At 47.8% G+C, this 144,179-nt stretch overlaps 1 protein-coding gene and 1 long non-coding RNA gene across 2 annotated transcripts; both read right to left on the bottom strand.

The window, feature by feature from the left end:
- Window positions 1–65,710: 65,710 nt before the first annotated feature.
- LOC106575672 (BCL-6 corepressor) lies at window positions 65,711–125,249 on the bottom strand. Its single transcript, XM_045699210.2, is given in 15 exon segments — window positions 65,711–67,071; window positions 68,751–68,904; window positions 71,730–71,807; window positions 78,719–78,864; window positions 79,056–79,222; window positions 90,737–90,883; window positions 90,886–91,017; window positions 94,214–94,653; window positions 98,678–98,980; window positions 100,043–100,447; window positions 102,508–102,694; window positions 103,314–103,370; window positions 105,147–108,689; window positions 109,957–110,039; window positions 124,451–125,249. Coding segments are annotated over 14 exon segments (6,072 nt in total). The 5' UTR covers window positions 109,960–110,039; window positions 124,451–125,249; the 3' UTR covers window positions 65,711–66,761.
- Window positions 125,250–131,603: 6,354 nt separating this feature from the next.
- Window positions 131,604–133,070, bottom strand: LOC106575663 (uncharacterized). The gene is made up of 5 exons (XR_001321819.3): window positions 132,951–133,070; window positions 132,544–132,879; window positions 132,262–132,360; window positions 132,044–132,119; window positions 131,604–131,882 (listed from the first exon to the last, which is right to left on the bottom strand). It is a non-coding gene; the product is annotated as an uncharacterized LOC106575663 (long non-coding RNA).
- Window positions 133,071–144,179: the final 11,109 nt, after the last annotated feature.

Raw genomic sequence — 144,179 nt, 5'->3', positions numbered from 1 at the left:
TTGAGTGTTTGAGGGCTGTGGATGCCTAGCGAATGTACTGTGGGAGCAGCTGGGGTCCATATGGTTGGCTGTTAACCTGTCTGGGAGGAGGGGAGATAGACGGGGAAGGAGGGGGTATGGGGGAGCAGAGGGAGGGAGAGAAAAAGGGATAGCGGCAACCCTGAAGCTCTTCAGCAGATTTATTTCTCCCTTCCTAAAGGGGTCGTCCCTCCATCCATCCCTCCGTCATCCCTCTCTCAACATCAAACACTCCTCCTCTGGGCTCTCAGTGGTCTTCTTTCCCACAGCGCTGCATAAACAAACACACATCTCTTATATCTCCCCCTGGAGTCTCTGCCTTTAACTTTCTCACTGACTCACACTCATTCCCTCTCTCTCTCTCCAACTCTCTTTTTCTCTCTCGCTCACAATCGTTCTCCTCCTCCTCCCATCCCTCTCTCTCTCCACCTCTGCTCCTCCACCATAATGAAGACAGCCTGTCCTTGTACAGCTGTGACCCCTACCAGCCAATAAGACAAGAGAAAGACGACAGAGCCTGAGGGAGATTCCTCCCTGTCCCCTTACAGGAAAACATCTCCACGCTAGCTGCTGTACACCGACAATTACAGTCGCTCACAGGCAGACATCCTTTGGCAACCTCACACCTGAGCCATGGGTGGAATCGGGGGCTTGGGTTTGGGGAGACAAAAGCAAATATTTGAGTCAGCCCACCAAGTTGGAGCATTGCTGATGGGTAGTCCGGGTGGGTGGGGGACTTGGGAGGTTGGCAGGCACTGTGTAAATAACCATATAGTCGTATAATGTCTAGCTAGTGTGGATAAGCTGACATGTACACAGACACAGCCAGAGCCAGGGCAGTCCATCTCCCTTTTGTGATAAATGCAGTGTGCCCCCCCCCCCCCCACCCCCCCACCCCCGTCGATCAGCAGAACGGAGAGATCCGTCAATACAGTTTGTTTGGCTTGGCAACGCTCAACGTTTCCCCTGCTGCTGCTACTCTTATCCGCCGATCCACAGATTCTCATGGTGCAATTTCTCATGCAGAGAGCCTGAATAATCAGAACACTCGGAGAGGCTGCCAAGAAAGAGGATTGGAGCGAGAGAAAGAGAGTGAGAAAGAGAGAGAGAAAGAGGGGGAGAGAGAAGAAAGAATATGTGAAGAAGTGGAGGGCAGGTGTGTGTTGGATATAGAGGGAGGAAGCTAGAGAGAGGGATAGAGAGATTGTATGCAGAGTAGATCTGGCTTCTCTCATTGCTGCTGCCACCCCCTCCTCCTCCCCCCTCCACCCCCCAGTACTCTCAGTTGTGGCCGAGCGTCATCTTTCTTCCTGGCAGATAATATCGTGCAATTACCAGAGGAGAGGAGCGGGGCTCCGGCTGTCTGCCTGCCTGCCTGCCGACTGACTGTCCCCCCTCCCTCTGCTCCTCCTCTCTTTCTCTCCTCTCCTTTCCTCTATCTCCCTCTCTCTCTCTCTACCGCTGGGCCACAGGGAAGCTGTTTAGGTCTGCAGAGAGAGACTGTATATCTAGACAGACGAGCTACTTTAAAAAAAATGTAACATGTCGGGAGCTGCTCATTTTGTTTTAGCTTTCAAATAGGAACATTCTTCTCATCTCTCCCCTGCAACTCTTCCCCAGGTCCTTAGTGTACAAGAGAAACAACTCTTAAGGGGGTGCCCTATAAAATCTTTCTATATATATATCTATATATATCTTTTTTTTTTGTTGAAATTATGTTCTGTTTTTTATTTGTTTTTCACACAAAATTTTAATTGTTCATAGAGAAACAATGAAATTGGATGTTCTGAGTCCATGTCATATCAGAACATTTCCTTTTTTAGGTCTGGAAGAACTTTTATTTGACTGTAATTCCCCTTTAATTGTGCATCTGTCCCTTTAATTGCGCATCTAGAGAGTGAGGGATGTGCCATCTAATGTTTTGGTCTTGTGATGGTTCTGTACTGCTGCTGCTCATTTCATGGCAAATTTGCAAATAACACATAATATATACAAATGATATACTTCCTCATGATACACTTCTGCCAGCTAAGACTACTCTGGTTAACATTTAATTGAGAAGGTTTTGGGGAAAGTATTTCTGTCGACCAATAAGACGGTTATCACATCAACTGGCTACACACTGAGTGATAGACAAATGCTCGCACCACACAGAGAAACAGGGGCAATATTGGTGGAAATAATTTGGCAGATATTGTGTTAGGTTTGGCCAATAGTGGCTAACCAGGGGTGGGATAATGTCAATGTTGTTTTAATTTGATAGTAGCTGGGAGCTTGCAGTGTCTGATACTTGTGAGACTTGTTTATGACAGTTTGCATGTACTTTCTGAATTGTTTGGCGAGCTACTGGTAGCTGGTCTAGAGACTTACAGTGAATGTGTCAGTCTCTTGGGAGGCCCCCCTGCCCTCCACCACCAGTTAACATATGCCTTCCTATTGTACCTGGGGTGTCTCCCGTCTCCCAGAACTGTGATGCTAGAGATTAGGCATGGAGGACCATGAATCTTCATTACTTCTGATGAGGCCAAATTAGAACGAAGGTTTTAGGAGGGAGGGAGGGGGAGAGAGAGAGAGGTGGCTATACCATTTGTATGCCAGTTTGCAGTGACCCCTGCCATGCCTAATCACCGACAAGAGCTAGAGGGGCGTAATTTGGCAGCGGTGCCATGAGGGTAAGCTCACCATGAAGAGCAGGAGGGGCAGGATTTGGCAGGGGTATTTAGGGTGGCTGTGTTGAGTGGAAAACATTCTCTCTGCCTTGATCCGCTCCGGTAGTGTGAAGCTGGTGCTGGCAGCGCTGTCGGCAGGCGCCGTTGTTGCCGTGACGCCTGGCGCCAGCGCTTGGCAGCGTCGCTCTGATTAGACACCTCTCCTGGGTTGGCTGTCACACTGAATAAACCTGCTGCCACACAAACACACAACACACACGCACTTACACTCACACACACATGCGCTTACACACACACACTCTTACACATACACACAAATGCAAACACCTTGCTGTGAGCGATTGAGACAGAAAAAACAGCAAGAGAGAGCACTTACTGTGGACCATGTGTCTCCAGCCAGCTCACACTCTTTCTCCATCTGTCCATAACTATACCTCTCATCTCTCATCTCTCCATAACTATACCTCTCCATCTGTCCATAACTATACCTCTCATCTCTCATCTCTCCATAACTATACCTCTCATCTCTCATCTCTCCATAACTATACCTCTCCATCTGTCCATAACTATACCTCTCATCTCTCATCTCTCCATAACTATACCTCTCATCTCTCATCTCTCCATAACTATACCTCTCCATCTGTCCATAACTATACCTCTCATCTCTCATCTCTCCATAACTATACCTCTCCATCTCTCTGTAACTATACCTCTCCATCTCTCATCTCACCATAACTATACCTCTCCATCTCTCATCTCTCCATAACTATACCTCTCCATCTCTCTGTAACTATACCTCTCCATCTCTCATCTCTCCATAACTATACCTCTCCATCTCTCATCTCTCCATAACTATACCTCTCCATCTCTCCATCTCTCCATAACTATACCTCTCCATCTGTCCATAACTATACCTCTCATCTCTCATCTCTCCATAACTATACCTCTCCATCTCTCTGTAACTATACCTCTCCATCTCTCATCTCACCATAACTATACCTCTCCATCTCTCATCTCTCCATAACTATACCTCTCCATCTCTCTGTAACTATACCTCTCCATCTCTCCATAACTATACCTCTCCATCTCTCCATAACTATACCTCTCATCTCTCCATAACTATACCTCTCCATCTCTCCATAACTATACCTCTCCATCTCTCCATAACTATACCTCTCCATCTCTCCATAACTATACCTCTCATCTCTCCATAACTATACCTCTCCATCTCTCATCTCTCCATAACTATACCTCTCCATCTCTCATCTCTCCATAACTATACCTCTCCATCTCTCTGTAACTATACCTCTCCATCTCTGTAACTATACCTCTCCATCTCTCATCTCTCCATAACTATACCTCTCCATCTCTCATCTCTCCATAACTATACCTCTCCATCTCTCATCTCTCCATAACTATACCTCTCCATCTCTCATCTCTCCATAACTATACCTCTCCATCTCTCATCTCTCCATAACTATACCTCTCCATCTCTCATCTCTCCATAACTATACCTCTCCATCTCTCATCTCTCCATAACTATACCTCTCCATCTCTCATCTCTCCATAACTATACCTCTCCATCTCTCATCTCTCCATAACTATACCTCTCCATCTGTCCATAACTATACCTCTCATCTCTCATCTCTCCATAACTATACCTCTCCATCTCTCTGTAACTATACCTCTCCATCGCTCATCTCTCCATAACTATACCTCTCCATCTCTCATCTCTCCATAACTATACCTCTCCATCTCTCATCTCTCCATAACTATACCTCTCCATCTCTCTGTAACTATACCTCTCCATCGCTCATCTCTCCATAACTATACCTCTCCATCTCTCATCTCTCCATAACTATACCTCTCCATCTCTCATCTCTCCATAACTATACCTCTCCATCTCTCTGTAACTATACCTCTCCATCTCTCCATAACTATACCTCTCCATCTCTCCATAACTATACCTCTCCATCTGTCCATAACTATACCTCTCATCTCTCATCTCTCCATAACTATACCTCTCAATCTCTCTGTAACTATACCTCTCCATCTCTCATCTCACCATAACTATACCTCTCCATCTCTCATCTCTCCATAACTATACCTCTCCATCTCTCATCTCACCATAACTATACCTCTCATCTCTCATCTCTCCATAACTATACCTCTCCATCTCTCCATAACTATACCTCTCCATCTCTCCATAACTATACCTCTCCATCTCTCCATAACTATACCTCTCCATCTCTCCATAACTATACCTCTCCATCTCTCCATAACTATACCTCTCATCTCTCCATAACTATACCTCTCATCTCTCCATAACTATACCTCTCCATCTCTCATCTCTCCATAACTATACCTCTCCATCTCTCTGTAACTATACCTCTCCATCTCTCATCTCTCCATAACTATACCTCTCCATCTCTCATCTCTCCATAACTATACCTCTCCATCTCTCATCTCTCCATAACTATACCTCTCCATCTCTCTGTAACTATACCTCTCCATCTCTGTAACTATACCTCTCCATCTCTCATCTCTCCATAACTATACCTCTCCATCTCTCATCTCTCCATAACTATACCTCTCCATCTCTCTGTAACTATACCTCTCCATCTCTCATCTCTCCATAACTATACCTCTCCATCTCTCATCTCTCCATAACTATACCTCTCCATCTCTCCATCTCTCCATAACTATACCTCTCCATCTCTATGTAACTATACCTCTCTTGATTTTTATCTTGCAGTCTTTCTCTTGCTCCTTGCCTGCATCTCTCTCTCTCTCTCTCTCTCTCTCTCTGTCCACCATTCCCTTCTCTCAGCCCATTTCCGTCTCTCTCCGACGCTCTCTTTGTATTTTATTATTTAACTAGGCACTCTTACCCCCTTCCCTTTCGCTCCACTCTCTCTCTCTGGCTCTGTCCCTCTTTCTCCATCTCTCTTCTCTTTCCCTTTCCCTTTCTCTCCCTCCACCCTCTAACCCCCCCCCCCCCCCCTCCCCCTGTCCCTCGCTCGTCTCTCTCCTGTGCTCAGCTGTGGAGTGGAGAAGCCTCTAAATGACAGATCATTATCATGCTAATTAAGGTACTTTGTACCCGGGGCTCATCATTGCCCTGCTCATTAATGGGCCCGCTCACTCGCCGTTCAAATTGGATGGCATTTATTCCACTCTATTGAGGCTTGTGGTGGTCACCATGCATGCTTACTGCTTCCTGCTTCCTGCTCCCCCTTAAACAATACACGCATGGTGCACGGACCCACCTCTGATTCCCCTCGCTTCCTTCATCCCTCCCTCCACTCCGCCTTCCATCAACACATTAAATGCACAGAGACCCACTATCAATTCCCCACCCTCCATACCCTCCTCCCATCTCTCCCTCACTCCCTCTTCTTTTTTATTCCCTTCATCTCTCCCTCCGTCCCCCCCTCTCCTCTGTCATCACATTAAAGACAGTGTAAATGGGTCCAGGCCTGTTGAAAAGGAGACCGAGTTCCTCTCTCTCTCCTGCTACACGCACTGAACATATTTCTGAAGAGCTGATAGGCTGTTACGAGAGAGAGAGAGAGAGAGAGAGAGAGAGAGATAGTCAGAGTCAGCACACAGTCTATTGTCTCTGGTCTCTCTTTTCTTTTAAGCACACACCTCCTTTGTCTTGCTGGTGGAGGGCCCTTCATAGACTCGCCCCCCATGATCTCCTTAAGCGTGGATGGCTCTTTAAAGCCCATTAACTGTTTAAGCTGTTTGAATACAGATCCTGTCTGATTTCGTGAACAACAGCAGCCAGCCCCCACATAGAACCTGTATACCAAACTCCAGCTGTGGCCTCTGCTCAAAACACACATACACACACATGCGCAAGTAAGCTCTCACACACACACACAGGCATGCACACACACACACTTTTGCACATAAACACACGAACATACACTCATGCACAACACACACACACACACACACACACACACACACACACACACACACATGCATGTAGACACGCACACAAACATGTGGACATAAACAAACACAGAGACACACACAAACCATGAATGCCCTGACGTTGCGCTGTGCTGTTAGTGCCTGGCCCAGGCAGGCGAGCGGCGCACACACACAGAAGGGAAACCATGGTAACAGAAGGTTTTGATGAATAGTGAAGCTAGGTTTGGAGATGAGTGGGATCCGCTCTAGAGAGGAGTACTCAGATATAAAGAAAGCCCCAGCTTCAATGAGCATATGACCGTTGTGTTCATACAGGAGCAGGTCCACTGTAATATGTCTGCATGTCTGTGTTCTTATAGTGTCTCTCTCTCTGTCTCTCTCTCCCTCTCTTTCTCTCTCTCCCTCTGTCTCTCTCTCTCCTCTCTCTCTATCTGTCTCTCTCCTCTCTTTCTCTCTCTCTCCTCTCTCTCTCTCTCTCTCTCTCTCTCTCTCTCTATCTCTATCTGTCTCTCTCCTCTCTGTCTCTCTCTCTCCCTCTCTCTGTCTCTCTCTCCCTCTCTCTCTCTCTCTCCCTCTCTCCCTCTCTCTCTCTCTCTCTCTCTCTCTCTCTCCCTCTCTCCCTCTCTTTCTCTCTCTCCCTCTGTCTCTCTCTCTCCTCTCTCTCTATCTGTCTCTCTCCTCTCTTTCTCTCTCTCTCCTCTCTCTCTCTCTCTGTCTCTCTCTCTCTCTGTCTCTCTCTCCCTCTCTCTCTCTCTCTCTCCCTCTCTCTCTCTCTCTCTCCCTCTCTCTCTCTCTCTCTCTCTCTCTCCTCTCTCTCTCTCTCTCTCTATCTCTGTCTCTCTCTCTCTCTCTAGCCCTCTCTCTCTCTCTCACACTCTCTTCCCCTCCCCTCCCTCATTCCGCCTCTAATTGTCAATCAGTAATTCTACAACGACCGCTGCTGAGCAATGATTTTTTTACTCTACCCGCCTCCTCTCTCTTCCTCCCCCACCACGCTCTTTCCGGCCTAATTGTCGGAGGGCGGCGGTGGTTAATGGAGGCGGTGTCCGCTGAGGTGCGTGAGGGTGGGTGGGAGGGTTAATACATGGCTGTGGGGTTACATAAACCTCTGGGCTCCCACTGTCTCGGCCTCAGTCCCTCGCAGACAAATTGATGGCTTTCTTGAAAAGCCCCTGGAGGGAAAGGGAGGGGAGAGGAGGGGAGATGAGGGAAAGGGAGGGGAGAGGAGGGGGTAGTGGGGTGTGTAGTTGCTGAGGCGTAGCCGACAGGGATGTCTGGCTCCGTAAGTGGACCGGGAGAAAGACACAGTGACAACTGATAAAAGCTGCTCTGTTGCAAGCCGTACAGAGTAGAACGAGGAGGATGGTGTGCAGAAGAGAGAGAGAGAGAGAGAGAGGAAGAGAGCGATAAAGGAGTTGAGCTCTCTGTTGATGACTAATGAATAAGGCATCCGGCAGCTCCAATTAGCAAAATACAGCCAGCCAGCCTGCCAGCCAGCCAGCCAGCCAGCCAGCCAGCCAGCCTGCCAGCACGCTGCACACACTGGAACAGCTCTTTGATAATGATGATCCCATTACAGTATATGTTATGGTCCACCTCTGAGCTGTGGTGTGTCATTCTGAAAGCTCGCTGTCCTCTCTCTCAGGTAAAGATGTCTTCTAACCCAACATGACTACAGTGTTATGAGTTACAGGAGAACCAGGAACTACAGAGAATCCAGCCTGAAGACAGGAAACCCTCCAGACCTCTGTAAAACACTTGCTGGCTCTAGACTCTCAGCTCTGTGAAAACACAGCTGGTTTCCCCTTCCCTCTATTGTGAGTCCTGTACTGTCTGCAACCCCACACCAGCCTGGGGTATAGGCTGGTATCAGAGCTGTGGTAGCTTAGCTAACGGACAGGAAGATAGACACATACAAATGTGTGTGCGTGTGTATGTGGAGAGAGATGGGTCAGGGTTCCTTGGTGGACGTTTGATGCCGAGCTCCAATCAGCCTCCTTTCATGTGTTCTGAAACACAGCTGGTGGCCGACCGCGCTCTCCACACACACACACACACACACACACACACACACACACACACACCCCCCGTCTTTTAAGTAGAGAGAGAGAGGCGGGAGAGAGAGGAAGAGGCGAGAGAGAGATGAGAGAAGGAGATGAGAGCTAAGTGTTTCCCTTGAACATCACTATGAATGACCTGTAACATCTCTGCAGCTCCATCCAACCGTCCGCTTCTCTACGATAACACCTTCCAGCATCTGCCCAGCATATCGCAAAACATTATGCAAGTCTGCTCATTTCCATCCACGCAGACACACACACACACACACACACACACACACACACACACACACACACACACACACACACACACACACACACACACACACACACACACACACACACACACACACACACCCCCCGTTGTCTGTTTCCAGGAACCTGGGAGCTGGATATCTGCTCGTTGAGAGGGACGGCCCTCCACAGAGTGTCTGAGCTATAGAGGGGTTGCTTTTATAAGGGGGTGTGGTTTAGCTGAGACGAGTTAACAGGCAGAGGAAGTGCTATGTGGTCTCTCTCTCTCATTGCCTCTCTCTCTCTCTCTCTCTCCCTCTCTCTCTCCCTCATTGCCTCTCTCTCTCTCTCCCTCTCCCCCTCTCTCTCTCTCTCTCTCTCTCTTTCCCTCGCTCTATCCATCCCCTGTGTGACAAGCGTAACACATAACACCCCCGTTTCCCCTGCTGTCGACAGCCCCCATAACACTCTCCCCCACCCACGCAGTACCCCCTTCTCCACACACACACACACACACACACACACACACACACACACACACACACACACACACACACACACACACACACACACACACACACACACACACACACACACACACACACACACCAACTGACACCTAGATGGATGTGGAGGCCAGCCATGTCAGAGAGACAGAGAGGAGTAGAAGGACAAAGAAGGGGAGGACTGTCACCCAGGGGATGAATAGTGGCTGGTGGACTGAGCGGAGGAGGCGGAGTCAGGTTAATACCCAGCCAGGTCACCCGTGATACATGTCAGTATTCGACGTCCAGTATTCGACGTCCAACTTAACCCTAACCTTAAAAATTCAGAGTGAATGTCTAAACTTAACCAGTTAGAAATGTGACGTTTGGAACAATATCTAATTCTGATGTGAGACAGAGCTGGTAGCAACAGACAGTAGTCATCATACCATAGGGTCAAGGTTCCTTCCTGTCTGTCTGAAGATCACCTAGACCTCCACTCTGTCTCCCTCTCTCCATCTCTCTCTCTCTCTTCATCTCTCTCTCTCCATTTCTCGCTCTCCATCTCTCTCTTCCTTTATCCCTCTCTCTGTCTTTTCATAACTTGTGCTTCCTTCCTCTATCTCTCCTTCCCTTGTTTGCAGCTCTAATAGTCGATGGCCACACAGATCGTCTCGGGACCAGAAAAAACGTGTAACACTGACAGGAGATGAGTGAGCTGGCTGGGTGGTGCACTGTGGGAAAGCATTTACCGGCCGCCCTGTCCTCCCCCCGGCAACACGCCTCGGCAACGGGCGCCGGAGATGAGAAGTGACGGAGGAGCGGCGATGTAATTTGAGTGCGCGCGACGGCGCGGGGGAGAGAACGAGAGAGGGGGCGAGAGAGAGAACGAGCAGAGCGGAGCGGAGCACAACAGAGAGAGAGAGTGACAGATCGGAAGAGAAGGATAGGGAGGAGGAGGGAGAGGGGGAAGGCTGCCGACAGATAAACGAGGGGAGCGGCACGAGGTTCTTTTCCTCTGCGCTGATTTGAATAATGAGAGACTTTAATTTCCCCTAACCCCTCCCTCCTCCTGCACCCTCTCCTCTCCTTCATTGTGCCACACTTTAATTGTCTGCCTGTGTGTGTGTGTGTGTGTGTGCTCGTATGTTTGTGTGTGAATGAGAGTGACAGAGTGACAGAGAGGGAGAGAGAACTTTGTGTGTGTGAGTATCCACAGAGGTGGAGGTGTGTGTGTGTGTGTGTGTGTGTGTGTGTGTGTGTGTGTGTGTGTGTGTGTGTGTGTGTGTGTGTGTGTGTGTGTGTGTGTGTGTGTGTGTCAACAGAAGTATAAACAGTACAGTGTGATGACTCAGTATTTGTGTCAGAGGGACTACCATATAATTACAGGTATGTCAGCACTATTGAACTCTCTCTCTCTTCTCTCTCTCTCTCTCTCTCTCTCTCTCTACCACTCTCTCTCTCTTCACTCTCTTTCTTCTCTCCTCCTCTCCTCCTGTACCACTACCTCTCTCTCTGTGTCCCCACCTCTCTGCCCACACACGTCAAAGCTTGGTGCAAGTGGTCTCCACTGCCTTCAGTGCCTTACGTGTACATGCTTCTAATAGGAATGTGCACTCACCTCTCTAAAACGGCTGCTTGCAAATACGGCACTGCGTATTGGGGAGTTTGAGCTGCGGTGTGTGTGTTGGAGCCGTGAGGGGAAGAGAAATTAGATGAGGTGTGTGTGTGTGTGTGTGTGTGTGTGTGTGTGTGTGTGTGTGTGTGTGTGTGTGTGTGTGTGTGTGTGTGTGTGTGTGTGTGTGTGTGTGTGTGTGTGTGTGTGTGTGTGTGTGTGTGTGTGTGTGTGTGTGTGAGGCTAGAGGTCCCAAAAGGACAGGTAGTGTGGTATTGCCATGCATGCTGTGTTACTGTAAGACACACAGAGGAATAAACACATGCTTCTGCATCAGAGTTATAGAAATATGGACTGCTACATCCATGTACAAACTGTGTGTGTGTGCACCAATGCATGTGTGTGTTTAAAGAGGCAGTGGGTTGTTTTTCCTTTGTACTGAGGCAGTTACACACACACACCGTCCCTGGCCCAGCAGTACCTCCTATATCTTAATTCAGGCCAGAATGCCATGGAGTCTCCTCTCCTACAGGGGGTAACAAGGCTGGCTAGCGCCACTAAGTGGACAACGTTATTATTGCACATCTGAGCGGCGCAGGGCAGTTAAAAAAATGCATGGCTAGAGAGAGCAGTACTCTTAGGGTCAGTACAGTGAGGGCCATGAGGAGAGGTGAGGGGGGAGAGAGAGGAGAAGGAGAGAACAGAAGAAGAAAAAACAGAAGAGAGGAGAAGCACGGCGGCTTTGCAGTCAGGACCCAGACAGGAAATGAATTGTCCATTCTCTGGAGCTTTAGTTAGTTAGTGTTCCCTCCTTCTGCCAGAGGCTCGCTAGAGCGAGAGCTCATTCTCTTTCTGACTCTCTAACTCACTCACACACACATGCAAGTTAACAAGTATGCACACACACACTCTCCTTTCCACATTCAGTATAAAACCATAGACACACAAAGACACACACCCCTCCCTCGTTCAGTGAGAGAGGGCTGGGAGCTGAGTGCGTTGGTTTGCGGGCGCTGGATCAGAGGGCTCTTTGTGCTAGATGAAAGGATCTGGGAGGATAGCAGCCAAGGCCAGGTCTCCCATTGTACTGTCCTAGTCATGCAAGAGACACTCCGAGAGAGCTCTGCTCTGATCTGCTCTGCTCGGCTCTGTTTTAGCTCTGTGCTCCATTCGCCTGCCTGGGAGAGCTGGCAGAGGCAGAGTCTTGTTCACGCACACACACACACACACACACACACACACACACACACACACACACACACACACACACACACACACACACACACACACACACACACACACACACACACCGAAACACACACACACACACACACACACACACACACACACACACACACACACACACACACACACACACACACCGAAACACACCCACACTCATGCCCACACATACAGAGAAGGACATACACTGACTCACACAAGAGCAGGCCCAGCCTCGCTCTCTCACACAGGCACAGTCTCTCACTCTCACACAGGCACAGTCTCTCACTCTCACACAGGCACAGTCTCTCACTCTCACACAGGCACAGTCTCTCACTCACACAGGCACAGTCTCTCACTCACACAGGCACAGTCTCTCACTCACACAGGCGCTGTCAACGCAAAACCATTAGCGTCAGGGAATGAAACTTCTCTCCCCCCCTCCTGTGGCCGTTGTGATCCTTTACACAAAGGTACGTCAAATAAATGGGCTGATTACTGACAAAGAGCCTCACAGCCAGTGGCTACAATGCAGGTGCAGATTACACACTGGGAATTACTCACACACACACACACACACACTGTATCTATGTCTCTCTCTCTCTTCATCTCTTGTTGTTAGTAATCAGTCCGTTTAATGAACGTAGCCGCTCAATCCCCTGTCAACCCGGGCCAACTCTTTGGGGATTACGACTGCTCTGGGACCTGCCTTTGATTGGCAGCCTCTGTGGTGGGGTGGTGCAGCCTGGGCTTTGAACACTGATTTGAGACCTGCGCCCCCGCTCAGCGCAGCAGCCCTTCGTAATTCCTCAGGCTTTTATCCCGCTGTGGAGCGCCTCTTGGAACGCCGCTCGGAACACCACGCGGAACACTGGAGAGGGAGCGCTGATGGATTCCCCCACTGATTGGAAGAGAGGAGAGGGGGAGGAAGGAGGGGAGGGAGGCTGCTGCAGAGAGAGTGGGGGAGGGGGAGAACAGAGCGGAGCTCCAACCCACACACACAGCGGTCTGACGCACACACGGGCTAGCAGAAACACACACACAGCTGTGCTCATACACACACAATGTGCAGTATCTCACACACACAGAGCACTCTGCTGTCCACAGACTCCAGCACTTAAGTGTTCAGACAGACTGAAAGGTAGAGCACATTAATGCAGTCCTTCTGGGACTCCTCTCTTATTCACGTTCATACATCAGACCTACAGACAGACCTACAGACAGACCTACAGATAGAGCTACAGACAGACCAGGGGTATTCAACTCTTACTCTACGAGGTCCGAAGCCTGTTGGTTTTCTATGTTTCTTACCTGATAATTAATTGTGTCCACCTGGTGTCCCAGGTCTAAATCAGTCCCTGATTAGAGGGGAACAATGAAAAAACGCAGTGGAACAGGCTTTGTGAGTTGAGTTTGAGGGAAATAGACCTACAGATAGACCATACAGATAGACCATACAGATAGACCATACAGATAGCCTTGAATAACTGATTTGTTTTTTATTATTTATTTAACTGAAACACAATGCAGGCTACCTTGAATTCCTGAAACACCATGCAGGCTACCTTGAATACCTGAAACATCATGCAGGCTATCTTGAATACCTGAAACACCATGCAGGCTACCTTGAATACCTGAAACACCAGGCTACCTTGAATTCCTGAAACACCATGCAGGCTACCTTGAATACCTGAAACATCATGCAGGCTATCTTGAATACCTGAAACACCATGTAGGCTACCTTGAATACCTGAAACATCATGCAGGCTATCTTGAATAACTGAAACATCATGCAGGCTACCTTGAATACCTGAAACACCATGCAGCCTACCTTGAATACCTGAAACATCATGCAGGCTACCTTGAATACCTGAAACATCATGCAGGCTACCTTGAATACCTGAAACACCATGCAGCCTACCTTGAATACCTGAAACATCATGCAGGCTATCTTGAATACCTGAAACACCAGGCTGCCTTGAATAACTGAAACACCATGCAGGCTACCTTGAATAACTGAAACATCATGCAGGCTATCTTGAATACCTGAAACACCAGGCTGCCTTGAATAACTGAAACACCATGCAGGCTACCTTGAATAACTGAAACGCTAGGCTACCTTAAATACCTGAAACACTAGGCTACCTTGAATACCTGAAACACCAGGCTACCTTGAATACCTGAAACACCATGCTACCTTGAATACCTGAAACACAATGCTACTTTGAATACCTGAAACACCATGTAGGCTAACTTGAATACCTGAAACACCATGCAGGCTACCTTGAATACCTGAAACACAATGCAGGCTACCTTGAATACCTGAAACACCAGGCTACCTTGAATACATTAAACACCATGCTACCTTGCTGAAAGAACCGATGGTCAGTAATGAAATGAATGGGAATAAACTCCAGCCTGCTTGAAATGATAGGCCAGCCACTGTGTGTGTGTGTGTCTGTGTGTGTGTGTGTGTGCTGTGTGTGTGTGTGTGTGTGTGTGTACTTGTAAGGTGTGTGCCGTATTGATCAATTAATAAGGCAGCAACCGGGGGAGAGATCTGACGGAGGTCTTTAATCACCAGGAGCCAACACTGACTCCACCCTCCTTCCCCCTCTCCTTCACACACTCCCCCTCCCCTCTCCCCCTTTCCTTCCGACAGCACCAGGAATCATACCCACGCTCTCACTCACTCGCACACACGCATACAAACACACACAGTCATTTGTTTGGTTGGACATGCACGCACACACACACACACACACACACACACACACACACACACACACACACACACACACACACACACAACACACACACACAGTCCAGCAGGATGAATGTCCAGCAGTCCAGCAGTGTCTACTCGGGTCTTGCTGCTCCCTGACCGGAGAGAGAGAGAGAGAGAAAGGAAAAAGAGGGAAAAGGCAATGAAAGCAGTGTCCATAGAGGACTGGCTGACTCACACGGTGCATACATCAAAATCAAAGGAACGAGAGGAATTATCCTCCATCCAGACAATGTCTGCTGAATACTGATAGCTTGCTGCTCTCCTCTCTTCTATTCTCGCCTCTCTTCTATTTCCTCTCCTCTCCTCTTCGTCTTTAGTCCACCTATGTTTACACACATTTTCTTTCACACACAAAGACTGGTAATGAATTCAGGTTTGGAAACTGACAAACCATTAATGATTCACACACCCCCCCTTTCCTTCCTCCCTCCTTCTCTCTCTCCTCTAGCACTCTCATCTGCCATTTATCTCTCTCTCTCTCCCTCTCTCTATCCCTCACACATGGCAGGCACTATTTCAGCAGATGATCTGCATAGTAAAGGTCAAATGGCTACTGTGTAATTGGTGTGTCTCTGTTCAGGGAGAGGACACACAGAATGCCAGGATACACAGAGACATCCCCAAAAGCAGACTGTGCTTGGTTTACTGGGTGGAGATGCAGTATGAAAGGCTGGTATAGAATAATGTGCATTGCGTATGTGCATCGGTGTATGTGTGGGTCCGCAAATCTGTGCATCTGTGTGTGTGCCTGCGTGTCCATATGCGTTAGTCCGTATGTGTGTGTGTCTGTCCGTGCCTGTTATGTGTGTTTGTGAGTGTGTGTTTGCGCAAGCGGGACACAGGTGGTTGAGCGTAGCCACTGAGCTGTCCCTGCTTGTGTTATCTACAGAAGGGCCAGATTGCAGCCACTGAATCTTAATTGGGATTTGGTTGCCAGGCACTGATGTGCATGGTGTATTCATCCGGAGAGAGATTGAGAAAATGTAATTTGCTTTCGTCTGCAGATACAGCGTTCGCCGTAAACGGGGTTTAATCGGAGTGGTTTGAAGACCCAAAACACTCGCCATGGTTTGGACCTCCTAGGCAACCAACCACGCGTTAGCCTGTCTGACAACGTGATACACAGCGAGGGAGAGCTGTGTCACGCTGGTCTGGACAGGAGTCCGTTTGTTGGTGCAATATTCGCGCAGAAATTGTTGTGAGATTTGATTGGGGATGCGTTCGTAAATTCACTCTGGCTATATAGTCCGACTTCAAAGCACTCTCGTCTGTGTGCCAAAGCGCAGAATAATTGATTAATTTACGAACGCTCAACACCGGTTGAATATGGCCGGTGTCAGTGAACATCTGCAAAAAAGCTTAACTAAATTGTTGCCGGCAGCACAGTTACAGTCACCAACGCATGAAAACAGCCTAACCAGCTCTGCTAGGCCGAGTAAAATGGTCAGAGTGAGGTGTTCCCTCATTTATGTCTGGAAGTAGCTAGCCAGCTAGCTAACGTTAGCCAGTTAGCTTGAGTGCTCCATCTGCCGTTGTGAGGTCTGAACGCTCGGATCAACCTGCTCCTCTGTCAGAGCGAAACGCTGGGCAGTCTGGCTCTGCATTTTAAACCGCCCAGAGCGCACTCTGAGGAGTGTGAATTTACGAACACAGCTTGGTTCTCTTTAAACTTTTTCCCTGGGGGCTTGAGACCTCTCGTTGTTTGTATTTGAAATCCAACAGTTGTATAGGGAGGGGGTCGCTCTGGTCATGTAAGAGACAGAGAAGAACAAATGAGCTCCTTCATTATCAACGCATCTTCCCTACAACATAAAGGAGCCTTACCAGACTCTGAATTCAGGAAGACTTGGAGTTAGGTGTCAACCAGAGTAATCACGCTTCTGACTGACACAACATTAGCACCAACAGGCAGGTAGCCTAGTGGTTAGAGCGTTGGGCCAGTAACCGAAAGGTTGCTGAATCGAATCCCTGAGCTGACAAGGTAAAAATCTGTTGTTCTGCCCCTGAACAAGGCAGTTAATCCACTGTTCCTAGGCCGTCATTGAAAATAAGAATTTGTTCTTAATAACCTGTTGGGGCTCGGGGGCAGTATTGAGACATTTTGAAAAAAATATGTGCCCATTTTTAACTGCCTCCTACACCAACTCAGAAGCTAGGATATGCATATTATTAACACATTCGGATAGAAAACACTCTGAATTTTCTAAAACAGTTTGAATGGTGTCTGTAAGTATAACAAAACTCATATTGCAGGCAAAAACCTGTGAAAAATAGATTTAAAAAAAATGTGAATTTTGTGACTGTACTATTTAGTGTCATTGTTTTATAGATACCATAGTGAGAAAGGATTCATTTCGCAACACCTACGGCTTCCACTAGATGTCAACGATCTTTATAAAGTTGTTTGAAGCGTCTATGATAAACAGAGAGCAAATTAGAATCCAAGGAAGTTGACATGTCATCACTTCATTTTTTTGCGCCTGCGCATAAATCTGAGAAACGTGAGTTTGTCATCATTTTTTATCTAGACATAGGATAGGTTGTGTGAAAATATTACTGATGTTTAACGTTAAAAATGGACCAAAAGATTAATGCTAAACAACATTTGACATGTTTGAACGAACATAAATAGATTATTTACTAGTTTTTTTTAGCTTTTCGGCGTGATTTTACCAGCCCCCCACCACGTTTTGTGGGAGCATAATGAACGCTAAGTACTTGGTGTTATTTGGACATAAATTATGAACTTTGTCAAAAGAAACCACATTTGTTCCGGACCTGGGATGCCTTCCGGACCTGGGATGCCTGACTTCTGATGGAGATAATCAAAGGTAAGGGGATATTTACAATGTTATTATCGATTTTAGATGATGCTAACTGTATAGCATAGCCTGTTGTTCTTAGCATAGCACCCCGTTTATTGCAAAATGTGATTTCCCAGTAAAGTTATTTTGAGATCTGGCCATTCGGTAGCAATTACGAGATGATAATATATTATTCTTTGAATGACAATATTATAATTTACCAATGTTTTCGAATAGTAATTTTGTTATGTTCACCGGAAGCATTTCAGAGAAGAAAAAAATCTGAATTTCACGCTACTGTAAAATGCTGTTTTTGGATATAAATATGAACTTGATGGAACAAAAAATGCATGTATTGTATAACATAATGTCCTAGGAGTGTCATCTGATGGAGATTGACAAAAGTTAGTGCATAATTCAAGCTGGTTTCTGCTTTTGGTGACGCCTGACCTTGAATTGAAAATGGATGTTTGTACTTTTGTGGCTATGTACTGTCCTAACATAATCTAACTTTATGCTTTTGCCGTAAAGCCTCTTTGAAAATCGAACAATGTGGTTAGATTAAGGAGATGTTTATCATTTAAATTGTGTAAAATAGTTGATTGTTTGAGAAATTGAAATTATTAGATTTTTGATGTTTTGAATTTCCAGCCTTGTTAGCAATCCCGGCTCGGGGTTCATTGCTAACCTGTAGCCCCAACTGACTTGCCTGGTTAAATAAAAAGGATACAGGAAATGGCTATAGCAGTCGACAGGCTAATTGACCATTACAAGTAAGACGTATAGCCTGTTAATAAAGCATTAATTACCATGCAAATGCCAAGCAGGTTTCTTCTTCCAGTTTACATGATATAAACGTCACTAATTCACCTGATACATGTTCCAATGATGATTTCGTGAGGCAGTCTGAAAATCTAAAACTGTAGGAAAGATACTCTACTTTTATCCTGAACAATAACCCCATTTATATAGCGAACAGGCATGAGAAATACGACAGACGATAAAAAGTGCCTAGAGAAGAGGTTGATCCGTTAGGCGCGCGCACGCACACGCGCACGCACACACCAGCCCCCCCGGCCTCGCCGCACAGCCTGTCTTCTCTCCAGCGGACAGATTAGGAGGAATTAAACGACTCAGCCGCTTGGAGAGCAAACGAGGAGAGATAAGACGTTGAGCAGAGCCGCTTCTCTTTCTTTCTCTCCATCCCCCTCCTTTTCTTTCTCCATCTTCCTTCTCTCTCTCTCTCTCTGTCTCTCGACCGGAGCTCCGCAAATCGTGCCATTAAGCGAGCGCAGGCAGGCAGCACGGTGCATGGGGAAGACAGGCAGAGCGGGGGCTAGTCTTAAAGCCAAAGGGACGGACAGCTTTGATAGATTGGTATCTAATGCCTCCCTTTACGAGGCCAGTTATTAAAGAGCGGCAGGCGGGCGGGTGGAGGAGAGAGGGGGCCCTAATTGATTATCTCATTTCCCCCCTGAAGGGAGAGCACAGCGCGGCCGAGCCGAGACCTTGAAATATACGCGACAGCGGAGAGGCGCGGGATGTGTGTGGCCGGCAGAGAGAGGAGACAGTGAGACTGGCCGTGATACTGAGGGCGGAAGAGATTGGCAATGAATATTGTTCACCATAATGAACACAATAAATATTTGTCAGGAGGATGGAATTCCATTTATATGTTTGTGAAAAGTGTATGTGTTTGCGAGCCAATAAGCCTTGCGTGTGGTGTGGGTGAGGAAGCAGACTGGTGTAGAGCAACTAGCCTGGTCTGGTTGTGCTCTGGGGGAACATCGTCAGTTTGTCTGTTTCTACCAACACGTGGAAATGATGAAAATACCCCTGCTGTGAACTCCTCTCACATCGCACTTAATCAAGGCTCACACACACACATAAACACAGCACTACGCACACACACACACACACATATATTGCAGGCTCTCAATCCCTTCCAACTTCTCTTTTTTTCCAACCCTCTCTTTTCATTTACAACTCTACTCTTCTCTCTCTCCCTGCACTTTCCTGTTACCTCAGAGGTTCAACTCTCCTCTTCTCTCTCTCCCTGCAGTCTCCTGTTACCTCAGAGGTTCAACTCTCCTCTTCTCTCTCTCCCTGCACTCTCCTGCTACCTCAGAGGTTCAACTCTCCTCTCTCTAGTTTCCTGCTACCTCAAAGAGGTTCAACTCTCCCTCTTTCTTTCACTCCTCTGGTCTCTGTTTCTCTCACACACTCTCAGCCGCTCTGCCTTTGATTCTGCTACTTCGAGAGACTCGTCCGACTCTCTCTCTCTCTCTCTTTCCGTCTCTCTCAATTTCAATTTAAGGGGATTTATTGGCATGGGGAAACATATGTTTACATTGACAAATCAAGTGAAATAAACAATAAAATGTCTATCTCTCCCTCTCTCACCACCCTTCCCCCAGCTCCCTTATTGAGTGCAGGCGAGACAAGACAAGGCGAGGCTCACAGGAGCTGTGACGCACGTCGCCAGTGTTCACAGCCTGCCACATCGCTTATCAGCGCTGTCAATCGGTGGGGCCGTGTGTGTGTGTGTGTGTCTGTCTCTCTCTCTCTCTCAGCTGATCCCCCTTGCTCTCAGAGCAGCGCTCCCCAGGGGATATGTCATCAGCAGCTGGGACACACAGCTTTGATGCTGCGCATGCAAACAAACACAGTAACTCTAGTGTTTCCAGCTCTAGGTATTTCAGTACTTTGGTCCAGTGGAATGGAAATAATGAATGATTGTTTATTTGCGTTATAAAGTGGAAAGTGCTAATATCTCAGCAGTGATTGAAAGCCTCTGTATGACTGGGTTGATACCCGTTGACAGTCACATTTCCATCCATTTTTGTAACTAAAAATGTTTTTCTCTGCACTCGCAGTTCTGGTGGATTCTAGGGGTTAAACGTGTGAAAGCCAGCCTATCAAAGCTAAATGTATCTGCCTGCCGGTGACCAAATATAATTGGAGTATTTTTTTCTCTCCAAATGTCTGACAGGGTGAAAGGTAAGCTAGCATGTGTTTTACAGTGCTCCCCAGTCCTGTAGTTTTAGCAAGAGCTCCATTGACCAACTGATAATCCTTGTAGAGATTTAGGGATTTTTCCGACAGTTAGTGTAATCCCCAAATCCCTTGAGGACAACCCTCTACTGTACATTCCCTGCAAGATTATGTTTGAAATATAACAGGCACATTTTGAAGAGTGTACAGAGATAAATATTCTTTATTTAACTAGGCAAGTCGGTAAAGAACAAATTCTTATTTACAATGACGGCCTACCAAAAGGCTAAAGGTCTCCTGAGTTGACGGGGGCTGGGATTAAAAATAAAAATGTTGGACAAAATACACATCACGACCAGAGAGACAACACAACACTACATAAAAAGAAACCTAAGACAGCAACACATGACAACACAGCATGGTAGCAACACAACATGACAACAACACAGTAGCAACACAACATGGCAGCAGCACAACAGGGTACAAACATTATATACCAATCACACACACATTTAATGGTATTGACACACTTCTTATTTGGGATGTATTATTGTCACCGGACCCACATCACAGTATTACATGAGCTATCAGCCATAGTCGGGGTTCAGTTCGATACATTTAAAGTTAGCACACAGTAGTCCTATGGACTTCACTCACACAGAGCTGTGCTCTACCAAGCCAACCACCCGCCAATCAACTGATGTCACAGCTTCCCGTGTTCCCCCGTGAGGGCACAGCTATATGCCGTGTGCGTCTTCTCATCTGCCTGTGTGTGTTCCTGTCTGTCTGTGTGTGTGTGTGTTCCTGCCGGTGTGTGTTCCTGTGTGTGTGTGTGTGTTCCTGCCGGTGAGTGTGTGTGTGTGTGTGTGTGTGTGTGTGTGTGTGTGTGTGTGTGTGTGTGTGTGTGTGTGTGTGTGTGTGTGTGTGTGTGTGTTCCTGCCGGTGAGTGTGCGTCTGCTCCGGTCTCTCCCAGACGGGGCTGCCTGCGTGTGTCTTCTCCATGCTGGGCGGGTGGATGGTTTCTGCTGCCTGTCATGTGGAGACTAATGGCAGGCTGAGAAGGGCTCCCGCAGGGCTGGGCTCTCACTCTCTCTGCCCCACTGCTGCAGCCCTGGAGTCCCACAGCACAGCTCCACTGGGGAGGGGAGAGGAGGGATGGAGGGGGTTAGGGGCGGCTGGTTGAGGAATATTAATTGCTGTAGATACGCAGTGGACAGTCTGCTGGCACAAACAGAAATGCACACACACGTATGCATAGATTGCACACACACACACACACACAAACATGCACACACACACATACGCACACACATATGCACACACACACCCAGGGGAGAGTGAGTGACAGGCAGAGTGGTCGCTAAGCAATTAGCTGTGGCGGCTCACACCATGTTGTCAGCTGTAGGCGGAGACACGGTTCAATAGAAGGGGTCAACGTGTCCCAAAGGGCAACCTCTGTGACCTTTGACCCACTCAGTACCTCAGGCAGCCAATCGGAAACACCCCCTGCACGGCACCCCATACCCTTTATAGTGCACTACTTATGACTAGTGCCCATAGTGCTTTGGTTAATAGTAGTGCACTACCTATGACTGGGCCCATAGTGCTTTGGTTAAAAGTAGTGCACTGCTTATGACTGGGGCCCATAGTGCTTTGGTTAAACGTAGTGCACTATGAAGGTAATAGTGTACTATTTGGAACACAAGCTCTATTTCACAATGGTTTCAATATAGATGCCAAGTCCAATAGCCCTTTCTCTCGCTCTGTCTTTCCTGTTATACAGAAGAAGAAAAAGCCCATGAATTATTGATGTTGTCATGAGCGCAGTGAAAACTGGGCTTGGGGGTGAACTAACGTCCTGCTTGGCTGCATGTGGAAGCCATCGCTTTGTTAGCTTTTCCTTCAGACCTGAGAGTTTAGACCTGAGAGTTTAGACCTGAGAGTTTAGAAATGAGAGTTTACAGTAGACCTGAGAGTTTAGACCTGAGAGTTTACAGAAGATATGAGAGTTTACAGTAGATATGAGAGTTTAGACCTAAGAGTTTAGACCTAAGAATTTACAGTAGACATGAGAGTTTGAACATGAGAGTTTAGATATGATAGTTTAGACCTGAGTGTTTACAGTAGACATGAGTTTACAGTAGATATGAGAGTTTAGACCTGAGAGTTTAGACCTAAGAGTTTAGACCTAAGAGTTTACAGTAGACATGAGTTTACAGTAGATATGAGAGTTTAGACCTGAGAGTTTACAGTAGATATGAGAGTTTAGATATGAGAGTTTAGATATGTGTTTACAGTAGACATGAGAGTTTACAGTAGACATGAGAGTTTACAGTAGATATGAGAGTTTAGACCTGAGAGTTTACAGTAGATATGAGAGTTTAGATATGAGAGTTTAGATATGTGTTTACAGTAGACATGAGAGTTTACAGTAGATATGAGAGTTTACAGTAGATATGAGAGTTTAGACCTGAGAGTTTACAGTAGATATGAGAGTTTACAGTAGATATGAGAGTTTAGACCTGAGAGTTTACAGTAGATATGAGAGTTTAGATATGTGTTTACAGTAGACATGAGAGTTTACAGTAGATATGAGAGTTTACAGTAGATGTGAGAGTTTACAGTAGATGTGAGAGTTTAGACCTGAGAGTTTACAGTAGATGTGAGAGTCTAGACCTGAGAGTTTACAGTAGATGTGAGAGTCTAGAACTGAGAGTTTAGACCTGAGAGTTTACAGTAGATATGAGAGTTTAGATATGAGAGTTTAGACCTGAGAATTTAGATATTAGAGTTTAGATATGAGAGTTTAGATATTAGAGTTTAGAGTTTGCAGAGCACCTGGTTCACCTGCTTTTCATCCACTCTCTCGTAAATTATGGTGGATAAGCGCACTCACACACACATATACACACCAGATATCGGCTACACTGCAGTACATGGTTAGCATACTTACCAAAAATGCATCCTTCTTTCGCGGCCAACCCACGACTGGTGTGCGTGGCCAAAGAGCTCTATTTTCGTCTCATCTGACCATAGCACCCGGTTCCAATCCTAGTGCCAATGCCGTTTAGGAAACTCCAGGAAATTTTACGTGTTGGTTGCTCTCAATAAAGGTGTTTAATAAACGTTAGATATATAATACTGTAATGAAACAGCAGGCAAGGAGCAGGTCTCGAACCCTCGACCTTCAAGCCCGAAGTCCGGCGCGCTATCGACTGTGCCGCAAAAGCATACTCGTCCGGCAGAGTCGATTTCCGCGGTTATAAACCCAGGGTCGTTACAATACTTACACTAGCTAGCTGTATACATGTAAACAAACTATCTAGCTAGCTAACGTTAACCAGTTTGCCAATGCTAACGTTAGCTAGCTACGGGATCATATATTCCGTGTTCAGTTTACCTGGTCTTGAATCTTCAAGCTGAAGCTGAACATTCTTGGGTCTGGCTGTTTAATGGTACCCAAAATATCTGCACTGACCCTATGCACGCTCACTAGACTAGGGGTCTCCAACCTTTTCTAGCATGAGAGCTACTTAAAAAAATATACTCATTTTGTTCCAGCTTTCAAAAAAGATCACCGCGAATCCAACACTGCTTTGTTATGAAGTTGTATGCAACTTAACTACAACTCTTCCCCAGGTCCTTAGTGTACAAGAGAAAGTAGTGCACTATGTTGTCAACTTTTCCCCAGGTCCTTAGTGTACAAGAGAAAGTAGTGCACTATGTGTTCTGTCAATATACCTGGTAAAATAATGGTTAATAAACAACTCAAGGGGGCCGTATAAAATCTGAGATTCTTTCTCCAAATTATGTTTATTTTTTCACAAATTATGTTCTCAGTTCTAATTTTCCTGGTTTTAGATTTATTTTGGTTTTTCACTCTCAAAATTACAATTGTTCATAGAGAAACTACGATATTGCATGTTCTGAGTCCATGTCAATGCTTAAATATGCTTTTACTGTAATTCCCCTTTAATTGTGCATCTGTCCCTTTAATTGCGCATCTAGAGAGTGAGGGATGTGCCATCTAATGTTTTGGTCTTGTGATGGTTCTGTTCTGCTGCTGCTCATTTCATGGCAAAGTTTGCAAATAACACATAATATATACAAATGATATACTTTCTGTAGTGCAATGCGTACTGGCGGCAGAGAAGTCAGGCGCAGGAGAGCGAAAACTGATTTACAAAAGTGTCATTTAATATCCATAAACCACCGTCAACACAACAATACAATAAATGGGTCAAACAAACCCGGTAAATACCAGTATACCGTGCATGAGTACTACAAGAAACAATTACCAACAAGGACATGAGGGGGAACAGAGGGTTAAATACACAACATGTAATTGATGGAATTGGAACCAGGTGTGATGGAAGACAAGACAAAACCAATGGAAAAAGAAAAGTGGATCAGCGATGGCTAGAAGGTCGGCGACTTCGACCGCCAAATGCTGCCCGAACAAGGAGAGGGACCGACTTCGGCGGAAGTCGTGACACTTCCTCATGATACACTTCTGCCAGCTAAGACTACTTTGGTTAACATTTAATTGAGAAGGTTTTGGGGAAATTATTTCTGTCAACCCACAACTGGTTACACACTGAGTGATAGGCAAACGCGCTCCACACAGACAGACGGGCAATATCGCTGGAGATTTATTGACAGATATTGTGTTAGGTTTGGCCTATTAAGGTGGGAGCTTGCGGTGTCTGATACGTGAGATTTGTTTATGGTGGAACACATGAAAATTGCATGTACTTTCAGAATAGTTTGACGAGCTACTCCTAGGTGGCCTGTGAAATCAGCTCGTGATCGACCTGTTGGAGACCTCTGCACTAGTCTATATATACACACTCACTCACACAATGACACTCCCACAAAACCCACACACATTCACAAACAACGATGCAAGGTAAGAAAGTTCCAGATTTTGTTTGGCTAGATGCATCATTAGCCAAAAAGATGCTTATGATTTGATGATCCCTTTTGAACCCTGTTTTTTAGAGCACATTAGTCTACAAAATTAATTCAAAGGTGAACCCATCAATCTGTAGCTGTGTTGAATGTATGTATGTATGTATGTATGTATGTATGTATGTATGTATGTATGTATGTATGTATGTATGTGTGTGTATTTCGTTTCTTACATGGAACATGAAACACATTAATAATGTTTAACTAGAATTTCATTATATTTCAATATATTTCAGGTGTCATTCATTTGAAATGAACATATGCACAGATGTTGTGGCCTGTCTCAGGTGTTCTGTGCAATGCACTAAAGGTGATATCTATCCTATGCCTTTCTCCCTAACCATTCTCTCTCTTCTGTCTCTGTCCTCTCTCTCTTTCTCCCTCCCTCCATTCTCTCTGTCCTCTCTCTCTTTCTCGCTATCTCCATTCTGTCTCTGTCCTCTCTCTTTCTCCCTCCCTCCATTCTGTCTGTCCTCTCTCTCTTTCTCCCTCCCTCCATTCTGTCTGTCCTCTCTCTTTCTCCCTACCTCCATTCTGTCTGTCCTCTCTCTTTCTCCCTCCCTCCATTCTGTCTGTCCTCTCTCTTTCTCCGTACCTCCATTCTGTCCTCTCTCTTTCTCCCTCCCTCCATTCTCTCTCTGTCCTCTCTTGCTTTCTCCCTCCCTCAAATCTTTCTCTTCTCTCTGTCCTCTCTCTTTCTCGCTATCTCCATTCTGTCTTTGTCCTCTCTCTTTCTCCCTACCTCCATTCTGTCTGTCCTCTTTCTCCCTCCCTCCATTCTCTCTCTGTCCTTGCTCTCTTTCTCCCTACCTCTATTCTGTCCTCTCTCTCTTTCTCCCTCCCTCAAATCTTTCTCTTCTCTCTGTCCTCTCTCTTTCTCCCTCCCTCCCTCCATTCTGTTTCTGTCCTCTCTTTCTCCCTCCCTCCATTCTGTCTGTCCTCTCTCTTTCTCCCTCCCTCCATTCTGTCTTTGTCCTCTCTCTCTTTCTCCCTACCTCCATTCTGTCTTTGTCCTCTCTCTCTTTCTCCCTACCTCCATTCTGTCTTTGTCCTCTCTCTCTTTCTCCCTACCTCCATTCTGTCTGTCCTCTCTCTCTTTCTCCCTACCTCCATTCTGTCTGTCCTCTCTCTCTTTCTCCCTACCTCCATTCTGTCCTCTCTCTCTTTCTCTCAGTAGTCCAGCAGTGAAAGGGAAAAAAACACACAAATTAAATGTATTGCTTTCTCTCTACCGCCCGATCCTTTGTCTGTCTCATTCACTAGTCCCCTCTCTTCCCCTCCCTCTTCCCCCTCCACCCTCTCTTTCTCTCTCTCTCTCTTCAGTGTGGCTGGAGCGATGAAGTGTGTAACGCTCTTGTCACGGCCCTGCGGCCTTGTTTATGCGCTGTGAGGGTGGCCTACAGGTCAGCCCTTGTCAACAGCGCGGCTGGGGGATTATTTTCACAGCCATTTAGATGCCGAGAGCCATCCTAAACAGCAGCACACATTATTCTGAGATTCTCTCACTCACACGCAGGCAGACATAACACATATACACACACACACACTAATATTGAAGACACCTGCCCCGACAGACTCGATGCTCGAGAGATGAGCGTATAACACATACACACACACACATACACACACGCACCTCTCCACATCCCCACGCACTCGACAGCTGTTGTCTCCATTGTATCCATATGTGAGATTAACACTGTCTCTTCGCTCTGCGCTGGCTGCCTCTGGTCTTTTGGTTCTCAGGGCCAGGGTAAGGAAAGGTAGGATATAGGGGCTAAGTGCCTTGCTGAAGAGCACATTGGCAGGAGATGGCCTCTACGATCACGCCCCACCAGATTTTAGGGCAGGATAGGGTAATGTGTGGTAAGGACATGACAAGGTGTGGCAGAGTTCAATATGATAACGTAATGATTTCATAGATGCAGGATAACTAGTTTGTGTGGTATGAAAATTGCGACCTATAACTCAAACATCACTCCTCTGGGCAGTCTAACCTCCCTCTCTCCCTCCCTCCTTTCCATGAGGAATTAATTTCCCTTCTTCCTCTCTCTCTTTCGCCCTGGAAACGGGGGACGGGGCGAGCGAGCGAGGCGGATCTCACGCCTCTCAGAAAATCATCTCTCGGCACGTCTTTGAAAAATGAGGAGGGAGAGAGTTCTGAGTGCCAGCAATTATTCATCTGGCAAAGTGAGCGCGGCTCCTCGCAAACAGGTTGGCAGTGGGGGATGGGGGGTCTATTAACTCTCTCTCTCTCTCTCTCTCTATCTTTCTCTCTCTCACTCTCTCTCTCTCTTTCTCTCTCGCTCTCTCTCTCTCTCGCTCTCTCTCTGCTCTGAATAGCTAGTCTAAGCTGCCACTCCTCTACTCCCTCTCTCTTTCCTCATCTCACTTTTCTTTCTAATTTGCATCTCCGGTTGTGAGCAACACACTTTATTTAACCAATCAAGGTCCAGACGGATTATTACTGCCTGTTGCTTTACAGTCTATAGTAACAGGTTGAGACCCCTACTGTAGAGCCACATACCTGCCTCAAGCCAACATGAACTTACTCCGTATCAATCACAGTTGTGGTGACAACAACAAAATAGTGTTTACCATACGGTGCTGTAAAAACTGCCCCAGTTCTCTCTTCGGTAAGGTGCTAAAACATGAGTGAATTTCTAGTTGTTCATGTGTAATGCTTTCGCACTTTCAGCATACGTAGCTTAAATTGCTGCTATTATGCCAGCCGGCAAGTGCCAGACCATTCTCAGTCAACAACAGTTTGCTTGATGGCAGAGAAGGGTAAATATATGACTCCTCTTTTTGGTGTGCCTGTCAGAGAGAGGGAGTGTGTGGTGCATCTATTAGTACATGTGAGGTGTGTGTGCGTGTGTGTCATTGACCATGTGTGACCCAGGGGCTCCTAGCTGTGGCCCGTCTTGGCAGGTTTGCCGCGCACAGCCAGGGGCTTTAATCCTGGGCTCAACGGTTAGGGGGGAGAGAGAGGGAGAGAGACGGGCCTCTGGCTCCAGGGCTCCAGTGACACGCCATGGCTCTTTCATCATGCTCTGATTAATAATGGATGCTGGGGCTATATATAGATGCTGTGCTGCTACCACCCTACCTCAGCCTTGCCTAGGGTTGTCACGGTGACCGGATTAAGCCACACCGGCAGTCAAGAGTCATGACCACAGACAAATTCCATGTGACCGTTGAGTCACGGCAACTAAGCTTCTCCAAAATTGGGCTCTGGTGCCTCTGATGGTCATTAGTAGCCTACCAAACTGGCTAATGGCCGGTCACTAATGGCTGGTACTCAATGCTCTATTCACTCTGACCTTAATGCAAATGCAATCTAAAATCAAATCAAACACTTCACGAGAGTTTGAGCGGAATAGTAAATAGGATCACCTGTTGCACAGCGAGAATAACATTTCTTCCTGTAACAATTCTATAGGCTAAGCAACATTTCTATAGGCTATGCTATGCAATTGCATGAGAAAACAGAGTTTTGATGGCCTCTATTAAAAAGAGGAGGTTCCCGTCAGCTTTCTATAGGCTTATTTTATTTATTTCTCAACTTTCCATATATTAAGCACATTGCTTCCCTTTACAATTGGAGTAGCCCACCTGGCTGGCATGAAAATGAGCCACGGGAAAAGCGTCCCCCATTTTCCATTCAAGTGCATATGAGGGACATGTATATTATTATTTTTTACTCCTGATCTGACAGGTGTATGATAATGGCCCATTCTAAATCAAAACTAATTTCATATATTATCTAGTATATATAAAGACCAGTGCTTAATTTATAAATTGGGGGGTACTGGAACGCATGACAAATAAATCACCTTTGTAATAAAACATAGCATGCATATCAGACACTTACAGATGTTGCACACATGGGGAACATCTTCAGTAGCCTAAGATCCAGGAAAAATGTGTCCTTTTATAAACGCATTTCATGCAATTCTAAGTAATTTTACATGACTGGAGACCGGCAGAATTGTTTTAAATACCTCTACAAATTATTGAAATGACAGGCTACTTTGACACTGACAAAAAGAATCTGAGATCAATAAAAACCATCTTGTCTTGAATCCATCAATAGCCTAGACCTAGGTGTGTGGAGACACATTGTAGGCTACAATATGAGGAGGAAATTGTAGTCCTAAAAATGCTTTCAAGTTTCACTGACTCACCCATTGATGAGCAGCTCACTCCCTGGTGATGGCCGATGCGTTCGTGCCAAAAGCCTCTCTCTCGCTTGTTTTACTTTGTAAAACAATATTTGGAAGTTCATCAAATATTTTGGTAGCTTACAGCTAGCTGACAGATTGGACTTCTCTTTTCAGCAGGAGCCATTTGCTTTCCAACCTGTGTTTTCTCGCGATTGTAGACTGTTAGAAATATTGGGAAAGGTCAGTTTTGTCTACATGCTGTTTGTTCACTGACAGATTTGCTGTGCGTTCCCGACTGTTGGCTATGCCTTGTTATTGGGCTATACTCCACATCTAGGCTATTTGTTAAAAGAAGCTATTGATCCTCTGTGGATAAATTATAGGCCTTCTCATGGTGTAGTTGGCTATTGTGAATTATTTCATTTCTTTCTTAACAGACAGCAGTAATTCTATAACTTTGGAAAATGTATTTAAATTTATATGACCAGTCAATGCGCAATCACATGTGAAGACAACGTTTTGACTGGCCACTATATATACCGAACAAAAATATAAATACAACATGTAAAGGTTTGGTCCCATGTTTATTGAACTGAAATAAAAGATCCCAGAAATGTTCCTAAACCACAAAAAGCTTGTGCAGAAATTTGTTTACATTCCTGTTAGTGAGCATTTCTCTTTAGCTAAGATAATCCATCCACCTGACAGGTGTGGCATATCAATAAGCTGCTTAAACAGCAAGAGCATTACACAGGTGCACCTTGTGCTGGGACAATAAAAGGCCACTCTAAAATGTGCAGTTTTGTCACACAGCACACTGCCACAGATGACTCAAGTTTTGAGGGAGTGTGCAATTGGTGTACTGACTACAGGAATGTCCACCAGAGCTGTTGCCAGAGAATTTAATGTTCATTTCTCTACCATAAGCTACCTCCAATGTCGTTTTAGAGAATTTGGCAGTACGTCCAACCAACCTCACAACCACAGACCATGTGTAACCACGCCAGCCCAGGACCTCCACATCTGGCTTCTTCACCTGCAGGATTGTCTGAGACCAGCCACCCGGACATCTGATGAAACGGATGAATATTTCTGTCTGTAATAAAGCTCTTTTGTGGGGAAAAACATATTCTGATTGTCTGGGCCTGGCTCCCCTGTGGGTGGGCCTAATGAAATCCATAGATTAGGGCCTAATGAATTTATTTCAATTGACTGATTTCCTTATATGAACTGTAACTAAGTTAAATCTTTGAAATTGTTGCATGTTGCGTTTTATATTTTTATTCAGTATGATAAAAGCGAATCCCAGCTTTCTCATGCTGCTATATTTATTGCTCAATTCTTAAAAATGAAGCACATTAATCCGCTTTACAACCAGTGTTGCCTACCTGGCATATTACAAAAGTAACTGAGTGCAGACTACGGATGCCATTTTGTATGAGGGCCATTCTAAAAACAATTATAATTGCACACATACACTACCGTTCAAAAGTTTGGGGTCACTTAGAAATGTCCTTGTTTTTGAAAGAAAAGCACATTTTTGGTCCATTAAAATAACATAAAATCGATACAGTGTAGACATTGTTAATGTTGTAAATGACTATTGTAGCTGGAAATGTCTGATTTCTTATGGAATATCTACACAGCTGTACAGTGGCCCATTATCAGCAACCATCACTCCTGTGATCCAATGGCACTTTGTGTTATCTAATCCAAGTTTATAATTTTAAAAGGCTAATTGATCATTAGAAAACCCTTTTGCAATTATGTTAGCACAGCTGGAAATTGTTGTTCTGGTTAAAGAAGCAATTAAACTGGCCTTCTTTAGACTAGTTGAGTATCTGGAGCATCAGCATTTGTGGGTTCGATTACATGCTCAAAATGGCCAGAAACAAATAACTTTCTTCTGAAACTCGTCAGTCTATTCTTGTTCTGAGAAATGAAGACTATTCCATGTGAGAAATTGCCAAGAAACTAAAGATCTCATACAACGCTGTGTACTATTCCCTTGACAGAACAGCGCAAACTGGCTCTAACCAGAATATAAAGAGGAGTGGGAGGCCCCGGTGCACAACTGAGCAAGAGGACAAGTACATTAGAGTGTCTAGTTTGAGAAACAGACGCCTCACAAGTCCTCAACTGGCAGCTTCATTAAATAGTACCCGCAAAACACCAGTCTCAACATCAACAGTGAAGAGGCGACTCCAGGATGCTGGCCTTCTAGGCAGAGTTACTCTGTCCTGTGTCTGTGTTCTTTTGCCCGTCTTAATCTTTTCTTTTTATTGGCCAGTCTGAGATATGGCTTTTTCTTTGCAACTCTGCCTAGAAGGCCAGCATCCCAGAGTTGCCTCTTCACTGTTGGAGTTGAGACTGGTGTTTCGCAGGGTACTATTTAATGAAGCTGCCAGTTGAGGACTTGTGAGGCATCTGTTTCTCAAACTAGACACTAATGTACTCGACTGCTTGCTCACTCCTGGAACACAGGAGTGATGGTTGCTGATAATGGGCCTCTGTCCGGCTATATAGATATTCCATTAAAAAACAGCTATTCCCATCTACAACAGTAATTTACAACATTAACAATGTCTACACTGTATTTCTGATCAATTTGATGTTATTTTAATTTTATTTAAAAAACAAGGACATTTCTAAGTGACACCAAACTTTTGAACGGTAAATTGAGAATGCTGTGTAAGCATATTATCAAGTGCTTGTCAAATTGTGAATGAGAGACTGATGAAGTGTGTGATGCATGCACAAGAAACAGAGCAGACCGCTTCCCTTTCATGCAACTTTTTTCAAATCATAATTCGTTACATTGTGCAGCCTTAGAACTAGGTAAAGCCCTGCCTTATCTCAGCTCACTGGTCACCATAGCAGCACCCACCCACAGCACGCGCTCCAGCAGGTATATTTCACTGCTCACCCCCAAAGCCAATTCGTCCTTCGGTCGCCTTTCCTTCCAATTCTCTGCTGCCAATGACTGGAATGAGCTGCAAAAATCACTTAAGCTGGAGACTCATATCTCCCTCACGAGCTTTAAGCACCAGCTGTCAGAGCAGCTCACAGATCACTACACCTGAACATAGCCAATCTGTAAATAGCCCATCCAACTACCTCATCACCATGTTGTTATTTATTTTGCTCCTTTGCATTCCAGTACTGCTACTTGCACACTCATCTTCTGCACATCTATCACCCCAGTGTTTCATATGCCATACTGTAATAATTTTGCCACTATGGCCTATTTATTGCCTCACCCCCCTTATCCTACCTCATTTGCACACACTGTATACAGACTTTCTCTATTGTATTATTGACTGTATGTTTGTTTATTCCATGTGTAACTCTGTGTTGTTGTTTGTGTCGCACTGCTTTGCTTTATCTTGGCCAGGTCGCATTTGTAAATGAGAACTTGTTCTCACCTGGTTAGATAAAGGTGAAATAAAGACCGTATTAGAAATGAAAACATATAGCCAGGCTAATGTTTGTATCATAACGTTGAGTAAATAACTCTAAATTAAGCATTTAGGAGGACCTGTTTCTTTGATAACCGCTCTACACAGAATAGCTGCATGTACGCGCTCCCAATGAAATTGTTTGGGGGAAAAATATCCTTTAGAATTTATTCAGCTATGTTCAATTGTATTGTTCTTAATATAAAATAAAATAGAATAGAAACGCAACAGGAATTATAAGCAAATATTTCCTGCAAAATGACCTAGTGTAGACCACAGCCATATGACATATCCAGATCAGGACCTAACATAAGGACCACTCAGAATATGCTACTCTGTTCTGAAATAGGCTTCTTCATATCAAAATATTTCTTTAGTCCTGCCGAAAATAAGTATGGGATGTATTAAATTGATTTAGGGTCTCTTTAGGGTCTCTGGTCAAAAGTAGGGCACTACTTTATATAGGGTCTCTGGTCAAAAGTAGGGCACTACTTTATATAGGGTCTCTGGTCAAATGTAGGGCACTACTTTATATAGGGTCTCTGGTCAAAAGTAGGGCACTACTTTATATAGGGTCTCTGGTCAAAAGTAGGGCACTACTTTATATAGGGTCTCTGGTCAAAAGTAGGGCACTACTTTATATAGGGTCTCTGGTCAAAAGTAGGGCACTACTTTATATAGGGTCTCTGGTCAAAAGTTTGTACTGTTTTATATAGGGTCTCTGGTCAAAAGAAGGGGATTGGTGCCATTTGGGATTCAGATTAGGACGCGTTGGAAACAGCGACAGAAATAAAACCAGTTTTTGTCCACACAGTCAATGGTGATGCAACATCCTGACCGCCAGCCAGTAAAATGCCACTATCGAAACATTAGCCAATCAGCATCTCCTGACGTTTTTCTCTCTGTGTGATGCAGGCTTGGAGAGATGTCCAGAATCCCCACAGTGTTCCGGTGAAGCCATCACACACACTACCAGAGCCAACAACACACACACACTCTATCTCTCATATGCACAAACACAAACGCATGGACACACACAAATGCAGAAGCACCCTCCCTGTAAAATATACAGCCAACCCGCCCCTCCCCTCCCCCTCCCCCTCCCCTCCCCTCCCCTCCCCTCCCCCTCCCCTCCCCTCCCCTCCCCTCCCCACCCCCTCCCTCCCCTTCCCACCCCCTCTCCATTCACCTCTCCGGCGCTGGGCTGTGTACACAGGCAATCTATTCATCTCTCCCTCCGCTAGCATTAATAAATGATGGCATGCAGGCAGGCAGCCTCCTGCACACACTGCCTTACACACACACACACACACACACACACCACACACACACACACACACACACACACACACACACACACACACACACACACACACACACACACACACACTGCCTCCCTCCTCCCAGTTTTTGAATATTCATCACCAGCACGGTGATGCACCCACTAAATGTCGGCTCAGTCGCTCTTTAGCACATTAGCAATGCAAAACCCTGTCTTCACACACACACGCACGCACACACACACACACATACAGAGACAGCCATGCAGAACACTCTGTAGCAGTGTGGGATGCATGAGTCTGTTTGTTTTTGCTTTGGCTAATGAGAGTCATTTATACTGACATTGTGGAGACACATTACCACACATCAACTAATTGTGTGTGTTGAGTGTGTAGGTGTGTCGGTGTGTTCGGTGTGTTGAGTGTGTCGGTGTGTTGAGTGTGTCGGTGTGTTGAGTGTGTTGTGTGTGAGTACGAGAAGTTAACGTATGTGTGTGTGAGATCGCTGCAGGTGGTAGAAGTGAGAGTGCTCCGTGCTGCTTATATCGGAGGGTGCGAGGGGTTAACCTAGAGAGCGAGAGTGTGTGTGTGTGTGTGTGTGTGTGTGTGTGTGTGTGTGTGTGTGTGTGTGGGAGGAAACATAAAAGGCTGACTCTAGCGGCGCTGCTGGAAACAGGAAGAGTCTTTGTTTGTGTTGGTGAGAGGCAGGCAGCCAGCGGTCCAGGGACTCACCACTATGAAACCAAATAAGAGCAGGTTCCCCTATGAGACTGTGTGTGTGCTTGTGTGTACGTTCGTCCATGTATTCCAGAATGCACACAACTGACTGAGTGATCAGCGGCATCTAAGTGAACACATACTTGTGCAGCTCACACACTGACCTGTAGTTCATCTGGGGATATGTGTTTGAAAGCAAGTCCCCTCATGCCTTTGCCTGCCTGTGTGTTCAGTGAGCGATCAGTACAGCGCTGAATGGGAATCTGCTCTGACTCAGCTGAGCCTGAAGAGGGAAGGACGTGGCGCTACGAGCAGCCTTTCTAGCAGCCTTCCCAGTTATATATGCTCTGATCCAATCACACACAGATGTTCCCGGGTAAAAAGAGTCTGCAGGAAGCGAAGGAGGGAGGGAGGGAGGGAGGGAGGGAGGGAGGGAAGGAAGGAGGGAGGGAGGGAGGAGAGGGGGAGGAAGACAGGGGAGTGCATGCGTAGCGAAAGGAAAAAAGCAGGGATGGACAGATGAAATAGGAAGGGTGTAATAGATTTCCCCCTCGTCCGTCCATCCTCGTTTGGGCGGCCGTCTGTCAGCAATGACCCGGGAGTGACCTGGACTTTCCCTGATCAAAGGGGTTTGTGGGATAGTGTTGAATGGGCGGCTGGAGAACTAACTAACTGGCCTGGACTGCTGGTTCGCTGTTAGTTCACTCCAGCTGTGCTTGCTGGGTAAGATAGGTTAGAGTAGGAGAAGTACACACGCACACACGCACACACACACACACACACACACACACACTTTCAAGGGAGAGAATATGGAGGAAAGACCGTGACTGTTTCTCTGCTCTGTGCGTCCACTGTGGAGCTGGGGTAGAATGCTGGGGATAGGGTAGAATGCTGGGGATAATGTAGAATGCTGGGGCTGGGGTAGAATGCTGGGGATAGGGTAGAATGCTGGGGATAGGGTAGAATGCTGGAGCTGGGGTAGAATGCTGGAGCTGGGGTAGAATGCTGGGGATAGGGTAGAATGCTGGAGCTGGGGTAGAATACTGGGGATAGGGTAGAATGCTGGGGATAATGTAGAATGCTGGGGCTGGGGTAGAATGCTGGGGATAGGGTAGAATGCTGAAGATAGGGTAGAATGCTGGGGATAATGTAGAATGCTGGGGCTGGGGTAGAATGCTGGGGATAGGGTAGAATACTGGGGATAGGGTAGAATGCGGGTGATAGGGTAGATTGCTGGGGATAATGTAGAATGCTGGGGCTGGGGTAGAATGCTGGGGATAGGGTAGAATGCTGGGGATATGGTAGAATGCTGGGGCTGGGGTAGAATTCTGGAGCTGGGGTAGAATTCTGGAGCTGGGGTAGAATGCTGGGGATAGGGTAGAATGCTGGGGATAGGGTAGAATGCTGGGGCTGGGGTAGAATGCTGGAGCTGGGGTAGAATGCTGGGGATAGGGTAGAATGCTGGAGCTGGGGTAGAATGCTGGGGATAGGGTAGAATGCTGGGGCTGGGGTAGAATGCTGGGGCTGGGGTAGAATGCTGGGGCTGGGGTAGAATTCTGGAGCTGGGGTAGAATGCTGGGGATAGGGTAGAATGCTGGGGATAAGGTAGAATTATGGGGCTGGGGTAGAATGCTGGAGCTGGGGTAGAATGCTGGGGATAGGGTAGAATTCTGGAGCTGGGGTAGAATGCTGGGGCTGGGGTAGAATGCTGGGGATAGGGTAGAATGCTGGGGCTGGGGTAGAATGCTGGAGCTGGGGTAGAATGCTGGGGATAGGGTAGAATGCTGGGGATAGGGTAGAATGCTGGGGCTGGGGTAGAATGCTGGAGCTGGGGTAGAATGCTGGGGATAGGGTAGAATACTGGAGCTGGGGTAGAATGCTGGGGATAGGGTAGGATGCTGGGGATAGGGTAGAATGCTGGGGCTGGGGTAGAATGCTGGGGCTGGGGTAGAATGCTGGGGCTGGGGTAGAATGCTGGGGATAGGGTAGAATGCTGGGGCTATGGTAGAATGCTGGGGATAGGGTAGAATACTGGGGCTGGGGTAGATTGCTGGGGCTGGGGTAGATTGCTGGGGATAGGGTAAATGTTGGGGTACAATAGGGTTGGGGATAGTGGGCAGAGGATAAGCGTTGGGCTTCGGGGATGGGTAAGGAGCGGGGTTGGGGGATGGAGTATAAGGGAAGAGGATAGAGTTGGGGCAGGGAATAAGGCTTGGGCCTTTGGGCAGGGTCTATGGTCTGTGGATGTGGATAGGCCTTAATGCTTTGGTGAGGGATTTGGCTGAGCCTAAAGGCTGGGGACAAGGCTAAGGCTTGGATCCGTGACGTGGCCGGGACTGGGGCTAGAGATATAGAGTCGTACTGGCTGGCTGCAAGGAGAGTTTGCTGCCGATTTTTACAAGCTAGAGAAATCTCAGCAAAGGACTTAGAAGCATTAAGATGAGGAGAGAGAGCGCAAGCCAGAATTGAAGAGAGACAGAGTAAGAAAGAGAGGGAGAGAGGGAGAGAGAGAGCAAGTAGAGGCAGAGAGAGAGATACGTAGATCAAAGATATAAAAGATGAAGAGGGAAAGAGAGAGGATGAAAGAAAGTGTGTGTGTGTGTGTGTGTGTGTGTGTGTGTGTGTGTGTGTGTGAGAGTGAGAGAGAGAGGGAGTGAGGAGGAGCGTTGATGGACAGGGGCTTTCACACGTGGTGTGATTGAGTGTCTCCCGTCAGGCCGCAGCTGTGAGGAGGGAGGCAGGCGGAGGCTGATGGAGACAGATGGGGGCACGGCCCGGTGCTTAAACCCTCTGCTCGCTCTCCTCTGAAAGAGGAAGAGAGGAACGGGAAAGAGAGACAGAGAGGGAGAGCAAGAGAGACGGAGAGGGAGGGAAGCAAGAGAAGAAGAGGTGCTCTGGCTGTGAACCAACGCATGGACCTTCCCCGCTTATTGTCAAAGGGCAGTGAGTTGAGACAAGAGGGAGCGGATGCGAGAGAGACAGGGAAAGAGAGAGAGAGAGAACGAGAGAGAGAGGAGGAAGGGTGAAAGGCGTTGTGCGCCACTCGCTGCTTCTACGGGAGAGCAGCAGTTGCGGCAAGGATCTTTAAAGTGTGTGTGTCTGTCAGCGTGTGTCTGCATATGCATGTGTGTGTGTGTGTCAGCATGTGTGTGTGTGCTCAAGTGTGTTCCCTCCCGAGCCTGACTCTACTACACTCTCTGAGGCTCTCTGAAGCAGAGCGGCATATCTCAAAACAGTGGTCCCGGCTGCAACAGTAATCCGACACCCTTCAACGCTTGTTTACTCCAGCTTAACCCGGCCGCCAAGCGCCCACCAAGCCTCCTCCCCAGTAACCTGAGCAGCCAGTCGGCCGGCAGCAGCAGCCCCCCCCCCCCACCCCCCCAGCACAGCACTAGGTCCCCGGCCCCCGCAGGGCTCATTCATTTTTCATTAGCCTAGCACTAACACAGGAACAACACTGTCTGCCTACTGCCTTGCTTCTCGCTCGCTCAGGTTACGAAGCGTAGTCTCTCTCTCTCTCTCTCTCTCTCTCTCTCTCTCTCCTCTCTCTCTCTCTCTCTCTCTCTCTCTCCTCTAATTAAAGCTGTTCCGTTGCCATGGTGCGGCGGAGCCAGACGGACGGCCGCTCGCTTCCTCTCCCTGTTCGTTGTCCCTAGCAGTGAGCTACCCGCCGCTACAGCGACGGAGGCTGACGATTGCTCACCGCTCTCTCTGGTTTCCTGATAGTGTGTCAGTGTAACCGATGTGAAATGGCTAGTTAGTTAGCAGTGGTGCGCGCTAATAGCGTTTCAATCGGGTGGCAGAGGGTCCCTGGTTCAAGCCCAGGTTGGGGCGAGGAGAGGGACGGAAGCTAAACTGTTACATCTGGCTGTTTATATCTGGTTCTAACTTGCGTCCTTTGTCCTGATGTTGTCCACATTCTGACTGTGCCCACATTTTTGATAGGTGTAGACAATCAAAAGACACATTGTGATCTGATTGCGATCAGATTATCCTGCCCACCTCCAGAGGTAGTCAGACATGCATTGTGTCCTCATGTCTTATAAGTGTAGATAGATCTGGACAGAGAAACCATTTAAATAGTCAGTATTCAGCCCTCTAAAATCATTGACAGGTGGTACTGTACCATTGACTGATTACATCAATATGCATCTTAGAATGAATAAATAAATATTATTTTGAAAGAATAGCTGTGAAATAATTTGCATAAAGGAAGGGACCAGGAAATCTGGTCACAATGCAGAGACAGTGGACAGATAACAGACATAATTCTGGAAATGTGGTCACAATGCAGAGACAGTGGACAGATAACAGACTTAATTCTGGAAACCTGGTCACAACGCAGGGACAGTGGACAGATAACAGGCATAATTCTGGAAACCTGGTCACAATGCAGACAGTGGACAGATAAGACATAATTCTGGAAATTTGGGCACAATCAGAATGTAGACAAGATCAGGACAAAGGACCCATGTTAGCACCAGGTATAAACGGGGCTACTGAGGCACAGCACTAGAATAGAACCTAGTCTCTCACCGCGGCACGTCGTTCTACGGGCCAGTATTACTGCTATTATGTCACTGCTGGGTGATTTATGTTGGTTGAATGGGGGATGTCAGCGTTTCCCTGTCTCTGCCCAGATACAGCATGCAGGGCAGCGTCTGTGGGGTGGGCTGGGTTCGACCTTCCATGGATAGGTGTCAAATGTTTTTTTCAGATACCCTCTGATCCTCACAAAGCACAAGTAGAAAACTTTGAGGTTCTCCTCTGCCATAGAACTCTCTCACCGGTCGTTGCTGTAAACAGGAAGGGGTTCTCAGTCAATCTATCTGGCCAAAAACGTACGGTTAAATAAATAGATAGAACAGGAATGATTGCTTCGTAAAGGGACAATCAGCAGTTGAAACAATAAAACATTTCCCCCGCCACTGTTTTTTTGGTAATAATCTCAGGCACGGGGCTGGAGAAATACAACATAGACAGAGCTATGGATGCAAGGACTGACCACACATGATATCAAAATCATCGTTTTAACCATGTTGAGGTTTTACAGGGTTCATTTACATTTACTTTGTTTACAAACAAAGGAATAAAACAAGCTTATATTTTGGGTTCTGATGGGGTAAGGCAGTTGAATGAAGCTAATGAGGCATTCATAAGTTGGTCAGGTCCGAAATGATTGGCACCCTCGATAAAGATTAACAAACAAATTATACAAATACTGCGCTGTATTGTCTGCTTTTATACTAATACAATTGCTCAGAGAAATAGTTTAAATAGTTTAACAAGTGATATTATTGGCACCGCTGTTTTCAATACCTTTCAATACCTCACATTGCGAGGATAATGGCACTGAGCCTTTTCCTAAAATGTTTTATGAGATTAGAGAACACATTGGGAGGGATCTTAGTCGATTCCTCCATAAAGAATCTTTCCAAATCCTTGATACCGTTTGTCTGCGCTTATGGACTGCTCTCTTCAATTCAAACCACAGGGATTCAATGGGGTTTAAGTCCAGAGACTGAGATGGCCATTGCAAAATGTTCATTTTGTATTCAATTAAGTTCTTTGTGGATTTTGATGTGTGCTTGGGGTTATTGTCTTGCTGTAAGATCCACTTTCGGACATGTTTCAGCCTCCTGGCAGAGGCGACCAGGTTTTTGGCTAAAATGTCCTGGTATTGGGTAAAGTTCATTGACCTTAACAAGGGCCCCAAGACCAGTGGAAGCAAAATAGCTCCATATCATCAAAGATGCACCACTATATTGTACAGTAGGTACAGGGTTCTCTTCTGCATATGGATCTTTGGTTCCACACAAAACACACCACTGGTGTGAATGGCCAAAGAGCTCTATTTTCATGTCATCCAACCAATGTAAACTTCTGGAATTTACTAAATGGCATTGGCATTTGTTTTGGAACCAGTGCTATGGTCAGGTGTCATGAAAATGGAGTTCTTTGGCCATGCACACCAGTGGTGCTTATTTTTTTTACATTGAAAGAAATATGAAAATGCAGAAAAGAACCACATACATGCTGTTCATCTTGCTTGTCTTTAGTAAGGGTGCCAATCATTTAGAACCTGACTGTATATTTTTCAAGAATGAATGGGTACATAAATAAAATAAAATCTTATTGGTTAGGGGCGGCAGGTAGCCTAGTGGTTAGAGCGTTGGACTAGTAACTGAAAGGTTGCAAGATCGAATCCCCGAGCTGACAAAGTAAAAATCTGCCATTCTGCTCCTGCACAAGGCAGTTAACCCACTGTTCCTAGGCTGTCATTGAAAATTAGAATTTGTTCATAAATTAAAAAAAATATTGTGTGTGTTTCACACTCACACACAGCAAACGGTACTGAATCACTGGCTTTTGGACCAACGGGCTCCAAGACAGCTTCCACCCCCAAGCCACAAGACTGCTAAATGGTTACCTGGACTTTCTACATTGACTCTATGCACAATCACAAGACTATGTATACACAAAATATCTCACACAAAACCCAAATACATTTACATAGCACACACATGTATACTAACACACAGACTTTTACACTCATCATATGCTGCTACTACTTTACCCTGCCTTCATGTACATACAGTGGCTTGCGAAAGTAGCCCTTTGGCATTTTTCCTATTTTGTTGCCTTACAACCTGGAATTAAAATTGATTTTTGTGGGTTTGTATCATTTGTACAAATATTTTGAAGATGCTAAATATTTTTTATTGTGAAACAAACAAGAAATTAGACAAAAAAACAGAAAACTTGAGCGTGCATAATTATTCACCCCCCAAAGTCAATACTTTTTAGAGCCAACTTTTGCAGCAATTACAGCTGCAAGTCTCTTGGGGTATGTCTCTATCAGCTTGGCACATCTAGCCACTGGGAAATTTGCCAATTCTTCAAGGCAAAACTGCTCCAGCTCCTTCAAGTTGGATGAGTTCTGCTGGTGTACAGCAATCTTTAAGTCGTACCACAGATTCTCAATTGGATTGAGATCTGGACTTTGACTAGGCCATTCCAAGACATTTATATGTTTCCCCTTAAACCACTCGAGTGTTGCTTTAGCAGTATGCTTAGGGTCATTGTGCTGCTGGAAGGTGAACCTACGTTCCAGTCTCAAGTCTCTAGAAGACTGAAACAGGTTTCCCTCCAGAATGTCCCTGTATTTAGCGCCATCCATCAGTCCTTCAATTGTGACCAGTTTCCCAGTCCCTGACGATGAATAACATCCCCGCAGCATGATGCTGCCACCGCCATGCTTCACTGTGGGGATGGTATTCTCAGGGTGATGAGAGGTGTTGGGTTTGCGCCAGACATAGCGTTTTCCTTGATGGCCAAAAAGCTCAATTTTAGTCTCATCTGACCAGAGTTCTTTCTTCCATATGTTTGTGGAGTCTCCCACATGCGTTTTGGCTTATTTTTGCTTATTTTTTACTTTAAACAATGGCTTTTTCTGGCCACTCTTCCATAAAGCCCAGCTCTGTGGAGTGTACGGCTTAAAGTGGTCCTATGGACAGATACTCCAATCTCTGCTGTGGAGCTTTGCAGCTTCTTCAGGGTTATCTTTGGTCTCTTTGTTACCTCTCTGATTAATGCCCTCCTTGCCTGGTCTGTGAGTTTTGGTGGGCAGCCCTGTCTTGGCAGGTTTGTTGTGGTGGCATATTCTTTCCATTTTTAAATAATGGATTTAATGGTGCTCCGTGTGCTGTTCAAAGTTTCGGATATTTTTTTATAACCCAACCCTGATATGTACTTCACCAGAACTTTTTCCCTGACCGGTTTGGAGAGATCCCTGTCTCTTCATGGTGCCGCTTGCTTGGTGGTGCCCCTTGCTTAGTGGTGTTGCAGAATCTTTGGCCTTTCAGAACAGGTGTATATATACTGAGATCATGTGACACTTAGATTGCACACAGGTGGACTTTATTTATGCATGCACCACTTTTCTGGTTTTTTTTTTTGGTTTTTTTTTGAAAGAAGTCATTTTTTCATTTCACTTCACCGATTTGGACTATTTTGTGTATATCCATTACATGAAATACAAATAAAAATCCATTTAAATTACAGGTTGTAATGCAACAAAATAGGAGAAACACCAAGGGGGATGAATACTTTTGCAAGGCACAGTCTCTACCTCAAATACTTGTAACTCTGCACATTGATATGGTACTGGTACTGTCTGTATACAGCTCCATTCTTGTGTATTTTATTCCTCTTGTGTTATTATTTGTTATTTTTGTCATTGTGTTTTTACTCTGCATCATTGGGAAGGGCTCGTAAGTAAGCATTTCCCAGTAAAGTATACACCCGTTGTATTCGGCGCATGTGACAAATACAATTTGATCTCTCTCTCTCTCTCTCTCTCTCTCTCTCTCTCTCTCTCTCTCTCTCTCTCTCTCTGCTTCCCTTTTTTGGGGTGCGTTCACAAACTTTGGCTCTGAAGACGTTCTCTCTCTCTCTCCCCTTCCCTTCCACATCCATTATAGATGCTGTTTGCGCTGCGTAAATGGGTCTTCCTTCTATTCAGCGCCCCTAGCAATCAGCCCTCGTTTTGTCTCCACGGGAGAGAACTGCAATCAGAGAGAGGGAGAGAGATGGAGAGAGAGGTGGGGAGAGAGAAGGAGAGCGAGGGAGAGGGAGAGAGTGATGTTTGTGAATGTGTCTGGGTAAAAGTGTTACTCTCTGTTTCTCCCTTTTAGTCGTCAATGTTTTTTGAGATGTGTAGAAAACGATGCTTTCAGCGACGGCTGATTCCTTGTCTCGAATTGGTTGCAGCCATGTGTTGCGTTGTGTTGTGATTTTTGTAGCGTGATATATTTAAGCAATAATGCCCGGGGGGGTGTGATATATGGCCAATATACAACGTCTAAAGGCTATTCCTATGCGCGACTGTCACGTTTGTTGTAAGAAGGAGACCAAGGTGCAGCGTGGTAGGCGAACATATTTACTTTATTAAAAATGAACACCGTCAAAACAAAGGAAATACAAAAATGAACGTAAAGTTCTGCAGGCTTCAAAGCCGCTATACAAAAACAAGATCCCACAAAAACCCAGTGGGAAAAAGCTGCCTAAATATGATCCCCCAATCAGAGAAAACGAAAGACAGCTGCCTCTGATTGGAAACCATATCAGGCCAACATAGAAATACAATAAGGTAGAATGCCCACCCAAATCACACCCTGACCTAACCAAATAGGGAAGTAAAAAGGCTCTCTACGGTCAGGGCGTGACAGCGACGCAACGCGGAGTGCCTGGATACAGCCCTTAGCCTTGGTATATTGGCCATAAACCACAAATCCCTGAGGTGCCTTATTGCTATTATAAACTGGTTACCAACGTAATCAGAGCAGTAAAAATACATGTTTTGTCATACCCGTGGTATATGGGTGTCGGATATACCACGGCTGTCAGCAAATCAGCATTCAAGGCACGAACCACCTGGTTCCTGCTTGTGTTACTGCATGCGGGTGTGTGGGGGGAGTGAGGTAGGTGATTATGATCATTTTGTAGAGTGCGCCGATCTCTACCTGGGGCGAGGCAGCAGTCAAAGTGTGTGTGTGTGTGTCTGTGTGTGTGGTGTGTTGCTTGCTACCCGGCGGCAGTGATGTAGCAGTCCGAACAGAATAATGAGCTAGGTCTCTTTGTGTTGCTTCGTAGTGCTAATCGTCTGTTAGTTTGCAAACGCCTTGGAGCCGTGCTGCTCTGCACTGAGCCACTCCGCTCTGCTATGGTCTGCTCAGGCAGGCACGTAAACATGCAGGCACGCACACACATTCTGCTCTTTAGCGGAGTAAGTGCAAGCTCAGGAGGCATCTGCTGCACACACACACATGCTCCTCTCTTTTGCAAAGTCCACAGTGGGCTGTATCGATCTGTTTTTCTGGCCAGCAGTAGGATTCTGTGATTGAGGATTTGGATAGAGCCAGGGTAGGACTAACAGAGGAGTTTGGATAGAGTCAGGGTAGGACTAACAGAGGGGTTTGGATAGAGCCAGGGTAGGACTAACAGAGGGGTTTGGATAGAGCCAGGGTAGGACTAACAGAGGGGTTTGGATAGGGCCAGGGTAGGACTAACAGAGGGGTTTGGATAGAGCCAGGGTAGGACTAACAGAGGGGTTTGGATAGAGCCAGGGTAGGACTAACAGAGGGGTTTGGATAGAGTCAGGGTAGGACTAACAGAGGGGTTTGGATATAGCCAGGGTAGGACTAACAGAGGGGTTTGGATAGAGCCAGGGCAGGACTAACAGATGGGTTTTGATAGAGTCAGGGTAGGACTAACAGAGGGGTTTGGATAGAGCCAGGGTAGGACTAACAGAGGGGTTTGGATAGAGCCAGGTTTGGACTAGCAGAGGGGTTTGGATAGAGCCAGGGTAGGACTAACACAGGGGTTTGGATAGAGCCAGGGCAGGACTAACAGAGGGGTTTTGATAGAGTCAGGGTAGGACTAACAGAGGGGTTTGGATAGAGCCAGGGTAGGACTAACAGAGGGGTTTGGATAGAGCCAGGTTTGGACTAGCAGAGGGGTTTGGATAAAGCCAGGGTAGGACTAACAGAGGGGTTTGGATAGAGTCAGGGTAGGACTAACAGAGGGGTTTGGATAGAGCCAGGGTAGAACTAACAGAGGGGTTTGGATAGAGCCAGGATAGGACTAACAGAGGGGTTTGGATAGAGCCAGGGTAGGACTAACAGAGGGGTTTGGATAGAGCCAGGGTAGGACTAACATAGGGGTTTGGATAGAGCCAGGGTAGGACTAACAGAGGGGTTTGGATAGAGCCAGGGTAGGACTAACAGAGGGGTTTGGATAGAGCCAGGGTAGGACTAACAGAGGGGTTTGGATAGAGCCAGGTTTGGACTAGCAGAGGGGTTTGGATAAAGCCAGGGTAGGACTAACAGAGGGGTTTGGATAGAGTCAGGGTAGGACTAACAGAGGGGTTTGGATAGAGCCAGGGTAGAACTAACAGAGGGGTTTGGATAGAGCCAGGATAGGACTAACAGAGGGGTTTGGATAGAGCCAGGGTAGGACTAACAGAGGGGTTTGGATAGAGCCAGGGTAGGACTAACATAGGGGTTTGGATAGAGCCAGGGTAGGACTAACAGAGGGGTTTGGATAGAGCCAGGGTAGGACTAACAGAGGGGGTTGGATAGAGTCAGGGTAGGACTAACAGAGGGGTTTGGATAGAGCCAGAGTAGGACTAACAGAGGGGTTTGGATAGAGCCAGGTTAGGACTAACAGAGGGGTTTGGATAGAGTCAGGGTAGGACTAACAGAGGGGTTTGGATAGAGTCAGGGTAGGACTAACATAGGGGTTTGGATAGAGCCAGGGTAGGACTAACAGAGGGGTTTGGATAGAGCCAGGGTAGAACTAACAGAGGGGTTTGGATAGAGCCAGGGTAGGACTAACAGAGGGGTTTGGATAGAGTCAGGGTAGGACTAACAGAGGGGTTTGGATAGAGCCAGGGTAGGACTAACAGAGGGGTTTGGATAGAGTCAGGATAGGACTAACAGAGGGGTTTGGATAGAGTCAGGGTAGGACTAACAGAGGGGTTTGGATAGAGCCAGGGTAGGACTAACAGAGAGGTTTGGATAGAGCCAGGTTAGGACTAACATAGGGGTTTGGATAGAGCCAGGGTAGGACTAACAGAGGGGTTTGGATAGAGCCAGGGTAGAACTAACAGAGGGGTTTGGATAGAGCCAGGGTAGGACTAACAGAGGGGTTTGGATAGAGTCAGGATAGGACTAACAGAGGGGTTTGGATAGAGTCAGGGTAGGACTAACAGAGGGGTTTTGATAGAGTCAGGGTAGGCTTACAGAGGGGTTTGGATAGAGCCAGAGTAGGACTAACAGAGGGGTTTGGATAGAGCCAGGGTAGGACTAACAGAGGGGTTTGGATAGAGCCAGGGTAGGACTAACAGAGGGGTTTGGATAGAGTCAGGGTAGACCTGATGAAAAGAGATGTGGGAGGTAGTTATTGTTGTTGCTGTTTTCTAAGCTGACAAATAGCTATATGTGGTAGCACTTTACATTACAGCATGGAAGGAAGTGGCAATAACATGGTAATAGTATGCTATATGTAATGCACCCTGTTACACAAGTTGAGACATGCAGGTGTTTAAGGTTTTCCAAATAAATAGATGTTGTAATTGACAAAAAAAAGAGTGGACATCTAGCTTGTATTGAATACAGAGAGGATGGTATCATAAAGTTAGAAGATGAGGTCACATCCCTCAGATAAATCAAAACATCCCTTTGTCATCCGTCAACTGCCATTCAGAAACGAAGCAGAAGCCGGTGAGAGACTGAACCTTAATGGTGGATACTAGGGTCGTGTTCAACTGTTCTTCAATCAACGCAGGTGTCCACAAAGGGAAAATCCTGGCAAACTTTTCAAATCATCCTCCTTCCATCTCATCTTCCATCTGTCTGAGCAGAATACAACGAGACAGCCTTGGCTTGAATACAGTCCTGATGACTCATTGATCTGAGCGTGTGTGTGTGTGTGTGTGTGTGTGTGTGTGTGTGTGTGTGTGTGTGTGTGTGTGTGTGTGTGTGTGTGTGTGTGTGTGTGTGTGTGTGTGTGTGTGTGTGTGTGTGTGTGTGTGTGTGTGTGTGTGTCAGCATACATATCAGATAGAATCCTCTGTAGGCCTTATAAATGGAGAGTACACAGAGAGGTTAGAAAATAGCAGGCGTGTCTCTCTGGAGTCAAACACTGCTGTCCTAGGCAGGGCTGACCGCTGCCTCCACGCTTCCATCGCTTTGTCCCACAGACCTTCACATAGTAAGGGGGAAAAGGAGTGAACGGGGGGAGGAGAAGGCGGAGAGGGAGAGAGGGGAGGAGATGAACCCACCGCCATCACCGCTACACACATCGTGTCCTTATAAACACAATTCACCCACTGCCAAATGCTGAGGCCAAGAATGTGTCAGTTGGGACGGGCGGGTGAGGGAGCAACTACCGCCTCTAAAATGTTGCTGTGAAGCAGCGATTTTCACTGAGAGGAGTGGAGCTCCGTGACAAAATGGAGGGAGCAGCGGAGAGAGAGAGAGAGAGAGAGAGGCAAAGAGCGGACACAGCCCTGTGACCATCACACTAATACACACACACACACACACACACACACACACACACACACACACACACACACACACACACACACACACACACACACACACACACACACACACACACACACACACACACACACACACACACACACACACACATATGCTCACTAGCCAAGGACAGAGCAGCACAGAGAAAGAAGGAGAGAGAGAGAGAGAGAGAGAGAGAGGAGACAGAGAGAAGGCAGATATAGAGAGAGAAGGCAGATAAAAGGAAAACAAAGAGGCAGCCAGACGAGAGAGAAAGAGAGATTTTCCAGGTCTTTCGCGACTCATTTGTGGTGGTTTTCCTCTTCTGTGCTGTACTGCTCACAGGGGCACAAAGCTTGCAACTTCCGTCCTCCTCCCTTCTCTCTCTCTCCTTGGGCCTTGCAACTACCGTTATCTGCCTTTCTCTCTCTCTCCTTGGGCCTTGCAACTTCCGTCCTCCTCCCTTCTCTCTCTCTCCTTGGGCCTTGCAACTACCGTTATCTGCCTTTCTCTCTCTCTCCTTGGGCCTTGCAACTTCCGTCCTCCTCCCTTCTCTCTCTCTCCTTGGGCCTTGCAACTACCGTTATCTACCTTTCTCTCTCTCTCGTTGGGCCTTGCAACTTCCGTCCTCCTCCCTTCTCTCTCTCTCCTTGGGCCTTGCAACTACCGTTATCTGCCTTTCTCTCTCTCTCCTTGGGCCTTGCAACTACCGTTATCCTCCCTTCTCTCTCTCTCCTTGGGCTGCAAGACATAGGGGTTTGGCTGGCCTCACTGCCCCTCCCCAACACACACGCACACACTTGTTTCTCTGGTGGCTGAGTCACAGGATAGACACGCTAGCCAGGCAGCCCAGCCAGTCAGCCCACTCTGTCTGTCTCTCTGCCTGTCTCTCTGCCTGTCTGCCTGTGAGTCTGCCTGCCTGCCTGTCTGTCTATGTGCAGCGTGGAAACAGCTCTTTGTGTCAACAAATAAATAACGTCTCTCTATATTTATTTTCCAAGGCTGCGGAGGCGGAGGGGAAGAGAGAGAGACAGACAGAGAGAGGGAGGGAGAGAGAGACTGACAGAACTAGAGAGAGGACAGCGAGAGTGACAGAACTAGAGAGAGAGAGAAAGGGAGTGATAGAGAACTAAAGAGAGAGGAGAGAGAGGGAGAGAGAAAGGAAGAGAGAGACAGAGAGAGGTAGGGAAGCGAGAAACAGGCAGCAGCAGTGTTTTCACGGCTCTGCAGAGGGCTGATCCGACCGTCTGTTGTTGCTGTTAAATCAAACAACACGTAATCACAGGGGAAGTGTGTGTGGATCAGAACATAACAGGATGGGTGTGTGTGTGTGTGTGTGTGTGTGTGTGTGTGTGTGTGTGTGTGTGTGTGTGTGTGTGTGTGTGTGTGTGTGTGTGTGTGTGTGTGTGTGTGTGTGTGTGTGTGTGTGTGTGTGTGTGTGCATGCATGCCCTGCGTGTGTGTGTGTGTGCGCGTGCATGCGTGCCTGCGTGCCTGCGTGTGTGTGTGTGTGTGTGTGTACAGCCTCTAAATGGAGGACGGGGAAACATAGGAGGCTCGACCAGGCTCGACATCTGTTAACAGGGGACTATGGTGATGCATTATGACAAGACTGTACAAACACACACACACTCCGAATACTAACACACATAGCTCGAATGTTAGTCAGTCAAATCTCCCATTGAAACCATTGCTGGATTTCAGTGAAAGTCTGTGTTACCGTGACAATACAGACAGTACCTTACTATTCCAACAAAAGGGACACATTAAAAGCTGCAAAGTAGTCAGGAGAAATTGTTCTAGGTTGAACGTGGAGCTAAGAATCAGGAGAGAGGAGAAACACCGCTCTGATGGGAGTAGTGAGAGAACGTGTCTCCACACGGAGTTACCTCAGCGGTAACGTTTTCCAGACGCTTCGGTTTGGCCCGCGGCCCACGGCCATAAACCCCTGGCAGTGCTGCGCTGCGTTCTTGAGTGGCGGCCCGGCTTGAGCCCCCGATAGCACCCGGCGCTAACGGCTCACACAGCAACGCGCCAGGCAGGCAGGCGGACAGCCCAGAGAGAGGCTATGAGTGCTGGCAGGCAGGGAGGGAGGCAGGAAGGCAGGCAGGCGGACAGCCCAGAGAGAGGCTATGAGTGCTGGCAGGCAGGGAGGCAGGGAGGGAGGCAGGGAGGCAGGCAGGCAGGCGGACAGCCCAGAGAGAGGCTATGAGTGCTGGCAGGCAGGGAGGCAGGCAGGGAGGCAGGCAGGGAGGGAGGCAGGCAGGCGGACAGCCCAGAGAGAGGCTATGAGTGCTGGCAGGCAGGGAGGCAGGGAGGGAGGCAGGCAGGCGGACAGCCCAGAGAGAGGCTATGAGTGCTGGCAGGCAGGGAGGCAGGCAGGGAGGGAGGCAGGGAGGGAGGCAGGCAGGCGGACAGCCCAGAGAGAGGCTATGAGTGCTGGCAGGCAGGGAGGCAGGGAGGGAGGCAGGCAGGCGGACAGCCCAGAGAGAGGCTATGAGTGCTGGCAGGCAGGGAGGCAGGGAGGGAGGCAGGCAGGCGGACAGCCCAGAGAGAGGCTATGAGTGCTGGCAGGCAGGGAGGCAGGGAGGGAGGCAGGCAGGCGGACAGCCCAGAGAGAGGCTATGAGTGCTGGCAGGCAGGGAGGCAGGCAGGGAGGGAGGCAGGGAGGGAGGCAGGCAGGCGGACAGCCCAGAGAGAGGCTATGAGTGCTGGCAGGCAGGGAGGCAGGGAGGGAGGCAGGCAGGCGGACAGCCCAGAGAGAGGCTATGAGTGCTGGCAGGCAGGGAGGCAGGGAGGGAGGCAGGCAGGCGGACAGCCCAGAGAGAGGCTATGAGTGCTGGCAGGCAGGGAGGCAGGCAGGGAGGCAGGCAGGCGGACAGCCCAGAGAGAGGCTATGAGTGCTGGCAGGCAGGGAGGCAGGCAGGGAGGGAGGCAGGGAGGGAGGCAGGCAGGCGGACAGCCCAGAGAGAGGCTATGAGTGCTGGCAGGCAGGGAGGCAGGGAGGGAGGCAGGGAGGCAGGCAGGGAGGCAGGAAGACAGCTAGGGAGGCAGGCAGGGAGGCAGGTAGGGAGTGAGGCAGGCAGGAAGGCAGGCAGGGAGGCAGGCAGGCGGACAGCCCAGAGAGAGGCTATGAGTGCTGGCAGGCAGGGAGGCAGGCAGGGAGGCAGGCAGGCGGACAGCCCAGAGAGAGGCTATGAGTGCTGGCAGGCAGGGAGGCAGGCAGGGAGGGAGGCAGGGAGGGAGGCAGGCAGGCAGGCGGACAGCCCAGAAAGAGGCTATGAGTGCTGGCAGGCAGGGAGGCAGGCAGGGAGGGAGGCAGGGAGGGAGGCAGGCAGGCGGACAGCCCAGAGAGAGGCTATGAGTGCTGGCAGGCAGGGAGGCAGGCAGGGAGGCAGGCAGGGAGGGAGGCAGGCAGGCGGACAGCCCAGAAAGAGGCTATGAGTGCTGGCAGGCAGGGAGGCAGGGAGGGAGGCAGGCAGGCGGACAGCCCAGAGAGAGGCTATGAGTGCTGGCAGGCAGGGAGGCAGGCAGGGAGGGAGGCAGGGAGGCAGGCAGGCAGGCGGACAGCCCAGAGAGAGGCTATGAGTGCTGGCAGGCAGGGAGGCAGGGAGGGAGGCAGGCAGGCGGACAGCCCAGAAAGAGGCTATGAGTGCTGGCAGGCAGGGAGGCAGGCAGGGAGGCAGGCAGGGAGGCAGGGAGGCAGGAAGACAGCTAGGGAGGCAGGCAGGGAGGCAGCTAGGGAGGCAGGCAGGGAGGCAGGTAGGGAGTGAGGCAGGCAGGAAGGCAGGCAGGGAGGCAGGCAGGCGGACAGCCCAGAGAGAGGCTATGAGTGCTGGCAGGCAGGGAGGCAGGGATGGAGGCAGGCAGGCGGACAGCCCAGAGAGAGGCTATGAGTGCTGGCAGGCAGGGAGGCAGGCAGGGAGGCAGGCAGGGAGGCAGGAAGACAGCTAGGGAGGCAGGCAGGGAGGCAGCTAGGGAGGCAGGCAGGGAGGCAGGTAGGGAGTGAGGCAGGCAGGAAGGCAGGCAGGGAGGCAGGCAGTCAGGCAGGACCCCCCTTCTTCTTTCCTTCCCTTCCTCCGCATCACTCTTCCTGACAGTCATATTGATTGTTTTCCCTTGCTGTGCTCATGGCAGCGCAGCGCGCTGACTTGTTTTCCCAGGGGGAAAAAGGGGGGGAATGCATTTTCAAGTCATAACAGCTCGTAAAAGCAAGGGGGTTGGAGGGTGGAGGTTTGGGGGGCGAAGGAGTGGGATGTAGGGTGCGAGCTGGCTAGGAGGAGACGTGAGGTCAGGTGTATAGAGTTGAGAGAGAGGAGACATGTGGTCAGGTGGGTTGAGTTGAGAGAGAGCAGACATGAGGTCAGGTGGGTTGAGTTGAGAGAGAGAGGAGACATGAGGTCAGGTGGGTTGAGTTGAGAGAGAGGAGACATGAGGTCAGGTGGGTTGAGTTGAGAGAGAGAGGAGACATGAGGTCAGGTGGGTTGAGTTGAGAGAGAGGAGACATGTGGTCAGGTAGGTTGAGTTGAGAGAGAGGAGACATGAGGTCAGGTGGGTTGAGTTGAGAGAGAGGAGACATGAGGTCAGGTGGGTTGAGTTGAGAGAGAGGAGACATGAGGTCAGGTGGGTTGAGTTGAGAGAGAGGAGACATGAGGTCAGGTGGGTTGAGTTGAGAGAGAGGAGACATGAGGTCAGGTGGGTTGAGTTGAGAGAGAGGAGACATGTGGTCAGGTAGGTTGAGTTGAGAGAGAGGAGACATGAGGTCAGGTAGGTTGAGTTGAGAGAGAGGAGACATGAGGTCAGGTGGGTTGAGTTGAGAGAGAGGAGACATGAGGTCAGGTAGGTTGAGTTGAGAGAGAGGAGACATGAGGTCAGGTGGGTTGAGTTGAGAGAGAGGAGACATGAGGTCAGGTGGGTTGAGTTGAGAGAGAGGAGACATGAGGTCAGGTGGGTTGAGTTGAGAGAGAGGAGACATGTGGTCAGGTGGGTTGAGTTGAGAGAGAGGAGACATGAGGTCAGGTGGGTTGAGTTGAGAGAGAGAGGAGACATGAGGTCAGGTGGGTTGAGTTGAGAGAGAGGAGACATGTGGTCAGGTAGGTTGAGTTGAGAGAGAGGAGACATGAGGTCAGGTGGGTTGAGTTGAGAGAGAGGAGACATGAGGTCAGGTGGGTTGAGTTGAGAGAGAGGAGACATGAGGTCAGGTGGGTTGAGTTGAGAGAGAGGAGACATGAGGTCAGGTGGGTTGAGTTGAGAGAGAGAGAGAGGAGACATGTGGTCAGGTGGGTTGAGTTGAGAGAGAGGAGACATGAGGTCAGGTGGGTTGAGTTGAGAGAGAGGAGACATGAGGTCAGGTAGGTTGAGTTGAGAGAGAGGAGACATGAGGTCAGGTGGGTTGAGTTGAGAGAGAGGAGACATGAGGTCAGGTGGGTTGAGTTGAGAGAGAGGAGACATGTGGTCAGGTGGGTTGAGTTGAGAGAGAGAGGAGACATGTGGTCAGGTGGGTTGAGTTGAGAGAGAGGAGACATGTGGTCAGGTGGGTTGAGTTGAGAGAGAGGAGACATGAGGTCAGGTGGGTTGAGTTGAGAGAGGAGACATGAGGTCAGGTGGGTTGAGTTGAGAGAGAGGAGACATGAGGTCAGGTGGGTTGAGTTGAGAGAGAGGAGACATGTGGTCAGGTGGGTTGAGTTGAGAGAGAGGAGACATGAGGTCAGGTGGGTTGAGTTGAGAGAGAGGAGACATGTGGTCAGGTGGGTTGAGTTGAGAGAGAGGAGACATGAGGTCAGGTGGGTTGAGTTGAGAGAGAGGAGACATGAGGTCAGGTGGGTTGAGTTGAGAGAGAGAGGAGACATGAGGTCAGGTGGGTTGAGTTGAGAGAGAGGAGACATGAGGTCAGGTAGGTTGAGTTGAGAGAGAGAGGAGACATGAGGTCAGGTGGGTTGAGTTGAGAGAGAGGAGACATGAGGTCAGGTAGGTTGAGTTGAGAGAGAGGAGACATGAGGTCAGATGGGTTGAGTTGAGAGAGAGGAGACATGAGGTCAGGTAGGTTGAGTTGAGAGAGAGGAGACATGTGGTCAGGTGGGTTGAGTTGAGAGAGAGGAGACATGAGGTCAGGTAGGTTGAGTTGAGAGAGAGGAGACATGTGGTCAGGTAGGTTGAGTTGAGAGAAAGGAAACATGAGGTCAGGTGGGTTTTAAGATATACTTTATTAGTTCACACGAGATGGAAATGTCTTCTGCTTTTATCCATCTCCCCCGATACACAAACACACACACATTAGGTTGGAGAGGCTGGAGCAGAGGGCAGCTGCAGTGCAGAACCCAGTGAGCAGTGTAGGGGTTAAGTTCCTTGCTCAAGGGAACATGGGCTGAGAGAGGACAGAGGTAAGAGGGGATCAAAGGGCTCTGCCGCTGGACTGAGGTTTCACATTTCAGACTTTTCAAGCAACTCCCCACCCTCCACACACACACTCTGCTGCATATCCTCAGGGGGCTCATCAAGCCCAGACCAAACACCTGTGCGTATGCATGCGTGCATAGCCTACTCTGGGGCCCTGGAGAGGGAGCGTGTATGTGTGTGTCAATGTGCATGTTTACGTATTCTGGGGTTGTGTGTGTGTGTGTGTGTGTGTGTGTGTGTGTGTGTGTGTGTGTGTGTGTGTGTGTGTGTGTGTGTGTGTGTGTGTGTGTGTGTGTGTGTGTGTGTGTGTGTGTGTGTGTGTGTGTGTGTGTGTGTGTGTGTGTGTGTGTGTGTGTGTGTCAGGCAGGACCTGCATTAACATGGTGCTTGCGGTCGCTGTGTCTCCAGAGGATAATGAGGACAGGCGCTGGCTGGCGTCAGGTCGCTGTTCCATCACACACACACACACACACACACACACACAACCTCCCCTTGCCACTCGTCAGCGGGACAGGAGCACCCTCTCCGTGTGCAGCCAGTCTAATATCATCGTTTTTTCTGCCCAGAGATCCTCTGATAAGCAGGCAGCCTGGTAAACACAACACTTTGATACGCAGCCTGGCTCTCTCTTTCTCTGAGAAAAGAGAGGGAGGGCAGGGGGAGGGGAGGGAGAGGAGGAAAAGGAGAGGGGGGCTGCTGCGAAATTGTCTCTGAGAGATTACCCTGGCGGCGTGGCTGTGGAATCAGATTATGCGGAGAAGAGGAAGAGGAGAGAGAGGGAGAGAGAGCTGAAGTTTGTGTATCTGGAAGGTCTAATCCTCGTCCTTTCCTCCTCAGCAACATATGAATCTGCCTAATTTAACTGTCTCTTTCTTTACCTCCCTCTCTTTAGCTCGCTCTCTTTCTCTTCTCACCGTCCATGTTTTATCATCCATAACCTACATCTCAAACTGGCAAAGGTAGTTACTGCCAACCATCTACACCTCTAACAGAGACCCATGCTTCACATTATGCTAGTTAGACCAAGGTTTATGTAAAGGAACATTTAGAATTTGACAGTATATTTGTTGTACATTGTTCACGACCTGTCATACTTGAGCACGTAGCACTTTGGTTCTTGTTAAGATGTTGACAGAGTAATGAAGACTGATAGCAGAGCTCAACCAATAGATGAGGACTGATAGCAGAGCTCAACCAATAGATGAGGACTGATAGCAGAGCTCAACCAATAGATGAGGACTGATAGCAGAGCTCAACCAATAGATGAGGACTGATAGCAGAGCTCAACCAATAGATGAGGACTGATAGCAGAGCTCAACCAATAGATGAGGTCTGATAGCAGAGCTCAACCAACAGATGAGGACTGATAGCAGAGCTCAACCAATAGATGAGGTCTGATAGCAGAGCTCAACCAACAGATGAGGACTGATAGCAGAGCTCAACCAATAGATGAGGACTGATAGCAGAGCTCAACCAATAGATGAGGACTGATAGCAGAGCTCAACCAATAGATGAGGACTGATAGCAGAGAGAATGTGTTATGAGACTACCTGGGTGTATTTTACATTTGTGTGTTTCTAAATGTTTGTGTGTGTGTTTTCTCACATGGTGCAGACAACGGTTGGAAACACACTTCAGTGAGGTGACAGTGAACAGATAAGGCAAGAGTGTGTGTGTGTGTGTGTGTGTGTGTGTGTGTGTGTGTGTGTGTGTGTGTGTGTGTGTGTGTGTGTGTGTGTGTGTGTGTGTGTGTGTGTGTGTGTGTGTGTGTGTGTGTGAGAGAGAGAGAGAGGTTGACACAGACGGGCTGCTCACCCTCCCCTGACCAGACTCAGGAGGACAGGGACCCCCTGGGGGATGGTCTCTGGAGAGGGGAGGGAACAGGGGATGGATGGAGAAAAGACAAGAGCAATAACAGAGAGAGGAAGAGAGAGCAGGACAAAGGGAGAGAAAGAGAAAGGCCAGGGAGTGGCCTTTGTAGAACAGCGCACACTCATCCGTGTGTGTGTGTGTGTGTGTGGCAGCAGAGCCAGGCAGACACTGGGGACGAGCTGTCAGACTCCATTATTCATGGAAGCCTTTTAATATTTAATATCATCAAACTGCAGCTCCCCACGCTACCGCACAGCCATCACACACACACACACACACACACTCCACCATCAGACATACAGGACACATCACCATCACACCCAGAAAGAGAGAGAGAGAGAGAGAGAGAGAGAGAGAGAGAGAGATGGGATGATCCAGCAGAAGCCTATTCACCTATTCACAGGGCCGTCAGCAGACACCTTGACAGACCCTACAGCTGCTGCTGACTGACAGGCTGTTAGAGAGAGAGGGAGGGGGGGGGGGAGGGGGGTGTAAGACAGGAGGTAGGAGGAGAGGAGGGATAGAAAGAAAGCAAGAGCGAGAGAGAGATAGAGGCTAAGCCCTTATTGAGAGATACATCCTCAGATATCCCTCATTGGAGAGATTTTCCTACAAAGAACGATGTTTTTCACTCAGAATAAGCAAGGCTTAATCACATCTAGCTGTCACAAAGAAAGAGTTATACCTTCCGTATCGCCGCATGTGCTGTAATTGGATACAATTGAACATTCGCGGCAATGCGCCTGTCTGCACACACACACACGCACGCACGCACACACACACACAGACTCTATGTACTTTGCACTGATGCTGAATTATAGGAAGCATTGAATATTCTTTTATGCTCTCTTGTCGCGCACGCTTTTACTAGGTAGCTCCCTTACCTTAGCTGAACACACTTAAGTCGCTCTGGATAAGAGCAGCTGCTAAATGACTAACATGTAAGTCCGTGTCGAGAGAATGGTCTGTATGAGTCTAAAGCTCAGAAATTACACTCCTCCCCCAAAGAATTCCACTCCCGGCCTCTGCTTCCGCAGCAAGACATGCAGTCACGGGCAGATTGGAAAATGAGGGGGAAGGAAGGGATCTTCTGAAAGCAGCGGCAAGGGAAAAAACAAAGTTGTATAGAAGCTCTTCAGGAGACTAATAGGCTAAGCTGTGCCATCCTCCCATATCTCCTTTGAGTTGATGACACTCCAGCTAGCACATTTGGTTCCTTGGAAGTTGTGAGAACATACGTTTTTGGTTATCTGTTGGTTCTGGGAATGAAACCAGTAAAATGGAATGTTTTAAACATTCCGAGAACGGAAGTGTACATTTCGCTTGTTCTGGGAATGTTTTACTATGGCCCCCTGAACATTTAGCCTGCTCTGGGAATGTTTTACTGTGGTCCCCTGAACATTTAGCCTGTTTTGGGAATGTTTTACTATGGTCCCCTGGACATTCAGCCTGCTCTGGTAATGTTTTACTATGGTCCCCTGGACATTTAGCCTGTTCTGGGAATGTTTTACTATGGTCCCCTGAACATTTAGCCTGCTCTGGGAATGTTTTACTGTGGTCCCCTGAACATTTAGCCTGTTCTGGGAATGTTTTACTATGGTCCCCTGGACATTTAGCCTGCTCTGGGAATGTTTTACTGTGGTCCCCTGAACATTTAGCCTGTTCTGGGAATGTTTTACTATGGTCCCCTGGACATTTAGCCTGTTCTGGTAATGTTTTACTGTGGTCCCCTGGACGTTTAGCCTGTTCTGGGAATGTTTTACTACGGTCCCCTGAACATTTAGCCTGTTCTGGGAATATTTTACTATGGTCCCCTGGACGTTTTGCCTGTTCTGGGAATGTTTTACTATGGTCCCCTGGACATTTAGCCTGTTCTGGGAATGTTTTACTATGGTCCCCTGAACATTTTCCTGGGAGGTTTTATTTACATTCTGAAACAGAATATATGGGATATTTGGAGGTCTTTGTATAACTTCCTTAAAACATTCACTGAATGTTTCAGCAATAACTCTGCTAGCTTAGGTTAACTTGTTGAACTGATAGGACACATGGTTCATGTATTTGCTTAGGCATTAATCATGCAAACGCATTTCTTTTTTTATTGTGGCACGGCATCAGTGAGATTCAAACCTATGATCTTCTGTTCTCTAACCATGGAATTAGTTCACTACACCACCAGGAGGCAGCTAGCATGCAATGTTTTTTACTCATACAAGCTGTTCATTTTAGCCTATTCAAACAGACTCCACTTTAAAGGAAACAAGAACTCATTAAGACGAGGTGTGGCCAAATATTGGCCAACACACCTAAACACAATTAACAAGGTAGAGGATAGAGTTTTGTTGACGCTGAGAACCAAAAGTATATATTTTTAAATAACATTCTTTGAACGTTACTAATGTTTTCATAATGTTCTGAGAACATGACATTAAATAGAACCACGAGGAAAATCCCACAGAAGAGCATTGTTTCTTAACGTTTTCTGAACTATTCCCAATGTCAAACCAGTTGGAGAAAGTTCCTTGAACATAACCAAAAAATTTATTACATTTAACCAGGTTTACATTTTTAGGAAACACTCTGTTAAAGAAATGAAATACCAATAAAATACATTATTTTGTCAAGTTCCTTAAATGTGCTGAGAATGTTCCAAAGCCAAGCAACTATCTTGCACCAGTCCCAGATCTTTGTGGGAAGGTTGTATGCAAAATAACCATGAGACAACCACGCTCTCACCAAGCTCTAAGAAAAGTATGGTTCTCAGAACGTTATGTGCTAGCTGGGACATGAGGTGGAGGAGGACTGTTTGCCTACTCAGCATATGACCCACTCTGCTGTCATATGACCTCTGAGAAATGCAGTGTTTAGTAATTTGTAACCACTTTCTCTTCCAAAGAGAGGTCAGAGCTGAAGGTTGTGTGTGTGTGAGTGAGAAGCGGAGGTTGTTCGGTGTACTATGCTCGAGTGATGAGTAGCCCAACCTTGCGTGAGAACTGAGAAATTGTGTTAGCTCCTAGACCTAGGCTTTAACTCAGTAGGCTAATACTACAGTGCCTTGCAAAAGTATTCACCCCCTTGGCATTTTTACTATTTTGTTGCATTACAACCTGTAACTTACATTTATTTTTATTTGGATTTCATGTAATGGACATACACAGAATAGTCCAAGTTGGTTAAGTGAAATGAAAAAAATTACTTTATTACTACAAATTATTAATACAAAATAAAAACAGAAAAGTGGTGCATGCATATGTATTCACCCCCTTTGCTATGAAGCCCCTAAATAAGATCTGGTGCAACCAATTACCTTCAGAAGTCACATAATTAGTTAAAGTCCACCTGTGTGCAATCTAAGTGTCACATGATCTCAGTATATAGACACCTGTTCTGAAAGGCCCCAGAGTCTGCAACACCACTAAGGAAGGGGCACCACCAAGCAAGCGGCACCATGAAGACCAAGGTTCTCTCCAAACAGGTCAGGGACAAAGCTGTGGAGAAGTACATATCAGGGTTGGGTTATAAAAAATATCCGAAACTTTGAACATCCCACGGAGCACCATTAAATCCATTATTAAAAAATTGAAAGAATATGTCACCATAACAAACCTGCCAAGAGAGGGCTGCCCACCAAAACTCACGGACCAGGCAAGGAGGGCATTAATCAGAGAGGCAACAAAGAGAGTATCTGCCCATAGGACCACTTTAAGCCATACACTCCACAGAGCTGGGATTTACGGAGGAGTGGCCAGAAAAAGCCATTGCTTAAAGTAAAAAATAATCAAACACGTTTGGCGTTTGCCAAAACGCATGTGGGAGACTCCCCCAACATATGGAAGAAGGTACTCTGGTCAGATGAGACTAAAATTGAGCTTTTTGGCCATCAAGAAAAACACTATGAATGGTGCAAACCCAACACCTCTCATCACCCTGAGAACACCATCCCCACAGTGAAGCATGGCGGTGGCATGCTTCCAGCAGGACAATGACCCTAAGCATACTGCTAAAGCAACACTTGAGTGGTATAAGGGGAAACATTTAAAGGTCTTGGAATGGTCTAGTCAAAGCCCAGACCTGAATCCAATTGAGAATCTGTGGTAAGACTTAAAGATTGCTCTTCACCAGCAGAACCCATCCAACTTGAAGGAGCTGAAGCAGTTTTGCCTTGAAGAATGAGCAAAAATCCCAGTGGCTAGATGTGCCAAGCTTATAGAGACATACGCCAAGAGACTTGGAACTCTATTTGCTGCAAAAGGTGTCTCTATAAAGTATTGACTTTGGGGGGGAGAATAGTTATGCACGCTCAAGTTCTGTTTTTTTTTTGTCTTATTTCTTGTTTGTTTCACAAAAAATATTTTGCATCTTCAAAGTGGTAGGCATGTGTAACGACTGTCGTAGAGAGGGGACCAAAGCGCAGCATATTGAGTGCTCATGATGAAATGTATTTTAACACAGAACACTAAAGAAAATAACAAAAGCGAAAACGATCAGCTCACAGTTCTGTCAGGTACATAGACTAAACAGAATACATCTACCCACAAACACAGGTGGAAAAAAAACCCTACTTAAGTATGATCTCCAATTAGAGACAATGAGGACCAGCTGCCTCTAATTGGAGATCATCCCAAAAAACAACAACACAGAAATAGAAAACTAGAACTAAACATAGAACTACAAAACATAGAAAAACACCCCCTGTCACGCCCTGACCTACTCTACCATAGAAAATAACATTTTACTATGGTCAGGACATGACAGCATGTTGTGTAAATCAAATGATACAAACTCCCAAAAAATCTATTTTAATTCCAGGTTGTACGAAATAGGAAAAATACTTTTTCAAGCCACTGTACATGTAGGTGTGCAGAGGACCCAGGTGTACACTCATTGGCCTTCCAATAAATGATATCACAATCATGCTGAAGAAAACTTTTTCAGCAAACATAAGGAATCTTTTCAAATGACCAAACCCATTATTGCTTAGCTTTAGGCAGGAGTTAAGGTGAAGCGACCATCTATTGCAACTACTTCAAGTTGCTGTTGCCGATCTTTGTTCCATTCTGCAGCAGTTGAATCAGTCCAAGGCTCTGCTTTTATTCGCTCAAACGCATGTAAATGCAAGCACACACACACACGCACACAGTCGGAGCAAGCGTAGAGGAGAGAGCGGGTGGTGGCGCTGTGTATTCAGTGCTGGCACTCGCATTATCACAACTCCCCCTCCGGCCCTCTTTCCATTTCCCCCTCGATCTGCCGCGTTTCTGATTGTTTTTGAGCACAGAGGAAGCCGAGCCAGCGTTATCTTGAAGACGGAAAGAGATGCCTGCGCTAACTTTCTTATAAACACCTTTTGTTTCTGAGGTGCCTGTAAACCGCTGCTGCTGTACAGTCATTCATATCAGTATGGTTGTCCAACGCAGCTCTCAAAGAAAGACCTTTACTGACCTTGTCCTATTCACATAGAACACCCTATTGGTAGACGATCAGTAGATTAAGATAAAATAGCCTTGATTAGAACACAGTCTGTGAAGAGAGAGACAAGGAGAGATGATATGGGGGGCAGTAAAACAAAGGGGGACAAAGAGGGAGCTAAGAGATGGATGAGGGAGCAGGAGAGAAAGACCGAATGAGTTAGTGAGTGAGAGATCACGAGTGTGTGAGAGAGAACCCTTACTCACATATCATTACCCCTACTGCTACCACCACCACTACTACTACTATTACTACTGTTGGTCCCACCATGGTTGTTATATGTGTACTTTGACAATGTAAGTGATTTAACTTGCCATGACAATAAAGTCCACTAAATTGAATTGAGTAAATTAAAGAGAGGGATGTAGAGGGGAAGACTGGTCCTGAATGCATTAAGGGGCTTGTGATGACTGACAGAGGTCAGAAGGTCACTGGGATTAGGGTAATGGTCCATTGATAATAACATTATTACAAGGTTATAATAGCGAATAAGCACAGAGCCTAGCGTGGCCTATTGATGGGGCTGACTGGTGCTAGGGTAGGTGGAAGGATGAGTCATCACTAAGGCCAAATCAATCCAAATAACTACTGCCACCAACACATTTAATTAAGGTAGGCTTTTAATCATACACTGCCCCTGTTGAATCTGCGTTGGCCTAGTCTTTGGAGGCTTCAACAGAACAGGCACAGATCCTGAAGTTTCCTTCATTTTCTCGCACCTCTTCCCTCCGATCCTCTCCCATCCCATTATCTCCTCTCCTGTCCCCTCCTCTAGACCTCTCCCATCCCATTCTCTCCTCTCCTGTCCCCTCCTCTAGACCTCTCCCATCCCATTATCTCCTCTCCTTTCCCCTCCTCTAGACCTCTCCCATCCCATTATCTCCTCTCCTGTCCCCTCCTCTAGACCTCTCCCATCCCATTATCTCCTCTCCTTTCCCCTCCTCTAGACCTCTCCCATCCCATTATCTCCTCTCCTGTCCCCTCCTCTAGACCTCTCCCATCCCATTATCTCCTCTCCTTTCCCCTCCTCTAGACCTCTCCCATCCCATTATCTCCTCTCCTGTCCCCTCCTCTAGACCTCTCCCATCCCATTCTCTCCTCTCCTGTCCCCTCCTCTAGACCTCTCCCATCCCATTCTCTCCTCTCCTGTCCCCTCCTCTAGACCTCTCCCATCCCGTCCTTTCCCGTTCTCGTGTCTGTTAGGGGGAGCAGATGGTAGCTGTTACCTACCAGAGAGAGCAGCGATGTGTGTGTGTGTGTGTGTGTGTGTTTGTACGTAGCCATACGTAGAGCCTTCTGTCTCACACCCTAGCCTACCCTCTGTGTCCGACAATGTGTGTGGAAGGGTGTGTGAATACCAATTGGTAAGTCATAAAGATTCTAGACTTCCAGAGGTCAATTTGTGTATTGGATATCATTCTATAGGTTAAACCATGTATGGTATTAATGTCAGTTTACTATCTGGCTGCTAAATCATGGAGATGCACACTAGAGGTGTGAGACATAGACCCCCCCCCCCCCCCCCCCACACACACACACACACACACATAATTCACACTTCAACTCAGAATCCCTCTCTGTCTGCTTCTCTCTCTCTTATAATATGCAGCCAAAGGCCCCTAGAGACGGCACTCTCCGATTTCCTTTGTAGAGCAGAATAATGCGATCCTTTCAGTGAGGCTCCCTCCCCCGCTTTAGTCTGCGATTGATTGCAAACACCTTAGTCCTGCTTCGTACTCCCTCTCTCTCTGTAGGCCTAGTGCTTCCGCACCGCATTGCGTAGCGTCCTGAAAGGCCTCCGCTGAATTTATTAGTTTCGAGGTTATTTAATCCACTTGAAAGTTTTTTTCCCCCCTCTCCCTGCCCAAACTAGAAATCTGCGCGGTCTCCACTACAAGCACTTTACTCACACAGCCCGACCTCCCTCTTGACAGACACATGCACATAAATACTGTATATACGCCTAGGTTCGAGAATGTGTGTGCGCGCACGTCTTTATGACAGCAGTAAAAAATGTATGTAGAGAGCGTGCAGGTCCCCCTCCCTTCGTCTCTCAACAGATGCGCCCGGGCACTGCCGCCAAGGCTTCCTTTATCTCTCCCCCTCACTCTCCCCTCTCTATACGCCCCTCCGCGCTCCAGAGCCTCCAATGTCACAGCTAATAGATAAACGGGGGATTAGCCCACGTGGTAGCACCAATCTGATGACGGGAAGGAAATAATTACCCCACTAATGTAATTTATAGTTTTTTAATTAAGTAGTTTACACACGTTTCACCCCAAAAAAGACCAGGAGAGGGAAAATCTAGCCAAACCTCGCTAATTGGTGTGGCAGAAGAGAAAACGTTACCGGTTCGCTTAATTGATGTTAGCCTACATCAAAAAAGGGTTGGATTATTTCTAATATTGATGGCTGATTTTGGATATAGCCGCTAGCCTACATTTCAAATAAGCATACTTTATCGGACCATGCTAGCACACGAATACATTTGGGCTATACATATAGTCATTATTTTTGGAAATCAAATATGACGGGGGAAACGTGTGTTGCCTAGGGGATACTTTCATATACGTATACTTAGGACATAAAACACCGGAGGTAAATCAACAAGACCCACAAGCGTCAGAGCAAAGGTTTATTTTGATGAGCTAGAAAAGGACAACAGATTAAACAACATGCATCTGGCGCAAACAGGCTTTCCTGCGGATAATCAGGCGCTGCTTTGCAGGGGTAGTTTGTCAATTTGTTGACGGTGTTTGTTAGTCTGCCTGGCTTTGTAAAACACTGATCTGGAAATTACGCAAATACAAACCAGGAGATATGACTAGCAGCACACCACACAGATAATTCATCTTTCGCTATTTCAAGGCCAACAACAACCACGGAATAATAGGATAGGTCCTATTTCCCCCCACATTGTGACAGACTTTTCTACAGAGAACGGTGTGTGAAGGGAAGGGCGTAGTAAAAATGTAAGCGTTTGCGATCCTGGGGACAAGGGTTAGCCTACTTAAGACTCGAACCAAACTATTCCTGCTGGCAAAAAGTCGCACCTTCTTCCTCTTTATAAAACAAGATCAACAAGGATGGAAAGTATAGTGAGCCGAGTGGAGCGAGAGAGCCAGCGTGGCAAGTTAAAACCAGGATTCAATACAAACAAACCACTAAACCGACTGCAAGAGAAAAAACAGTGAAAGCTGTGTGGGAGCACTGTATTTCTAGACTAGATTATCCAAAATTGAGAGGTAGGTTATTCATAGCGGCAAATGTGAATAGTAAAGTATTTTTCAGACCAAAGAAATAGGTGACAAACTGTTTTTCCATAGCCCTGGTTGGAAGAGTCCCAGAACAGGGAGGAATCCTACAACCAGAATTTCTGGAAAAACTGGGAATTTGGGGGAAATTACCGGAATTTCACAAACCTAAAAATGGAAATGATTAAGATGAATAAAATACGATAAAGGTTAACTTTTATTGCGATTTATTTAAAGTAACTTTTTTGTAAAATATAAATACAAATAGTGTATTTAATTACAAAGTTTAAACACTTACATTGCCAAAACAAACAAATCAATCAAACACCCCAGTCAGAAAAACAGTTACTGAAATGGTCATCTTATTTACAAGTTCAAGCAAGAATCTCACTCTTCAATTGACATGTCATGTAGTATCTTACATTTATATTTGACAAAAAACCCACATCAAATATCTTAATTCCTCATTGTCATAAATAAGAGACAAATAAAGCTAGGTTTTTAGACACAATGTCGAAAATAAAAAATCCCCAAATCTTTGGGATGAGCCATGAGTGCTAAAATGTTTTTGTCACAGTTCACCTCTATATATATATATATATATATATATATATATATATATATATATATATATCTAGCACCTGACAAAGTCCGATGGGTCGGTAAAGCTCAAATCAAGTGCACTGCCATGATCCAAAGTCAAACAATAACCTTAACCTCAGAGGTCCACATTCGACTCACATTGCTCCTGACCTGTTCACTAGCCTGGTCAACCCAAACAGTGTCAAAACCGACAACCTGACCATAACATGACAACCAAAGCAGCAGATATACAGTATGGATATACATACATATATATATATATAGAACAAATAAAATTGGCTGTTAATGTATACATATACATATATAATATATTTATTTTAAAAATGCAGTTTGTGTGGCGCTGGGGTCTGTTTCCTCTTTGAAGGGATATTGTCCAGTATTCAACGTCCAGTCCTCACAGGGCATGGGAACGTACACTAGATACACATGGAGCATGTGTGTGTGTTGGCTACATCCCAATACTCTCTCCTTCCTCCCAAAGTGTTCACTTCCCTTCACCGATTTGAAAGGAAAGGACTGGTGTAAGAAATATGGTGGAAAACTACCACTAGCCAAATAACTGCACCAGATTTGTGGGAACTAGTGAAGGAGTGCCCACTTCAGGAGAAAGTAGATCTTATTGAGTCACCCTCTGTGTGTGTGTGTGTGTATCTCAGGGTCACGAGCGGGCTTTAGCTTTGACCCGGGCCCCTTTGGGCTCCCATCGGTTGTCCAAACACTCTAGCGAGGAGCCCAGCAGTGCAGCCAGCTCCGAGCTGGTCTCAACCAGGTCCAGCAGCTCCTTGCTGTCGGGGAGGAAGGCGGCGAGCTCGTCGGGGCACAAGAAGAGCTGCGACAGTGACGCCTGCTTGTAGAACTCTGCCTCGGCGATGGTTGCTACCTCCAGATGGGCGAAGGCTGCCCTGAACGCCCTGGAGGACATTCTGAGTCTCTTCAGGACGTCTGATAGGAGCAGCCAGTTTCTGGGACTGAGGGGGGGGAGAAGGAGAGAGAGAGGGGGAACGGGTTAGCACGGCTCTACACTTGTGATGTGACACTAGTGGCTTCAACACTTACTGTAATTATGGGCTGTAGCACCGTGGTTGGGGTTTTCAACATCTGTCACACACATATAAACACAAAGGCTTTTCTGGGGGCGCTCTGTGAATTCAGTTGGTGTGTGAATAATCCTTATGTGAGAATGGATGTGTGTAACCTCCCCCTCTCACACACACACACACACACACACACACACGGTAGGGCATGTGACGAACAACAGGCGCTGTTCAATCGATAGCACTTGAAATGGTTAGCTGTGTAGCGCTGCGGCTGGGGAGCAGCTGAATGGGGAGAGGAGTGTAAATGCAAGCGCTGCCGAGAGCCTCCGTGTGTGTGTGTGAGAGAGAGAGAGCGCAGGCCGGCCTCACAGCCCAGGAGATCCATTAATACTGCATCAGCCAGAAGAGCAGAGCGAGCCGAGAGAGACAAGAGGGGAGAGAGAACGTGAGCAGAGCGAGAGAGAAAGAAAGAGTGGGGGAGGGGAGCTCCGCTGAGAGAGAGAGAGCGGAGCGGTGCTCAGACAGAAGATTACACAGAACAGTGCTCTGCAGCCAAGACGGAGAGAACGAGAGGGAGGGGAGGAAGAGAGGGTGAGTGACGAGGCCGGGAGGAAAACGGTGTGGGAGGCAATTAGCGCTGTCTGCATTCACACACGTCTCTAGCTAACGTCTCCAGCTAACGGCAGCCTGCCGTGCTGTGTAGCGTCAATCTCCATCTTCTCCTCTATATTTCTCTCTACCATCCTTCTACCAAACCTCCTCCCTCTACCATCCTCTCTTTCTCTACCATCCTATCAAACCTCCTCTCTCTCTACCATCCTATCAAATCTCCTCTCTACCATCCTTCTAGCAAACCTCCTCTCTCTCTCTCTCTCTCTCTACCATCCTTCTATCAAACCTCCTCTCTCTCTCTACCATCCTTCTATCAAACCTCCTCTCTCTCTCTCTCTAACATCCTTCTATCAAACCTCCTCTCTCTCTCTCTACCATCCTATCAATCCTCCCATCGTTCTCTCTAAAATCCTCTATCCAACCTCCTCTCTCTGTCTCTTTACCCACCCTCTCTGTTCCTCTCCATCTCTCTAACCCACACATTTTTCTCCTCCCTCATATCAGAGCAACCCACAGTATTAAAGAGTCTCCCTTCTTCCCTCCACATAAATCATTTCCTCCTGTGGCGAGCCCCCTAGCTAATGACACCCCCCTCCTCCTCCCTCCCCCAGGTCGGTGTGACTAATGACCCTCCCCCTTCCCTCCCTCAGGCCGGTGTGACTAATGACCCTCCCCCTTCCCCCCCCCAGGTCGGCGTGACTAATGACTTTATCGATACCCTGATCATAATGATCCCTCCTCTCGTCTGCTTAATAACACACTGGAACGGGGAGAGGAGGGACGGATGGATGAACCCAACATGCAGTGAAGTGTAGGGTTACTGGTGAGAACAGCAACACTGTTATAATGTAGCTGGGCTGGGTAAGCGTGACAATAAAGTAATATAATGGCGGTCACAGGTGGACAGACTAAAGCTCATTATTTTGCTTACTGCAGGACAGAAACCTATTCAAAACTAGAGTCAGAACCGGAAGGAAAAACTCCACACACACACTTACCCCTGTGAGAGGGAGAGCTGAATGTTGTAGCAGGGCAGGAGGGGTCGGTCAGAGAACTCAAACTCAAACCCCTGCCTCGTGTCCTCCTCCTCCTCCTCTCCTGGGCCTGGGGGGTTAGCCAGGATGTCATAGGCTGCTGGGTCCTCACCTGACTCTGCAACACACACACACACACTGTTACAACACTATTCTGCATCAGTGGCGAGGACAGGTAAGTAGTCGACACGCCAGGTTACAGAACTCAAACAGGTGGGCACATACAAACATTTCAAATGAAACGCACATGACTGTCTACACCTGCACCACCCCCCACAACACACACAGCCAGGGTTGAGCTGGAGATAAATGGCTGTGGCAGATAAGGTCAGCCTCGTCAAACAGGCACAGTCAGAGCATTGTACTGCTGGCTGCACCCCCCCTCCCTTCCTCCCTCTCTCCAATGATCGCATGAAGCAGCCAGGTGTTGCCCTGGGGCGCCTAGCTCCACTCAGCCCACCGACCCGACCGCAGGGTGTGTGTGTGTGTGTGTGTATCAGTGTGTTGAATAATGCAGGTGTGGAGAGATCCTAGCAGCCATCCACCCCCACTTCAACCACTGCTGCCTTCGCCGGACTAGCTGTGGTATTAGCATGGAATATCTAGTTGTGTTCTTGCGGGAAGAGGGAATGAACAATTAGCATTGTCCATTAGGCAACATCTGAAACGACTTTGAAGAATTTCCACAAAGTTGTCAACGGTGACACTCAAATCACAGAGAAAGATGAATTATGACCTTCAACTTCCGTTTGTAATATGATGCAGGAATGTAATGCGGTTGTCTGTCCTCTCCCTGCTGTTCTGTTCTAACACGGGGGTCGGCTGTGGTCTGAGGGACAGAGGAGGGGGATTCATTGGTAGTTTGTTGTGGGTCTCTAATAGACCCTCATGACTCACATTCCTGTGATTCCAGGACTGGAGAGAGGAGGACAGCAGGAGTGGAGAGAGGAGGACAGCGGGAGTGGAGAGAGGAGGACAGCGGGACTGGAGAGAGGAGGACAGCGGGAGTGGAGAGAGGAGGACAGCGGGAGTGGAGAGAGGAGGACAGCGGGAGTGGAGAGAGGAGGACAGCGGGAGTGGAGAGAGGAGGACAGCGGGAGTGGAGAGAGGAGGACAGCGGGAGTGGCGAGAGGAGGACAGCGGGAGTGGAGAGAGGAGGAGGACAGCGGGAGTGGAGAGAGGAGGAGGACAGCGGGAGTGGAGAGAGGAGGAGGACAGCGGGAGTGGAGAGAGGAGGAGGACAGCGGGAGTGGAGAGAGGAGGAGGACAGCGGGAGTGGAAAGAGGAGGAGGACAGCGGGAGTGGAGAGAGGAGGAGGACAGCGGGAGTGGAGAGAGGAGGAGGACAGCGGGAGTGGAGAGAGGAGGAGGACAGCGGGAGTGGAGAGAGGAGGAGGACAGCGGGAGTGGAGAGAGGAGGACAGCGGGAGTGGAGAGAGGAGGACAGCGGGAGTGGAGAGAGGAGGACAGCGGGAGTGGAGAGAGGAGGACAGCGGGAGTGGCGAGAGGAGGACAGCGGGAGTGGCGAGAGGAGGACAGCGGAAGTGGAGAGAGGAGGACAGCGGGAGTGGAGAGAGGAGGACAGCGGGAGTGACGAGAGGAGGACAGCGGGAGTGGCGAGAGGAGGACAGAGGGAGTGGCGAGAGGAGGACAGCAAGAGTGGCGAGAGGAGGATAGAGGGAGTGGAGAGGGGAGGATAGAGGGAGTGGCGAGAGGAGGATAGCGGGGGTTGAGAGAGTAGGATAGAGAGACGGGGATAGCACGAGTGGAGAGGGGAGGATAGAGGGAGTGGAGAGGGGAGGATAGGAGGGGAGGATAGGATAGGAGTGGAGAGAGGAGGATAGGAGTGGAGAGAGGAGGATAGAAGGAGTGGAGAGGGGAGGATAGAAGGAGTGGAGAGGGGAGGATAGAAGGAGTGGAGAGGGGAGGATAGAAGGAGTGGAGAGGGGAGGATAGAAGGAGTGGAGAGGGGAGGATAGAAGGAGTGGAGAGGGGAGGATAGAAGGAGTGGAGAGGGGAGGATAGAAGGGGAGGATAGGATAGGAGTGGAGAGAGGAGGATAGGAGTGGAGAGAGGAGGATAGAAGGAGTGGAGAGGGGAGGATAGAAGGAGTGGAGAGGGGAGGATAGAAGGAGTGGAGAGGGGAGGATAGAAGGAGTGGAGAGGGGAGGATAGAGGGAGTGGAGAGGGGAGGATAGAGGGAGTGGGAGAGAAGGGAGTTTGCTTTCCTAACAGCTGGAGTGGGGCCCATTCTGTAGTAGCTCCCCCTCCCTCTCTCTCTCTCTCTCTGGAGCTCAAACCTCCATAGCATCACTAGTTAAAACCGGAGACCTTTCTGAGCGGCATTGAGATCCACGTATCTCAGTTGGTTGGAGCGCGGTGGGTGTCGGCAATGCAAAGGTTGCAAGTTGGATTTCCACATGGGCCATCAATATTGATCGTAAGTAATACATGGGAGAAACTTGTGGTTTGGACGGAGGAGGTGAGTTAGGCAGGAGAGGAGGGAGGCAGGAGAGGAGGGAGGCAGGAGGGGAGGTAGGCATGAAAGCGTAGCTCGCTCCGTAGCTGGGAGGGAAAATCTATCGGATACAAGAGAAGCCACTGTTCTCTTTTTCTGATTTTGTCCTCCTGGATCAATGCTGGTCTACTCCGAGAAGACTCCCACAGAGATTTACCTGAGGGTCTTTCTCTGTCTTCTTCCTGCTGCTCCTTTCGCTCCCTCTCTTCTCCTGTCTGTCTGTGTCTGTGTGTGTGTGTGTGTGTGTGTGTCTGTGTCTGTGTGTCTGTCTGTGTGTGTGTGTGTCTGTCGTCTGTCTGTGTCTGTGTGTCTGTCTGTGTGTGTGTGTCTGTGTGTCGTGTGTGTGTGCGTGTGTCTGTGTCGTGCTGTGTGTGTGCTGTGTGTCGTGTGTGTCTGTGTGTGTGTGTGTGTCGTGGGGGGACTCACCACACACGGCGCTGCCGTAAAACTCCCAGTAGATGCCTTCGTCAGTGTCTTCACGCCCCTTCAGGTCGGAAAAATACTCTAGAGAGAGATGGAGACACGTTACAGCTATAAACAGGGACAGAGCAGAGAGATGGAGACACGTTACAGCTATAAACAGGGACAGAGCAGAGAGATGGAGACACCTTACAGCTATAAACAGGGACAGAGCAGAGAGATGGAGACACCTTACAGCTATAAACAGGGACAGAGCAGAGAGATGGAGACACCTTACAGCTATAAACAGGGACAGAGCAGAGAGATGGAGACACCTTACAGCTATAAACAGGGACAGAGCAGAGAGATGGAGACACGTTACAGCTATAAACAGGGACAGAGCAGAGAGATGGAGACACGTTACAGCTATAAACAGGGACAGAGCAGAGAGATGGAGACACCTTACAGCTATAAACAGGGACAGAGCAGAGAGATGGAGACACGTTACAGCTATAAACAGGGACAGAGCAGAGAGATGGAGACACCTTACAGCTATAAACAGGGACAGAGCAGAGAGATGGAGACACCTTACAGCTATAAACAGGGACAGAGCAGAGAGATGGAGACACCTTACAGCTATAAACAGGGACAGAGCAGAGAGATGGAGACACCTTACAGCTATAAACAGGGACAGAGCAGAGAGATGGAGACACCTTACAGCTATAAACAGGGACAGAGCAGAGAGATGGAGACACCTTACAGCTATAAACAGGGACAGAGCAGAGAGATGGAGACACCTTACAGCTATAAACAGGGACAGAGCAGAGAGATGGAGACACCTTACAGCTATAAACAGGGACAGAGCAGAGAGATGGAGACACCTTACAGCTATAAACAGGGACAGAGCAGAGAGATGGAGACACGTTACAGCTATAAACAGGGACAGAGCAGAGAGATGGAGACACCTTACAGCTATAAACAGGGACAGAGCAGAGAGATGGAGACACCTTACAGCTATAAACAGGGACAGAGCAGAGAGATGGAGACACCTTACAGCTATAAACAGGGACAGAGCAGAGAGATGGAGACACCTTACAGCTATAAACAGGGACAGAGCAGAGAGATGGAGACACCTTACAGCTATAAACAGGGACAGAGCAGAGAGATGGAGACACCTTACAGCTATAAACAGGGACAGAGCAGAGAGATGGAGACACCTTACAGCTATAAACAGGGACAGAGCAGAGAGATGGAGACACCTTACAGCTATAAACAGGGACAGAGCAGAGAGATGGAGACACCTTACAGCTATAAACAGGGACAGAGCAGAGAGATGGAGACACCTTACAGCTATAAACAGGGACAGAGCAGAGAGATGGAGACACCTTACAGCTATAAACAGGGACAGAGCAGAGAGATGGAGACACCTTACAGCTATAAACAGGGACAGAGCAGAGAGATGGAGACACCTTACAGCTATAAACAGGGACAGAGCAGAGAGATGGAGACACCTTACAGCTATAAACAGGGACAGAGCAGAGAGATGGAGACACCTTACAGCTATAAACAGGGACAGAGCAGAGAGATGGAGACACCTTACAGCTATAAACAGGGACAGAGCAGAGAGATGGAGACACCTTACAGCTATAAACAGGGACAGAGCAGAGAGATGGAGACACCTTACAGCTATAAACAGGGACAGAGCAGAGAGATGGAGACACCTTACAGCTATAAACAGGGACAGAGCAGAGAGATGGAGACACCTTACAGCTATAAACAGGGACAGAGCAGAGAGATGGAGACACCTTACAGCTATAAACAGGGACAGAGCAGAGAGATGGAGACACCTTACAGCTATAAACAGGGACAGAGCAGAGAGATGGAGACACCTTACAGCTATAAACAGGGACAGAGCAGAGAGATGGAGACACCTTACAGCTATAAACAGGGACAGAGCAGAGAGATGGAGACACCTTACAGCTATAAACAGGGACAGAGCAGAGAGATGGAGACACCTTACAGCTATAAACAGGGACAGAGCAGAGAGATGGAGACACCTTACAGCTATAAACAGGGACAGAGCAGAGAGATGGAGACACCTTACAGCTATAAACAGGGACAGAGCAGAGAGATGGAGACACCTTACAGCTATAAACAGGGACAGAGCAGAGAGATGGAGACACCTTACAGCTATAAACAGGGACAGAGCAGAGAGATGGAGACACCTTACAGCTATAAACAGGGACAGAGCAGAGAGATGGAGACACGTTACAGCTATAAACAGGGACAGAGCAGAGAGATGGAGACACCTTACAGCTATAAACAGGGACAGAGCAGAGAGATGGAGACACCTTACAGCTATAAACAGGGAACAGAGCAGAGAGATGGAGACACCTTACAGCTATAAACAGGGACAGAGCAGAGAGATGGAGACACCTTACAGCTATAAACAGGGACAGAGCAGAGAGATGGAGACACCTTACAGCTATAAACAGGGACAGAGCAGAGAGATGGAGACACCTTACAGCTATAAACAGGGACAGAGCAGAGAGATGGAGACACCTTACAGCTATAAACAGGGACAGAGCAGAGAGATGGAGACACCGTTACAGCTATAAACAGGGACAGAGCAGAGAGATGGAGACACCTTACAGCTATAAACAGGGACAGAGCAGAGAGATGGAGACACCTTACAGCTATAAACAGGGACAGAGCAGAGAGATGGAGACACCTTACAGCTATAAACAGGGACAGAGCAGAGAGATGGAGACACCTTACAGCTATAAACAGGGACAGAGCAGAGAGATGGAGACACCTTACAGCTATAAACAGGGACAGAGCAGAGAGATGGAGACACCTTACAGCTATAAACAGGGACAGAGCAGAGAGATGGAGACACCTTACAGCTATAAACAGGGACAGAGCAGAGAGATGGAGACACCTTACAGCTATAAACAGGGACAGAGCAGAGAGATGGAGACACCTTACAGCTCTAAACAGGGACAGAGCAGAGAGAGGAGACACGTTACAGCTATAAACAGGGACAGAGCAGAGAGATGGAGACACGTTACAGCTATAAACAGGGACAGAGCAGAGAGAGAGATGGAGACACCTTACAGCTGTAAACAGGGACAGAGCAGAGAGATGGAGACACCTTACAGCTATAAACAGGGACAGAGCAGAGAGATGGAGACACCTTACAGCTATAAACAGGGACAGAGCAGAGAGATGGAGACACCTTACAGCTATAAACAGGGACAGAGCAGAGAGATGGAGACACCTTACAGCTATAAACAGGGACAGAGCAGAGAGATGGAGACACCTTACAGCTATAAACAGGGACAGAGCAGAGAGATGGAGACACCTTACAGCTATAAACAGGGACAGAGCAGAGAGATGGAGACACCTTACAGCTATAAACAGGGACAGAGCAGAGAGAGAGCAGAGAGAATGAGAGAAAGAGATGCATATTTTTGTAGAGACGTCTGGCTCTGCATTGGTGAGACAGACAGTGATAAAAAAGAAAGGAAAAAAAACAGGATAGAGAAAGCCGCTGCTGCAGATGAGAGGAAAAGAGGCCGTATAAACCTCCCCCCGCCCTGGCCCCCCGCCCCCCACCCTGGCCCCCCACCCTTCCTGTTCCCTCTGACACACACTGCCTCACGGTGGAACAGGCGGAGAGCGGCAGTGTGTGTGCGCGCATGCATCTCTAATCAGATTCCACTCGGGAGCCTTCAAAGCCGCTAGAGCCATGCACACTCTCTCACACACACACACTTAAATCACCGGGTGTTCATTCCACCGAGCGTTCATTTAAAAACGGCTCCGGCTGCTTGGACAGCAGGTCACTATGTTTGCATTCTGTGTGTGTGTGTGTGTGTGTGTGTGTGTGTGTGTGTGTGTGTGTGTGTGTGTGTGTGTGTGTGTGTGTGTGTGTGTGTGTGTGTGTGTGTGCGCTCCCACAGAGAGTGGTGTGGGAGCGGGGGCAGCTGTGTGGGGGCTTGGCGTTGGGTGGGTAGTGCCAGAGGCAGCAAGGGAGTGTTGTGGGAGCAGGGGCAGCTGTGCGGGGGCCTGGCGTTGGGTGGGTAGTGTGGCAGTGCCAGAGGCAGCAAGGGAGTGTTGTGCCAGCTACAGCCATTCAGGGATTCAGCAGTTAAGCCTCATTAAAAACTCCACGGAATGAGAGAGAAAGAGAGAGAGAGAGGTAAAGAGAGAGGCAGAGAGGGAAAGGAGAGAGAGTGGTAGAGAGAGAGAGAGAGAGAGAGGTATTCGGGAGATGGAGAAAGGAGAAGGAGAGAGAAAGGAGAGAGAAAGAACGAGGCGAAGGAAAGTAAGATAGTGTGTGTTGTGCTAGCTGCTGATTAGAGCGCCCAGGGAGAGGGAACACATTGGGGGAGGAGGTGGAAATCAGACTGGCAGACAGCACATCCAGACAAACCTGACGATTTACCACGCCCCCCTTCTCTCTCTTCCTCTCTCTCTACTTCCTATCGCTCCATCTTTCATTCTCTCTCTAGCTCCTTCACGCTTGCTCAGCCTCGTTCCAGTTCTCTCTGTCACACTCCCCCCCCCCCTATATTTCATTCTCTCTCTCTCTCTAGCCCTTCACGCTCCCTCCATCTGTCTTTTAGTCGTTCTCACCCTCTCTGTTTCACACTCTCACTGTCTCTAGCTTCCTTGCGCTTGCCGTGTCTTTCGCTCGCTCGGTCTCTCTCTAACGTGGTCTTACACAAAGCCTGAGAGTTGAGACGGAGAGAGGAAGGGAACGAGAGCACGGAAGGAAGGATAAAGAGGATATTACCCAGCAACGCCACTGACTGTGTTCATTTGTTAGTGCTGGCTTGTTGTATATATGCCTCTCTGCAGTGTGTGTGTGTGTGTGTGTGTGTGTGTGTGTGTGTGTGTGTGTGTGTGTGTCAGCAGGGTATAGCTGAGCACTGCACTCCCCATAGCTCTAAACGACAGGCTGGTTCTGTGGCCGTGCTGCTCTGTGGCCGTGCTGCTCTGTGGCCGTGCTGCTCTGTGGCCGTGCTGCTCTGTGGCCGTGCTGCTCTGTGGCCGTGCTGCTCTGTGGCCGTGCTGCTCTGTGGTTTGCGGGGGAAGCAGCCGTTTTAAATGCTAAGTGGGAAGTGGTGATTAGGGGAGGAGAGCGGAGGGAGAGAGGGAGCGAGGGAGAGCAGAGAAGAGAAGAAAAGAGAGGTGCTGGGCTCTGATTGCTACCCCCGTCCACCCCTCCTCTCCCCCGGCTCTCTGCTCTCCCTGGGTAATGTGGGTCACGATATTGCAGCACTCAGCGCTCAGGGCAGTGTGTGTGTGTGTGTGTGTCAATGGAGATACGTCTCTCTACAGACACACACCGCCTCTGTATTACATCACCACCATACTTCCAGCTCCACACAGACACACACGGCTATTTCAGCTGTTGTCTTGTTTCCCTGCTCAGTCCACGGCATTCGAGAATAAGGGATCTACCTCGCAAATAAACAACAGGATTAGGAAACAAAATCCCAGAGAATCCCTGTAGAAGGCCTAGAGTCCAGGGAGGAGAAAGAGAGGAGAGTCCAGGGAGGGAGAGAGAGGAGAGTCCAGGGAGGAGAAAGAGAGGAGAGTCCAGGGAGGGAGAGAGAGGAGAGTCCAGGGAGGGAGAGAGAGGAGAGTCCAGGGAGGGAGAGAGAGGAGAGTCCAGGGAGGGAGAGAGAGGAGAGTCCAGGGAGGGAGAGAGAGGAGAGTCCAGGGAGGGAGAGAGAGGAGAGTCCAGGGAGGGAGAGAGAGGAGAGTCCAGAAAGGCCAGAGGGAAGAGAGAAAGGAGAAGACAGGGAGGGAGGAGAGGACAAGGAGGGAGGGAGTGCTCCTAGAGGGTTCTGGGGTGCTCCTAGTGGGCAGGCTTATGTAAAATAGTATCAACTCATCAACACTTGAGGATTAGTGAGTGGAGAGAGGCAGAGAGGGCTGGAGCTGAAGCAGCACTGTGGGCCACCGTGGAATTCAACTGAAGGGGGAAATTCTAATCCCCCCTTTTGCCTAAATGAATTGGATTTGTTGTGCGTTCTCTCTCTCTCTCTCTCTGGGAAGCACAGATCAGGTTAGGTGAGTGGAGTGAACTAGGCACCGTTTGGCAATCGCTGCTGGAGTGTGTGTAAGAGAAGTGTGTGTGTGTGTGTGATAGTGTGTGCGCCAGAGCAGGGCTGATTAATAATGCCCTAAAATAGCCGGGGAGGAGAACGGATGGAGTGAGGAGGAGAGGGAGGAAGATAGGGAGGAAGAGAGAGAGAGGAAGAGAGAGAGAGGAAGAGAGAGATGCTAGCTCACTGCGGTTCTCTCAAGCACTCAATGGAACGCTGTCCTCTACTTCCCCTTGGTATATCTCCTCACCATCCATTTAAACTGTGTGGTGCCTGGGTGTGTGTCTGTGTGTGTGTGTGTCTGTGTGTGTGTCTGTGTGTGTGTGTGTCTGGGTGTGTGTCTGGGTGTGTGTCTGTGTGTGTGTCTGTGTGTGTGTGTGTCTGGGTGTGTGTCTGGGTGTGTGTCTGGGTGTGTGTCTGGGTGTGTGTCTGGGTGTGTGTCTGGGTGTGTAATGAGGCTGTCAGTTCCCTGTCCTGGCCCCCAGAAGCCGCTGGGTTGGGCCAGAGCCAGAACACACGTAGGCAAAGCGGTGTTTTGAAAGTTCGTCATTGGCTTTGATACACCGATTGGTTAGCGATGATCCAATCGCCGGTGACTTTGTTTTGTACAACAACCCTCATTTTGACGTCCCCACCAACGACCTCCCTGACGGCAGTCTCAGACTGAAGTATGTAGTGAGCATAGAACGGTGGCAGTATTCCGTTTGAGTCGTCAGGCAACCTCTCTCCCCCATCACTGCACCGCTCACAAGGGCCAGCCCTTAGAGGACGATCCCTCTACAGCTATTGCTAAGCAACCTGATAGTGGGGTAACGCGGGGCAACTCCCGAGGATGATACTGTGTCCCCCACAGATGTGGAACACAAACACACACCATCCCTAAAGCAGTCTCACCAGAGAGGAATCCCTCCATGCCGGGGGAGTGCGTCATGCGGAGGAGGCTGCGGCCAGAGTATGTAGCCAGGGTGGGGTCAGCTCCGTAGGACAGCAGCAGACGGACCACTTCCAGATGGTCATTCTCCACGGCGTCATGGAGGGGCCTGGGGAGACACACACACACACACACACACACACACACACACACACACACACACACACACACACACACACACACACACACACACACGTTATGCACAGAGCCTTGGAAGGTAACTGTCCGTGTCCATATGTCTGGCCTGTGTGTTAGTGAGAGAGAAAGTGAGTGTCCATGCTTAAGTGTGTGTGTGTCTACCTGGTGCCTTCCTGGGCGCTACAGTTGACGTCGGCACCGTGCTCCAGCAGGTGCTGAGTGATAGCAAGCCAGCCACGTGCACATGCCTCGTGCAGCGCACAGTAGCCCGCGTTGTCACGGTGATTGACGTCACACACCCTGTTCTCCAGGCAGTACAGCACTACATCCTAGATAAGCCACAGAGAACAGAGGGGTTAGGGTCTCCAGAGACAGGGGACAGAGGGGTTAGGGTCTCCACAGACAGGGGACAGAGGGGTTAGGGTCTCCAGAGACAGGGGACAGAGGGGTTAGGGTCTCCACAGACAGGCGACAGAGGGGTTAGGGTCTCCACAGACAGGGGACAGAGGGGTTAGGGACTCCACAGACAGGCGACAGAGGGGTTAGGGTCTCCACAGACAGGGGACAGAGGGGTTAGGGTCTCCACAGACAGGGGACAGAGGGGTTAGGGTCTCCACAGACAGGGGACAGAGGGGTTAGGGTCTCCACAGACAGGGGACAGAGGGGTTAGGGTCTCCACAGACAGGGGACAGAGGGGTTAGGGTCTCCACAGACAGGGGACAGAGCGGTTAGGGTCTCCACAGACAGGGGACAGAGGGGTTAGGGTCTCCACAGACAGGGGACAGAGCGGTTAGGGTCTCCACAGACAGGGGACAGAGCGGTTAGGGTCTCCACAGACAGGGGACAGAGCGGTTAGGGTCTCCACAGACAGGGGACAGAGGGGTTAGGGACTCCACAGACAGGGGACAGAGGGGTTAGGGTCTCCACAGACAGGGGACAGAGGGGTTAGGGACTCCACAGACAGGGGACAGAGGGGTTAGGGACTCCACAGACAGGCGACAGAGGGGTTAGGGTCTCCACAGACAGGGGACAGAGGGGTTAGGGTCTCCACAGACAGGGGACAGAGGGGTTAGGGTCTCCACAGACAGGGGACAGAGGGGTTAGGGTCTCCACAGACAGGGGACAGAGGGGTTAGGGAAGTTCATAGGGCTCTGAATGGAATACGGTGCTTTAGTCCACATCTTCCAGTTCCATTCAAAATTCCATTCAATGAAGCTGAAAAGAAACATGGGTACACACTGACAAGGGTGAAATTCATCAACAGCTGTAGGAAGTTAGATTTAGATCAAACCGACGACACATTTGAATGAGAACAATCTCTTGGGTTCATTAGGTTCATTCTAAGATCCAACTTAACCCTAGACCCCATGTTATTCCTCAGTATAGTACGTACGACACTATCTGTATCAGACTGGCTCAACCCTACCTAGCCCCTCTTAGCCAGTCCTTCTAATATCAGAAGATGGTGTCCAAGAGAGATCGAACTGGAACTGGTCCAGAGAACTGGATCTGTGCGGTTGTCATCCCTCATCCTCTCAACCAGGGCAGTGGAAGGTAAGCCATTACAGGAGCCTCCGCTCTGATTCCCATCTCTATGCAAATGCTGTGGAGTGGTCGCAGAGCCTTTCATTTTTCAATAAGTCTTATCAAACGGCTGCCTGGGCGGCTCAAAATAGCCCAGTCAATCTGTCCCTCCTGAACGGTCCCATATATTTTCTACTAACATCTGGGTAATGGATTTGGATGGCTGTGTATGATGGCTCAGGCTGGCCAGTTATGGACCATATCCACAATGGCTGCGCAGTTGCTCCTAAAAACCTGGGATTCCGAGCCACTGGAAAGTATGTTTGAGCCGGAATGCCTCCTAGCAGAGAGATCCTTTAACCCAACAGCAGGGAAGCAGGGGCCATTAAATTGTTTCTCCCCACCCAACTCCATTCAGTAAAGGGGATTAAACCAAATTGAATTCATGTTTGGAATTTAAAAAAACGTCCAATTATTTTTCCATTGAGGAGGGATTCAATTTCAATTCACTTACTTTCACTTTCTGTGCCTGGCCTAAAGAGGATACTTCGTGATGTTGGCAATGAGGCCCTTTATTTACTTCCCCAGTCTCAGATGAACTTGTGGATACCATTTGTATGTTTGAGTCCAGTATGAAGGAAGTTAAGAGGTAGACACTTCCAGGCATTGCGATAACTCTAGTTAGCAATTACAATTGCGATAGTTAGAAACTTCGTTCAAACCGCATGCGGAGACATATACATGGTATCCACGAGTTCTTCTGACTCCTGGGAAACATTGCCAAAATCCTGAAATATCCCTTTAACGTGTCTCATGTCATGAGTCACAGTGGCAAATAATTAGAATTAATTGCAATTCTATAGACCGTTTGCTGACTCCAAGGCCTGACCAAAGCAAGGTGACTGTGGCTAACACAAGGAGAATATTTTATTTATTTATTTAACCTTTATTGAACTAGGCAAGTCAGTTAAGAACAAATTCTTATTTACAATGACGGCCTACCAGAAGGCAAAACGCCTCCTGCGGGGACCGGGGCTGGGATTAAAAATGTAAATATAGGACAAAACACATCACGAGACACCACACCACTACGTAAAGAGAGACCTAAGACAACATAGCATGGTATATGAATGTATATACCTAAAAAGTCATCGATAACGGAAATATGTAGTCCTGTAGTATATTGTTAATGATAGAATCCAGTCAGAATGAGAGCAGCAGAATAAAGCCAAATAAGCATCAAGTCAACAGCGGTCTCTTTTCTGTCTATGTGCTCATTTACCTGTGTCAGACAGCGCTGCGCAGCGCGGCTACCATCGTTAACAAACCACACACACCCTACCAGTCAGCCCAGTGTGGCTAGCATCAAACCACACACAACCCCAGACAAACAGAAGGAACCTGGGCAGCGATGCGTGGAAAGAGAGACAGGTCCAGAGAAAGAGAGCGAGAAAGACAGACTAGCAGCAGCGCTCCACACATGAGCAGAAACAGACATTAGCATTCAGCTAGCGTAGCGCTGCTTTGACGTGCCCTCCCTCCCGACCCGTATTCATAGAATTCATTCACAGCTCCCCACCGCCGTGCTGTGAGCTGCGCGCACACACACAGTGTCTGTATCTAAAGATACAGCGTGGTCGTGTGGCTGCCGTGGCAACAAATGAGTCCAACTCCTGTTACAGCCAGTGCCGTGGCAACTTAAGCGCTAAACAGCGAGAGCTGGCATTGCGGTTGGCATGCCTGGTGGACAACAAAATAGACCATAACACAGTACACAGTGTTCAAACGACCAGCAGCCCCCACTCATCTCAAATGGACTCTTCTCCAAAAAACAGCTCACCAACAGTGCTCAAAAATAGGCCCTACAGTCCCTCTCCACTCAAACACACTACTTCAACTCCAACACTTCAGCGCTGAAAGCAAACGGTGTCCTCCGCCTTGTTGCTCAAGAGCTGCTTTATAGTTGTCTACTGCTGTGGCGCGGCCGCCACTAGTCTACTACTCTGTTGTGGTAGCCACTAGTCTACTACTGTGGTGTGGTAGCCACTAGTCTACTACTGTGGTGTGGTAGCCACTAGTCTACTACTGTGGTGTGGTAGCTACTAGTCTACTACTCTGTTGTGGTAGCCACTAGTCTACTACTGTGGTGTGGTAGCCACTAGTCTACTACTGTGGTGTGGTAGCCACTAGTCTACTACTGTGGTGTGGTAGCCACTAGTCTACTACTGTGGTGTGGTAGCTACTAGTCTACTACTGTGGTGTGGTAGCTACTAGTCTACTACTGTGGTGTGGTAGCTACTAGTATTCTACTGTGGTGTGGTAGCCACTAGTATTCTACTGTGGTGTGGTAGCCACTAGTATTCTACTGTGGTGTGGTAGCCACTAGTCTACTACTGTGGTGTGGTAGCTACTAGTCTACTACTGTGGTGTGGTAGCTACTAGTCTACTACTGTGGTGTGGTAGCTACTAGTATTCTACTGTGGTGTGGTAGCCACTAGTATTCTACTGTGGTGTGGTAGCCACTAGTATTCTACTGTGGTGTGGTAGCCACTAGTCTACTACTGTGGTGTGGTAGCCACTAGTCTACTACTGTGGTGTGGTAGCTACTAGTCTACTACTGTGGTGTGGTAGCTACTAGTATTCTACTGTGGTGTGGTAGCCACTAGTATTCTACTGTGGTGTGGTAGCTACTAGTCTACTACTGTGGTGTGGTAGCCACTAGTCTACTACTGTGGTGTGGTAGCCACTAGTCTACTACTGTGGCGTGGTAGCCACTAGTCTACTACTGTGGTGTGGTAGCTACTAGTCTACTACTGTGGTGTGGTAGCTACTAGTATTCTACTGTGGTGTGGTAGCCACTAGTCTACTACTGTGGTGTGGTAGCCACTAGTCTACTACTGTGGTGTGGTAGCTACTAGTCTACTACTGTGGTGTGGTTGCTACTAGTATTCTACTGTGGTGTGGTAGCCACTAGTCTACTACTGTGGTGTGGTAGCTACTAGTCTACTACTGTGGTGTGGTTGCTACTAGTATTCTACTGTGGTGTGGTAGCCACTAGTCTACTACTGTGGTGTGGTAGCCACTAGTATTCTACTGTGGTGTGGTAGCTACTAGTCTACTACTGTGGTGTGGTAGCTACTAGTCTACTACTGTGGTGTGGTAGCCACTAGTCTACTACTGTGGTGTGGTAGCCACTAGTCTACTACTGTGGTGTGGTAGCTACTAGTCTACTACTGTGGTGTGGTAGCCACTAGTCTACTACTGTGGTGTGGTAGCTACTAGTCTACTACTGTGGTGTGGTAGCTACTAGTCTACTACTGTGGTGTGGTAGCTACTAGTCTACTACTGTGGTGTGGTAGCCACTAGTCTACTACTGTGGTGTGGTAGGCCTAATTTTGCTATGAACGTGTACATGGTACAGTTCCACATATTAAAAGCACAGCGGGTTGTAGTGAGCTGTGGAGGTCTGTCTGTTTTCCAGCCGGCTGGTCGGTCAGGGGAGCAAAGCGGGGCATTAAACACATGATAAAGCACAGCTTTAATGGCCGCCAGAGGAGAGGAGCACAGTGGAGAGCACAGGGTTGTTGATTTCTTTCCCGCCGCAGTAAAACACCCACCTCCCTCTCTCCTTTCATAGTTGCTCTTTAATCTCTTCCTCCTCAGGGTGGATGGCCTTCCAGCTCACTCCCCACAGACTGTTAACCCTCTAGCTACTCTATCACCTAGAGAACACAACCACACACTACCTACCTAACTCCCTCACAAACCCACTCCTACGGTATGATAGACAAGTCTCACAAAGAAGTGTTAGAATTTAAATGCATATGGAGGTTAGAGCGAGAGCGAGATTCCAACCTTGAGAATGCTGAAGCCTTGTTTCTCATCTACTAACACTTGACAGACTGGGACACACACGCACACTCGGACATACACACACGTTACACAGGCATACTGTCCATTTTTCACAGTGTCCTAAGCGTCATCTAGGCCGGTGCCGTTTAGATAATCAGGAAGTGAAAAACAACAGCGTGGTTTAGAGCTCTCTCTGATGCTGGTTCTAATTTTACCCTGCATTCACCAGCAGACAAAGACTAGGAGACCACACAGTGTATTACGATGGAGAGAAAAGAACAGAGGAGCAGGGAGAAGCGGGAAAAAAAGAGGGGGAGAGAGGAGCGTGAAAAGGCCGGGGCACACTAAGTGGAGCTTTTAATTGAGCGGGCGTGATCTCTCCTTTCTCCCTCTCGTTTCTCAGGCTTTTTTCTTGTACTCATTCAGCCAGTGAGTGGGAGTACAGCGTTGAAGGGGGAGTGTTGGGAGGGGGGGGGGCGTCGAGAGAGCAGTGGGGGGCCTGGGGATATGGAGAGGGTGTGTGTGCGTGCGTGTGCGTGTGTGTGTGTGCGTGCACGGACTGGGGATGTGTCTGAACGGCTGTGTCTCTGAGGTCTGGCAGACAGACAAGAGAGGAGGATACAAGCTGAGATAACACCCTACAGCACTCTCACATCAGGGCCTGTGTGTGTGTGAGTGAGTGAGAGCGAGCAGGTGAAAGAGATGGCGTGAGCATGCATTTTTAGAGGGCAGAGCTATAGGTGTTTGTTAGCCTTTATGAGTGTCTGTATTGAATGTGCAGCACGTGTGTTTTTAAAAGTCATTCGTGTGAACTCTTGAGGAAGTAAACCCTACAGTGTTTTTTATGGATAGCATGTGTCAGGACAATCAGTTACTTTGGACACGTAAGCATGCAAATGAGTACAATTAGGTGTGCCCATCCCGGTGTGTGTGTGTGTGTGTGTGTGTGTGTGTGTGTGTGTGTTATTAGTTTTGGCAGGTACAGGACAAAGCCTTGACTCATTTTCAACCCAGACTCATTAACATATCCCATTGGCATCCTCGGCACGGCAGGATTGTGAAGAGAGAGAGAGAGAGAGAGAGAGAGAGAGAGAGAGAGAGACTACTCGTGTTGCGACACGCATCGCAAAGACTAAAGGATTCTGAAATATGCAGGAAGTGAGTGTTTGTGTATATGCATGTCAAAGGGCTTTTGGCTGGTCCCCGTGTGGGTTCTATTCCCATGGAGGACCAGTAAAATTAAAATACTAAAATATTATATTAAATGCATGTAAGTCACTCTGGATAAGCGTTTGCTAAACGACTAAAATGTAAAATGGAAGAGCGACAGCCGGCAGGGCTGTGTGTGTGTGTTGAGTGGAGACACAGTGTCGAGTGTGTGTGTGTGTTGAGTAGAGACACACTGTGTCGAGTGTGTGTGTGTGTTGAGTAGAGACACACTGTGTCGAGTGTGTGTGTGTGTTGAGTGGAGACACACTGTGTCGAGTGCGTGTGTGGTTGAGTGGAGACACACTGTGTCGAGTGTGTGTGTGTGTTGAGTGGAGACACACTGTGTCGAGTGTGTGTGTGTGTTGAGTGGAGACACAGTGTCGAGTGTGTGTGTGTGTTGAGTGGAGACACACTGTGTCGAGTGTGTGTGTGTGTTGAGTGGAGACACACTGTGTCGAGTGCGTGTGTGTGTTGAGTGGAGACACACTGTGTCGAGTGTGTGTGTGTGTTGAGTGGAGACACACTGTGTCGAGTGTGTGTGTGTGTTGAGTGGAGACACACTGTGTCGAGTGTGTGTGTGTTTGTATGGCGCTGCTAGCTGGTCGGTGACAAGAGAGTGACAACACAAAGACAGGTGGACCAGTCTCAGTACTATGCACTTTCTACCCTTCCCTCACCTCCTTCCCTCACCTCCTTCCGTCCATGAACATTGACCTCACATACATGACAGAAGAAAGCAACATGGTGGATCCTATCGCTTATTTTAACGGCAAACAAAGTCACAAATGATCTAAATATTCCCTATTTAACAAATACACCCAATTCATCTGAATAAATAAGACAAAGCCAAACAGCTGAATAAAATCGAAATATTATTAGTGGTGAAATGATAGCTGCTCTCTCCCAGTTCTAATAATGAATAGATGCTGTGATCAGAGAGACTATGGAAATGGCTGCCTGACCAACGTCAACCATTCAAGCAGATAACAACCACAGTAAGAAGCACAAACCAACGCCATGCCTCACCACAGATTCTCATTCCACTCACAAACACTGCACTCCAAAACCACACGCAAATACACAAGACTCACTGTAGATATATACATCACACACACTCTCCAACCGGGAATTGAGATTCTGTACAGCTGCCGGAGTGATATTCCACAATCCGAGTGTGAATTTGCATGCGTGAGGTGTGAGTGAGTGAGTGCGCTGTGAGTGAGTGAGTGTGTGCGCTGTGAGTGTGTGTAATTAAAGGCAATCCTAAGGTTAAGTGATACAAGTGTGAAGATTGCGGGAGAGATCGATCCAACGGAGCCTCCCAGTTTTGCACACTGACTGGGATTTGTTTTGGAGGGGCTGTGAAACGAAAGAAGGCGGGCAGGCGGCAAGCCCAGCGTGTGGAGTGGAGGGGGAGGAGAGGAAGTGAGGGAGGAGAGGAAGGGAGCGGCGCGTTGAAAGGCCCGGCCTCGCAGCCCTGTCGTATTTCACAGTCTTCCTCTCTCTCTTGCATTCTCTACAGTGCTCACTGTCTGCTGCGCTGTGCCGTGCTGCGTGCGTGAGAGAGAGAGTGCGGGCGGCCCCAGGGAGCTGCTTGTGGCTTATCACACGCAGGCAGTTAGAAAAGCTTCCTGTCGGGGGCCCGCTGAAGGAGGGAGGGAGAGAGCGAAGGAGAGAGCGAAGGAGAGAGAGAGAGAGAGAGAGAGAGAGAGAGAGAGAGAGAGAGAGAGAGAGAGAGAGAGAGAGAGAGAGAGAGAGAGGAGAGAGAGAGAGAGAGAGAGAGAGAGAGAGAGAGAGAGAGAGAGAGAGAGAGAGAGAGAGAGAGAGAGAGAGAGAGAGAGAAAAACCTTGAAGGCTAGAAAAACAAGATGCCGTTGGGTTTACGCTCAAACACAGCAGCCATGTCTAGCGGTGCCGAGCGGGGAACGAGGGAGGGAGAGAGGGCTCACGGGCGGACAGGGCTAGCGGAGGAGAAGAAGAACAAGGGAAGGGAGGAGGAGAGTGGACGCTACAGGATTAAATCTGCCCTCCTCCTCCTCCTCCTCTCCTCTCGTATAAATCAAAGAGCTCCGTCTGGAGCGCATGCCTCACTGCCTCCAGTACACACACTACGGAGAGTACACACACACACACTCAAAACCCTGGCCACAGACGCTGGTCTACTAAAACCAACCCTACCTTTGATCTAGAGGGAAACCATTTCTCCCACCTCCAAACCGTTTTATCTTCCCATTTCATAGAACACACTACCAATTCCCTCCAACACCAACTATCTGTCCTGCTGTCCACCTCAGGTAAAAACCACATTCAATTTGAGACCCTCTCTACCCCCAGCTCATTTCATCTCCCCGCGTCTCAAAAGGTTGTCTTTCTACTGCAGTCTTCTTTAAATCTACAATGTTTTGCATTGGAGAGTAAGAAGACGGGATGAAGGGAGGAGGAAGGGAGGGAGAGGACGAGTCATGCGTTCCAAACAGCATTAATGGTTGGTTTCCTGCGAGCGGTGCCAGTCCTTTCAGGCAGCCCTGCTGGAACTAATCCACAGGCTCATTAATCTGGGGGGACAAATTAGTCATGGACGGCCTTAATCCCAATGTTCCTAATATTCCCAGGGTTTAGACCAGGAAAAGGGAGAAATGGAATTTTTATCCAAGTTGTGTTTTTTTTTTCGTTTTGGGAAACTGGGTTGGATGTGGTAGGAATTAAGAGCTACTGGAGATTTGGAGAGAGAAGAGAGCAGAGCCATACTCCAGCAAGTCTGTGTGTGTGAGAGAGCGGGGTGAGTGTATGTGGGAGAGCACAGTGTGTGTGAGAGTGAGAGTGAGAAAGAGAGAGAGAGAGAGAGAGAGGGCAGTGTGTATGCTAGCGAGGCGACTGCTCTGAGCTCTGTGCCTGGTGGAGGGCTCTCACATGGCCTCTCGTCTCCTAGACAAGTAAAGAGATGGGAATGTGAAGGGAGGGAGGGAGGGACGACAGGGAGAGAGAACTAGCAGACAAACTGAACGAGATGGAGAGAATGAACGACAACAACCCAGGGAGAGAGAGACAGAAGAACAAACCAACACACTAGCACCCAGTTCAGCCCTTCACATCAACACACTAGCACCCAGTTCAGCCCTTCACATCAACACACTAGCACCCAGTTCAGCCCTTCACATCAACACACTAGCACCCAGTACAGCCCTTCACATCAACACACTAGCACCCAGTACAGCCCTTCACATCAACACACTAGCACCCAGTACAGCCCTTCAAACCAACACACTAGCACCCAGTACAGCCCTTCACATCAACACACTAGCACCCAGTACAGCCCTTCACATCAACACACTAGCACCCAGTACAGCCCTTCAAACCAACACACTAGCACCCAGTACAGCCCTTCACACCAACACACTAGCACCCAGTACAGCCCTTCACATCAACACACTAGCACCCAGTTCAGCCCTTCACATCAACACACTAGCACCCAGTACAGCCCTTCAAACCAACACACTAGCACCCAGTACAGCCCTTCAAACCAACACACTAGCACCCAGTACAGGCCTTCACATCAACACACTAGCACCCCACACAGCCCTTCAAACCAACACACTAGCACCCAGTACAGCCCTTCAAACCAACACACTAGCACCCAGTACAGCCCTTCACATCAACACACTAGCACCCCACACAGCCCTTCACACCAACACACTAGCACCCCCACACAGCCCTTCACACCAACACACTAGCACCCCACACAGCCCTTCACACCAACACACTAGCACCCCACACAGCCCTTCACATCAACACACTAGCACCCCACACAGCCCTTCACATCAACACACTAGCACCCCACACAGCCCTTCACATCAACACACTAGCACCCCACACAGCCCTTCACATCAACACACTAGCACCCCACACAGCCCTTCACATCAACACACTAGCACCCCACACAGCCCTTCACATCAACACACTAGCACCCCACCCAGCCCTTCACATCAACACACTAGCACCCAGTACAGCCTTCAAACCAACACACTAGCACCCAGTACAGCCCTTCAAACCAACACACTAGCACCCCACACAGCCCTTCACATCAACACACTAGCACCCCACACAGCCCTTCACACAACACACTAGCACCCCACACAGCCCTTCACATCAACACACTAGCACCCCACACAGCCCTTCACATCAACACACTAGCACCCCACACAGCCCTTCACATCAACACACTAGCACCCCACACAGCCCTTCACATCAACACACTAGCACCCCCACACAGCCCTTCACATCAACACACTAGCACCCCACACAGCCCTTCACATCAACACACTAGCACCCCACCCAGCCCTTCACATCAACACACTAGCACCCAGTACAGCCCTTCAAACCAACACACTAGCACCCAGTACAGCCCTTCAAACCAACACACTAGCACCCCACACAGCCCTTCACATCAACACACTAGCACCCAGTTCAGCCCTTCACATCAACACACTAGCACCCAGTACAGCCCTTCAAACCAACACACTAGCACCCAGTACAGCCCTTCAAACCAACACACTAGCACCCAGTACAGGCCTTCACATCAACACACTAGCACCCCACACAGCCCTTCAAACCAACACACTAGCACCCAGTACAGCCCTTCAAACCAACACACTAGCACCCAGTACAGCCCTTCACATCAACACACTAGCACCCCACACAGCCCTTCACACCAACACACTAGCACCCCACACAGCCCTTCACACCAACACACTAGCACCCCACACAGCCCTTCACACCAACACACTAGCACCCCACACAGCCCTTCACATCAACACACTAGCACCCCACACAGCCCTTCACACCAACACACTAGCACCCCACACAGCCCTTCACATCAACACACTAGCACCCCACACAGCCCTTCACATCAACACACTAGCACCCAGTACAGCCCTTCAAACCAACACACTAGCACCCAGTACAGCCCTTCAAACCAACACACTAGCACCCCACACAGCCCTTCACATCAACACACTAGCACCCCACACAGCCCTTCACACCAACACACTAGCACCCCACACAGCCCTTCACATCAACACACTAGCACCCCACACAGCCCTTCACACCAACACACTAGCACCCCACACAGCCCTTCACACCAACACACTAGCACCCCACACAGCCCTTCACATCAACACACTAGCACCCCACACAGCCCTTCACACCAACACACTAGCACCCCACACAGCCCTTCCACATATGTTATCAAATCATCTTACCTCGTATCCTAGGCGGGAAGCCCTCTGCAGCAGGGTCTCTCCTGCGTTCTTGTTGACGATGAGCCTGCGGGCCTCGGGAGGCATGGGTCGGCTGGCAGGGGTAGAGGTGGGCACCGGGGGGTTGGAGGGGGTTGGCGTGATGTCCTGGGTCTCTGTAGGGCTGGGCAGAGGGCTGAGCTGGGGGGGCAGGGTGAGAGGGGGGGGCGGGGGGAGGAGTGGGAGTAATCCGACAGGGATGAAGACCTCCTCCGCTTCTCGCTGCAGTGCTTTTCCTTGACCTGCTGTGTGTGATGGGGGAGGGAGAGAGAGGGAGAACATATTAAGAGTCTGCATGACAGATCTTCCATAGAAATCTTCCACACACACATACTGAGATAACGCTATCCTCTTTCCTGTGTGTGTGTGTATATGTATGTATGTGTGTGTGTGTGTGTGTGTGTGTGTGTGTGTGTGTGTGTGTGTGTGTGTGTGTGTGTGTGTGTGTCGACAAGACGCTGCCCAACAAGCTCGTCCCATACTGACACACCTGACACATGGCCGTGGAGTGGGGGAACAACAGAACAGAGAGAGGAGAGGAGAGAAAGAGTTTGAAAGAGGAACACGATACTGAGGTTATCAGAGCACTGTCCCTCTATTTTTACAGTCTGAGCTGCTCTCCTCCATCCCTCCCTCTCTCAGTCCTCACCCTCTCTGCGGAGGTTATCCTTTATGCTGTCCTCCACTTCCTTTTCTTCTTCTCTCTCCCTCCTTTTTTCTCTCCCTCTATGGAGATTAGGGTCGCTGGTCTAGTCTAGGGTGAAGTGCTAATTATTCCCGACCACAGGTTGTGTGTGCACTGCGGCCCCCCCCCCCCCCCCCCCCCCACACACACACACACACACACACACACACACACACACACACACACACACACACACACACACACGGTAGCTGCGCGGTGGCGGGGCTAATAAATGTCAGCTCTTCTCCAGGGGCCCTGGCCTCGCAAAGTCATTTATAACCATGAGCACTGGCTTGTCAGAGAGAGATGGGGGGGGGGGGGGGGGGGGAGTGAGAGCGTGACTTGACTGCCCACCGCCAGAAATTCCCCAGGAAACACACGCGCACCCAATTGTTACTCCAAAATGTAAAGCTCCTAACAAAAAGCTGATTTTCTCAGAGGCTGCCTTTGTAACACTGTTATAAATTAGGCAAAGACAGCCATTAGTGCAACACACATTTCTGGTTGGTTATCCAGTTAGCATCAATAGTTGATGGTCGGTTATCCAGTTAGCATCAATAGTTGATGGTCGGTTATCCAGTTAGCATCAATAGTTGATGGTCGGTTATCCAGTTAGCATCAATAGTTGATGGTCGGTTATCCAGTTAGCATCAATAGTTGATGGTCGGTTATCCAGTTAGCATCAATAGTTGATGGTCGGTTATCCAGTTAGCATCAATAGTTGATGGTCGGTTATCCAGTTAGCATCAATAGTTGATGGTCGGTTATCCAGTTAGCATCAATAGTTGATGGTCGGTTATCCAGTTAGCATCAATAGTTGATGGTCGGTTATCCAGTTAGTATCAATAGTTGATGGTCGGTTATCCAGTTAGTATCAATAGTTGATGGTCGGTTATCCAGTTAGTATCAATAGTTGATGGTCGGTTATCCAGTTAGCATCAATAGTTGATGGTCGGTTATCCAGTTAGCATCAATAGTTGATGGTCGGTTATCCAGTTAGTATCAATAGTTGATGGTCGGTTATCCAGTTAGCATCAATAATTGATGGTCGGTTATCCAGTTAGCATCAATAATTGATGGTTGGTTATCCAGTTAGCATCAATAATTGATGGTTGGTTATCCAGTTAGTATCAATAGTTGATGGTTGGTTATCCAGTTAGCATCAATAGTTGATGGTCGGTTATCCAGTTAGCATCAATAGTTGATGGTCGGTTATCCAGTTAGTATCAATAGTTGGTGGTCGGTTATCCAGTTAGTATCAATAGTTGGTGGTCGGTTATCCAGTTAGCATCAATAGTTGATGGTCGGTTATCCAGTTAGCATCAATAGTTGATGGTCGGTTATCCAGTTAGCATCAATAGTTGATGGTCGGTTATCCAGTTAGTATCAATAGTTGATGGTCGGTTATCCAGTTAGTATCAATAGTTGATGGTCGGTTATCCAGTTAGCATCAATAGTTGATGGTCGGTTATCCAGTTAGCATCAATAGTTGATGGTTGGTTATCCAGTTAGCATCAATAGTTGATGGTCGGTTATCCAGTTAGCATCAATAGTTGATGGTTGGTTATCCAGTTAGCATCAATAGTTGATGGTTGGTTATCCAGTTAGTATCAATAGTTGATGGTTGGTTATCCAGTTAGCATCAATAGTTGATGGTTGCTACATCTAGATTGTTACCCTGAGTGTGACAATGTTTTATGTAAATATCACATCCATGTATGAGATTATAAAATGCTATATTTTAAAAGGGATCTGAAAACGCCTCCATATTTAGGCTCCGCATTCTGATTTGACACATTCTGAAGACACGTTAAATGAATGTGACGCTTCTAAAAGGAAAGTAACATGAAAGACGTGACGATGCGTTCATGATACAGATCTGCACATTGTGTGTGTGTTTGGACACGTCTGTCAGCGACGGCAGCAGCCAGCGAACGGCAAACAGGATACAGCCACCGCGTCTGTCCCGGAGAGATCTGTGTGTGTGTGTGAATACCGCAGCAGGCGGAAGGAGGAAGGAGGAGAAAGAGAGGAAAGGGAGCAGAGAGGCTCGGGGAGGAGGGCTGTGTGTGTGTGTGTGTGTGTGTGTGTGTGCGTGGTGTGATTTTGCAGGTGCCGTGCTGACAGCTGCTACGCTGGGTAATTCCTCAGGGCTGGACGGACAGACACGCCATCACACACACACACACAACTCACACAGCACAACTCCTGCAGTATACTCAGTATTGTGATGTGATCTACATAGCCAGAGACAAGGCTCTCACAGACATGACACACAAGCCGAGGCCCATTCCTGCTCCCTGGGGTTGCTGTGTTTTGTGGAGAATGTGCTTCCGTCACAGTCCAGACCTCTAGAGCACACTCACCCTCCACCCTCTTTCCCTTCCTCACTCCCTCACTCCTTCCATCCCTCCTCCTCTTCCAGTCTGGGGTGGATTGTGTTCAGAGCAGGGGGAGGTCACAGCAGCGACACACATACACACACACACTCGCGGTGACCCCAAGCACACCTCCCTCTGAGCTTTCCCAGTGAGCTCCAATAAGCCCCATAATTGTAATAATCAACATGGTTGTGATTTGAAGCATATTTAAAGAGCTCTGCCCAGGGGGGTTCAGCCAATGGGAACACACAGTGGAACAGAGGACTCGATCTCTCACACACTGGGAGAGAGGATGACAAAAAAACTAAGAGAGAGAATGTTTCCGCAAGAGTGTGTGCACAAAAGCGTGAAAAGGAGTGTGTGTGTTCCACTCACCTTATTCTCCCTCTCTTCCCTCAGTTCTTCATTCCCCAGCCCCAGTCCCAGCCTCTCCCTCTCCCTCTCCCTCTGGCTGGTGTGTTTAGTCTTGCACTGCCGCTTGCCCTTGGGCTTGTCCTGGTCGCCGTGCCGACGGAGTCTGGGGGTCACCAGGTCCCCCGTTGGGTTGGGGTCATGGTCGGGGTGAGGGCCGGGGTGGGGGGGTCCCAGTCCCAGAGCACTGGTCCTGCGGTGTTCTTTTAGCCTCTGTCTCTTGTCTGACAGCCGTGGAGGGCTGGGGGTGAGGGTGATGTGGGGGTGTGCAGGGGCCAGGGAGTGAAAGGGGGTGAGGGCAGGGGTGTTGGTCTGGAGGGGTGGTCTTCTGACAGGGGTGTTGGACGGGGTCCAGGAGAGGCGGTCCCGATGCGCTGGGGTCAGAGGAACAGACGGCAGCACCACTAGACAGAGGGAGGGATGGGAGAGGTTAGCTGATCAAGTCCCGGAAAACAGAACCATCTCCCACAGAGCAAATACAACCAGCTAAATTACACTACAAATACTACTTATCCCCTGGCACTACTGGGAGTGGAGGCTTTTGTTCCAGCCCAGCACCAACACACCTGGTGGACCTGATAAAGATAGAATGGACTATTGTTTGTTTCAAGGCCATGTGCAACAGCCAACACCAGAAAAAAAGTCTCTGTTCTTTCCCAAGTGTCTCTTTTTTCTAGGATGAAAACAAAACAAGCATGTACGTCGACTTTCCTCCAAGGTCTCGTTAGGGAATGTGATGGGACAGAGAGGGCTGGGGCTGAATGCTAGAGTGACGTTCTCACGAAGACGTCCGTGGTATCTGGGGATCTAGAGGGGGTTATGGGATACAGGAGGGATATATGAAATATGACAGAGGGAAAAAGAGAGGGAAAACAGAGAGAGGTGAGAGAGATCGGGTGGGCAAGAGATGGAGAGTGATTGCAAAAGGGCAGCTAGCCTGCGAGACAAAGAGCGCGCGAGAGAGAGAGCGCGAGAGAGAGAGCGAGCGAGCGAGCGAGCGGGGGAGGGAGAACGAGCAGAACAAAGAGCGAGAGAGAGTGCAGGAGAGAGCGAGAGAAAACACGAGGGAGTGGGGGGGAAGCGAGAGGAGGGTGTGTATCAGCTGTTTTCCATTGCGTGCACCAACAGCAGCATGAAACATACGAAATGACAGACCCTGGGTGCAGCTGCAACACACACCCACCCACCCACCCACACACACACACACCCACACACACACACACACACACACACACACACACACACACACACACACACACACACACACACACACACACACACACCACGTGGTGAAGAGAAAGAGAGGCGGTTTCAGAGAGCCAGTGGGGAGGTTTAATTCGTCCATCTGGTAAATGATTTATCGTGCTGGGCGGGAGGCTCGCTGAAAATGGCCTTCCTCCTCCCCTCCTCCTCCTCCTCTGAGGATATCCAGAGGGGAGAGGCCAATCCACCACACACACGCACTCGTTCTCACACTTACCTGGTCACACACCACAGCTCTTTCCTAGTGAATGGAGGAGGGGCTAAATGGAGGAGGGGCTAAATGGAGGAGGGGCTAATGGTGGAAGACATGTTCTATATTGTGTGCGTGTCTCAAGAACTCTATGGACAGACTGGGTACCATGACAACAATAGGCACATGTTCTGCTTACCACCAAACAATTCCTATCTGCAGAGAACAAACACACACTCGAGTGTGTCCCCTAGCTACCTCTGACGCCCCCCCCCCCCCCCCCCCCCCCCCCCCAGCACAGGGAACAGTCCCCAGAGAGGTGTAGCGCACTAAAGCATGTGTGGTGTGTAAACCGCTTCCCTTCTCCAATAAGGTGTAATTAATACCCTGTACTGTTGTGTTTCCTCCAGGGCTTAGAGGACCCACTTTAAACATCATGTCACCCCTCATCCTATTCAACCCCTTTCACACCACTCAAGGTTTAACAGGGCTCTTATCTGCCTGGGGTGCAGCTGCACATCTTCAAATTAGTCAACGCACCCTGACAAACCCTGGGACAACGTGGAGGGGCCTTGAACACACCTCTAAACGCCCTGACAAACCCTGGGACAACGTGGAGGGGCCTTGAACACACCTCTAAACGCCCTGACAAACCCTGGGACAACGTGGAGGGGCCTTGAACACACCTCTAAACGCCCTGACAAACCCTGGGACAACGTGGAGGGGCGCTGAACACACCTCTAAACGCCCTAACAAACCCTGGGACAACATGGAGGAGTGTTGAACACACCTCTAAACGCCCTGACAAACCCTGGGACAACATGGAGGGGCCTTGAACACACCTCTAAACGCCCTGACAAACCCTGGGACAACATGGAGGAGCGTTGAACACACCTCTAAACGCCCTGACAAACCCTGGGACAACATGGAGGGGCCTTGAACACACCTCTAAACGCCCTGACAAACCCTGGGACAACATGGAGGGGCCTTGAACACACCTCTAAACGCCCTAACAAACCCTGGGACAACATGGAGGGGCCTTGAACACACCTCTAAACGCCCTAACAAACCCTGGGACAACGTGGAGGGGCCTTGAACACACCTCTAAACGCCCTGACAAACCCTGGGACAACGTGGAGGGGCGTTGAACACACCTCTAAACGCCCTGACAAACCCTGGGACAACGTGGAGGGGCCTTGAACACACCTCTAAACGCCCTGACAAACCCTGGGACAACGTGGAGGGGCCTTGAACACACCTCTAAACGCCCTAACAAACCCTGGGACAACGTGGAGGGGCCTTGAACACACCTCTAAACGCCCTGACAAACCCTGGGACAACGTGGAGGGGCCTTGAACACACCTCTAAACACCCTGACAAACCCTGGGACAACGTGGAGGGGCCTTGAACACACCTCTAAACACCCTGACAAACCCTGGGACAATGTGGAGGGGCCTTGAACACACCTCTAAACACCCTGACAAACCCTGGGACAACGTGGAGGGGCCTTGAACACACCTCTAAACACCCTGACAAACCCTGGGACAACGTGGAGGGGCGTTGAACACACCTCTAAACACCCTGACAAACGAGACTAATGGAAAGGGTGGGGGGTATATGTGTAGTGTCTAGTCACTTACAAAGAGGATGTGTGTGTGTGTGTCTGACTGAGGGGTGTGTGTAGTACAGGGAATGCGAAGGAGTGTGTGTGTGTCTGGTGCAAAGTGGATATCTATTTGTGGAACGTTGAGTGTGTGTGTGTGTGTGTGTGTGTGTGTGTGTTTGCTTGTAGGTTCGTTAAACAACCATTAGAATGCAACATGGCCGAGAAGTGATTCAGAGAAGAGCAGTTTGACTGACACACACCTCTGCATGTTCCATACGTCAGAGGAGCTGTGAGTACTCACACAGTTAGACTCTTTACTGAAGACAAGGAAGAAGGATACGATATCAAGGAGAGAGAGAGAGGAGAGAGGAGAGAGAGGAGAGCGAGAGGAGAGAGAGAGAGATAGAGGAGAGAGGAGAGAGAGAGGAGAGAGAGAGAGGAGAGAGGGAATGAACAGGTGACTAGCAGAAATATCAGAGACGCTGAGATGAGAAAGTGAGAGACAGAGGGGAAAAAAATACATTTGCTGGCGGAGAGAGAGAGAAAGAGAGAAAAAAGCCAGAAAAAAGCAGAGAGAGAGAGAGAGAACTGCTGGTTGAACTACAAGTGTTATTAACGGTGGAATCTCACGCCTCATTATGCCCAGGCACGAGTTGCCACGGCGATATCGTTTAAGAGCCAGAGAGAGGTAGTGGGAGAGAGAGAGAACGTTGTGTGAGAGAGAGCAAGACAGACAGAAATCTAGAGAGGAGAGAGGTACAAGCTGTCTGTCACCCAGACAACCACTAACATATCCCCAAAACGGCTGCCTACTGCCTTCGTTTCCACACCAACACCTCGTGTTTCACGTTCACTGCTCAGCCCACTTCCCTGAGCTCTGTTCTCTCTGTAACCCCAAAGGGAACATACAACATGTAGGCTACGCTAGCTAGCTGGCTACAGGCCAATCTTCAAGGTCGTATAGCCAAGGCAACACGCCCGTAGACTACAGTGAAAAAGGTGGAAATTGGGAGCAAAGCTCGTCCCCAAAATGTTTTACTAATAAAATAGGTGCAGTGAAATGCACAGTGAAATGCAGTGAAATACATTCATGGTGCTGAATGCAGTGAGTGACTCAACACTACAGCGCTGGAGTGGCTTTTACTGATGTTGAGTCAATAAAGGTGGGGTTATTGTTCTTTATGGACGGTTGTAAAGAACATGATTATCATGCATTCCACATCCACACAGCCCATTGCCTCAGTGACTCAACTGAAAACGCTTGTCAACATCTGCCAGAAAGGATGGTTGGAACGATTATTATTATACGAAAAACCCAAACTCTAGAAGACCCAAAATAAGCTATTTTTATCAACTTTATTTAACGTACCTCGCTCGCTGTCGCCGTGACCAAACGTTTCGTTGCACCAGGCGTGGCCGTTGACCTCTGACCTGCGTTTCAGGCTCCGGTCTTCCTGTGAGGCAACCTTCCTGTCTGTGCCGCCAACATCGGGGCACCCGTTGGGCAGGGTCGTCGTCATGGCGATGCTTCCATTGACCTCTGTCGACCTCTGGGTGGCGGCCTGCCATTGGCTGAGCTCCTGGGCGAGGCGGGGCTTGCTGAGTCGGAGGCCGGTCAGCTCGATACACACCTTGAGGTTCTTTAGCTCCTCTGGGACGGGCTCAGTGGGGCCTGGGGAGACGGAGATGGACCACCAGGGGTTAAATCAACATTTGGGAAACCAAGTCAGTGTGGGTTAGATGATGTATGAAGTTCAGTCAGAGCAACAACCTACTGGAGATGAAAGAGTAAAGACACCATTGAGGCTGTGTAATGGTACACTGGAAACGTTCTCCATCTCTCCCCAAATCCACCACCAACACTTTAAAATAGAAATCATCTAATAATGAATGGAAAACACATGAAAACACATCTTTCTCAAATTACATTTGGGTGGAAAAATCCAGTTGATCCTTGTACGCCGATAGAATTTCCATATAAAGAGGCACGAATTGTAACAAAATGCGCTTGAATCTAATGAATATAGTTGCATTGGAAGCTCAGCTAATAAAAGAAGTTAAACATTTGTTTTTAACTGAAAAGCTGTGCTGTTTTGAAAGAGCTCACCTCCAACACCCTGTTAACAACAAATGGGAGCATTTCCACAGAGTTGTAAATAAAGTAGCGATGCTCAGAAGGTTATTTTGGGTTGAAACCAAACTGGTGTGTTTGTGAAGCACGACACCGCAGAGCCCCTTGACGAATCACAGCTGTGTGTGTGTGTGTGTGTGTGTGTGTGTGTGTGTGTGTTTGGTTTCGTGTAGGCAACTGAACACAAATCACACTACATGAAAAGACTGAGAAAGACACCACCACAAAAGAGAACGACAGAGAGAGAGAACGAGAGAGAGAGAACGAGAGAGAGAGAACGAGAGAGAGAGAGAACGAGAGAGAGAGAGAACGAGAGAGAGAGAGAACGAGAGAGAGAGAACGAGAGAGAGAGAACGAGAGAGAGAGAACGAGAGAGAGAGAGAACGAGAGAGAGAGAGAACGAGAGAGAGAGAACGAGAGAGAGAGAGAACGAGAGAGAGAGCCCAGCAACATGAAAGCAGATGAATACAGGCAGGGGAGAGAGTGATGACAGACAGGATGGGGGGATTCTCTTGTCACTGAGCGAGGGATGGGGAAGGAGGGAGAGAAAGAGGAAGGGAAGAATAAAGGAGAGGTAAATAGATCCATGCCGAGGGCCCTTACCGTTTGTTAGCCTGGCTCTTTTGGCTGGAACATCCATCGTCTCCTCCATCTCCTCTTCTCTCTCATTTTCCTCCCGCTCTTTCCCCTGGCTGTCGGCCTGGAGTGGCTGGCACGGTTCCAGGGCATACGCGTGTTTCCTGCCAGGTACCGCGGTGGGCATGGAGGCTGGCATGATGCCAGGGTTGGCATCCTTCTGGGCCAGCCTTTCCACTGGGGCCGTGGGCAGGCTGGCAGACCGCTCCTGTGGGAGCATACACACCCTCTCCTCTTTCTCCATCATCATCCCCCTCTTCCTCTCCTCCAGGTCGGGGCCAGCCTGCTCCCTCTCTCTGGGTGGGAGGCCCTCGGTGTGTGGGCATCGCTGGAGAACAGGCACTCTGTTGTTGGGGCACGTCGGCTGCACACCTGCACGCACGCACACACACACACACACACACACACACACACACACACACACACACACACACACACACACACACACACACACACACACACACACACACACACACACACACACACACACACACACACACAGAAGGGGGATAATCAAATACACTGAGCAGCACTGGAGAAACCACAGCACTCTCATCAAACTAAATCAGTTTAAAATGATGACTGCTGGTCCAGGCTCAAGACGAGGTAGAAAATACTCCCCACACAAACAGCCAACACTATGTTTGGCCGAGGCCCACCATGCTCTTCCCACACACATAGGCAGCGAGAGAGGCAGCGAGAGAGGCAGCGAGAGAGGCAGCGAGAGAGGCAGCGAGAGAGGCAGCGAGAGAGAGAGAAAGAGCGAGCGACTGGGTCTTTCCGACTCCCTGGGCTCAAATTAGCTTCAAACATCAGCTCGGGCTGGCTTCCAGCTCTACCCCCTATTCCCACCCACTGCTGCTTCCAGCTCTCTCTCGCTCCCCGTCTCTCTGCCCTCTCTCTTTCCCTCTGTCCTCTCTCACTTTTCCAGCCCTCCCTCCCTCCCTCCTCTTCATGTCCGGGCTGTAAAAGGCTCCTTGAGAATGTCTCTAGGCAGTCTAAAGCAGCCGCTTGGATCAAAGGCAGCTGGTGGGGGTGTCTGCTCTCTCTATCGCCCGCTCTCTTTCCTTTTTCCCCTTCTATCTTTCCACTCGCTTTCTCTCTCTCTCTCTTTCTCTGGCTGTACCCCAGGCCCTGGCTACATGCTGTGCTGCCTCACAGGGCTTGCCCTTGTACTGGCCCAGACAGGAATACCCCGCCCTGCTCTGGGACACACACCCATCCCCCCAGGTCCTGTCCTGCCAGCGCCCCAAATATCTCTCCATCTGGCAAACAGCATTATATGACTCACGCCACTCCGCTTGGCACGGCGCGCACCCCATAACGACAGCGTCTGCGCCATGGCAACACGCCACCAAAGGGGGGGTCACCATGGCAACGCGTGCCACTGCGTGCGATGTCCACTGGTTTCCAAAACATCCAGAGAGGAAGCTAGTTCACCCGTGCCGTGCACTATGCCATAACAGCTATATGCCGTGCACTATGCCATAACAGCTATATGCCGTGCACTATGCCATAACAGCTATATGCCGTGCACTATGCCATAACAGCTATATGCCGTGCACTATGCCATAACAGCTATATGCCGTGCACTATGCCATAACAGCTATATGCCGTGCACTATGCCATAACAGCTATATGCCGTGCACTATGCCATAACAGCTATATGCCGTGCACTATGCCATAACAGCTATATGCCGTGCACTATGCCATAACAGCTATATGCCGTGCACTATGCCATAACAGCTATATGCCGTGCACTAGGCCATAACAGCTATATGCCGTGCACTATGCCATAACAGCTATATGCCGTGCACTATGCCATAACAGCTATATGCCGTGCACTATGCCATAACAGCTATATGCCGTGCACTATGCCATAACAGCTATATGCCGTGCACTGTGCCATAACAGCTATATGCCGTGCACTGTGCCATAACAGCTATATGCCGTGCACTATGCCATAACAGCTATAACACACAGCATGTTGAAATATCTTCCCCTAATATATACATTCCTCTCCCACGCATTCTAATGGTGTGGCTTCATATGCAAAGCAGCTCCGTTATGGAGGAAGGATAGGGAAGGGTTAAATATGAAGGCTGTTTTGTTACAATAGAGAGAGAAAAACCCCTCCGTCAGCCCTCATGAGGAAGGGAGAGAGAGGGGGAGGCTGGGCAGGTCGGGCGGATGTGTTTACCGCCCCGTATCCGCTGGTTACGAGCTGCTGCACCGTGTTACAGCTCTGGGGCTGTCCCTAGGCAGGGAGGAAGTACGCAGCAGCTCTTTGAGGTAGGTAGGAGTCTGTGTGTGTGTGTGTGTGTGTGTGTGTGTGTGTGTGTGGTGTGTGTGTGTGTGTGTGTGTGTGTGTGTGTGTGTGTGTGTGTGTGTGTGTGTGTGTGTGTGTGTGGAGCGCTCCGGGTTCCTCTTACCGTCCTTCTCAGCCTCGTCTGTGAGGGCTGTGGCCCCTGGCCCCGTTCTGGCTGGGCCTTGGCAGCGCGCCCTGTCCTCTCCTCCATCCCCCTCTCTCCGCTCGCGCTGGCTGTCTGCCAAGTCCACCGCCGCCCCTCCTCCCTCCTTCTCCTTCAGTTCCAGCTCAGAGAAGCGCAGCATAGCACGCTACAGACACACACACACACACACACACACACACAGTCATGAGACCGACCCTGCGCTGCTCTCTTTTTCTCTCTCCGCACGAGGCCTCTTTCCTTGCTCCTCTACTAAGGGTCTGCGTCCCCAAAGGCCAAAGTGACTTCCTTCCTCCTTCCCTTATTTCCTCCCTTTAGTTATCGTCTCCTTTCCGTCATTTGCACTGATGTGGATGCAAGAGCTGACAGGGTGAACGCCAGCCTCTGGACTGCTGTTTGTTATGTAGCCTTAACCGTCACCTGTCAACTTGTTGTGAGATCAGATCAGTGCAGATTGAGGAAGGAGAGGGGGCAAGGAAAGGAAGCCATTTTAGACTCTGTTGACTCTCTCTGTAGCCGTTCATGCTTTACAGTGAGGTCACCTCAACAACAGCTAACAACATTGACATCAATAAAACAGTTATGGTCTGGTAACAGTTCTCCATGCCCCTTGTCGATTTTTACTCCTGACTGGCTGTCTTTAACAGAAACACACAAAAACAACGACAGAAAAGCCTGATTCTTCTACTACGCTCCTGAAACCGCAAAAACCAAAATGAAAATAATAATTTGTCAAATTTTGGAATAAGAAGTGTAAATGAACTGACCTCACAGTAAGCAGCAGGTTGACTTAATTTACTGTCCTCTTGTGTTAAGCCTTCCATCTAAGTAATTGAATTAAACGGGTGCTCAATATTTTTGGCCAGTCATTTCAGTCATACAACTGTCATTTCAGTGATATAGAAAACAACTGACATTCATTGATATTAAAACCCATCCTATTAACATCACACAGTTATGCATATGAATTGATTTAATAAACAAGTCAGAGTAGCAAGGTAAACAGAAGTGTGAATTAAGCAATAAGGCCCAAGTTGGTGTGGTACATGGTCAATATACCACGGCTAAGGGCAGTTCTAATGCACGACGCAACGAGGAGTGCCTGGACACAGCCCTTAGCCGTGGTATATTGGCCATATACCACAAACCCCCGAGGTGCCTTATTGCTATTATAAACTGGTTACCAACATAATTAGAGCAGTAAAAATACATGTTTTGCCATACCCGTGGTATACGTCTGTCAGCCAATCAGCATTCAGGGCTCAAACCACCCAATTTATAATAGCCTATAGATCATATTCAATACAACAGGGTTTCTGCCAGCCAAATGCCAATCTAGAAAGACATGAACACTGGAGCACACAATCTTGGGCATCACAGAAACCTCCCTGTTGGGCTCCCATATAGGAACCATTAATTCAGTGGTAAATCAATGACCAGGCAGCAGAGGCAGAGGCTGAGGCTGGGGAATAGGGCTGAGGCTGGGGAATAGGGCTGAGGCTGGGGAATAGGGCTGAGGCTGGGGAATAGGGCTGAGGCTGGGGAATAGGGCTGAGGCTGGGGAATAGGGCTGAGGCTGGGGAATAGGGCTGAGGCTGGGGAATAGGGATGGGGTTGGGGCGAGAGCCGCTCTAGTTGCAGGGCTTTGTTGAGTCTGTTTTGCGGAGGCTGGGCTGCTAGCGGGCGCTAATCTCCACCGTCGGAGAAGGACTGGGAATTGGCCAGGATTCCACTAGAGCAGAGCTGAGAGAGCCAGGCTGTCTCTGCACCCCAGCGCTCAGCCAACAGAGCTAGGAGGAGGATGGGGGAGAGGGGGAGGGGAGGTTAACAGAGTATAATTTGAGGACAGAGGAGCCTTTTGGGGACTGGGAGAAGGGAGGGGGCTGGCTGCTCTACCTCTATCCCTCCCCTCCTTCACTACCATCTATCCCCCCAACCCCAGGCCTCACCTGCAGGTTAACAATAGCCCGGGGCTTTAAGAGCCCGACAGGCCGCCATGGCACACACACGCTCAGAGGCACACACACACAGCCAGCAGCTTAGCTTCTGCCTGGCTGAGCAGCGCGGGAACACACACACACACACAGCGTGTTGTGTTCACTCGCTCTCTCTGCGAACTAAAACACCACCGCAGTGGAGGGCAGCTCCACGGGCTCATAGCGTGGGCGGGGGTGAGGGAGGGAGGGAGACAGAGGGGAGGCAAGGCAACGGCCAACAGTAATTATACTGGAGCTTGTGGAGACGGGGCTTGGCAGGGCGGCTTATACAGAGCAGAGAGCTTCGTACTTCCAACTCCACTGTTCTCTATAGACCACCGTCTCCTTTAGTTTTGCCCAGTGAAACCTGACTGGCTGAAATCTTAGAAAGACCCATCCTATCAGTCTTCCTCCCTTGTGGTCCAAACTGCTAAAACACCAGATGAAAGTCATCACGAAATCCACATCTAATCCCAAATCTTGATTTTCAAATCAGGTGTGTTATTCCTGGGTTGGAACAAAAGCCAACACATACTGCCTCGCTGTAGGAACCAGGAAATGACTATTGAGGATGTTTTTAAAGACTTTAAAAGGGTTAGGTATGTATGTGTTCTGGGAGATTACCTGCAGTGCCCGCTGCTCTCTGCTCAGCTTGCTGGAGTCGGCGTACAGCTCGGTGGTGACACACTTGATGCGGTCACCAACGTAGCCAGAGGAGTTAGCGATGCGCTTGGCCAGGCTGGATCTCCTGGCCCTGGGGCAGCCTTGGTCGTCGTACTCCTCACCCTCGTGGGACTCTGTGTCCGTGTGCATGTCCTTGTCCAGGTCCAAGTAGTGGTCCATGGTCCTTTCATTCCTAAACCCAGATTCGTGCAAGGTGCGTTCCCTGGGAGAATGGTCTGCGGAGGTGCGGTCCTCGCAAGAGCGGTCCCTACATGTACGATCCACACGTGTACGGTCCCAAGAGCTGCGGTCCTTAAAAGTACAGTCCTCACGTGTATGGTCCCAGGAACTGCGGTCCCCAGAACTACGGTCCACAGAGGTGGGGTCCTCAAAAGTACAGTCCCTGCTCTTAAAGCCCTCTAAAGATTGGTCTCTACGGTCCCAAGAGGTGCGGTCTCCAGAAGTCCTTGCGCAGCGAAGGGTCTGCTCCTCTGGCAGGTCAGAGATGGGGCTGCTCCCTGCAGGGCTGGGGCTGTCCTCCTCACATCTGGGGAAAGGGCAGGGGGAGAGGGAGGGAGGAGAGGGACGGAGGGAGGAAGGGTGGAAGCCCAGCCACAGCTGGCTGCGTTGCTGCTGCTCTGCCTGCCTGTGGGCCTGGCCTGGCCTGAGTTCAACAGCCTGGCCGGTACGGAGCATGTGCTGGAGCTCTGCCTCTCTCCCCTCGTTTCTCCCGATACTCCCACTACCCACAGGTTTGGAGGGGTCTCCTCTCTTAGCACATGGAGAGACAGCTTTGGTCAGGGGAGAGTCGCTGTCCCCATCGTCTTGGATTAAGTCGATACAGACCATCTCCTCTCTAGCTCCCGTCAGAGGCTTGTGGTTGAAGCTCTTTGAGCCCAGGCCTGTGGACCTGTCGGTCTCTCTGTCCCCCCTGCGGGTGTGTTTAGTGTCTGGGGCCTGGGTCTGGCTCTTGTAGGCCGGGGCAGAGTCCTCGTGGTGCTGCCAAACCTTCTCCTTGGGCCTGGACCTGAGCTCCTGCAGCCGCTCGCTGGTCTTGAGGTCCAGGCCTGTGTGGGGGGAGGACATGAGGGGGTGGACCATCTCCTGGGAGTCATGGAAGGTCAGGTAGTCCCCGTGGCTGGGGGGGATGCCGTACGGGAGGCCGTGCTTGGGGGGCAGGCGGGGTGGGTACAGGCTGCTGCTGCCCAGCAGAACAGGGTGGGGGTACACTGGGCCTTTGCCTGGCATGGGCATGTGGGGCAGGGACATGCTCTCCTGGACCGAGTAGGGCAGGTATCTGTTAGCGTAGGCTAGGCTAGGGGGCAGATAGCCGTCACTCTGGGGGAGGTAGAGGTGGCTGGGGGGGTGGCCGGACGGATGGCTGTTGTCTAAGTGGAGTGGCTGCTGAGGTTTGAAGGGCATCTCCTGAGCCTCTGGTTTCTTGAGGGGTTTCAATGGCTTCCCAGAAGAGGGATGGCTGCCCACTCTGTTGGAAGAAGGGGCTGTCTCCGAGTAGTTAGGGGAGGATCTTGGCCAATCACCATTGACCTTGGGAGAGGGGGAGGCAGAGGACGATCGACTCCCAGAAGGAGCTACCACAGCTGGGGCATGGCTGGGGACGACAGCCCCATCGACCTCACCTATCCTGGGACAGGAAGAGCTTCGCTCTTTGTTGTGGTTGGCGTCTGAGCTGGAGCTGTCGTGGACCGGGGTCGGGCTGGGCACCACCCAGGAGGAGCGTAAAGTGCTAATGATCTCAGGCCTCTCAGGAGTTTTGGAGGAAGCCCCTGACGGGGAGAGGGTTTCTTTGAGGAGCTCCCGGCTGGGGGGTAAGCCGTATCGAGCCGCGGGCGAGTAGCCCAGCTTAGCCAAGGCCTCTAGTTTTGGGGGGAATCCGTTGGGGGAGCCTTCCAGCTCCAGGATTTTGGCTGACAGATCCAGAGGCTTGTCCGCAGGGTCTTTGGCAGGAGCCTGTAGTACTGCTGGTCTATCAGAGGACAAAGTCTTTAAAGGGGACTGGCTCCGCTTCCTTTCCCCATTCCTCTCCACATTCCTGTGCTCTGAGCTGCTGCCCTGCTCTTTGGGTTTGGCTTTGTGGGTGTTGCTGCCGGACCGCACCGGGGAGCGGTGCTCAGAGGCCATGCTGCTCATGTAGAAAGGATGGGACACCGACGGGGAGGAAGAGGTGGTGGTGGTGGTGGAGCAGGGGGGGCTTCTGAACAGTGACTTCTGGATGTCCAAAGTGCTGTTGTCTATGAGAGGAGAGGGGGGAGGGACTGAGGTCTGGGGAGGGTGGGGGGCTGTGCGGGGGGACTGCATTATAAGTGCTTGGGTGGAGTCCACTGGTAGGCTGCTGCTAATGCCAGTCCCAGCACTACTACTGCTACTACTGGTAATACTGCTACTGTTGTGAATGCTGCTGCTGCCAGAGCTCTTACTAGAGGAAGTCCGGCTGGGCTTACTACTGCTGCTGTTGTTGTGCTGCCTGTCACTATGGGACTGGCGTTGGGACTGGCACTGCCTGTCTCTACTATGTGACTGGTGATGGGGTTGGGACTGGGGCTGCCTGTCACTGTGTGATTGGTGATGGGGTTGGGGCTGCCTGTCACTATGTGACTGGTGATTTAGTTGGGACTGGGGTTGCCTGTCACTATGTGACTGGTGATGGGGTTGGGACTGGGGCTGCTTGTCACTATGTGACTGGTGATTTGGTTGGGACTGGGGCTGCCTGTCACTATGTGACTGGTGATGGGGTTGGGACTGCTGGTGGGCCTGGTGCTGCTGGTGAAGCTGGGACCCGTAGGGGGAGGACTCGTGGTGGATCCGGGGCCCCAGGCCCTGCATCGGGGAGAGGGTGTTGGGGACCACCGTGGCCATGGGGATCCTCATAGGAGGGGCCAGGGGGGAGGAGATGGGGGCCGGGGGGTACGGGGGCATGTAGAAGAGGCGCTCTGCCCCAGCAGCGCTACCCCCCGCCCCTCCACACAGGGACTGGTAGGCCAGGTGCTGGGGCAGGTAGGGTGAGGGCTGGGACAGGAACGAGGCCTTGTACATGTTGAGGGCTGCGTATTTGGAGGAGTCCAGGAAGGGGTACAGTCCGGGGTCAGCGTACGGGTTTACTGCCCAGGGCAGTCGCAGGAAGCCGTTGCTGCTGTTGAGGCCCAGCTCAGAGGGTTTATCTCCAGGCCCCACACGCCGCTCCATCCCCAGCCCCTCCCCTCCTCCACCAGGCCTCTGCAACCCGGGGGGAGAGCTCTTATACAGACCCACGTAACCGTTACCAGGCTTCCTGCCGTCCAAGGTCAACCCTTCGGGTTTGTAGACAAGGTCGTAGCCCAGAGGCAAGGAGGAGACCCCCTCCCTGGCTTTTTCGGAGGCGGACAGGGTGCGGATGCCCGGGTAGACCATCCCTCCGTGGACGCGGAGGCTCTCCCTCATCAGGCTGCTACGGTCCATGCCCAGGGCAGCTAGCGGGTTCATTCTGCAAGCAGCACTCGCATCCACCTGCAACAAGACAACACACAACGCCAAGGAGAGGGATGAGACTCTGAGCCTTATAGCACTAAAGGGATGATATTCTCATTTATACACATTTATGGTTTCTCAGTATACTGTGGAATCCTATTAGACAAGCTCTTGTGATATTACATTAGAGAATATTAAAGTGAATTAACTCTCTTTTGGAAATATAATAAGTAGAATTTCCCCTCAATAAAAACAGATCCACTATCAACTTTTAAAGCTGTAGTAAGACCCTCTTAAATAGTTAACACAAATCAAGAGACCACTAGGTATATTTTGTAGAATTTCCATTAGGAGAACATTAGTAATACATCTCCATTAATCAAGCATGTGGGGATTCATTTAACAGAGAGCTCCATTTTAAAATGCCCTGTCTCCATACTGTAACCACAACACTTAAGAACACGTCTCCGGACCCACTCTACAACAAGGGAAAGTCAAGGTCATTGGAGAGCGCCACACAAGCAGCAGAATATGGAGCCGTGCTTTGCAAATGGCACCTTATTCCCTATTTAGAGCACTACTCTGGTCAAAAGTAGTGCACTATATAGGGAATAGGGTGCCATTTGGGATGAATCCTTGCTCTATCTGGCTCTTGTAAGAGGGAAGCGCTAGCTGCAGCTGATTCCTAACAGGGGAAGAGAAGCCTTTGAGGCAGCCAGGCAAACGACATGTATCAGTCTGATCCATCATCACTAGCAGGGGGATTCATGTCTACCTGGATTGCTGATGTATCGCTACAGTAGACCAGCCCTCTGTTCTACTCCCACAGACCAAACCATACCTGGGTTCAAACAGTATTTGTTTTTATTCAAATACTTCAGCTGCACTTGATTGAGCCTGCCTGGCGCAATGGCACCAATGGAATCGTCCCAAAAGTGCACATTTTCACCCAACTCGTACTGCAAGGCAGGCTCAATCAAACACTCAAAGTATTTGAGAGATAGCAAAATACTATTTGGACCCGGGTCTGCCTGCCACAGAGCGAGTCCATGACAGAGTAGAGTACTGATGCCAGGAAGTGGATTAATTGAGTTTCCTGCCTGCCCACGGTACGATAAGGGGGCGGCTGTTTGATTCATCTCCTATTGGATCATCTGCAGGACCCATTTAGAAATGATACCAGGCAGCCCAGTGGAGGAGTATCTACACCACAGTAATCCTACATCCAAATGAAAACCAAAGCCCTTGTGGAGGGCTCTTCCAGGTCTGCCATACATTACAGAGAGGGCTTTATATCGTAGCTTACCATGCTTTGTGTGATGTGGTGGTTCCTGGATGGTTAGGTCCACATGGGTAGTCTGCCTCCCACCATCCCTCACTGGTACAATCCTGTCAAGACAAAGACAGAACAAATGTGTGTTACCATCAATCAATCAAATTTATAAAGCCCTTTTTACATCAGCAGATGTCACAAAGTGCTTATACAGAAACCCAGCCTACAAACCCAAACAGCAAGCAATGCAGAAAAGCAGTGGCTGGGAAAAACTGCTTAGAAAGGCAGGAACCTAGACTGAGTCAAAACAGCAGGTGACAAGGTAGCACGTCGGGTGAACTGGTCAGGGGTCCTCTTAGAAAAAAAATACACAACTATCGGAACTAAGACTACAAATAATTGATGTTGGCACAAGATGGAGGGAAAGTTGGAGCATAACTAACTAAATTAGTTAACAAAAATGTACGCTTAATCCAGTATAAACTAATGTATAGAATGTATTATACAAGAAACAAAATTCACTAATTCTACAGCAGAACGGCAGTCATGTCTTCAGTGTAAAACAGCTCTAATGATGACTCAGTAATCCATGCTTTCTGGGACGCTATGAGGTCTGGAGGTTGATGACGGAGCTAGAAATGTGGCTGTCCGAAGTATAACAAAATTAAACGTACTTTTAATCCGTCTCTCTGCATATTTCAAGACCTGTCATATGGGGTCGTAGTGAAACACCCAATGGGTCGAGGAATCTCTTCTCATCCCTCATCTTAAAACAATATATACTAAAAATTTGTAAATCAATCATTCCTCCATCATTAACACAATGCTAAAATCTACTGATTTATTATTTAAATATTGAACGTGTGTGTTATGGAGAGAAACAAAATGGTGCAGTTTCAGGCCATGTGGCGGAGAGTGATGCGGGTGCTGGAGATGGGGGGGGGGGGGGGGGGGGCTAGTGGGTCTGGACAGGTGGGTTGTTGTTGATGTTTGTATGTGTATTGTTAAGGAAATAAAATCTTAGAACAAAAAAAGAAACCCAGCCTAAAACCCAAAAAAGACCAAGCTATACAGAAGCGCAGTGGCTCGGAAAAACTCACTAGAAAGGCAGGAACCTAGGAAGAAACCGAGAGAGAGGAGGAAGAAACCGAGAGAGAGAGAGGAAGAAGAAACCGAGAGAGAGAGGAGGAAGAAACCGAGAGAGAGAGGAGGAAGAAACCGAGAGAGAGAGGAGGAAGAAACCGAGAGAGAGAGGAGGAAGAAACCGAGAGAGAGAGGAGGAAGAAACCGAGAGAGAGAGGAGGAAGAGAGAGGAGGAAGAAACCGAGAGAGAGAGGAGGAAGAAACCGAGAGAGAGGAGGAAGAAACCGAGAGAGAGAGGAGGAAGAAACCGAGAGAGAGAGGAGGAAGAAACCGAGAGAGAGAGGAGGAAGAAACCGAGAGAGAGAGAGGAGGAAGAAACCGAGAGAGAGAGAGGAGGAAGAAACCGAGAGAGAGAGGAGGAAGAAACCGAGAGAGAGAGAGGAGGAAGAAACCGAGAGAGAGAGGAGGAAGAAACCGAGAGAGAGAGGAGGAAGAAACCGAGAGAGAGAGGAGGAAGAAACCGAGAGAGAGAGGAGGAAGAAACCGAGAGAGAGGAGGAAGAAACCGAGAGAGAGGAGGAAGAAACCGAGAGAGAGGAGGAAGAAACCGAGAGAGAGGAGGAAGAAACCGAGAGAGAGAGGAGGAAGAAACCGAGAGAGAGAGGAGGAAGAAACCGAGAGAGAGGAGGAAGAAACCGAGAGAGGAGGAAGAAACCGAGAGAGAGGAGGAAGAAACCGAGAGAGAGAGGAGGAAGAAACCGAGAGAGAGAGAGGAGGAAGAAACCGAGAGAGAGGAGGAAGAAACCGAGAGAGAGAGGAAGAAGAGAGAGGAGGAAGAAACCGAGAGAGAGAGGAGGAAGAAACCGAGAGAGAGAGGAGGAAGAAACCGAGAGAGAGAGGAGGAAGAAACCGAGAGAGAGAGAGGAGGAAGAAACCGAGAGAGAGAGGAGGAAGAAACCGAGAGAGAGAGGAGGAAGAAACCGAGAGAGAGAGGAGGAAGAAACCGAGAGAGAGAGGAGGAAGAAACCGAGAGAGAGAGCAGGAAGAAACCGAGAGAGAGAGGAGGAAGAAACCGAGAGAGAGAGGAGGAAGAAACCGAGAGAGAGAGGAGGAAGAAACCGAGAGAGAGAGGAGGAAGAAACCGAGAGAGAGAGGAGGAAGAAACCGAGAGAGAGAGGAGGAAGAAACCGAGAGAGAGAGGAGGAAGAAACCGAGAGAGAGAGGAGGAAGAAACCGAGAGAGAGAGGAGGAAGAAACCGAGAGAGAGAGGAGGAAGAAACCGAGAGAGAGAGGAGGAAGAAACCGAGAGAGAGAGGAGGAAGAAACCGAGAGAGAGAGGAGGACGAAACCGAGAGAGAGAGGAGGAAGAAACCGAGTGAGAGAGGAGGAAGAGAGAGGAGGAAGAAACCGAGAGAGAGAGGAGGAAGAAACCGAGAGAGAGAGGAGGAAGAAACCGAGAGAGAGGAGGAAGAAACCGAGAGAGAGAGCAGGAAGAAACCGAGAGAGAGAGGAGGAAGAAACCGAGAGAGAGAGGAGGAAGAAACCGAGAGAGAGAGGAGGAAGAGAGAGGAGGAAGAGAGAGGAGGAAGAAACCGAGAGAGAGAGAGGAGGAAGAAACCGAGAGAGAGAGAGGAGGAAGAAACCGAGAGAGAGAGGAGGAAGAAACCGAGAGAGAGAGGAGGAAGAAACCGAGAGAGAGAGGAGGAAGAAACCGAGAGAGAGAGGAGGAAGAAACCGAGAGAGAGAGAGGAGGAAGAAACCGAGAGAGAGAGGAGGAAGAAACCGAGAGAGAGAGGAGGAAGAAACCGAGTGAGAGAGGAGGAAGAAACCGAGAGAGAGAGGAGGAAGAAACCGAGAGAGAGAGGAGGAAGAAACCGAGAGAGAGAGGAGGAAGAAACCGAGAGAGAGAGGAGGAAGAAACCGAGAGAGAGAGGAGGAAGAAACCGAGAGAGAGAGAGGAGGAAGAAACCGAGAGAGAGAGGAGGAAGAAACCGAGAGAGAGAGAGGAGGAAGAAACCGAGAGAGAGAGGAGGAAGAAACCGAGAGAGAGAGGAGGAAGAAACCGAGAGAGAGGAGGAAGAAACCGAGAGAGAGGAGGGAGAAACTGCAGGTCCGAGACAAGGTAGCACGTCTTTGCCACAGGCAGAATTTCTTGGACTAATCAAATCTTGGCAATGTAATGCATCTATGGTATAGCAATTTGACATTTCCGTTTTGGATCAAGGAGCCAAAGCAATGATAACAAATGCCTCCTCTCAGCTCGTCTCCTAGGCAGAACATAACTCGTAATCCAACGGCCCCAATGGCTGTCATCTGTCACAGGGAAATGTTTCAGCGCTCGCTGCGCTCTGACAAAGATGCAATCACCTCGCTGCCTTATCTGGGCTTTCCAGCCACACAGCTTGCTGCCTCACCTGGGCTTTCCATCCACACAGCTTGCTGCCTCACCTGGGCTTTCCAGCCACACAGCTTGCTGCCTCACCTGGGCTTTCCAGCAACACAGCTTGGCTGCGACATAAAAAGGAGAGGAGGCCTTTGGCAGGAGATGACATACACAAACCAGACGCATGCCACACACACACACAGTCACCCGCTATTGATGGGTTTACAGACGTGGGATTTCAATAATGCAGGCCTGCCCTTATCTCCAGCCATTGAAGGAGGGGGGAGAGAGTGGCCATTTTCATCCATCAAACTGTCCCCACCTCACGCTTCCTCCACGCTCACCTCTGGCTAGCTGCTTTCGTAATTTGCATAGCAACATTGTAGCTATGAAGCAACATTACCATTGCCAAGCAACCTGAACAAAGAAATGGGTCAAAAACAACGTGTCGAGGGGACTTCCAACATTTTAGATGTATGCAAAATCCCACCTGTGGATTGGGGGCATATTCTGGTGGAATGAAAGTCTCCATAGAAAGTTCCATTTCATCATTTCAGGTGACAATCAACAATGGAAAGGATGGAAGTATGTGCACAACCTAGATACTGCAGTAGCAATACATACATACACACAGAGAGTACCAGTCAGTAGCAATATATACATACACACACACACACACACACACACACACACACACACACACACACACACACACACAGAGAGAGTACCAGTCAGTAGCAATATATACATACACACACACACACACACACACTCACAGAGAGAGTACCAGTCAGTAGCAATATATACACACACACACACACACACACACACACACACACACACACGAGAGAGTACCAGTCAGTAGCAATATATACATACACACACACACACACACTCACAGAGAGAGTACCAGTCAGTAGCAATATATACATACATACACACACACACACACACACACACACACACACACACACACACACACACACAGAGAGAGAGTACCAGTCAGTAGCAATATATACATACACACACAGAGAGAGTACCAGTCAGTAGAAATATATATACACACACACAGAGAGAGTACCAGTCAGTAGAAATATATACATACACACACACAGAGAGAGAGAGTACCAGTCAGTAGCAATATATACATACACACACACAGAGAGAGTACCAGTCAGTAGCAATATATACATACACACACACACAGAGAGAGAGTACCAGTCAGAAGAAATATATACATACACACACAGAGAGAGTACCAGTTAGTAGCAATATATATGAATGCCATTTAGCAGACACTTTCATCCAAAGAAACTTAAAAAATAAAAAAAGTAACCTTTATTTAACTAGGCAAGTCAGTTTAAGAATACATGTTTATTTACAATGACTGCCTACCACGGCCAAACCCGGGCAATGCTGGGCCAATTGTGCACCTCCCTATGGGACTCCCAATCACGGCCCATGCTCTACCAACGGAGCTACATAGGCCCATGCTCTACCAACGGAGCTACATAGGCCCATGCTCTACCAACGGAGCTACATAGGCCCATGCTCTACCAACGGAGCTACATAGGCCCATGCTCTACCAACGGAGCTACAGAGGCCCATGCTCTACCAACTGAGCTACAGAGGCCCATGCTCTACCAACTGAGCTACATAGGCCCATGCTCTACCAACTGAGCTACAGAGGCCCATGCTCTACCAACTGAGCTACAGAGGCCCATGCTCTACCAACTGAGCTACAGAGGCCCATGCTCTACCAACTGAGCTACAGAGGCCCATGCTCTACCAACTGAGCTACAGAGGCCCATGCTCTACCAACTGAGCTACAGAGGCCCATGCTCTACCAACGGAGCTACATAGGCCCATGCTCTACCAACGGAGCTACAGAGGCCCATGCTCTACCAACGGAGCTACAGAGGACCATGCTCTACCAACTGAGCTACAGAGGCCCATGCTCTACCAACGGAGCTACAGAGGCCCATGCTCTACCAACGGAGCTACATAGGCCCATGCTCTACCAACGGAGCTACATAGGCCCATGCTCTACCAACGGAGCTACATAGGCCCATGCTCTACCAACAGAGCTACATAGGCCCACGCTCTACCAACTGAGCTACATAGGCCCACGCTCCACCAACTGAGCTACATAGGCCCACGCTCTACCAACTGAACTACATAGACCCACGCTCTACCAACTGAACTACATAGGACCACGCTCTACCAACTGAACTACATAGGACCACGCTCTACCAATTGAACTACATAGGACCACGCTCTACCAACTGAGCTACATAGGACCACGCTCTACCAACTGAGCTACATAGGACCATGCTCTACCAACTGAGCTACATAGGCCCATGCTCTACCAACTGAACTACATAAGACCATGCTCTACCAACTGAGCTACAGAGGACCATGCTCTACCAACTGAGCTACATAGGAACATAGAAGACAAATACCTGTCTTTTGAACAAAATACATTATTATAATGTAGTGTAATAACAGTCCTATAAACAGTAGCACATTCATCAAATTTGTACACTCTGGACCTCAGATCACACACACAACATAGGACCATGCCTGGACAATTCCAGTGGTCTCGCATCACTCCTACAACCAAATCCCTCACCTATTCCCTATAGACATCACATGCACTACAACCATTAAATCATTTCCAGTTGTGCTCAAGGAGGAGTCTATAGCACAGAGAGAGGAACAACAGTTCAGTCACGTTCTCCACATTCATTCTCCACACCCTCCATGACCCTAGCTTTCAGTCAGCCGACAGGGAGGGAGGAGGGGAGGAAGGGAGTGGAGAGATTAACCCATTTCGTGCACCCCTCCCCCTTGCCGAGGATAAACAAACTCCGCTCTCTATCAACAGCATGTGCTGTTGAATAGGCAGAAGGAGACTTATTGCTTATTTCTAGAGCGAAAACAGGGTTTTATTTTTTATTGTTCTGATTCACAGAACTGCTTTCCATTGGCTACGGAGAAAACCTATTAGTCAGACCAGGGGTGTCATGTACCCCAAAAATGTGTGGGGGTACAAAGTACATGAGGATGGCTGGGGGGGTGGTCCGGGGGGGGACTAGCCCGTGTCTGTAAATTGGTTAATTTTAAATTTTTCAAAGACCTAGAATTAATCATATGTAAAAAAATATAAATAATTATACACACACTACCAGTCAAAAGTTTAGACACCGACTCATTCAAGGTTTTCTTTATTTTTACTATTTTCTACATTGTATAATAATAGTGAAGACATCAAAACTATGAAATAACATATATGGAGTAATGAAGTAAACAAAAAAGGGTTAAACAAATCAAAATATATTTTAGATTTTAGATTCTTCAAGGTAGCCAATCTGTCTTGATGACAGCTTTGCATTCTCTCAACCAGTTTCATGAGGTAGTCACCTGGAATGCATTTCAATTAACAGATATGCCTTATTAAAAGTTCATTTGTGGAATTTATTTCCTTCTTAACCTCTCTAGGCTAGGCGGGACGAATTCGTCCAACCTACGTAACAGCCACTGCTATCCTGTGGCGCGATTTTCAAAACCTTAAAAATCCTATTACTTCAATTTCTCAAACATATGACTATTTTACAGCCATTTAAAGACAAGACTCTCGTTAATCTAACCACACTGTCCGATTTCAAAAAGGCTTTACAACGAAAGCAAAACATTAGATTATGTCAGCAGAGTACCAAGCCAGAAATAATCAGACACCCATTTTTCAAGCCAGCATATAATGTCACCAAAACCCAGAAGACAGCTAAATGCAGCACTCACCTTTGATGATCTTCATCAGATGACAACCCTAGGACATTATGTTATACAATACATGCATGTTTTGTTCAATCAAGTTCATATTTATATCAAAAACCAGCTTTTGACATTAGCATGTGACGTTCAGAACTAGCATACCCCCCGCAAACTTCCGGGGAATTCGCTAACATTTTACTAAATTACTCACGATAAACGTTCACAAAAAGCATAACAATTATTTTAAGAATTATAGATACAGACCTCCTCTATGCACTCGATATGTCCGATTTTAAAATAGCTTTTTGGTGAAAGCACATTTTGCAATATTCTAAGTACATAGCCCAGGCATCACGGGCTCGCTATTTAGACACCCGGCAAGTTTAGCACTCACCATAATCATATTTACTATTATAAAAGTTTGATTACCTTTTGTTGTCTTCGTCAGAATACACACCCAGGACTGCTACTTCAATAACAAATGTTGGTTTGGTCCAAAATAATCCATCGTTATATCCGAATAGCGGCGTTTTGTTCGTGCGTTCCAGACACTATCCGAAATAGTAAAGAAGTGTCGCGCGCATGGCGCAATTCGTGACAATAAAATTCTAAGTATTCCATTACCGTACTTCGAAGCATGTCAACCGCTGTTTAAAATCAATTTTTACGACATTTTTCTCGTAGAAAAGCGATAATATTCCGACAGGGAATCTCCTTTTCGGCAAACAGAGGAAAAAATCCCAAAGGCGGGGGCGGTCGGGATCACGCGCATAAGCCAGTGTCCCTTGATCGGCCACTTGAGAAAGGCGATAATGTGTTTCAGCCTGGGGCTGGAATGACGACATTCTGTTTTTTCCCGGGCTCTGAGAGCCTATGGAAGACGTGGGAAGTGTCACGTTAGAGCAGAGATCCTTAGTAAATGATAGAGATGGAAAACAAGTTCAAGAAATGGTCAGACAGGCCACTTCCTGTAAAGGAATCTCTCAGGTTTTGACCTGCCATTTGAGTTCTGTTATACTCACAGACACCATTCAAACAGTTTTAGAAAATTTAGGGTGTTTTCTATCCATATGTAATAAGTATATGCATATTCTAGTTACTGGGTAGGAGTGGTAACCAGATTAAATCGGGTATGTTTTTTATCCAGCCGTGTCAATACTGCCCCCTAGCCCTAACAGGTTAATGCATTGGAGCCAATCAGTTGTGTTGTGACAAGGTAGGGGTGGTATACAGAAGATAGCCCTATTTGGTAAAAGAGCAAGTCCATATTATGGCAAGAACAGCTCAAATAAGCAAAGAGAAATGACAGTCCATCGTTACTTTAAGGCATGAAGGTCAGTCAATGCGGAAAATGTCAAGAACCTAGAACGTTTCTTCAAGAGCAGTCGCAAAAACCATCAAGCGTTATGATGTAACTGGCTCTCATGAGGACAGCTAGAGGAAAGGAAGACGCAGAGTTACCTCTGCTGCAGAGGATAAGTTCATTAGAGCTACCAGCCTCAGAAATTGCCACCCAAAAAAAAGCTTCACAGTGTTCAAGTAACAGACATCTCAACATCAACTGTTCATAGGAGATTGCGTGAATCAGGACTTCACTAAAGGACACCACTAAGAAGAAGAGACTCGCTTGGGCCAAGAAACACGAGCAATGGACATTAGACAGGTCCAAATTTGAGATTTTTGGTTGCAACCGCCGTGTCTTTGTGAGACGCAGAGTAGGTTAACGGATTATCTCTGCATTTGTAGTTCCCACCGTGAAGCATGGAGAAGGAAGTGTGATGGTGTGGGGGTGTTTTGCTGGTGACACTGTCGTTGACTTATTTACAATTCAAGGCACACTTAACCAGCATGTCTACTATAGCATGTCTACTATAGCATTCTGCAGCGACACGCCATCCCATCGGGTTTGTGCATAGTGGGACAGGACAATGACCCCACACACCTCCAGGCTGTGTAATGGCTATTTGACCAAGAAGGAGAGTGAAGGAGTGCTGCATCAGATGACCTGGCCTCCACAATCGCCCAACCTCAACACAATTGAGATGATTTGGGATGAGTTGCAGAGTGCAGAGTGAAGGAAAAGAAGCCAACAGCTCAGCATATGTGGGAACTCCTTCAAGATTATTGAAAAGAAGAAGCATTCCAGGTGAAGCTGGTTGAGAGAATGCCAAGATTGTGCAAAGCTGTCATCAAGGCAAAGGGTGGCTACTTTGAAGAATCTCAAAAATAAAATATATTTTGTTTTGTTCAACACTTTTTTGGTTACTACATGATTCCATACTTGTTATTTCATAGTTTTGATGTCTTCACATGTATTCTACAATGTAGAAAATAGTACAAATTAATAAAAACCCTTGAATGATTAGGTGAGTGCAAACTTTTCATGGGTACTATATATATATTACAGCTCAAGAGGTATGGTTAGATATGCACTAATATATATATATATATATATATATATATATATATCTATATATATATATATATATATATATATATATATATATATATATATATATATATATTAGTGCATATCTAACCATACCTCTTGAGCTGTCTGACTGGTGTTTCTTTTTTTACAGGAAATGAAGCGGGCCCTATTATTGGTGTGACACAAATGTGACACAAATGGCCAGAAATGAACTCATGTTTTTTTATTTAATCCAGTTAAAATGCAAAGTGCCAGCTGAGCCATTTGTTGTTTTGGCCTTGCTTCCATTTATCTTTCACATTTGGAGTCCCTCCACCCCTCTATCTCTATTTTGGCTCCAACTCTCATGACGCTTGAATGCCCTAGCAGCGCCCCAGACAAAGCAGCCTGTAGTCTGGTTTTGTTTCGTGCGACTCGCCCCAGCAGCAGCCTGCCTGTGCTCCTTAACCACATATATTTGATAAGCCTGTTACGAAACAACTTCCCCCCTTCGTCACACAGAACAGAGGTCTCTCGTGCAATGTTCTTCCCGAAGAGGTTCGCAGCCAAGGGAATTGTCGCACTCACCGCAATGTGAGACAAGCAATTGGTCATTAATATGTCATTTGTCCCTCTGTCTACATTCATTTATATTTCAATATAACATTTATATTTGTGACATTGGCCAATGCACACATTTGTGTGATTGTCTAGGCATACTGCATTATGACAATATAGTATTATAATATGTATTAACATAATCATTAACATAATTAAATTCATTAATACACTTACTAAATAAAATGGATTAGTTGTATTCCGATTGATTAATCATTTTCAGGGAAACGGGCGTGTCCAGACTTCAGATTACAACCATGGCGCGCCATTATTCGAACGAATAAAACCTTGCTGGTCAGAAAAACAAGTCCCCTTATGCGCAATAATTTAATGGTCGTGTTATTTCGTTTCCTGTAGGCAATTCAATGTGAAACCAAACCATTGCGCTCTCCCTCACTCCTTCTGGAAGTTGACGGCTTTGTTTGTTGGTGCATAAAACCAATCCAAAATAATACGGCCCTAAGCCTACCCAAAAAGTAGTTCAAAGGGTTTTACTTAATTTTACAGTTTTTATTGCTTTTTATTGCATTAGGGGATCAGCCTACACAGACACGTTTTGGCTACGACAGTGTCAGGATTTAGGAAAGACGGCAACACCCCTGGCTGCAGGCATGGTGGTGGTTTTACAATGTGGATTCGCCGAACAAATTCATCAATAACGTAAACATGTAGGCTAGACTTTATCCAACGACCTAGGATATTTGTAGGCTATAGGCCTAGGATAAGACGAGCACCCAACAGAGATCATGCGACCTGTACGACATGCCGTCTAATTGCACAGTTTATATTACAGAATCATAGACGTGTCATTCTAAGCACGGCGTGACAAATTCTAAAATCAATGGGTGGCAAGCAGAAACAGCCAGCCAGCCAAACACCATGGAAGTGTCCCTCACTTGACCTAAAACTTGGCTGCTCCAATTCGACGGGCCCCGGGTTCCATTTAAATAAAATACGTGCCCCTAGTGTAAGGTACCTCGGGGCTGTTATCCTTTCTACTTAGGTGCATTCTGGCTGCTGGTGAGAACGACGCGTAAAGAAAACAATGTGTGGGCGTCAGGAGGCGTCCTTTTACGAGAGAGCGCAGAGAACCGTGCACACAGAGCTCCTGCTGCGGCACAAAAGCGCTCTGAAGCGGAGAGAAGAGCTCTCCTGTTTCGGGACCGCCGTCCCTGGGGAGACTCGCCTTGTAGAGGAAAAGCTTCAATCAAACTGTGACATCTCCTGCGGGAGTCGACTAAGCAATTCTCTCTCTACAGCTCACTGCAGTGCCGTGGGTTTATTTTCCTTCACAAGCGTTTCCACTGATTGTGTCAAACTCGGAAAATAGCGGACCTATATCCTATTAATAAATTCGGCATAAGTTATAAGTAGCCTATAGGCCTACAGTCAGAGAAGGGCCTCATTTAGGCCTACATGACAACAACCAGCTAATATTGTGGTAGCAGAAAAAGCTTGACAACCGTGAGTCAATCACGCTTATCTTTGATGCCTTATTACTCTTCCCATTGTTCAAAAGAAAATGCCTAAATAAATGTTTATCTGACGCCGAATGTTCTCTCGGCGGTTGGCCAACGACTTACTATTTCCATATCACATTTCAAGGTGGTGGATGAAGGAAAAAATATCCTCAAAACCACCGTCTCTCTGGACACGACTCGTCTGTCTGTCTGCGTTGAGTGCACAAAGGCTCCAGCAGACCGAGATGGCTGCGCTAAAAATAAACAGCCCGGGTTGCCAGAATGGGGGGCGTAGGCCTTCACCAAATAAATGCAGAATGAGAGTAGGGAGGTCTCTTCTCAGATAAATAATTTTAAAAAAGTATGATTTTGCCAATACCAATTGGTTAGGCAAGCCGTTCTTGTGCCCTGAAATATGTTATTTGAACATAAACACGAGTCTACAGGTACTTGCGTAACTGTGGTAATGCATGTCTTTCAAGATTTATCCAAGTTGTAGACCTAATTGTTCGTGTGTGACAGCATTCATTAGATTTGACTGTCATATGAAATATGCCTAGATAGTTGTCAACAGCATGATAGCCTTCATTTATGCCAAATGCAAACAATGCGGGTAAATTGCGCTCTCACAGCCCCCATACCAAGTTGGTTAAATTAAAATATAAACAAAAAACATTCCTAGTCTTGAAATGCAATCAGTCAGTCTGAAGTTGGTTCTTCAGTAGGCCTATAAAGGACAATCTGTTTTGAATAAGCTCTGTGACAGTAGGTCTATAAAGGACAATCTGTTTTGAATAAGCTCTGTGACAGTAGGTCTATAAAGGACAATCTGTTTTGAATAAGCTCTGTGACAGTAGGTCTATAAAGGACAATCTGTTTTGAATAAGCTCTGTGACAGTAGGTCTATAAAGGACAATCTGTTTTGAATAAGCTCTGTGACAGTAGGTCTATAAAGGACAATCTGTTTTGAATAAGCTCTGTGACAGTAGGTCTATAAAGGACAATCTGTTTTGAATAAGCTCTGTGACAGTAGACCTATAAAGGACAATCTGTTTTGAATAAGCTCTGTGACAGTAGGTCTATAAAGGACAATCTGTTTTGAATAAGCTCTGTGACAGTAGGTCTATAAAGGACAATCTGTTTTGAATAAGCTCTGTGACAGTAGGTTTATAAAGGACAATCTGTTTTGAATAAGCTCTGTGACAGTAGGTCTATAAAGGACAATCTGTTTTGAATAAGCTCTGTAACAGTAGGTCTATAAAGGACAATCTGTTTTGAATAAGCTCTGTGACAGTAGGTCTATAAAGGACAATCTGTTTTGAATAAGCTCTGTAACAGTAGGTCTATAAAGGACAATATTTTTGGAATAAGCTCTGTGACAGTAGCTAAGCTAACCCCTAGGTCTTTGAGCCACATTCAGCTTTCAGTTAGGCTACCAAGTATTCGGAATTCATTTATGGTAGCAAAGTAGGAAACTGACAACAAATGCCAGATAACATTTGTGAAATAAACAGCCTAGGCCTGTATTATATTCCTATGAGCCTAAAGCGCAGTAAGTTGCTTCTCCACTGTGTTCGCTCTGTTCTTGGAGTAAAAGTTTAAAAACAGAAATTGAGGCGTTTTTACGAGTCCAAAAACACTGCACTCCGTTGTTGCGTCTGCGCTTGCTTGTGTCTAGTACTGTATATGCAACGAGTCGAATTCCGTAGCGCAGCCTGTGACCAGAGTCATTTCCCGTCCCCGGGGCGAGGGGAGGACTTTAGTTCGGACTCGTTTAAGTTAAGGCGACAGAACACGTCAAGTTGCCAACATGACAAGAGTATATGGTGTACAAGAAAACAGACCTTGCATCATCCAATGTGGGACAGAAGCCTTAGACACGTTTACGTAGGCTTACATTATCCTGCAGGACACCTACATCCGTCTCAATGCGCTCGATCCCCGTGCCCGTTATAACAATTCATTTTAAGCATGATTGCCGCATTCTATCCATGAAGTCTTTGATAAATGGAAAACCATACAGCCCACCACACCATCATCCACTCGCTGAAATGCGCAGTGAAATTACACAGATGACCTCCACAAGCGTTTATCTGCAAAGTCGTTCCACAAGGTATATGGGATGGTGTCACAAATGGGCGAGGCACTAAATTAAGACTGAATCGTTATTTTTATATATAGAAAAACGCCTATAGGCCGATTCCCACGGAGACTCAACTAATTTGTTTATGCCAGGCCATTCATTTGAAACATGAGAATTAGATTAGCATCAATCGAAATCGCACACGCGCTACACGCTATTTTTTTATTTGACATTTTCCTTTAAATTTAGCTGACTGGCTGAAAAAAAGGTTAGCTGGAAAGTCCCGTGACAACGTTGGATCTCTCATTATGACTTACTAAGAGTTTGGATGAACGATAAAACACGTAGGCTTAATGAACACTAATGAATACATTTCCGTTACCAAATCATCCAATATCACACCATCAATAGGCTACAATTTTTCTATGAAACGGGTGTAGGCTAGACTAGGTTTATACAAAGCCTATGTGAAACATGAATTCTACTAGGTTAACACATACCTCCCAGTACACCAAAACATTGGCAAGCAACTAAATATTCCACTTAAATACGCAGTTCTTTGTAGAAGCCCTTATCAGATGGCCAAGTCTCCATATCGTCAGAGCGACGCCGAACAAGATCGAGTCTTCAGACTGGAGCAAGACAGAAAAGCAAACAAAACGAAACATGGAAAGGAAAACAAAGGCACAAACGTCCACAAAAATTATCTTAGCCTACCTGATAGAAATTCCAGAATAATTTCGATTGTCCTTGGCCAAAACACAAAATGTCCAGTTGGAACTTTTTGGCCGTGTTCTCTAGGCTCCACGAGTCAGTCAAAACGACCCGACGAGAGTTCGTGCGTCGGGGGAAATATCACTTTTGTAATTTAACTTTACAGCAAACAGGGGTGACAATGTTGTGCTTGTTAAATGACATGCAGGTAAGATTAGACTACGAAAACATCCTTAGTCTTTATACATTTCCAGTTGGTAAAAATCCGGGAAAGACGAGTAGGCGACAATCAACGACCACATCCACGGAGTCCCAGTGATAGGCTACGTTTCTGCCCCCCAGTAAATATATCCATTAGTAAAAAGACACTAAGTGAATCGTTGTTGTGAATGTTTCAAGGAGCACAGGTGGCAACAACGGTCGTAGGTCTCAATAAACAATAAACTAATTCAGTCTGGTTATGCATTGCAGCGCCATGTTGAGCTCGCCATACAGCACACACGCCACCTCAAAAATATGGCGAGAATTTCCGTTTTCAACAAATAAAGAATGCTAACAGTGCCCATTTTCTTCAGTGAGAGGCTAGGGTGTTTCTGTCAATGTTCCCATTCGTTTTTATTTCGTCCTATGTTTACTGTTCCGTTTTCTTCCGTATGGCACCATTCAGAGGACTCACAACTACCGCCTCCAGAAGTACAGCGGAGAATGAGTGCCCGCGCCTTGGTTCCAGTCGCAGACTCTACCCAGAAGGCCAATCCGGGAACCGCAATTACCATAAACCTCCAGCACGCTTCGCTCCACCAGTGCTCTCCACAGCGAAAACAAAGGGGGGGAGAGAGAGCGAGCGAAAGACACCGCCAGCGAGCGAGGGAGATACTGAAGGTAAATAGGTTACTGTGCATATTCGTTTTTTTTCTTCCTGGGCAATAGATTATGCTATATGCCTACATTTATTTTTTCCTCTCAGTGTTGGGTATGGCATATTGTCAAGTCTATGTCTCATTCCAGGGATATATAATATTATAACATTTTCTATCCCAATTATACTGTATCATTTCTATACTTCTACCTTGTAGAACGCAACAAACAGAAGACTTCATACTCGAATTTACCCTACACTCTTAGAAAAAAAGGTTCTGGGTAGAACCAAAAAGTGTTCTATGCTTGCTTCATATATGGTACCGCATATCAAATCAAATCACATGTTATTTGTCACACATGGTTAGCAGATGTTAATGCGAGTGTAGCGAAATGCTTGTGCTTCTACTTCTGACCACGCAGCAATATCTAACAAGTAATCTAACCTAACAATTTCACAACAACTACCTTATACACACAAGTGTAAAGGAATGAATAAGAATATGTACATAAAAATATATGAATGAGTGATGGCCGAACGGCATAGGCAAGATGCAGTAGATGGTATAGAGTACAGTATATACATATGAGATGAGTAATGTAGGGTATGTAAACATTATATAAAGTGGCATTGTTTAAAGTGGCTAGTGATACATTTATTACATACATTTTTCCATTATTAAAGTGGCTAGAGTTGAGTCAGTATGTTGGCAGCAGCCACTCAATGTTAGTGATGGCTGTTTAACAGTCTGATGGCCTTGAGATAGAAGTTGTTTTTCAGTCTCTCGGTCCCCGCTTTGATGCACCTGTACTGACCTCGCCTTCTGGATGATAGCGGGGTGAACAGGCAGTGGCTAGGGTGGTTGTTGTCCTTGATTATCTTTTTGGCCTTCCTGTGACATCGGGTGGTGTAGGTGTCCTGGAGAGCAGGTAGTTTCCGTTGATGCGTTGTGCAGACCTCACTACCCTTTGGAGAGCCTTACGGTTATGGGCAGAGCAGTTGCCGTACCAGGCAGTGATACAGCCCGACAGGATGCTCTCGATTGTGCACCTGTAAAAGTTTGTGAGTGATTTTGGTGACAAGCCGAATTTCTTCAGCCTCCTGAGGTTGAAGAGGCGCTGCTGTGCCTTCTTCACCACGCTGTCTGTGTGGGTGGACCATTTAAGTTTGTCCGTGATGTGTACGCCGAGGAACTTAAAACTTTCCACCCTCTCCACTACTGTCCCGTCGATGTGGATAGGGGGCTGCCCCCTCTGCTATTTCCTGAAGTCCACGATCATCTCCTTTGTTTTGTTGACGTTGAATGTGAGGTTATTTTCCTGACACCATACTCCGAGGGCCCTCACTTCCTCCCCGTAGGCCGTCTCGTTGTTGTTGGTAGTCAAGCCTACCACTGTAGTGTCGTCTGCAAACTTGATGATTGAGTTGGAGGCGTGCATGGTCACGCAGTCGTGGGTGAACAGGGAGTACAGGAGAGGGCTGAGAACGCACCCTTGTGGGGCCCCAGTGTTGAGGATCAGCGGGGTGGAGATGTTGTTACCTACCCCACCTGGGGTGGGCCGTCAGGAAGTCCAGGACCCAGTTGCACAGGGCGGGGTCGAGACCCAGGGTCTCGAGCTTAATGACGAGTTTGGAGGGTACTATGGTGTTAAATGTTGAGCTGTAGTCGATGAACAGCATTCTTACATAGGTATTCCTCTTGTCCAGATGGGTTAGGGCAGAGTGCAGTGTGATTGCGATTGCGTCGTCTGTGGACCTATTGGGGCGGTAAGCAAATTGGAGTGGGTCTAGGGTGTCAGGTAGGGTGGAGGTGATATGGTCCTTGACTCGTCTCTCAAAGCACTTCATGATGACAGAAGTGAGTGCTACGGGGCGATAGTCATTTAGCTCAGTTACCTTAGATTTCTTGGGAACAGGAACAATGGTGCCCCTCTTGAAGCATGTGGGGACAGCAGACTGGGATAAGGATTGATTGAATATGTCCGTAAACACACCAGCCAGCTGGTCTGCGCATGCTCTGAGGACGCGGCTGGGGATGCCGTCTGAGCCTGCAGCCTTGCGAGGGTTAACACGTTTAAATGTTTTACTCACGTTGGAAGTTGCTTAGTCCGATGGGAGCATGGTTCTATGGTTATGGTTCTATATAGAACCCGAAATTGGTTCCATATAGAACAGTATATGAAACCCAATGGTTCTATATTACCCAATTTTGGTTCAGGAAGAAGAACCCTACAAAAGGGTTTTATATAGAACCTTTAGGGGTGCCATATATGAAACAAGAAATATAACCCTTTTTGGTTCAATCCAGAACCTTTTATTTCTAAGAGTGTAGGGTCAATTCGAGTATGAAGTCTTCTGTTTGTTTCTTTCTTCAAAGTAGAAGTATACAGTATACAGTATAATTGGGATAGAAAATGTTATAATATTATCTATCCCTGGAATCATTGGGACATAGTCTGGACAATATGCCATACCCAACACTGACAGCAAAACATATATTTAGGCATATCGCATAATCTTTTGGCCAGGCCTATAACCACAGATCTAGGATCACCTGACCCCAAATCAATCCTAAGTCTAAGGAATAGAATAAAATAGAATATAATGGAAACAGACTAGAGAGATATACAATACTTGGCGCTGTATCATGAGAAAAACGACCTATTTCGTTTAGAACTGTGCAAAAGGAAGCATCATAATAGCTCAAACCGGGTCCGCGTAATTGGATTGCCGTTATTAATGACAGACAACTCTCCCCCTACAGTCCCATGGGAACTAACCCGTGGGGTTATGCCGCTTCATTGCGCTCTGCATCGCGGTGGATTTCACATGAGCACGATGAATTCACACACAGTAAAGGCATTACATGCGATCGATACGCAGTGGGGAAACGGTTGTTGAATAGATAACGGTTCCTTTCATTTCTAAAATAAAGTTTTTTCTACCGTCACATAGGCCTATGAAGTTAAATCCAAACGTGTCAAATGTTATTAGATTAAATTGTTGACTATAATGAAGTACCTGGAGATTGGACATGTTTAATTTATTCTGAGAATTTACACACCGATGATGAGATGGGCGCGATCCGTGAACGGGGTGAGTGTCGAAAAAAGGGGTGAGGAAAAAAAGTTGGCAAAGCCCTTGTCAGCAATACTCAGCAATACTCAGCATCAAAGCCAAACTTGCTATTGACAGTGAGTGCATTTGTAGATTGCTTGTGAACATGCCCTCTAGACATTTTATGGCACATAGGCTACAGGTATGGAACTATATGGCACTGCCAGTGCGCTCCACACAAGGTCGCTTGCTCAAGTTCCGTTAAAGCCGTTTCCCCTCAGGTACTGTAGGTTTAGGCCTATGGAATTTATATATCACGCCAGAAAAACGGTGGTGTAATGGGTTGTGTTGCTTTTACATACTAAGTCGAGGCTGTGTATCTTATTTGTCAGTGCATTTGTGATGGCCTACGCATTAAGATTCGTGCGTCATTATCCTAATGGTTTGTGTCAGACGCTTGTTGATTCTTTCCAATCAACACCTAATGAAGGAACCTGTAGGCTATCCGTGTATTTAGCCCTGGTTACATGTATGTCTACACGTGTGAGCGCTATCAAAATGTAATATTCCCTTTTTATCAGCTGGTGCTCCCTAAAACACTGAGATGACACTGGACCAACATCAAGCGCATGGTCGTGGTAATGGCTTTGGCACTTCGAGACAGATGGACGCCTTGCAATGGAAAACCGGTCGCAACCCAACACCAGGTTCAAGCGAGCCCGTAATGGTGCAAACCATCCGTGATGGTGCATTACTGCCACCGTTTGGACAGTTGTGTTCATTAAGACTTGGCACACGAAGAAAATAGCGCAACACCTTAGTCTTTTACCGGTGTAGTAGCACTGTTATTACACCGTATCAACATTGTATAAACACTTGCCCCCAATCCCCCCTTCCCCAAAACACGTGTAAATATTGGACTATAAAGTGTGCCTTCCTGTATTATACTGATGCTACGATGTTTATTCTATTCAACTGAGCCATTTACTTCATGTTGTTATTCTTGTATTTTCTTATTTCTTATTGTTTTGCATTGTCGAGAAGGAACCTGCAAGTAATCATTTTGTTGGACAGTGTATACTATGTGTATCTGTACACAAGTCTAATAAAACTTGAAACAAGTGGCCTAACTGGCCCCTTAATCATAAAGTGTCTTAGTGCTGATCTATGATCAGTTTTAGCCTTTGGGTGATAATGAACAAGATCACATGGACAGGGAGGACCTGATCCTAGATCAGCACTCTTGCTCTGAGATGCTTTATGAATATGGCTCCTGGAGAGCAGTGGAAAGGGAGAACCCCCAAAGACCCAAGACAGTGACTGAGGAGAAGATGTCACAGGGGGTATTTGGATGAAGCCCAGTAGAGTCCCTGTAGATAGATAGAGCCATTTTCCTGATGCGTAGAAACTAGTCTGAAACCTATCCCTAGGCAACACAATGGTGTGGTTTCAATTAAGGACTCTTTTGGCATAGAGGAAATACGTAGTTCCTCTTTCCCAAAAACGTCCATCGTTGAAACCAGACCCTAGTCACTGTGTTACATAGGGTCAGTTTTCAAGACTATGTAGACCCCATAGCACCAGGCAGTGTCACACCTTACCCTGCCATAACACTGGCTAACTGAAGTGTCATCAACGACAGACCATTTGAAGAGTTTTATGGTGGTGGGGGTCAATTCCATTTTAATTCCAGGCAATTCCAATTCCAAATTTTCCTAATTGAAAAGCATAGAAGATAATTGGAATTTCAGTGCACTTCCTGAATTGACTGGAATTTAAATGGAATTGACCCCAACCCTGGTGAATATTGTGTGATTGGTCCAAAAGCTACGGCTAAATCATTCTGCATGATTTACTCTACACATTTAATAGTGTTCATATCTACAAGGTAGGCCTGTGTTTCTTTGAGTTTAAGACCATGTTGTTAGGAAATCATTTATTATGAAAGTGTATTGCAACAGACAACCGACTAATTCTTTCACAAACATCACTGGAACAAATACTGTTATTAAACCACTGTCACGCCCTGACCATAGAGAGCCCTTGGTTCTCTATGGTGTAGTAGGTCAGGGCGTGACTAGGGGGTGATCTAGTATATCTATTTCTATGTTGGTGCTAATATGGTTCCCAATTAGAGGCAGCTGATTATCGTTGCCTCTGATTGGGGATCATATTTAGGTAGCTATTTCCCCACTTGTGTTTTGTGGGATATTGATTGTTTGTTAGTGTGTTTGGGCACTACGTCCTCACGGTCTTTGTAAGTTTTGTTATTTTATTGTTAGTTTCACTTAAATAAATATGTGGAACTATACTAACGCTGCGCCTTGGTCCGCTCATTTCCAAGATCGTGACAACCACAGCCTGTGACCATTTACATGAGCTATGTGTGTGGTGGTGTGGTGTGTTACTTTCCACTGTGGAATATCTTTCTGACAACTGCTGCTCTACTTTACCTTCAACTGAGTGGGCCATGATTTATACCTGTCATAACTACAGCCGTGTTGAAGAGACCAAACTGCAGCAGGTGAAATGTAGATACTCATCTTTTTAATATATAAGAGCAAAGTATCCACGGGAAAAACAAACAAAACCGGCTAACAGGCTACGTACATACTAAAGACTAGCAGTGTTAGCACAACCACCCACAACCCCAAGTGACAAACATACTCCTAATTATATGACTCCCAATCAGGAACAACGATAACCAGACGATAACCCACATAGAAATACAACACCCAGAACACACATACACAGACATACTCTGCCACGTCCTGACCAAAACTACACAACAACACCCTCTGCTGGTCAGGATGTGACAATACCTTTCTTTTTTTGCTGTGATCCTTACTGCAATTTCATTGGCAATTTCCACAGAAGTCACAGCTTTAGAACAAAAAGGAAGTTAAGCAGCTGATTACTGTAATCATGACATTTTACTAGAAGATAGTTACACTAATGGATTGACCGTTCATGTATACAATAACACGTTCAGCGTTTCCCAAACTCAGGACCCCAAGGGGTGCATGTTTTGGTTTTTGCCCTAACACTGCACAGCTGATTCAAATGTTCAAATATTGATAATTAGTTAATTAGTTGATTATTTGAATCAGCTGTGTAGTGCTAGGGCAAAAACCAAAACGTGCACCCTTTGGGGTCCAGAGGACCGAGTTTGTGAAACACTGCAGTAGACCTACATCATGCGTGTATTTTAGTGCAAATAAATGTCAAAGTGGGGGGAAGTAAAGAAACACGTATTTATTAATTACTGACTAGCGGTAGAAAGGGGTGGATACAGGCATATTCACAAGCATATTCACAAGAGTATTTTAGTCATCGTTCACTGTAACATTGTCACATGACTTGTATCATTCTACAGGAAGTGATTCTAAGAATATACCTATTGCAGAAGTTGTTAGTTTGCGCCTGTGGATATATGCACTATACTGCAATTGTAATAATTATTGATACAAGTTCAGGATGGAATCTTCTTGGTGGTGCTGGGATCTGTGTCACTGATTTCTGGAAAAACAATGCAATTCATCTTTTAGAAAGACCATACATACAGTCAAAGTTACGTCATGATATGTTGTATGCTTTTCAGTATTTGATACTGTTAAGTCTAATCAAATGGTGAGGAAGAATTCTGCAACTGTTCAGGTTGTGTACATAAAGTCTCTTACCTCTGGTCTGCATCTTGAGGAGGTCTTAGTTAAATAAGACAGTTTCTGTTCTGACATGCCAAGGCCACGATATGTACTGAAATATAAACCAACAACATAGGATATGTCAATATCAACATTATCAACAAGCAACACTGGCTACTCAGCAAACAACCTTTAAATGTTAACGATTTCAAACTTTTACATTTTGATATTATCTAGTATTTCCATTTACACACCCAGGATCATAACGATCAGAATAATATTCAGAACACTGTAAATGGACAGAAGACAGTTCTCCCATGATGACCTACAGTTGGACTGCTGGCTTGGATAGTCTGTGGAAGAAAATATAAATAACACACAGCCAATGTAAAATGTCCTGAGTTATTCTAAACCACATCTAAAACTGAAAAACAGTATTTTCCATTATTGGGAACATACCCAAAAGGTAGCTCATATGTATACCATACATATCTGTACACCATACATATTCATAATTGAATGAAATGTGCACTTACCAGTGGTCATGAGTCTGGTGCCATTGCTAAATAGGAGACTCTGCTCTTCCTTCTTTGCACAGTAGAACACTCCACAATCATCTACTGTTACATTCTGTATGAACAATCTATTTCCTGTTTCTAATGAATATTTCTGTCTATAATTGTTATTGTAATAAAAAGCAGCAGGACTACTACTAGAGAAAGAGCGGAGTATGGCCAGTGGAGGCTGTGGGTGGTGCTGAATGTACCAGTATGCACTTTCTATTTTAAGAGAACAGTTTATGATTGTATTCTGTCCTAGTTCCACCAGTGTCTCTGTCAAGCCATCAGCTCCTAGACAGCATATAATGAGACCTAGAAACAAACAGGTAATTACACATTTGACTCGTAAGTTATTAATTGTAGTAACAAAATAATTGTCTTACACAGCAAATGTCCCACAACTCTCAGCATTGTCTCAAATTTGTGTTGGTGATTGGGTTGTTGTTCTGCTTGTGTAGCAATTGCCTGTTTGAGTGTTCTTTGCTGCTGTACAGACAAACCACAATGTTGTTTTATAGGGTGCTAGAGGTCAGACCAATCATAGTCAAGTCAACTTGACTTTGCCTTATATAGGCATACTCCTTGTAGGCATGCAATATTTACTATCACAAGTTTGAAATTCAATCAAATAATTTTAATTCAAGTCCTGAATTTAATAGCAATATATTTCATTGACCCCACCACCACCACAACCACCACCTTCAAACAGTAGCCATGTCTAGATTGTCAGTTAACTTTCAACTTCAACTTACATTACTAGTGGATCACCGTACAAGACACTACAGGTAGTCATAGTTCACTTCAATCTGTCTGATCCGTCATGACATCTCACGTCAGAGCCAGGTCGAGTCAGTGTATGTGTCATTTTGAATATTTCACTTTTTTGATTTACATTGACTGTGTCAAGTGAGAATGTGTATTTAATATGTCTGGAGTAGATTGACCTCAAGAAACACATGTAAGAAGGGGTGTGTTATAATGAGGCTCTGTTGGCTGTCAGGGACAAAGTGGAGTTTTTGTTATTTCTTCTGCACTCCTCTTCTGCTCATCCCTCAACCGATTTCAGTGCAGCCGTAATCAACACATCTGACAAAAGAGGATATGGTGATTGGCGTCAACTTGTGAAATGATCACATTCTCATTCTGCAGAAAGTTAAAAATAAGGTGTTATTTTTTCTGTTGTCAATACAGCACTAATGTCAGAGGAAGGCTCAAAACATCACTGGGGCCAAGCTTCCTGCCATCCAGGACCTATATACTAGGCTGTGTCAGAGGAAGGACCAATACATCACTGGGGCAAAGCTTCCTGCCATCCATGACCTATATACTAGGCTGTGTCAGAGGAAGGAAAGCCGCACACTCTAAGAGCTCAGATGCAAAAATTGAATAACCAACGTTTCGACAGCGAAGCTGTCTTCATCAGGGTATGTGTACATCAGGGTATGTGTACATCAGCTTACCCTGATGAAGACAGCTTCGCTGTCGAAACGTTGGTTATTCAATTTTTGCATCTGAGCTCTTAGAGTGTGCGGCTTTCCTTTATTTTCTAGTGTTCTACTCCGCTAGCCAGCACCTCGCCTTTAAAGGTGTGCGTTTCTTTTTTCTAGATTGTGTCAGAGGAAGGACCAATACATCACTGGGGCAAAGCTTCCTGCCATCCATGACCTATATACTAGGCTGTGTCAGAGGAAGGCCCAAAACATCACTGGGGCCAAGCTTCCTGCAATCCAGAACCTATATACTTGGCGGTGTCAGAGGAAGGCCCAATACATCACTGGGGCCAAGCTTCCTACCATCCAGGACCTATATACTAGGCGGTGTCAGAGGAAGGCCCAAAACATCACTGGGGCCAAGCTTCCTGCAATCCAGGACCTATATACTAGGCTGTATCATAGGAAGGCCCAATACATCACTGGGGCCAAGCTTCCTGCCATCCAGGACATATATACGCTGTGGTGTCAGAAGAATGCCCAAAACATCGCTGGGGCCAGGCTTCCTACCATCCAGGACCTATATACTATGCGGTGTCAGAGGAAGGCCCAAAAAAGTCAAAGACTGTTCTCTCTGCTACCGCACGGCAAGCGGTATTGGAGCCCAAGTCTATGTCCTAAAGGCTCCTGAACAGCATCTACCCCCAAGCCATGAGACTGCTGAACAATTAATCAAATGGCCACCTGGACTATTTACATTCGCACAAAAAGGGCTTCACAGGCAAGGATATTGCTGCCAGTAAGATTGCACCTAAATCAACCATTTATCGGATCATCAAGAACTTCAAGGAGAGCGGTTCAATTGTTGTAAAGAAGGCTTCAGGGCGCCCCAGAAAGTCCAGCTAGCGCCAGGACCATCTCCTAAAGTTGATTCAGCTGCGGGATTGGGGCACCACCAGTACAGAGCTTGCTCAGGAATGGCAGCAGGCAGGTGTGAGTGCATCTGCACGCACAGTGAGGCGAAGACTTTTGGAGGATGCCTGGTGTCAAGAAGGGCAGCAAAGAAGCCACTTCTCTCCAGGAAAAACATCAGGGACAGACTGATATTCTGCAAAAGGTACAGGGATTGGACTGCTGAGGACTGGGGTAAAGTCATTTTCTCTGATGAATCCCCTTTCCGATTGTTTGGGGCATCCGGAAAAAAGCTTGTCCGGAGAAGACAAGGTGAGTGCTACCATCAGTCCTGTGTCATGCCAACAGTAAAGCATCCTGAGACCATTCAGGTGTGGGGTTGCTTCTCAGCCAAGGAAGTGGGCTCACTCACAATTTTGCCTAAGAACAGCCATGAATAAAGAATGGTACCAACACATCCTCCGAAAGCAACTTCTCCTTACCATCCAGGAACAGTTTGGTGATGAACAATGCCTTTTCCAGCATGATGGAGCACCTTGCCATAAGGCAAAAGTGATAACTAAGTGGCTCGGGGAACAAAACATCGATATTTTGGGTCCATGGCCAGGAAACTCCCCAGACCTTAATCCCATTGAGAATTTGTGGTCAATCCTCAAGAGGCGGGTGGACAAACAAAAACCCAGAAATTCTAACAAACTCCAAGCATTGATTATGCAAGAATGGGCTGCCATCAGTCAGGATGTGGCCAAGAAGTTAATTGACAGCATGCCAGGGCGGATTGCGGAGGCCTTGAAAAAGAAGGGTCAACACTGCAAATATTGACTCTTTGCATCAACTTCATGTAATTGTCAATAAAAGCCTTTGACACTTCTGAAATGCTTGTAATTATACTTCAGTATTCCATAATAACATCTGACAAAAATATCTAAAGACACTGAAGCAGCAAACTTTGTGGAAATTAATATTTGTGTCATTCTCAGAACTTTTGGCCACGACTGTACACCTATTGTATTCGGCACATGTGACAAAAAACCAAGGTTATTGTAATAAACTGAACAAAAACGAAAAACAAATGGGATTTTCGAGGTTCTGTAAGGCTACCCCCCAAGTTCCTCTTATCAACTGTATGCAAGAGGGTTCAAGTACCTCTTATCAACTGTATGCAAGAGGGTTCATGGTCTCTGGAATTCAGCCTTCTCTTTGTTGATCTCACCATCCCCCATTCTGTCACACCTCTGGTTAGAAGAAGTTCTGTTTTTACATCCTGTAGGTCTTTTGTGAATTTTTATTAGGATCCCCATTAGCTAACGCTGTAACGTTAGCTAATCTTCCTGGGGTCCAACACCAATTAATAAGACATTACAAACAATTACAAATTAAGACTTTACAAACATTTAACAAGTAGACAATAGAGACAATTAAAATACCTGACAGGAAACATATTAAACATTCAGTTGATGCTTTCTATTTCCTGTCGAGTCATGGTCTATGGCGTTGGAGTTCTTTTATTTTCTTTCCTTGAAGGTGGATTTACATTTTGCCTGAGATATATGGATTGGTAAAGAGTTCCATTTAGCTATGGCTCTATATAAAACTGTAGATTTAAGGCGATTTGTCCTTAGCTTGGGTTGTCTTAGATGTCCTGAATTTGCCTGTCTGGTTTGGAGGTTATGCATGTTGCTACTATGTATTAACTGGCCTGAAAAATACTTGGTCTATATATATATATATAAATATTCCTGATTAAGAAAATCAGAAGACTGGATAGTAATTTGTTTTCAACGTGAAGCCATGAGAGAGTCTGATGCATTTGAATAATATTCATACGGATAGAGAAATGAATGGCTAATAGTTTCCAAATGCGCTCTCCAAGGCATGATCAGAAAGGGAGTGCCAATCTGATTGTTAGTTAACTCAATAGTAATGCTATTGGTCAACAACTCAGATTGGGAATCTAAACATGGTTAAATGGTTATAAAAGGGTCTTAGATTCATTGTCTCTTTCTGTTTGTTCCTGACCAGCTGTGGTGAGATACTCTCTTTTTGTCTTTCAGGCTATGACCTCTCTTTCACTCCCTCTCTGATCTTGCCTTGTACAGTCCATTCTGAAAGTATTCAGACCCCTTGACTTTTTCCACATTTTGTTACGTTACAGTCTTATTCTAAAATTGATTTAATTGATTTTTTAAATTGATTTTTTCCTCATCAACCTACACAATACCCCATAATGACAAAGCAAAAACATGTTTTTAGAAATTTTTGCAAACGTATTACAAATAAAAAACAGAAATACCTTATTTACATAAGTATTCAGACCCTTTGCTATGGGACTCGAAATTGAGCTCAGATATTTGTATATGTTTAATTAGCTGCTGCCAAAAATTTAGACTGGTGCATCCTGTTTCCATTGATCATCCTTGAGATGTTTCTACAACTTGATTGGAGTCCACCTGTGGTAAATTCAATTGGATATGATTTGGAAAGGCACACACCTGTCTATATAAGATCCCGCAGTTGACAGTGCATGTCAGAGTAAAAACCAAGTTATGAGGTCGAAGGAATTGTCCGTAGAGCTCTGAGACAGGATTGTGTCAAGGCACAGATCTGGGAAAGGGTACCAAAACATTTCTGCAGCATTGAAGGTCCCCAAGAACACAGTTGCCTCTGTCATTCTTAAATGGAAGAAGTTTGGAACCACCAAGACTCTTCTTAGAGCTGGCCGCCCGGCCAAACTGAGCAATCTGGGGAGAAGGGCCTTGGTCAGGGAGGTGACCAAGAACCCGATGGTCACTCTGATAGAGCCCCAGAGTTCCTCTGTGGAGATGGACTAACCTTCCAGAAGGACAGTCATCTCTGCAGCACTCCACCAATCAGCCCTTTATGGTAGAGTGGCCAGACGGAAGCCACTCCTCAGTAAAAGGCTCATGACAGCCCGCTTGGAGTTAGTCAAAAGGCACCTAAATGACTCTCAGACCATGAGAAACAAGACTCTCTGGTCTGATGAAACCAAGATTGAACTCTTTGGCCTGAATGACAAGCGTCACGTCTGGAGGAAACATGGTACCATCTCTATGGTGAAGCATGGTGGTGGCAGCATCATGCTGTGGGGATGTTTTTCAGCGGCAGGGACTGGGAGAATAGTTAGGATCAGGATCGAGTGAAAGATGAATGGAGCAAAGTACAGAGAGATCCTTGATGAAAACCTGCTCCAGTGTGCTCAGGACCTCAGACTGGGGCAAAGGTTTACCTTCCAACAGGACAACGACCCTAAGCACACAGCCAAGACAACGCAGAAGTGGTTTCGGGACAAGTCGGCCTCCTGAGTGCCGCAGTGGTCTAAGGCACTGCATCTCAGTGCTAGAATGTCACTACAGACCCTGGTTCGATCCCAGACTCTATCACAACCGGCCGTGATTGGGAGTCCCGTAGGGCGGCGCACAATTGACCCAGCTTTGTCCGGGTTAGGGGAGGGTTTGGCCGGGGTAGGCCACCATTGTAAAATAAGAATTTGTTCTTATCTGACTTGCCTAGTTAAATAAAGGTTAAATAAATGTTTTTTTTAAAGTATCTGAATGTCCTTGATTGGCCCAGCAAGAGCCCGGACTTGAACCCGGTCGAACATCTCTGGAGAGACATGAAAATAGCTGTGCAGGGACACTCCCCATCTAACCTGACAGAGCTTGAGATGATCTGCAGAGAAGAATGGGAGAAACTCCCCAATACAGGTGTACCAAGCTTGTAGCTTCATACCCAAGAGGACACGAGGCTATAATCGCTGCCAAAGATGCTTCAACAAAGTACTGAATAAAAGGTCTGATTACTTCTGTAAGTGGAATTTCAATTATTATTTTTTTAAATACATTTGCTACAATTTCTAAAAACCTTTTTTTCTTTGTCATTATGGGGTATTGTGTGTAAATTGATGAGGGAAATAAAAAAACAATTTAATCAAACAAAGAACTTTCTTCTGAAACTCGTTAGTCTATTCTTGTTCTGAGAAATGAAGGCTATTCCATGCGAGAAATTGCCAAGAAACTGAAGATCTCGTACAATGATCCTCTTAAGTATCGGCCCCTTTAAAAAAAAAAAGTAGCCTAAAATGACATACCCAAATCTAACTTCCTGTAGCTCAGGCCCTGAAGCAAGGATATGCATATTCTTGGTACCATTTGAAAGGAAACACTTTGAAGTTTGTGGAAATATGAAATGAATGTAGGAGAATATAACACATTATATCTGGTAAAAGATAATACAAAGGAAAAAATAAACCTTTTTTTGTATTTTGTTTTTGTACCATCATCTTTGAAATGCAAGAGAAAGGCCATAATTTATTATTCCAGCCCAGGTGCAATTTAGATTTTGGCCACTAGATGGCAGCAGTGTTTGTGCAAATTCTCAGGCTGGTCCAATGAACCATTGTATTTCAGTTCAAAATTTTGTATCAAGACTGCCCAAATGGCCTAATTTGTTTATAACTTTTCATGTTCAAAACCGTGCACTCTCCTCAAACAATAGCATGGTATTCTTTCACTGTAATAGCTACTGTAAATTGGACAGTGCATTTAGATTAACAAGAATTTAATCTTTCTGCCAATATCAGATATGTCTATGTCCTGGGAAATGTTCTTGTTACTTACAACCTCAATCCTCAATCAACAATCCTGAAGAAGTTTTAAGTTCAGCTTTTTTGTCTTTTACTTTCTGTTTTGTACACAAGCTTCAAACAGCTGAAAACACAATATTTTTGGTTATTGAAAATATATTTCACAGCGGTTTAGATGGTACAATGATTCTCTACATTCTCTATGCTTGTTTTGTCACATAAACTGAAATTAGGGGAACTACTCGAATTTTAGCAACCAGGAAATGGCGGAGTGATTTCTTCATAGTGCACCTTTAAGATTTATTTATAATTTGAACCTAACCAAACCTCTGTTCTGTCAAATGAGTTGTATGGGTTCCTCTAGTGGCCAAAAGCCTTTTTGATTGAGTCGACTTCCAACTTCATTGGCTGGTCCCTCCTGGTGGCCCAGTTGGCATGACCTGATGACTCGGTTGGAGTCGTGACAGCCAGGTCATCAGGAGGGATAAGCCAATAGATTTTACTTGTGAAGGAGAAAATGTACAATTTCAAGATGGAGATGGCCTCAATGGCACTGCTCATGCTCTCACAGACGCCATCATTACACAGATACAGAGATGTTATGTCTGTCCAAGTCTATTGTCCTGGCCCATCACCTTATGTAGTACTGCCCCCCAGTGGCAAGAAGTGACACCCCCGCAAAAAACTATAAGCCAACAATGCATAAAGGTCTCCAAGCCTCCCACAAATAGGCTACTTTCTGTCCTCAACACTAACAACGAAACTAAATAGTATAAAAACGAAATATAAATGTTTTTATCAAACTAAATACAAACTAGTGAATCGAGTCTGAAAACTAACAAACTAATCTGAATTTCATCAAAATACAGATAATATAAATAATAACTAATATTAAGTCACAAAACAATAATAACCTTGACGTCAACGCTATTGGTGGTGGTACCAACTGTATCACGTCATACTGAAAAACTATGTGGATATGAGTGAAAACCTCTATCATAAAGACCAAATATTGAGTTCCACCCCCTTTTGCCCTCAGAACAGCCTCAATTCGTTGGGGCATGGACTCTACAAGGTGTCTTAAGCGTTCCACAGGGATGCTGGCTCATATTGACTCCAATGCTTCTCACAGTTGTGTCAAGTTGGCAGGATGTCCTTTGGGTGGTGAACCATTCTTGATACACACGAGAAACTCGCTCCACTGGGATTCTCTGCCTCTAACCCTATTACAGGGGCTGAGTCACTGGCTTACTGGTGCTCTTCCATGCCGTCCCTAGGAGGGATGCGTCACTTGAGTGGGTTGAGTCACTGACGTGATCTTCCTGACCGGGTTGGCGTCCCCCTTGGGTTGTGCCATGGGGGAGATCTTTGTGGGCTATACTCTGCCTTGTCTGTCACATCCGTTGTAAGGATGGGACCAAGGTGCAGCGGGAATGTGTATGCTCATCTTCTTTTATTTAGAAGAAAACCAAAATAAACACTTAATACAAAACAACAACAAAAAACAGTCCTGTGAGGCACACAGCTACACACGGAACTACCCACAAAAACCCATGGAAAAACACCCCTACTAAATAGAACCTTCAATTAGAGGCAATGAGGAACAGCTGCCTCCAATTGAAGGTCAACCCAATAAAATAATCATAGAAATAGAAAAACTAGAACGAACATAGAAATATAATAACATAGAACATTAACCAAAAAAAAAACCTAAACACATAAAACAAACACCCCCTGCCACGTCCTGACCAAACTACAATAACAAATAACCCCTTTACTGGTCAGGACGTGACAGTACCCTCCCCCCAAAGGTGCAGACCCCGGATGCACCTCAAACAAAAAACACAAAAATAAACCCCAAAACAAAAATAATCCCAAACTAAAGGTAGGGAAGGGAGGGTGGCCACCGTCAACGACGGTTCTTGTGCTACACCCCCCCTCCCCAATCCTCCACTATGGAGGTGGCTCAGGCACCGGCCTTAGTCCCCAACCTAACCTGTCCACCCCCGCTGAAGGCTCAGGGCTAAGGCGCGTCGCGTCGCTGGAGACCTCGGGCTGAGGCGCGTCGCTGGAGACCTCGGGCTGATGCGCATCGCTGGAGACCTCGGGCTGATGCGCATCGCTGGGGAGCTCCGGACTGGAGGGCGACTCTGGGAGCTCCGGACTGGAGGGCGACTCTGGGAGCTCCGGACTGGAGCGCGACTCTGGGAGCTCCGGACTGGAGCGCGACTCTGGGAGCTCCGGACTGGAGCGCGACTCTGGGAGCTCCGGACTGGAGCGCGACTCTGGGAGCTCCGGACTGGAGCGCGACTCTGGGAGCTCCGGACTGGAGCGCGACTCTGGGAGCTCCGGACTGGAGGGCGACTCTGGGAGCTCCGGACTAGAGGGCGACTCTGGGAGCTCCGGACTGGAGGGAGACTCTGGGAGCTCCGAACTGAAGGGCGACTCTGGCTGCGCCGGTTCCGGACTGTAGGGTGACTCTGGCTGCGCCGGTTCCGGACTGTAGGGCGACTCTGGCTGCGCCGGTTCCGGACTGTAGGGCGACTCTGGCTGCGCCGGTTCCGGACTGTAGGGCGACTCTGGCTGCGCCGGTTCCGGACTGTAGGGCGACTCTGGCTGCGCCGGTTCCGGACTGTAGGGCGTCTCTGGCTACGCAGGCTCCGGACTGTAGGGCGTCTCTGCAGGCTCCGGACTGTGGGCCGTCTCTGCAGGCTCCGGACTGTGGGCCGTCTCTGCAGGCTCCGGACTGTGGGCCGTCTCTGCAGGCTCCGGACTGTGGGCCGTCTCTGCAGGCTCCGGACTGTGGGCCGTCTCTGCAGGCTCCGGACTGTGGGCCGTCTCTGCAGGCTCCGGACTGTGGGCCGTCTCTGCAGGCTCCGGACTGTGGGCCGTCTCTGCAGGCTCCGGACTGTGGGCCGTCTCTGCAGGCTCCGGACTGTGGGCCGTCTCTGCAGGCTCCGGACTGTGGGCCGTCTCTGCAGGCTCCGGACTGTGGGCCGTCTCGGCAGGCTCCGGACTGTGGGCCGTCTCTGCAGGCTCTGGACTGTAGGACATCGCCGGAAGCACTAGACGGGGAACTGTCGCCGGAAGCTCTAGACGGGGCACTGTTGCCGGAAGCTCTGGACGGGGCACTGTCGCCGGAAGCTCTGGACGGGGCACTGTCGCCGGAAGCTCTGGACGGGGAACTGTCGTCGGGAGCTCTGGACGGGGTACTGTCGTCGGAAGCTCTGGACGGGGTTTGCGCAGTGAAGGCCTGATGCGTGGGGCTGGCTTTGGAGCGGCAGACTATTTTCACGCACCAGAGGGCTAGTGCGAGGAGCAGGAGCAGGACAAACTGGACTGGGCTGACGCACTGGAGGCCTAGTGCGTGGGGCTGGTACTGGAGGTACCAGACTGGAGACGCGCACCACAAGGCTAGTGCGAGGAGCAGGAACTGGATACACTGGGCCATGAATAAGCACTGGAGGTCTGGAGCGCACAGCCTGCACCACCCGTCCTGGCTGGGTAGTCACAGTAGCCCTGCACGGGCGGAGTGCTGGCACAGGGCGAACTGGGCTGTGCAGAGGCCTGATGGCTGCCGTGCGTAGAGCAGGCGCAGAGTAGCCTGAGCCTAGGAGACGCACTGGTGGCCAGATGTGCTGCGCAGGCATACTCCTACCTGGCTGGATGCCCACTCTAGCACGGCACTTGCGAGGGGCTGGGATCGCTCGCACCGGACTGTGCGTGCGCATGGGCAAGATCGTGTGCACTTCCGCATAGACCGGCGCTCTCATGTTCCGCTGCTCCCCATAATAAGCACGGGGAGTTGGCTTAGGGCTCACCCTTGGCCCAGCCAAACTACCCGTGTGCCCCCCCGAATTGTTTTATTGGGGGTGCCTCTCGTGCTTCCGTCATTGGGCTCGCTCTTCGTACTGTCGCCATTCCTCCCTTGCTGTCTCGACCTGTTTCCATGGCAGGGTCTTGTCCCCTGCCATTACCTCCTCCCATGTCCATGACATCCTCCACTCCCTTCTTTCCCTAGCCCAGGATCGTTGCTCCTCCTGGGCCCGCTGCTTGGTCCGTTGGTGGTGCGTAGTTCTGTCACGTTCGTCGTAAGGATGGGACCAAGGCGCAGCGGGAATGTGTATGCTCATCTTCTTTAATTTAGAAGAAAAACTAAATAAACACTTAATACAAAACAACAACGAAAAACAGTCCTGTGAGGCACACAGCTACACACGGAACAACTACCCACAAATACCCATGGAAAAACACCCCTACTAAATAGGACCTTCAATTAGAGGCAACGAGGAACAGCTGCCTCCAATTGAAGGTCAACCCAATAAACTAAACATAGAAATAGAACAACTAGAATGAACATAGAAATATACTAACATAGAACATTAACCAAAAAAAAACCTAAACACATAAAACAAACACCCCCTGCCACGTCCTGACCAAACTACAATAACAAATAACCCCTTTACTGGTCAGGACGTGACATTGTCTCAGGATGGTAAGTTGGTGGTTGACGATATACCTCTAGTGGTGTGGGGGCTGTTCTTTGGCAATGTGGGTGATGTTATATCCTGCCTGTTTGGCCTTGTCCGGGGTATCGTCGGACGGGGCCACAGTGTCTCCCGACCCCTGCTGTCTCAGCCTCCAGTATTTATGCTACAATAGTTTAT

This window comes from Salmo salar, chromosome 17 (assembly GCF_965601325.2).
Source record: "Salmo salar chromosome 17, fSalSal1, whole genome shotgun sequence".
Classification (NCBI taxonomy): domain Eukaryota; kingdom Metazoa; phylum Chordata; class Actinopteri; order Salmoniformes; family Salmonidae; genus Salmo; species Salmo salar.
The sequence above is the reverse complement of the archived record's forward strand: the minus strand, read 5'-3'. Positions and strand labels throughout refer to the sequence as shown.